Here is a 121,896-nt window from a genome sequence, read left to right as displayed (position 1 = left end):
TAGGAACACCTGTCCCTCTGTCTGTGGGTGAAGCTCTGTCCCTCAGTGCAGTGGAAAGGCTCTGGATGAGTGTAGGTGTCACTCACCTTCACACTGACCCACATATGTAGGGGTGGGGGTCCCAGAGGGCCTGTTCAGCCTATGCTGCAAGTGTCATGCTGTCCCCAGAGGTGAGCTGAACAGCAGCTGGAATGGGGTGTCACCCAGATGGAGCAGCAGGAATCAGCTGCCCTGTTGGTGGTTTGGACTTAGGCCAGCCTTTTGGAACCTTCTCTCCCTCATCCCAGACAGCTTGTGACCACCCTTGGACCTGCCTTCCAGTCTCCCCTTTCCTCCAGGTGCTGGCCTTGGCTCACTCAGTCTTGTCTGCTGCTTTGTGAGACCAGGCCAGAAGTCCCTGGGACTCAGGTGACCTTGGCTTCCCCTGGTGTCCTGGACTAGAGATTTGGGGTTCGAATTTGCTCAGCAAGAAACTGGCCAGCCCCGGCCAGACTGAAAAGTCTTGGGTTTGATTCCAGGTTAGGGCACGTGCCCAGGTTGTGGGTTGGGTCCCCAGTTGGAGCATGTGTGAGAGGCAACCCATCAATATTTTTCTCTCACATCGATGCTCTTCTCTCTCTTTCCCTCCTACCCCCTCTCTATAATAAAAAAAGAAATAAAAAGACAAAAAAGAAACTCTCCAGTTTGTTTTGCTTTTCTGAGTCCCTGCAACCAAAGGGCCAGGGCCCTCTGTGGGGGCTGGGGGTTGGGGGCAGATCCTGGGGTATGGCTACTTATGTGCATCTGTGGGGGTCTCTGGGGCTTGCAGGATGAGGTGAGGTCTCGCCAGCTTGGGTGGACAACAAGGGCAAACAGAAAGGGATCACCTTGAGGATGCCAGCCTGCCTGCTGCAGTCGTGGCAGAGACTGCCATTGTGTCCTGGCATCTGGGTTTTATCTGTGTGCCCCAGCTCCTTGTATCTCATGCCGCCGTGTGCCTGCAGTCTGGGCAGTGATGTGGATGCAGAAATGTCTCACAGCTGCTAAGAGCTGGGCTGTCTTGCTTCTCTCCTGCTTTCTGATGATGCCATCTGGAAGCCTCAGCAGCCCTTGGACTCTGAGAGGTGACCTTGAGGAGTGAGGCCTGTACCTGGATGAAGCAGGCAGAGGGGGTATGACTCCCTGAGACCTTGATGGTGACAGAGTGTCTGGACTGCCTTCTCTGAACTTTGTACTTGGCAGAGCAATAAACGCCTGTCTTTTCTAAACCAGTGCAATCTGGGGTTTTCTGATGTGCTCAGCAAACCTGCTGCAGGAGCTGTTCTTGTGGCCTGGGGGGTGGGATCCCCTTGACCTGTGACCTGCTGCCTGGCAGCCCTTCCTCACACTGAAGGCCGTGGAGAGGCTTGGTCTCAGTGCTGCCCCCAAGTGGGGTCACCCCACCCTCCCCACATGGCTGTTCTCCCTTGCTGGAGCCCTCTCTAAGTCCTGGGTGCAGTTCTCAGGCTGAAGGGCAATTCCTATGTCCACTATTTCAGTTGAGCCACACCATTGCATTGGGCAGGACTTTCTTAGGCCTTGCTCTCAGCCCTGACAAGGTGTCAGCCCCTGGGGAGCCCTTGACCAGGCCATGCAGGGCAGGGCAGGCACGCCCTTGTCTCCTGGGTCTCCTAACTGCTGCTGGGGGCAGGGCAAGAGTGGAGTCCCCATGGAGGGCTGTGCCTGTCAGATGTGACAGTTGTTTGGGACCAGCATCTCTAGGGACCACCTGGGCCTGAAGCTCTAGAGGAGAATGAGGAAGGAATGGGAGGCTGTATGACACAGGCTGACTCCTACACTGGGGAGGGGGATGGGGGTGGTCGTGGTCCACAGCTCCTTTCCACACCCCTCCACTGGGCTCGGAGTGGCCACAGCTCAAACCAGCTACGGCAGGATGTGCATGTGGTTTCTCTGCCCTACTCCTGCTCCTCTAGGACAGTCGGCTTCATGCTGGGTTTCCAGAAGCCTTGCAGATGATTTGGGGACACACTGAACCCCAACAGCAGTGCCCCCTCCTGCTGCTCCTGTGGTCCCTTCTAAATGTCCTTCCTGCAATTGCCTAAGCTCCACGCTTGAGTGCAAGCCTGGGCTCCTCTCACTGACACGGTCTTCTGGGCTCTCCTCCACTGTGCTGTGTGCCTGCCCTCCTGCTTCCCACTGCTGCAACCTCGGCTGTGCCTGTGTCATCCTCTCCACAGCGGCCCGGTCATCTTCCTGAGAAGGACCTCTGAGCACAACAGCCCCCACTTTCATCCTCCGAGCCTCCTTCATGCTAATCTTTCCACCTCACCTCCCATCCACAAGCCCACCTCTCCCTGCACTGATGCAATCTGATTTCATATGTGTACCTCACATATGCTGTTACTTCAGTCCTAAAACATGTTTCCTCACATTCTTTTTCTGTGGCAGCAAAAGAGAAAAATGACAGATTTCTAATGTGAGGGCTTAGAAATAGCTCAGGAAGCCCTGCAGTAGGGCTGTCAAGCATGGCCACGTGGCCAGGTGGTGCTGGCCTCTGCCCTCCTCCCATGACCCAATGCACCTGACACGGTGCGGCGACCAGAGCGCCTGGCAACACACCTCAGGCCCACCTCTAGGAAGGTGTTCTCTGTCGGGCAACATTTAAGACCACAACCATCCCTAAGTTTATTTTTTGTAACATGGAACTAAATGATGGTAGTTTGAAGAATTTTAAAGGCAATAAAAGAGCTACTGGCAGCTATTTGCAGTGTTTATAAACTTTGAGAAACTGACAAAAATGCAAATTTGAAACTGACCCAAGTGAATCAAAGTGATGAAAACAAGTCTTTTCTAAAACTATAAATTCTAAGGGAATGTAAAAGGCACAGAGATTCAAATCATGGAAATTTAGAAAACTAAGAAATAAATAGTACATAAATAAAAAGGGAGCTGATGCTGAAGAAGAATCTTCTGGAAAATGGCTTAAAGCCCATGAGTGGCCCTGGAGCCAGAGGCCTCCTGCCCACCCAGGTCTGCGCCCCCCTACACCAACCTTATACCTCTCTCTACTCACTGTAGACAAATATCTGTCGGCTGTTCCCATAACCTGATTTTGCACTTGCGTTTTTGGCTGATTCTTTCACCTCATGACAGTGAGTTCTGTAAGTTTACTACATACTACGAAAAGAGCTCTTGCTTTTGTTTGTCTGAAACTTGACACAGAAGCCTTGTGTTGGGGCTGAGGGGGATCACTGGGCTTGGGACCCCATCTGATGTGTGACTTACAGACCGTGGTCACGTTCCCTTCTAGCCTGTATTTTCAGGACACTGAGTCACCATGTGTTCAGTGCATCTTCCACAGATGGCTGCTCAGTCCCCAGCTGGCCTCCTGGCTGGTGGCTTGTCAGAGACCAGGGTCGGGAATGGAGGACTGCTTTGCCTCCCCACACTGGCCAACTCTGGAAGATGCTGGTGGGATGGCCCCGGGCGAAGGGTCAGCTCTGCCTGGCACAGTGTCCACACTCTGAGGAGCATGGATACTCAGGGTGCCCCTGACTATACTGGAAGCCAAGACTTCAGTGCCTAATCACAGCTGGCATTCCCTCATGGATGGCAACAGGTGACCTTTCTGTCCATTCTGGACAGCCTGGTAGGCCCTGCTGCCACATGTCCTGCCGGCTTCCCATTTCACACCCAGAGAAGCTCCATGCCATGTGTCAACATGGAGAGGTCACTGAGTACTCTCCTCATAAGCTTGTAGGGAAAGTCGCTCCTTGGGTCAGCAGTGGCTTCTTCCTGGACAGCTCTTCCCAGAGACCCTGCAGCTTGTCTGAACAAACTGCTGGACCCGCCCTTGGCCGGGATCTTGAGTTCTCGGAGTGGGGTTCGGCAACCACCTTAGACATGGATGTTCGCATGCTGATTCCTGGCGTGAAGGCACCAATACGCACAGTCCATATTGTGCCTTGAATCTCATATCCATCATAGAAAACAGTGATTAGAATTAAAGGTGCAGGATAAGATGAACTCGAAGGGAGAGGACGTCCACCTGTGCCCCCACACACCCCACCTCTGCCAGGCTCCTCATGGCCCCTCATCCTCAGCAGGTGGCTGCAGGTGGGCAAAGCTCAGGAAGACTTGCTCCAGCGAGATCTGGCTCACAGAGTAGTCGTCTACTCCATACTTCTCCTTGGCCTTCTCCAGGATACCAAAGACCTTTGGGAAGCAGACAAGCTGCTGTTAACAAGACCAGGGCCCAGCTTCTCGGCTGGCTGGGAGTCCTCTGGCCATAAGGGGTGGTATAGCCCCGATGATCCCACCCCTGCGCAGCCTAGCCTCTAGGGCACACACAGGGAGTTGGCCTTACAGGGTGAGCTGAGATCCCCGAGGGAGGAGGGGGGTTGTGCTCTGTGAGCAGGCAGGGGACTGGGGCTTCCTCCTGACTCTTAACTCAGAGTATGATCTTAGGCAAGCTGTGTTCCTTTGAGCCAGTTTCCTCTTTTGCACCAATTTTTTTCCAACTCAAATATTTCAGGTATAAAATCCCCAAACCTAGTAGATATTAGGGCAAGTGTTAGAACATAAACTACAAAGGATTCTTCCTTGGAAAGAGCCTGGAATCATCACAGAAGGAGTGATCACTGGAGGGAACTTCCTCAGCCCCAGCTGAGGCCCTATGGGGCCCGTGCTCACCTTGGCCCAACTGAGGTCATCGCCAGGCAGGTGGTAATGGACCATCCCTTGGTGCTCATCTTCCAGGATGCTGCCTGAACAAGAGAGAGACCAGGTCCTCATGAGAACTGGGTTGAATGGCAGGGGAGGGTGGCCTGGGCCCACAGAACTGCAGCCCTCTTCATAGGGGTCAGGAACGTGGGACTGGGTAGGGGCAAGGCTCAGATGCCCTCTGTGCAGTGTCACACACCTGGGAAGGTCAGGTCCACAAATGCCTTGAATTCCTGCAGTGCCTCCTGCTGCCCGTCGCTCCTGACCTTGGCCCGCAGGGAGTAGCCGCTGCCAAACTTGCTTTTGAGGTGCTGTGGGCTGCCCAGGCACTTGAACTGACCCTGCACCATGATGGCCAGCCGGGTACACAAGGCCTCGCATTCCTCCATGCTGGGGAGAGAGGGTGCAGGCCTGACACGGGGCTGGGGTATGCTGTCACTCACCTTCCATGTGCAGGCGGGAAGGTGTCTGCACCCATGTCCTGCCTGCACATGGAAGGTGTCAACACCCAGATCAGACTGTTCCTGATTCCCATGATCAGAATGCCCATGTACTACAGCCTGGGCATTCTCCTCATAGATTCTGTACCAGCTGATACCAGTTTGTCTCCACTGAGCCCCTCCCAGCCCATCCCTTCCACCGTCCCCATCCAGGCTCATCCATTGATCCACAGAGACCCCAGCTGTACCTATGGGAGGTGATGACAATGGCCTTGCCAGATTCACGTGCCCTCGCCACGGTGTCCCAGAGCAGGCGCCGGGCCACAGGGTCCATGCCAGTGGACGGCTCATCCAGGAAGATGACCGTAGGCTCTCCAAGCAGGGCGATGCCAGTGCTTAGCTTCCGCTTGTTGCCACCGCTGGGGGCAGAGGAGGGGCAGGAGGGGGAAAAGCTGATTATTAGCATTACATACCCAGGTCTCAAAAGATGACCGGGCCCAGTGACCGTAAAGCACCCTTCACCCAGGTGAAGAAGAATGAAGGAGTGTACCTGGAAACCCTCCACCTCAGAGAGCTGGGGGCCCCAGCACAAGCTGTGCCTGCGGGGTCAGTCCTTGCCCCCACATGGAGCAGTAACACCATCTGTCTGCACCTAAGGGGGGTTCCTGACATTACCCGAGGTTGGCCTCACCCCTTGGAGGTGGGCACTGACATATCAGCCCCTCTCAACTGGGAGCTCCAGCTCCCAACCTGTGTGGTTGTCCATGGTAAGGGAGACCCTGATTCCATCTTGGGAAGGCCTGTGAGATGAGTCACGGGGTGGGGGAGGGGCTGAGGCGCAGGTGCACCTGTAAGTCCTGACAAGCTTGTTGGCGTGTGGCTCCAGAAGCAGACCCCGGAGTGTGTTCTCCACACAGGCACTGATATGGCGCTCAGGGATGCCTCGAAGCCGGGCGTACATGACCAGAGTCTCCCTGCCCGTCATGTGGTCCAGCAGGGCATCAAACTGGGGGCAGTAGCCAATCCGCTGTCGCACCTGGGGTTGGAACACAACCAGGGAAGTAACAGGTAAGAGTGAGGCTCCTCTGGGTTTCTCTCAGCCGATCTGTCCAGGGTGGTCCACCAGCCAGTACACAGGCCCTGGCGCTGGCCGCAGCCAAAGCTTGCCAAGTAGCACTTCAGTGGGGGTACAAGAGGTGGGTTGGCCGGTGCAGGGAGGCTAGAAGTAGTCACACTGCCCCATAATGAGGGGTCAGAGATGGGCCAGAGCCTTGTCCACTATGGGCAGTGTGAGGGCAGGTTGGTATAAGAATGTATTGATTATACAAAGTGATCACTACATGCAAATATCTGCCGGGGTATCATCCGCTCATTCATTCATCAGACGTTTAACAAAGACCTGGCATGTGCTAGGACTTTTCTTTCGCCTCCCTTTAGTGACAGAGAGGCTTGATGGCAGCACTTTTGGGATGGGGCGTCCGCTGGTCAGGTGGCCATACCACCAGAGCCAGGGCGCCATGTGGCCACTGTCATCTCCCCCTACTTTCAGCAGCCGGCTGGGGACAGGTGAGCCTAAAAAGTCTGTGGATTCCAAAGATGGGGTTTCTTTTCTTTACCCTCCTTGGGGTTCTTAGACTTCCAGCATTTGTGTTTATTTGATCTGGGACAATTCTTAGCTACTACCTTGTCAGTGATTATCTTTCCCTCATTTCTGTCCTCTCCTCCTGCAACCCAGATTAAACATATTTAGGACTTCTCATCCTTTCCTCTGTTTTCTAAATCACAGATATAATTGTCTTTTCCCTACATATATTTCCAGTCTCATTTATTTCCGTAGACACAGTAAACACAGCTGTTTTGTAATCTGGGTCTGGCGATGGCGAACTTGAAGAGGAGGTGGGCCTTGTTTGTTTGGCTAGGCGTGCACTGTGCTCAGGGGCCTGCAACACTATTTGGGGTGTTCTTCGAGGCCTGGGACGGAGGCCTTCCCTCCAGAGAGGCTGTGTGCTGCGGTCTGGTCCCTGCTGCCAGTTCAGGAGACGAGGTCCCTCCCAGCACAGGCTCTGGTTCATTCCTTCGCCTGCTCTGCTCAGCACACAGGGAACCTTGCAGGCAGCCTCCAGGGGTATGGGAGCAGGAGGTTGGCCTGGCTCATCCTTACCCTGAGGGGCAGCCTTTGGGGTTCAGCCCCATGTGGGGAGAGTCTCCTATTATACCCCTACTATTGGGGGCCAGGGCCTTTGTTTCTGCCCTCTTCACTCAGCAAGGCCCCTAGAGCCATGCCCACGGCCTAGAACACAGTGGCCTTTTGTGTCTCTCAGGGCTCCCGGATTTCAGCCTGAGTTCCGCAACATCTATCTGCTCTTCCATGTCTTTGCCAACATGGTTTGTCATTGATGTTTTATCTGGCTTTTGGTGCTCCGTGGGGTGGCTGGTCTGCACAGCCAGGGGTTGTCATCACACATCTCTGTGCGCAGACTGGAGAGAGCCTGCTCCTCTGAGCAGGGCAGCGTGCTGTGAGCGCCATGCCGCACCAGGTCCAGGGAAATGGCTTCTCTGGGAGGGGCCCAGTCTCAGCCCTCCACCAAGGCCTGGGCCCTTCCAGCCAAGGGGGTCCTTATCCCCCGTCCTTTCTCTCCTCTCCATCACTGGCTTAGCTCTGCCCAAGGTTACTGCCTTATCCTGCTGTCTACTTCCCGAGCCAGAGATGAGCCACATCCCTGACTTCAGGGTGCCCCCTCCTATCGCCTTCCTGGCAGCACCCACCTTCCCGATGTCTGAGCTGATGCTGTAGCCCCCAACAAAGGCGTCCCCAGAAGTGATGGTCTCCTCCCCGGTCAGCATTTTGAAAGTGGTGGTTTTCCCAGCTCCATTGAAACCCAGCAGCCCGAAGCACTCCCCTTTTTGGACTGCAAGGGAGATCTTGTCCACAGCAAAGAGGGGTGCCTGCTGCTCATACACCTGTGAGGTTCCGGAGAAGAATCACAATAGGGAGTCAGGGAGCCAGCTTCTGAGCAGTCAGGTGTTGGGGGCAGACCCGGGGCCTGTGGAGTGGAACCTTACCTTACAGAGCTCCTTGATGACCAGAGGTGTGTCCAGCGGGGAGTCCAGACTGGGGGCCAGGATTCGGTTCCTCTCGTCCACCACGTCCTGGTCCTCAGGAAGTGCTGACGGCCGGGTGTACATTTCCATCTAATTGTTCCGGAGAAAGACCAAAAAGGGTGAGCGCCCGTCCAAAAGGTCCTTTGCTCTGGAAGCAGGGTCTGAGGTCTCTGAGACGGCTCACCCCGTCTAGCCCACGTGCGCAGGCTCAGGCCTTTCACAGGGAGAGCTGGGGGAGGGGGAGCCATAAGGGCTGAAATTAGCACCAAACAGACACAAATTATCTGAGGAACAAGGACAGTGCAAGGCTCATGGAGAAAATCAGAGAACTCCACTGAGGCATATGAGATTTTAATTATATTTTATTAATTGTGTTATTACAGTTGTCCCAATTTCCCCCCCTTTGCCCCCCTCCACCCAGCCCCCCTACTCCCTCAGGCAGTCCCCACACCTTTGTTCATGCCCATGGGTCCTGCACGAATGTTCTTTGGCTGCTGTATTCCCTATGCTGTACTTTACATCCCCGTGACTATTCTGTAACTACCAATCTGTACTTCTTAAGGGGATGTGAGATTTTAATATGTGGGTAGAAACTCCTGTTCTTAGAGAAGTCTTAATATTTTAGAGAAGCCAATATGCCCTGGGTTAATCTGTGCATCCAATGTGGTCTTAGTAGGTTTTTTTATTTTTAGTTTTTGAAATATTTGATTTATTTTTAGAGAGAGGGGAAGAGAGAGAGAAAGAGAGGGAGAGAAACAGCAATGTGTGGCTGCCTCTCGTGTGCCCCTTACTGGGGACCTGGCCCACAAACCAGGCATGTGCCCTCACTAAGAATCGAACTGGTGACCTTTTAGTTCCCACGCCAGCACTCAATCTACTGAGTCACAGAAGCCAGGACTGGTCTCAGGAGTTTTTGTTTGTGGAATGGGATGTACGTGACAAACGCGATGATGCCAGGCAGCACTGCCTTTGCTGAGACCAAGGACCCCAGGGCCCCAGGAGGACTATAACCTCCTCCCAGGCTGTGAGCCCTGTGCTGCACATATACTCTGGCCGTTGCTGGGTGCTAAGCCCTCCCTGTGTGCTGACCTGAGGAAGCCTGGCCTTAGTGGGAACTAAGTACAGAACTGCAGGAGTCACTCACCAGCTGCCGCCTCCTCCGGAAGGCACAGATGCAGGTCTTCAGCCTCCACAGCAGGTCTGTCTCAATGAGGAAGAGCAGGGTGAGGTAGGCAAACCCTGAGGCAGCCATGGAGGTCACGAACCTGCCGACCCCTGGTGCACTCCATGCATAGAAGTTCTCCTGGTACTGGATGTCTGTGTGGGCAAGGGAGAGGCAGCTGCACCTGTGTCCCTCATTGCCCCTCCTCGTCCAGGGAACTAGCTGGAGTCCCTCTCCTAGGCCCACTCGGCTCCTGCACCCCAGCCCTCCATGTGGGGGCTGTGAAAGTTCAGAGTTCATTCATTTTCTGAGGGCGTATCTCACGGTCGTCACTGCCACACAAGGGCCCAGACACCTCCTATGTTCTGAGGCAGTTCCACCTTGCAAGGGACGACTATGACAAGTCACCAAGTCATGCCCTCACTCACTCACACACACACTCTCTTCGTCACTTGGGGACTGCACTGGGACGCAAAGAGAGGTAAGGTGTGCCTCCCTCCCCACTAGTCAGTCCGATGAAGTAAGTGGCAGGAACAGAGCAAAGGCTGGGCCTGCCAGGGGGCTGCACAGGGCTCTGCAGACATGATGACTAGGCTGCCTGCGAAAGACGGTTCCAAGCACAGAAAGGGTGTGTGGTGGGACGAACTCCGGCTCCCAGACAGACGTCCATGTCTCAACTTCCCAAACCCGTGAATGGTCTTACTTAGAAATAGGGTTTTTGCAGGTGTAATTAGCTAAGGGTCTTAAGGTAAGATCCTGGATTTAGGGGGGCTCGAAATCCAATGACAAATGTTTTTACAAAAGGAAGGAGGGGCAGGTTTGGGATACAAAGACACATGGAGAAGACCATGTAAAGACAGAGGTGGAGACTGGAGTGATGTTGCCTCACGAACCAAGGAAGCCCCAGGAGCCAGTGAAAGCTGGAAGGGAGGTGGGGATGGGAGGAATGGGGTGAGAGCTGGCCAAGGAGGCAGGGGGCTGCCCTGCACGTCTGAGTGCTGCAGAAGCAGTGAGGAGTGCCCAGCCCAGGTGATGGCGGGGCTGGGGTGGGAGAGCCCCCTCGGGAGAGGGCACACCTAGGCTAGTCTTGCAGGGGTCAGCCAGGCAGGAAGGCAGAAGCACACATCATTCTGGGGGCGGGGTGGTGAGCACATGACTCCTGAGGACCGTTTGCACACTTATACATGGGGCATCTCAGTTCTGGGACCAGGGACCTGCCTTGACACACCACGGCCCTGAGCCTCCCCAGAGGAGCCCCTTCGCATGAACAAGGCTCCTGGGGATGGATGCCCTGGCTGGCCCTGGGGACAGAGTCAATAAAATAGGCTGCTGGCGGGAGCCTGTCACTCACTGTATTTTTTGCAGTAGTGGGCGGCCACCTCGGAGGAGGTGCAGTACCTCCTGGTCTCGTAGTTCTCATAGAAGCTGCTGACCGCCATCCCCAGGCAGTGGTTGGGCAGCACTAGAAATATGTGGTCCAAGGTTCTAGAAAGTTCTTCTAATTTTACCGCTGTGGGGAGAAGGCATAGACCAGTGAGTGCAGGAGGACACACCACACCTGCCCCCAAGGACAGATCAAATGAGGGAAAGAAGGTTCCCGATATTCCCCATGCAGTGTGTGCGGGCCAGGGTATCCAGCTGGGCGTCCTCCCCAGGTGAGGCCCAGGCCGTCCTGGGACACTACCTCCCAGGGGGTAGCCCACCAGCTCTGCTGAAAACACAAGAGGGAGGCAGTGCTAGAGCACGGTCTGGCCAGCGTCTGCACTGGTATCGCACCCCCACCCTCCCACACCTCCGCACTGGTGCAGAGAGCTCCATGGGTACCCAGGATGTGGGGAGTAGGGGGCTGTCTCCAGGCTCCCACCTGGGATGCGCATGATGGTAACCATGAGGAAGGTGGCGATGCCTGATAGGATGTTGAATATGGTGAGCCTCGTGTAGGCAGTGGCCGCCCCCGAGAAAAAGAAGGTCATCAGATACATGAGGGGTATGATGGCCCAGCCGTAGAGCATGAGCAGCAGCAGCGTGTCAGCCACGTGGCCATCTCGTGTGAAGGCATGCACATCAAAGGCTTTGAACACCACCTGCAGCAGCACGGAGTGGGGGCTTGGTGTGCAGAGCAACACAGGAGCGAGGCCCATCAGCCCCACAGGCCGGGTTGTCTCCCATGGTGGCTTTCAACCCTGGGATCTTCCCTGATGAGGTTCCCCCTTTTCCCTCTTACTAACAGAGTTGTCACCAGGGTACCTGGCTCCAGGCCCCTGGCTACTAAAGGGGGCCGGAAGCTGGGGGCATGAAGACCAATGAGGAGGGCTGCCTGGCATTCCCAACTGTCCTCCTGGAATCAGGGCTGAGCTACCAGTGGGAAAGTCAAGCTGGTTTGGGTCTGTGCAGGGGCCCCAGGACGTGCAGGGGAGGGGCCCGGCACCAGCGGCAGCCCTCACCAGCAGCAGCAGAGTGGGGATGAGAAAGGAGATGAGGTCCCACAGCAGAGCTGAGAGCCAGAAAGTGGCCACGTGGACCCCGCTCACAAACTGGACATGCTTGGCCTGGACAGCCCTCTCACTGACCGCCAGGATGGAAAATGTGCTGGCCAAGAATGCCATGGCGAAGAGCAAGTTGAGGGCGATGTCAAATCCCTTCCGGCCCCTGTGGGAGGTTGGGGGAGACAGCAAAGGTCAGGATTAGAGCACTGTGCTTCTGGGCAGTTGGGGGTTGGGTCCTTGGTCACTACCGTTCTAAGTGTGTGATGCAGTGGCCCAGCTGCTAAAGGGGGTTAAGAGAGAATGCCAGAGCTGGAGGGGAGCCTCTCAGCACCAGGAAAATCCTCTTCCCAAGAATAGCTCCTCTTCTGGATTTCCTGTCCCCAATGATGGCAGTGCCACTCTCCCAGTTGCCTTCAATCTGTCCCCTGTGCCACCCACTCCCCACAGACACTCAGGTTTCACTCTGCCTTTCCCACATCTGAGAATCCTCTGCTTGGCTCTCTCTGTTCTGCCTTCGTCAGACCCCCATCTTTGGGCACCTGTATCACTGCAGCAGCTCAGATTCCACCGCCGCCCCCACCGTCCCCACCAAGTGCATTCTACATTTGGTTGCCAGCAATACCTTCTACAAACTGGCTTTCACGGTGTCATTCTGTTGCTTAAAAATCTCCTGATCATTTCAATAAGTAATACTGGGACAGGTGGATATTAATTGACCCAAAAAGGGAGTGCAGTACTGACACCCGCTACAATGTGGATGAACCGTGAAAGTGAATGCAGCTAGTTGTGAAAGGCCACATGTTATATGACTCTGTTTGTACGAGATGTCCAGAGCAGGTGGATCCATGAGGGCAGAAAGGAGAGTAGTGGCTGCTGGGAGATGCAGGAGAGAGGGATGGAGAGTGGCTGCCGGGGATCACAGGATGTCACAGGGGTGATAAAACATTCAATAAAATTATATTGTGGTCTAACAGACACATGAAAAGATGCTCAGCATCCCTGATCATCAGGGAAATGCAAATCAAAGCCACAATGAGATATCACCTCACTCCTCTTAGAATGCCCATTATCGAAAAGACAAGAAATAACTGTTGGTGAGAACATGCATTAAAGGGGACGTTTGTGCACTGTTGATGGAAATGTAAATTGGTGCAGCCACTGTGCAAAACAGTGTGAAGTTTCATTAAAAAATTAAAAATAGAACTACCGCCCTGGCCGGGTGGCTCAGTTGGTTGGAGCACTGTCCCATACACTGAAAGGTTGCGGGTTCGGTCCCGTGTCAGGGCACATACCTAGGATGCGGGATTCGGTCCCTGGTTGGGGAGCATACAGGAGGCAACTAATTGATGTTTCTCTCTCACATCGATGCTTCTCTCTCTCTCCCTTCCTCTCTCTCTCTAAAATCAATAAAAATATCCTCAGGTGAGGATTAAAAGGAAGAAAAGAACTGCCATATCCAGCAACTCCTGAGTATTTATAGGAAGGAAACAAAAACACTAATTCAAAAAGAGACCTGCACCCCTATGTTCGCAGCGGCATTATTCACAATAGCCAAGGCATGGAGACAACTAAGTGTTGAACAGTGGGGGAATGGGCAAAGAAAATGTAATATACATATCGGAATATTATTCAGCCATAATGAAAAAAAAAATATGCCATTTGCAACAAGAATAGACCTTGAGGGATTATGCTAAGTGAAATAAGTCAGACAGAGAAAGACAAATACCTTATGATCTCACTTATATGAGGATTCTTATTTTTTTAAAAATTAGCACTGGCTGGTGTGGCTCAGCGGATTGGGCATCATCCTGCAAACCAAAAGGTCACTGGTTTGATTCCCAGTGAGGGCACATGCCTAGGTTGTGGGCCAGGTCCCTAGTTGGGGGCGTGTGAGAGCCAATCAATGTTTCTCTCCCTCTCTTTCTCCTTCCCCTTTCTCCAAAAGATTAAATAAAGTCTTTTTAAAAAATGAACAGAACTCATAGATACAAAGAACAGATTGGTGGTTGCCAGAGGTGAGGCATGGGCAAAATGGGTGAAGGGGGTCAAAAGGTACAAATTTCCAGTTATAAAATATGTAAGTTACAAAGATGTAATACACTGCATGGCGACCACAGTTTAATAATACTGTGTTATATGTATTTCCTGCTGTATATTTTTAAAAGATTTTACTTACTTATTTTTAGAGAAAGGGAGGGAGAAAGAGGGAGAGAAACACAAATGTGTGGTTGCCTCTTGCATGCCATGCACAGGGGATCTGGCCTGCAACCCAGGCATGTGTCCTGACTGGGAATTGAACCGGTAACACTTTGGTTCACAGGTGGTGCTCAATCCACTGAGCCATACCAGCCAGGGCTATTTGTTGCTATATATTTTTGAATCCTCAGCTGAGGATATGCTTTTATTGATTTTACAGAGAGAGGGAGGGAGAGGGAGAGAGAAACATCCATTAGTTGCCTTGCACACATGCCCCGACCAGAGATTGAACCTGCAACCCTTTGGTGCATGGGATGATGCTCCAAAAGATTGAGCAACCCGGCCAGGGCTCTGTTACGTGTCGTAAAGATGCTAAGAGAGTAAATATTAAAAGCTCTTATCATAATAAAAAAATTGTAACTACAAATGGTGACAGATGTTAACCAGACTTCTCGTGGAGTTCATTTCCTAATACATGTATCAAATCACAATGTTGTATACCTGAAACTAATATAATGTTATACGTCAGTTACCTTAACAATTATATTGTGATGATGGCTCCATGATTCTGTGAATATACTAACAATCATACAATTACATACTATAAACAGGGGTATTGTATGGTAGCTGAATTATACCTGCTGAACAAAAATCCCTGCTGCATGGTCCACTCTTCAACCTGCTCAGCCTGACTTCTGGGTCTCCTAGTTTGGGGCCCACCAGGAGGCAGCTGCCACCTCTCGACGTCCCCAGCACAGCCCTTGCCCGTCGCCGCTGACAAGCCTGCCCGGGTTTGGAGGCCCCTCCCATCAGCCCGTCTCTCCCCAATGTCTCAGTCAAGGGGAGGCCCCTCCCTAGCACTTTGTGTATCATTTCAAAGCCCTGCCATGTGCTCCCTTACGGGTATTTATCTTTGAGTTTGTCTGTTTCTGGTGTACCAAGGAGGGCAATGACTGCCACTGTGTCTCTTCTTTTGGAGTAGAAACGGGGTGCCGAGGGAGAAGAGATAGTCAAGTCCAGGGCACAGTCTAGAATGGGGGATGGATGGAGATGAAAGCCCCTCCCCCATTAATCAGTTGCCCAGCATGGAGCAACTAATGATGGAGAGAGAAAATGGAGTGACTGCTCTGAAATTAACTGATTTTCTTCGCTTCCTCTGGATGGTCCCGGAGTTCTGGGGGCTCTGTGGCAGGGATGAGGGAGGGTCCTGAACACACAACGGCATGACAAGTCCTAGGGAGAGACCTGCTGGTCGCCCTGACGCAAGGCTGTCAAGGGGCTAGAACCCTTGATCTTGCTGCGTTCCACCGTCCTCACTCGCACACACAGCCGAGCACGGCCCTGAGAATGAGCGTATGCTGGGATTCCCTGGGGACTGCGGCTGGCCAGAGCTGGGTGCAGATTTGGGAAGAGGGCATAGCCACCCTCTAAATCTTCAGGAGCTCCCCACAGGGACCTCAGTGTATGTGGGATGGAGTCTCACCAGCTTACCTGCTACCTAAGAGAGGGGTGAGTGTGAAGGCTGAGAAAGGTATGGGGTGAGGATTCCTCAGGCAAGAACTAAAGCTTCCTGAGGGCAGAAATTATGCTTTATCTGCCTTCATGGCTCCGGGTGGCTCCCAGCAGTGCTGAGGTGGTCAGTTCTGATGAATGGCCCTGACAGGAGAGGGCGGGGCCTGCCTGACTGGGCAAGGACGGGGTCCTCAGGGGACCGGGATGGCAAAGCAGTGCACATACTCGTTGAACTGGTCCTTGGCAGCCTGCAGCGCGCTCCGGGGCTGGGGGTAGTTGGAGACTGTGATGGAGGCCCTCGGGCCGCACAGTAGCTTGAATAGGAGGTTGTCCACAATGGCCAGCGCCGTGGCCGGGGAGTGGTATGCCTGGTTGTTGAACAAGGCGGTGACGACTGTCTGCTCGCTGACATGTCTGAAGGACGCTGCCACCAGGCACCTCTCGTTGAAGCCTCCCCCCTCCACTGAGGCCCTGAAAATCAGGAACTCCTCCAGGTCACCTGGGGAGCAATGGCAGAGTCAGCAGTGCGGATGACTGACCCCCATGGCCCATGCTCTGGGGAGCTCTGAAGGCCCGGGGGAGCCACGGGAGGACACGGCACACGTACAGACGCTGTCCCCGGGCCACTCCACCCTGTGCTCAGGCTCGCTGCTCTGGCCTTGCCTCTCACTCAGCTGTAAAATGGGTACAGTGATGACACCTACATTGCAGGACCCAAGGGTCAGTGAGGGGACAGGGACACATTGCTGACTCTTGGTACTGATATTTACAATGGCATGCATTAAGGCCTTTTGTCATCACCTAAAGAAAGAGGTCAGGCGTCTTTAAGTACAATGTCATAAAACCATGTAGTGAGGTGGGTAGAAACGACAGGTCCCACACTCAATGAGGAGCAGGAATTGAACCTTTCAGACTGACTCAGCCCAGGGCGTCAGAGCAGCGTCCTGAATCTCCCAGACCCACCTTGAGCCACAAAAGCCTCACAATCCTTGGGACCAGGCTGGGGGCCACTTGGGTGGACAAAGAGGGGCACTCACCAGTGTTTCATAGGGCTAGTGAGGGTCACAGTCACTGGCAGAGCTGAGCAGGGACCCTTGGGCTGCAGGAGCTCCAGGCCAGCGCAGTGCCCAGCACCGTGCCAGGCCATTCTAGGCTGTCTACACATTCAGCTAAAGAGGAACCTGATTCCTGCCAAGATTTTGCGACCATTCAGTATGCTGAACCTTAGAGTAGCTGCCCAGGCAGCGAAGTATGGGGGGAGCAGTGAAAGGAGAAAACCCTCGAGCACAGTCCACGCAAGCAGAGCGATGCCAGCTCTGAACTCAGGGCGGTGTCCGACTGCCACCACGGGGGACTCGAGATGGTTTTGGTTCTAGGGTGATGGAGGGAAACACGGTGTCACGTTAATACCTACTGTGACCAGCCTATTAAACAAAGAAAAGGCAACATAAAGATCACAGAAGTTTCACATTTTGTTTGGTTCTAAATACACAACTTCAGGAAACGAGCACTTGGTCAAAGTTTAGCCCTAGGGACGCTTTTCTGTGTCTTCTTCTGACTCAGTGCTATCATTTCCTCCCCCAGGGAAGGCCTGGCAATGCCTGGAGGCATTTTCAGGTATCATGACGGGGTGGGGGTGGGAGGGCAGGGGTCCTATAGTGCACAGGGCAGTGAAGAACTGACCACCCCAAAAGTCTGCAGTGCCCCGGTTGAAAAGCTGGGCTCAGACCGCACAGCTTGGGTTCTGAGACCCAGGCATGCCCCTTACCCAACACTTCACGGGGCTCCTGGCCCTCCACCTGCAGCATGTCCTTCAAATGCTCAGACAACTGCTGATCCAGACGAGAGGTCCCGGGAACTGAGAAAGGCACAACGGTTCTGCCATACTCGCCCAAGGTCAGCTTGAGGATGGGGTCGTCAAAGATCTCGGAGGAGTAGTTGATGGACAGGAGGGCCAGGGTGATGCACATCACAGGGACCAGGACCTGGGCTGCCAGCATCTTCCACTCCCGCCAGCTGTATGAGGCCTTCTTCAGGAACATGGCCAGGAACTGCTGGCAGTGGAGGGTGAGCTGCAGCAGAGGGGACAAGGTGACACGGCTGCCACTCAGGAGCCAGCATCCGCCCAGCAGCAGGCATGGTTCCCATGTGGGCCTGGGGCCTCCAGCTGACATTTGTGCCCTGGACCCTAGGCTTCTCCCAGGGCTCAGTCAGTGACATGCAGGACACATGTGTGCATGTCCCTGCAGGTCCTGACGTGGGCCTCAGGGGGTCTCCCAGCAGCCATGGAGGCAGGGCAGGCACTGTTTGCTGGTCACAGGACATTAGCGGACTGGCCGTGATCCCACAGGTCCCCTGCCGAGGCTGCTGACTACTGCCGGTACGAGGACCCCAGCTGTGCTTGCAGACAGACAAACACCCCTCGGCTGCCCATATTCCCCAACCTCAGCCCCTCACTGTCTTGTTAAGTGTAGGGAGTGTCACAGGGACCAACCCCGAGGTCTGCCACATGCTGGCCATGCGACCAACCTTGGCCCAGGCTCTGTTTTCTGTCTGTAAAATAGGACCAGTGCTGCCTCTACCTCATCAAATGCCAGCATACACTAAGATCTTGGTGAAGGGAGCACTGTTAACATCATAAGCAAAGATTTGCTCTTATTCCTGAGTGGCCAAGGTAGAACATTAAGAAATTACAATGCTCAGTAAAAATGCTCTGCATTCTCCCTGCCAGCCCATGGAAGTGTGAGCTGTAATCTGCCCACTTCCCGGCACACTGATCCTCCTGAAGTCCACATCTGGCCTCACGGACCCCACTCCAGCCCCAGTGCTCACCCCGGTGTTGAGCTTGATGGCCGTGCATTCCTCCTCGATCAGGGCACCGATGCCGTCGGTTGGGTCCATCGTTCCACACAGGTTACTGTCTACTGCCCAGTCACTTGCCCGCCTCTCGTGCTGGTACTGCAGGGCAGGCAGCTGGATGGCCTGGATGTCCATGCTGGTGTCTACCAGCTTACCGACCCTGCACCAAAACACACAAGGCCTGGTCATAACTAGGCTCCCCAGGGAGGGGGAAGCTATTGTTCCCCAGAGAAAGGAAGCAGAGGGAGAAGGAGGGCGACTGTCAGAGGCACTCAAGTGGAATGCCTCAGCTTCATTGGCTGGTTTGTTTCTTTGCTCATTCATCAATAAATATCTCCAGAACACAAGCTATTACAGCCAAGGAAAGCCCAAGAGAGAGACAAGCAGACAGGAACCCTGTCCATGGGGGTCCTAGTCTCATGGGAGACTGACCGAGGTCAGTGTTCACAGCAAGGGCTTTCCAGAGGGCCTGGCGGGGGCTTGGGGCATGATAGCTACACTGTTTACGTTCACTTATTCTGTTGCCTGCTCCAGGCCATGGGTCCTCAAGGAAGAACAGCTAACTCACATTCTATTTTTCCATTTCTAGTTCTTAGCACTATGTCTGCCAAATAAGCATTCAACAAATGTCTAATACAAGTTTCATTGCATTGAGCTCACCTGGCAGTTCTGAAGGTCTGAATGCTAAATTTCACGTCTTCATTATGGACGAAGGCAAGCTCTGGACCACTACCTAAACCTGGGAGGAACCTGTTGCTTGCCGTGAGGGACCCCGAGGGGAAGCACGCACACTCCCAACACGATCAGAGCACAGCTATGGCCGCTTTCTAAACTGTTGTGCATATCAGAAGCCTCCGTGGCTTCGAGTAGGCTTTAGTAAGAGTGAGGACTCGCACCTGGGCCCACCACACTGCTTCTTCCCCAGGCACACGTCCACTGGCAGAGGCATGTCAGAGATGACAATTGAGGGGGCTGCTTTATCGTCACACTTTTAAGAAACCACCCACATGGCCGAGTCCTGGACTAAAGGAAGCATGTTCACTGACCGTAAGAAGACTTCCTCCATGGTGGTGACAGAGGCCCCGAAGCTGGCGATGCCCAGCTCCTTCTGCTTCTTCTCCAGTTTAGCAAAAAGAGTTTCAAACCTGAGAAAAGGCCCCAAGTGATGAGTCCCTCCTCAGTGACTTCCCAGATAATTCATTCCTAAATAATCACTTCTGTGCAGTATGGGGGAGGGGCAAAGGAAGTGAGCTCCTTGAAACACCATTTCAAAAAAAAAAGTCACGTTTTGTTCCCTGCCTTTCTTTTCCCCATGTAACATCTTGCGAGCACAAAGGCGTTCTTTGATAGGATACCCCTACATGAGATCACAAAACCAGCCACAAGCAACTGGTGAATATTCATTTCATTTCCGGGCAGGAAAAAATTTCTAAAAAGAAGTCATAAGGAAAAAAATAAGACCCATTCAGTGTAAAGTAACTGCATGGAGAAAAGAAATCCCAGAAAATTGGGCAACAACAAACTGTAAAAAGTTGCAACATACAGTACTATAAACGTATTTTGTCTACCTTATGATTGTGTTAACATTTTCTTTTCTCTAGCTTATTTTATTGTATAAATACAGTATATGTGTATAATACATATAACACAAAATACGAGTTAATTGTCTATGTTATTAGTAAGGATTCTGGTAAACAGTAGGCTATTAGTTAAGTTTTTGGGGAGTTGAAATTTATACATGGATTTTTGACCTTGTTGGCGAGGGGGCAGAGGAGGTCAGTGCCCTTAACCCCCGCATTGTTCAAGGGTCAACTATGTATAATGTACTCTGACTAATAAATGAGGAAGAGATATGAACATACAACATCCAGAAGAAGCAAGGCTTAGAGACCAGTAAGAGCGAGTGTGTTCAGCCTGCTGCTAGCAGGAATGGGAGAAATACAAAATGCCAAATAAGTTAGTATGTGCTATTTTTTACCCATCAAATACACAAATATTAAAAAAAAACTTACTCAGACCTGGCAACTATGGAGTAAAATGGATACTCTCTTATCCCGCTGCTGAGGAAGCCAAACACACCGCCTTTCTAGAAGGTAACTTGGTCCTATTTACCCCATTTTTGGGAATCTGTCCTAAGGGGTCACTGGAAATCTGGACAAAGGGTTTTCTAGAAGAATGTTCTTTAGCATAGATTTTTTAAAAACCATGAGCATGTGATAATAGAGTAGATTTTATGTATAAACTATGATATGTTTGTGTCAGGGAGTACTATACAGTTATTAAAACCAAATGACTGTATTTTGCTGTGTGTAATGCACACCCATGGTTTTTGCCCAAACTTTCAGGGAAAAAATCTTTTGTTTTAATTTCTTAATTCAATTATTTATTTATTTATTTATTTATATGTAGTTACTTTTTTTGTATTATGAAGAAATTTTAGCATTTATTTTTTAATGTATTATGGTATAAGAAATGTTATATAACAAATAATTACAAAACACAAGAACAGATACAAGGTAATTCAGGTACTACCCACATATAATGTGCATCCTTATTTTTCCCTCAAAAATTTGGGCAAAAATGTGCGCATTATACACAGCAAAACACGTACTCAACTGGGCTGGTAGGAAGATTAAATGTACTTTTAAGATTTATGTCCCGAAGTTACAGAATGTGAATCAGGTTTGCTTTTTTGCCTCCCCATACTGGCAGTCCACTGTGTTTATGAGGCGTGTGTCCATGGCCCAATTCTAAGACCAAGAAGACGTGCAAATTCACAGTTCCACAGAGAACTCTGGGTGGGTCGCTGTGCATGCTTCACTCCGAGTGACCAATGCACTGAGCTCCCCTTTGATGAGTCAGACACTTTCTGTTTCTCAGGTGCAAGCGATATCTCTCCCGGCTCCATTGCACAGGGAGGCCTGGCATCCCAGACATAGCAAGCAGATTCACCACACACTGGCCGTCACCGGCCCAGGTCCTGAGAGATGCCCACTGGCCGGGCTTCACAGGTACAGGGTGGGTGGCTCTAAGCAAGGAGTCCTTAAGGCCCACTGGGCCCCATTCTCGGGTCCGTAGCTGTGTTTTCTCTCTGGGACACATACCTGTGTGTGCTCTCCTTGGGAAGAATGAAGGACAGCTCTGCTCCGGCGCTGCTCTCCAGGGAGGCGTTGGGGATGTGGTGGCGCACCAGCCGGGAGATGCCCTCAGGGTTGCAGTGAGCCTCCTTTACCAGCGTCATGTGGTAGCCTGCACCTGGAACACAGCGGAGCCCCACATGAGGCTGTCTCCCCTGTCTCCTGGCCTACCCAGGGCCTCGGGCTCATGCCCATGGCAGACTCATGGAAAGGGGCTGGAGAGCAGGGGGCAGCTGAACCAGAATGAATGCATCTTGGAACTCCTCAGAGCTATCCTGAGGGTCTTCCCTCCTGCTCCCTAACTGGGAAGAGATGCTGGGAAACTTGGGTGCTGAGCATAATATGGAGGTAAAAGCCAAGCCACTTCGGACTTCAAGGCTCACAGGCTGTGTGTGGTAGGTACTGTCCCAATGCCTGTTCTCCTTGCTTCCTCAGTAATGGAACCCGTGATGAAGGCTGCCCTGTCTCGCCCTCACCAGCCTGATGGTGACTACATTGGGTCACCATCTACCTGACAGGGCTGTGTGCTGGCCAGGGGAAGCCATAGAAGGCAGGTATGCAACTTCCATGGTATCTTGTCCTTCCCACTGACAGAACGTGGAAGGGACCTGGCATACTGGACCATGAGCTGCCCTTGAGAAGGGAAGCCATGCCCGCGTAGCAAAGAGGTCCTGATTCCACATGTGACCCATCAGCCCTAGGCCTTGTTACAGGCCACTTGCTGGTCTGAGAGCTGTAACACTGGCAACCGTGCCTGGCCTCTCCAACGGCACTGATGCTCTTGGCAGCCCTGGTTCTCAACTGCTCTTCCATTGGCCGTGACTGATTGTCATTCTAATCAAATCAAGACTATGTACTCCTCTTCCCTCCCTCTTCATTCTTCCAATCTCCTCTGCTTGGGGCCTCGGGTCTCCATCCAGAGGTAGCAGGCAGGAAGTCTAGGGAAGGCCTCTTCCTGCCTGATCTCAGGGCCCTTTATGAAATTGAATAGTGGGCACTTTCTTCAGCACCCTGCATAGTGATGCTGGCCCCTTAGGGAATGGAGGTCGGGCTGCTCACCCCACTTCCTGCCCTGGGCCACTCACCATATTTCTGTTTGAGGAACAGTGAAGACCCGCAGCACTGCAGCTCCCCCTTGGCCATGATGGCGATGCGGTCCCCAAGCAGGTCAGCCTCATCCATGAAGTGGGTGGTCAGCAGTATGGTACGATCACTTTTTTGCTGCTGAAGAAGGTCCCAGATGGCCCTCCTGGAGATGGCGTCCATGCCCGAAGTAGGCTCATCCAGCATCAGCACCTGCAGGGCAGAGGAACGGCCTTGTGAAAATGGCAGAGTTGCATTCCGGGCCCAGGCTGGCTGTACCACTGGCCCTGTGTAGCTCGAGTTCCACAAAGATGCAGCAGTACTGTCCTCACCAGACGGCCTGTCCAGGGTGCCCAGGGCCAAATTCCATGGCTGCAGAGTCAGCAGCCATCCCAGGCCAAGTGGGAGTTAGAGGGCAACACCTCTGGACCCTGCTGCCCTATACCTTGGAGCCCGCTATGAGGGCGATGCCGATGGACAGCTTGCGCTTCATGCCCCCGCTCAGGAACCTGCACCGGGAGTCCCGCTTGTCCTCCAGATTGAGGATGTGTAGCATCTGTTTGATTTCTTCAGGACACTTCTGGTGGGACAGGCCTTTCAGCTGAAACGGCAGGGGGCACAGAGGTCTGGTGGGGGGCTCCCAGTGGGGCCATCCAGTGAGCCACTTAGTCTTGGCGTTGTCTTATCCTTTCGTGCGCTGGCCTCCAAGTCCTGACTTCCCTCCCACTTTCCCCACTCCAGGTATATGGGAGGGGTCCTAGGAGCAAGTTTTGGTTTGCTGGGAGGCTAGGGCTCAGCTGGCTGCCTCAGGAACCCAAGCACTCTAAGAAGCAAGCATGACAAAGAAGCTCTGAATCCCACCCCCTGCCAGCTCACCTGAGCATAGAAATACAGGTGCTCTGTAACTGTCAGGTTGTCAAACAGGACGTCGTGCTGTGGGCACAGGCCCAGGCTCCTACGGATCTGAACCATATCTTGTGAAATTTCGTACCCATTGATATATGCCCGCCCACTGGTCGGGGGAAAAAGACCTACGGCCAAGGAGAAGACCAAAGGCTTAGGTTCAGTTGAACATCCTGCCAGTCAGCACGAGGTGTGATGGCCTTGCCACATCCATGCAGTTTTGCTTCAATTTCCCCGAGGACCCGCCTGTGAGTGGGTTTGCCGCTCACCCTGCTCCTGCCATGGTGGCCACGTGGCCCCTCACCTGTGAGCATGGAGAGGGTGGTGGTCTTTCCCGCACCATTGTGGCCGAGTAGGACAGTAATCTGCCCCTCATACAGGTTCAGGTTCAGGTCTCTGACGGCTGCCCTGTCCTTGTTCCCCACTCTGAACACCTGTAGGAAAGGCAGAGGCCACCCTGGACTTCAGGCCTTCAGGAATTTGCTCTGCAGGCCCCTCCCACTCTCTTCTGGGATAACCACTGAGGGTTGCAGAGGGGCCCACGCCCAGCACCACCAGTCAGCAGGTAGAGAGGTGGGAAGTTTCAGACCGAGTGCTGACTGGAGGCCACACAGCCTTCTGTTGTTCTCTGCCCCCTCCAGCCCCAGCAGGTCCCCGACATCCCTGGTCCTGGCATCACAGGCCTGTGAGGCTGAGGCATCACTGTGCTGCCAGCATGGCAAGTGTTCACGGCAAAGCTGCTGAGAGGTTAAGTCTGGGCAGCGGCACATGTCACTGACTCAACCCTGAGTCTCTACACTGGGCCCTGGGAGCAGAGTCTGACTGGTGACCGGGGCCTGGGAGAGCTGGTCAGGGAACAGTCACCAGCTTGGAGAGAGCCATGGCAAGGCAGCAGGTCTTACCACCTGTATTCCGAAGTCCCCCTTCCCTGCCTGTCCCCACATAGTGTGACACCTTGGATATGTGCTTGATCTTGATCCCAGCCACCAGGTCCTCCGGCTCAGCTTCGAAGTACTCTGTTCTGAGGGCTTTCTCAGGATCATCATCTTCTTCTTTCCCTAAAACTCTCCTTGGGCGTACGCACCAGTAAGAGGGCTGGGATGGAAATCGCATAGGTCTCAGATGGCTCATTCGTGTCAGGTTATCGTGTTTGTGACAAGTGGAGCAACAACTAACCAACATGCTAAACATACACAGCTCCCAGCCCTCGGCCCACCCTCGCACACGACTGCTGTAGAGGAGACACAGCTTAGAGCTCCCGCGCCTCACCCTCTGCTCCTAGGAAGCACTCAGTCTCTGCTTCCTGATCTGACACACAGCCTGACAGCAGCTCATAGGCTTATTGTCGTATCATATTGACTCAGATGCGACCCAAAGGAAAAGCAAACACTGACATCGAATACAGACAGGTTATCGAATGTTCCAGTCCGGAGTGATATCAGGGTAGAAAATGAAGGAGGCAGTGTCTCCACACCCCAGCTGCACCCTTATTCACATACACGGAGCTTGTGAGCTCTCCGAGCAGGAGGAGCCGAAGGACCAGGCCTCCCTCTGCTGTGAGGGAGCCTCGCCCCACCCTGTCTAGAGGATGACTGTCCAATCCCCTGTGATGGCCCTCCACCCTCTGTCTGGCCATCACAGGGACAGGCTGTGTCAGGGGAAAGACTATAAACACAAACCGTACACACTTGCCACCCTGAGGAGTGGCCCATAGGCACAGGTAACAGAGGGTGTGGGCAGGGCCACAGGAGAGGTGAGAGCAGGGCCCTGGGAGAATTCCTGCAGAGGTAAGCCATGGAGGGGAGAATTTGTTTAACCCATAACTATGCTCCCGGTGCATTTCCAGTGTCTGGAATAGTTCTGGCACACCATGAAAGGTATGGTTTTGAGCCACACATTTTGCACATTTTGAGCGATTATGAAATCAGACTGTGCCTTAGGAGTCATGGAATGCTACAGCTTAACCGTGTTTTTCTTTCTTAGTGATAAAGTAATGGTGCCTTGAAGAATCAGTGGCATTTTAGATTTGATCAATATGTACTGGACACTTGATACATTCTTGCTCAATCAAATAAGGAATGTTGAAGTGGCAACCTAACTAACCACCAATAGGGAATGAGTTAAATACTCATTCATGGTGGGACATTCATGAAATGCTAGGCAGTCATTAAAAAATGAAATTGATTCACAAATATGCATATATTTCAATATAGGTATATTTAGCCCTGGCTGGGTAGCTCAGTTGGTTAGAGTGTCATCCCTATACACCAAGGTTGCAGGTTTGATCCCCAGTCAGGGCACATACAAGAATCAACTAATGAATGCATAAATCAGTGGAAAAACAAACTGATGTTTTTTCGCTCTCTTTCTCTTATATCAGTCATAAAAATTAAAAATAGATACATTTAAAATAAGTTTATAAATATGCATAGATAAAAATCTAAAAGTATTTTTACAATACGATCCTCTTTTTCTAAAACCAAATGTGTATATGTTACATCCACATCCACATATGCGAGAAGATAGTCTATGTGTAGAAAAAATCAAAAGAACTACATGTCAAAATGTCAGCAGTGTTCATCTCTGGGGAGTGGGACTGCACTGTATATTCCAGCAATGCAATTATTTTTACAAGAAACCATATTACTTTGTATGCAGAAAACCCAACAAATGACAAGGAAGAGAGGTGGAGGTGAGGGGGTGCTGGTACAGTGGATGGTGGGCCAGTGCGAGCTCCTTCTCTCCCACCCTGGAGAGCAGGGACCATCTCGGGTCAGGTTGGGGGATGGTCTCAGGGCCCTTAAGGACCTACTGCTCGCCAGTTGAGCACAGGGTAAAGTCCTGTATCCTGGCCTGACTAGGCATTGAGTGTTAGGAACTACAGAAGGCCCAGAGTGAGTGCTGGGGAAACCTGCACCTGTCCCACCCAGGATGGCACCGCCCCGCCCCGCCCCGCCGCCAGGCACAGGGGCATCCGGACTCACCATGATGAAGAAGTACCAGGGCTGTGGCACACCGAACTGCCCTGGGAAGATGGCCTCCACATACCAGGTCACCAGGCCATATAAGACCGAGTCAAACAGCAGCATGCCCAGCACTTGCCCAAAGGAGAAGTCATCATCCACGTTCACGGGACTCAGGAGATCTTGCCATTGGACACCTGTGCCTGGAGGACACACCAGGAAATGGGCCCGAAATGGACCAGCAGCGCCCCCACCCGCCCGCTGCCACAACAGCACATGTGCTGCATCACTGCGAAGTCAGCGTGACCTCACCCTTCCGGCTTCTACAGAGACTCCGATGCCTCTCTCCAGGTCTCGAGCATAAGACTAGGTTACAAAATCGATGTTATAGAACCAGCAAAACTCATTAACGGGCTAGATGGACTCACGCTTGATTTGTGACACATATATGTGTAAACACATATCCACATACACAACACACATACACATACATGCATGTGCATGCACACACATGTGATTTGGGGTCAGCCCAACAATGGGAGAGTGTGTATTCCATGTAAATCTTTTTAAGAGTGGAAAAAATACTTTGACACATAGAAAGATCTATTAAGTAGTGCTCATAGTGTTTTGTCTTCTCTTTGTTTTGCAAAAGCACAGTCCAAATGATGCTCAGGGATTCTGTGTGGCCAGGTGACCTTCTGTTGGCTTGAGATCCCTGATGAAAATGGCTGCTCTCTGGCCTTGATCAATGTTCACTTTGAAATAACCAAAATTTTGTCGGTTTTAAGAAAATTCAGTATAGAATTTTGATAAATAAGAGGTATTATATAGTTAGATTCTTTTTTTGTAACTGGCTTTTTAAAAAGCATTTGAACCCTGGAAGTAACTCTGCATTAAACAATCCACATTGTGCCACACACTACTAAACATGGAAACACATATGTTTAAAATTAAAGTGTTAGGCCCTAGCTGGTGTGGCTCAGTGGACTGAGCACTGGCCTATGAACCAAAGGGTCACTGGTCTAATTCCCAGTGTAGGGTACATGTCTGGGTTGCAGGCCAGGTCCCCAGTAGGGGTCACAGGAGAGGCAACCACACATTGATGGTTCTCTCTCTCTCTCTTTCTCCTTCCCTTCCCCTCTCTCTAAAAAGAAATACATAAAATCTAAAAATAAGTAAATAAAGATGGGTTCTTAAAAACAACAACAACTAGAGACTTCCGGCCAAAATGAAGGCATAGGTAGATACACTGTGCATCCTCCCACAACCAAAATAAGGTCAGCAACAATTTAGAAACAAGATAACAACCATATTGACAGAAAATTGAACTGTATGGAAGTCAAACAACCAAGGAGTTAAAATAGACACATTCATCCAGACCAGTAGGAGGGGTGGAGTCGGGCAGCCAGACGGAAAGGAGTCGTGGCACAAAAATCGGTGGCACCAAATACATAACGCATCCTGGGCACGTAAGGCATCCAGAGCGTAAGAGTACAGGCGGCTGGCAGACCCAGCGAGGTGGCAACTGTGAAGCAAGGCACTACATGCAAGGTGCCCGGCTGTCTGGGCCACATTCACACGCAGATAGACAGGCAAAATTAGGCAGTGAGACAGACCGAGCAATCCAGGATCCCAGCGCTGGGAAATAGAACCTCAGGACACTAATTGAAAACACTTGTGGGGGTTGAGGCACAGGGAGAGACTCCCAGCATCACAGGAGAGTGCATTGGAGAGACCCACGGGGTCCTATAACATACACAAGCCCACCCACATGGGAATTAGCAGCAGATAGGCCCAGTTAGCTTGGAGGAGGCGGCAGAAGGGACTGAGGACTGAAATCCAATAGAGAGAGGAACAAGCGCCATTATTTCCTCTCGGACCCCGCCCCCACATACAACGTCACAATCCAGCAATGGGTTGCCCCACCCTGGAGAACACCTAAGGCTCCGCCTCTCATGTGTAACAGGTGCGACCAGATTAAAAAAAATGGCTCAAATGGAAGTACAAATCAAAGCTCCAGAGCCAACACTTTTAAGCGACCAAGAGACAGCCAACTTATCAGATGCACAGTTCAAAGCACTGGTGATCAGGATGCTCATAGAATTGGTTGAATTCGGTTGCAAATTAGATGAAAAAATGAAGGCTACGATAAGAGAAATGAAGGAAAATGCACAGGGAACCAATGGTGATAGGAAGGAAACTAGGACTCAAATCAATAGTGTGGACCAGAAGGAAGAAAGAAACAACCAAACAGAAAAGAATGATGAAATAAGAATTCAAAAAAATGAGGAGAGGCTTAGGAACCTCCAGGACATCTTTAAATGTTCCAATATCCAAATCATAGGGGTACCAGAAGGGGAAGAAGAAGAGCAACAAGTGGAAAACTTATTTGAACAAATAATAAAGGAGAACTTCCCCAATCTGGCAAAGGAAATAGACTTCCAGGAAGTCCAGGAAGCTCAGAGAGTCCCAAAGAAGTTGGACCCAAGGAGGAACACACCAAGGCACATCATAATTACATTACTCAAGATTAAAATGAAGGAGAGAATCCTAGAAGCAGCAAGAGATAAAGGGACAGTAACCTACAAAGGAGCTCCCATCAGACTGTCAGCTGATTTCTCAAAAGAGACCTTACAGGCAAGAAGGGGCTGGAAAGAAGTATTCCAAGTCATGAAAGGCAAGGACCTACATCCAAGATTGCTCTACCCAGCAAAGCTTTCAATTAGAATGGAAGGGCAGATAAAGTGCTTCCCAGATAAGGTCAAGTTAAAGGAGTTCATCATCACTAAACCCTTATTTTATGAAACGTTAAAGGGACTTATCTAAGAAAAAGAAGATAAAAAACAAGTATAGTAAAATGACAGCAAACTCACTATTATTAACAACCACAGCTAAAACAAAAACAAACTAAGCAATCAACTAGAACAGGAATAGAATCACACAAATGGAGATCACATGGAGGGTTAGCAACAGGGGAGTGGGAGGAGGAGAGCGGGGAAAAGGTACAAAGAATAAGGAGCATAGATGGTAGGTAGAAAATAGACAGGGGAGGGTAAGAATAGTAAGAATATGGGAAATGTAGAAGCTGAAGAACTTATGGCACATGGACATGAACTAAAGGGGGAGAATGTGGGTGGGAGAGGGTGTGCAGGGTGGAGGGGAGTGAAGGCGGGGAAATGGGACAACTGTAGTAGCATAATCAATAAAATATATTAAAAACAAAAACTAAAGTGCTAGAAGACACTGCCACCTGAAGAAAAAAGTTCTGAGTAAAGCTAAAGTCACACTGAAAAAAAATAAGATAAAGCTACACTGGCCCTGGCAGGGCGGCTCAGTTGGTTGGAGCATTGTCCCATACACCAGAAAGGGTGCGAGTTCGATTCGTGGTCAGGGCACGTACCTAGGTTGTGTGTTCAATCCTCAGTTGGTGAGCATGTGGGAGGCAACTGATCAATGTTTCTCTCTCACATTGATGTTTCTCTCTCTCCCTTTCTCTCTCTCTAAAATCAATAAGCATCCTTGGGTGAGGACTTTTTTTTTAAAGCTACACTGTAGGTTCCTGAGACTACCCACCTGTCTCTTTACATAGACCTGCCCCCGACCCAAAATGGAAGCTAAAACAACTAGTGATTGCATGGTTGCAAGAAAAAAGAGCACTCAGCCTGAGAGAGAAAATATCTGGGCAGGGCAGGGCCCAGCTGGTCTTAAAATGCACACAGGTCAGTTGTGTGGAAGGGAGATTGCATTTCACCTCCTGCTAGTGGAGCCAGAACAGCAGGGATACGATACTAGCACAGCACCAGCCTTGCAGCAACTCACGGGGATCCTCCTCTTGGGACCAGAGCAAGCAAGAGAGGTGGGCCAGTCTGAGCCCATCCACCTTTCCCAGGCCCTTCTGGGCAAGGGGTTTGAGTGACCCAGAAATGAACGGGCCTTCTCCTAAGAGGCGAGCTCTTCATCTCTGGAGACTGCCCAGCATGGGAGGGGTTAGGGGTTGCACTAGGTGCTCTCTTATCGCTTTAGAGGAGCAGGCCTGAGTCCATCAGTTGAAATCCGAGTGGCTACTGCAGGTTTGCAAAGTGGGAGCCCACATGGCCAAAGTTAGCAAAAAAAAAAAAGTGTTTTATTTGATCCCTGTGATATTTAAAAAATCGGGACATTTCACAAAAATCAAGAAAACAATGTTCTGATCTGTCTTTTGTTTTTTTCTTGGGTCTCCTCATCCTCATTGTCAATTGTCAATCATTGTAGGTTTCAGGGGACCAGGGAGGGAGGAGATGATAATCATAATACTTTACAGAGGGCTAAGGGTAGATCAGAACCCATGGGCTTTGACGGAGAGAGAAAGACAAATGCCCGTATGATTTCACTTAAGTGTGGAATCTAAAACACAAGATAAAGGAGCAAGCAGAACAGAAACAGGCTCATAGACACAGAGACCTTTTTGACGGTTGCCAGATGGGAGCGGGGCTTGGGTGAAAAAGGTGAAGCAATTAAGAAGCACACATTGGTAGATTCACAACAGTCACAGGGATATAAAATACATATAAAATACAGCATAGGCAATAATACTGTAATAACTATGGATGGTGTCAGATGGGTACTAGATTTATCCTGGTGATTACTTCATAAGTTACATAAATGTCTAATCACCGGGTTGTACACCTGAAACTAATAATATTGTACATCAACTGATATTAAAAATAAAAAATTATTTTAAAAATAATGGGCCATGAGACCTTGGGTGTAATTGTTCTGAAAGCCTCCTGAGGCAGGAAGAGACTCAGAGAGTGCAATCCCATGCTGGCGGGTGCAGGGGCTCACAGCCAGGGTTTTCCTGCAGTAGCAGCTGGTTGCAGGCAGGGTCTCGAGGGAACTCAAAGCCAGCATGATGCCAGCCAGTGGTGGGTACTGACGACCTGTCTTCCAAATGCATCACTCACCCAGATGTCCTGATGCGTCTCTTACTGGAGCTGCAGGTGCCTCTGCTTAGACTCTCTCTGGGTGAAACTGAATCAGCAAGGGCAGTTTGTGAAAATGAAAATACTCACCTTTTGCTTCAAATTTTCCGATGAGCTGGGCTCCCATTGCCATGGCGACGTTGGACAGGATACAGGAGAACAGCTTCTGGCTAAGCGTCATCCAGTTGTATCGAGGAGCCACAAAGAAGTAGGGGATGTATGTAAAGAAGTACAGGCAGCCCCCGACGGCTGCTGCCATGTTGGCTACAGATGGAGAGAGGAAGGTAAATGTGACAAAATCACGCAAGAGAATTTGCACGAATGTGTCAGAAGGAAGCCTGTGAGCTGCCAGACCCCCTCCCTGAGACAGAGGCCCTGGTGCTGGGGAACTCCAGGCTTGGTTGCAGCCTTTTCTCCTGGCAGGGTGCCTGTGCCCAGGGAATGAGACCCCGCCCAAGGCGGGGACCACACATTGGTTTTTCCAGCCCTCTCCTGTCCTAGGACCTCACTTCCAGTTGCCTTGACATTGCTCACCTGACATGACTAATATTGAACCCCCCACCCCAGCCTTGCTTCTTGCATGGACTTCCCTTTCTTCTTTTTTAAAAATGTATTGATTTTAGAGGAGCAGGGGTGGGGATGGGAGAGAGAGAGAGAGAGAGAAAGAGAAAGAGAGAGATTGATTTGTTGTTCTACTTATTTATACATTTCATTGGTTGATTCTTGTATGTGCCCTGACTGGGGATCAAACCCATAACCTCAAGATATCAGGATGATGCTCTAACCAACTTAGCCACCCAGCCAGGGCCTGATCTTCCCCTTCTTGTTCACTCATTCACCCCACAGGTATTCGTGGAGTGCCTACTCTGTGCCAGGCCTGTTGCAGACAAAGCCCCACCCCGCCCAAGTTTATAATCCTGTGGGGACGCAGAGAGTCAACGAATAAGCAACAAGGCAAAGAATGGGGACAAGATATTCTTCCGACCAGGGGCTCTGACTGACCAGGGGGCCAAGGAAAGCTTTGATGAGAAGGTGACACATGGGAAAGGCCTGAGAGGTGTCAGGACTGGGTTGTGGCAGTGTGGGGAAAACAGTGTGGCTTTGGTCCCTGCTGGCAGCTCTCAAACTCTTTGACCTTGACACTCTTTTACTCCCTTAGAAATTACTAAGGTTGTCAAAGAGCTTTTCTTTACGTGGGTTACATGTGTATATAACAATGTCGACTGTATTGGAAATTAGCACTAAGAAAATGTAAAGATATTTAAGAATAAATATAATAAACCCATTATAAATGAACATAAATGTTTTTATGAAAAACAACTTTTTCCCATAATTTCGTGAGACAAACATTGTGCTACATTTTTGCATGCCTCTGCATGTCCGACTCAGGCTACAGCTGGGTTGTCACATCTGCTTCTGCATGCAGTCTGCTGTGTTACGTTGCTTTGGGTGAAGTGAGTAAAGAAATCAGCCTCACACAGGCAAGTAGCTGGAAAAGGGAGGGGTGTTTAGCCGCTTTTCAGATATTTGTGGACACTCCTTTTCGACACTACACCAGTCCACGAGCGGTAGTTTCTTAAAGGTTAGGCGCCACGTGGAATGAAACTAACCAATGCACTTTTCATACTGTTACACTAAATCCATTGGCCTAACTTGTACTTTGAATAGATTAACCTCCTTGCATGATTTATAACACGATGCACTGGTCATTTGGAAAATATTGCTTGCTGAGTTATGCAGACCTAAATGTTCACACATCTTATTATACAACAGAGGACCTCATTAGACATTTCTTCAAAAACGACATAGACATGGCCAACAGGCATGAGAAAAGATGCTCAACCTCACTGATCATTGGGGAAATGCAAATCAAAACCACAGTGAGGTACCACCTCGAGCCTGTCAGAACGGGTATCAACAAAGACAACAAAAATGCATTGGCAGAATGTGTAGAAAAGGGAACCCTGTGCACTGCTGGTGAGAGTGTAAATGTACAGCCACCATGGAAAACAGTATGGAGAATCCTCAAAAAGTTAAAAATAAAACTACCATATGACCCAGCAATTCCACTCCTAGGTATATATCTGAAGAAAACAAAAACAATTATTTGAAAAGTTATATGTTCACTGCAGCATTATTTATAACAGCAAAGATATGGAAGCACCCTAAGTGTCCATCAATAGACAAATGGATAAAGATGTGGTATATAAGCCCTAGCTGGTGTGGCTCAGTAGATTGAGTACTGGCCTACAAACTGAAAAGTCACTGGTTCTATTTCCAGTCAGGGCACATGCCTGGGTTGTGGGCCAGGTCCCCAGTCAGGGGTGTGTGAGAGGCAACCACACATTGATGCTTCTTTCCCTCCGTTTCTTCCTCCCTTCCCTTCTTTCTAAAAATAAAGAAATAAAATCTTCTAAAAGAAAAAAGTGGTACATATACACAATAGAATATTACTCAGCCACAAAAAGGAATAAAATCTTGCCATTTGTGACAACATGGATGGGCCTAGAGAGTATTTATTGTGTTATGTGAAACAAGTTGGACAGAAAGACAAATACCATATAATCTCATTTATATGTGAAATCTAAAAAACGAAATAAAACAAACAAACAAAATAAGACAGAAACAAACTCAGAGATACAGAGAACAAACTAACGGTTGCCCCTGGGGGAGGGGTGTGGGGGGAGGTAGCAAAGGGAAGGGATAAGAAGCACACACTTCCCATTATAAAGTCAGTCATGAGGCTGTGATGTAGACGTGGAAACAGAGCCAATGACATCATCATAACTATGTACGGTGGCAGGTCATTGCTAGACTTGTGGTGGTGATCACTCTGTAAGGTACATAAGTGTTGAATCTTTATGTTGTACACCTGAAACTAATATACTTACTGTATGCCAATTATGATTAAAAATAAATTAAAAAAATAATTATTCAGGGATGTATTTCAACAACCAAAAAACTGAATCCAAAGGAAGGAGCAGAATACAAAAAAATCCTTCAGTCTTGGGTTATTTCCATTCATCCCAAATGAAACTGCCCATTTTCCGAGGTTTCATCACCCCTCAGTCCTGTTCCCAGGGGGCAGGAAGACTCACCTTTGCTGAAGAAGGTGCTGACCATGAAGCTGAAGGAGATGGAGGAGACAGCGAAGCAGATGAGGAAGACCAGCACCAGGGAGGGGTCGCTGTGCGTGAGGACTGCCACGTCCTTCTTCACCTGCATGTGTGCCGCCCCAGGTGTCAGCACACACAGGCACGGCAGGGAAGGTGGAGACAGTAAATGTCCCGGCCATAAATGAAACAGGAGGGGCTTGGCAAAGGGCTACGCTGAGTGCATGACAGAGAAAGCACTACTCCTCTCTGTTGAGCTGGGCGGACTCCCGTGAAATCTGCAAGCGTGGAACCTCAGGGCTCTGTCGTGGTACTACGGCTACCTCTGGCTCTCCTGTCAACTTGGATGCCATGCTCAGGACATGGGACCCCCCCCCCCGCCCCCGCCCCGCCGAAGACACATTTACCTTGACACAGAAGAGCAGAGTCATGAAGGAGACAGTGACGAGGAGGAAGAGGAAGAAGAGCAGGAACCATGCGGTCCAGTGCAGCCAGCTGCTGAGTCCCATCATGCGCATGTACTCCTGGGGGAAGAGCGGCAAGCACTCCCACATACCCTGATGCACCTTCCGCTGACACCCCTGTTCCCGCTGCCTGCCACACCAGGCCCTGGTGCCTTCCTCACACTGGCTTTCCCTAGAGCCTCTGTGTGTGTGAGTGTGAGGCAGAGATGCAGGGTCATACGTGAGCCAAAAGAGGATGTGGGACACCTGGGCCAGAGGCCAGGGACAGAAAGAGTGACACACACTGGTCATAGGCAGAAGACATGGGTTCCATGGTCATGTCAGCCTGTGACCTTGGGGCATGAGGAATTTTGCCTTCTGAAGTGGTACCCACCTGGGACACCCTTTTTGCTTCCCAGCCAGGCCTGGACATCTTCTCCCTCACCCAGCTGAGCTCCCTTGCTCTCTACTCAGCCATTACACACCTCACCACCCTCCACACTGCCTCAGGACCCCATGCCTCAGTTAGGGCCTGAGGTGGGCATGCACTGTGCTGACTAAGCTAATGAACTGCCTTGGCAGCCCTTCATTCCTTGCAGCAACCCCAAACTCCCGGCCTGTCCTTTCCAGTCTTCTCTGGGCGCCCCTGGATGCCCCTCCAAGAAGCTGTGTGGTGGGGCAGCTGGTGCTGGGGTGCTGAGTCAGAAGAGCAGAGCCTGGCCCCTCCACTGTCTAGTACCAACCACACTAACATCCTTGCTGCAAAGTGTGGCCCTGGGGCTGTTCTGGGATCAACAGTGGCTGAGGGAACACTTCAGAAGCAAGAGGCACAGCCTCCCATCCTGTTATTCTGAAATGAGGGTTCCAGACTACTGAATGTGGGGTAGAGGCCCCTATAGGAAGGACAGAAGCACACTGATGCTGGGAATAGGCCTTTCTCAAGGATCCTAGGCAGGCTTTAGGAGGTGTGGTGAGGAAATCCTGCTATTCAGCTCATCAAACGGACCAGGACACATGAGGCTGTGCTGCTCAATACAGTGGCCAGTGGCCACGTGAGGCTATTTCAATTGAAATTAATAAAGCTAAAAATTCAGCCCCTTAGCTGTGCTAGGCACAAGGGCCCAGTGGTGACAACAGTGGACAACAGACACAGAACATGTCCATCTATCATCGTAGAATGTTCCACTGGATGGTGCTGGTCTGGAGGAAGGGGCCAGCACTGACTGTCTCCTTTAAGCCAGGCACCGTGCCAGGCTGATCTCCCAGATTCTTTTTGAGCACAATTTCATGCCTTCAGAAAAATGGGAAGATTAGTACAACGGTCACTCACGTACCCACCAGTTAGATTCAATAATCACTTAACATTCTGCTGCACTGGTTTTATCTACGTATCTGTAGGTATGCACAGGTATGAACATTATTTTCTGAACCATTTCACACTATTTAAACTACACATTGCACCATTTTATCAAGGCTATTTCAGGTGCCCAAGCGGACAGCACCCACCTCATCGGTTCTCTCTGCCCCAACAATCACGGATCTGGTGCCTCTGAGAACACTCTAAATGTCAGCTCACTGGCACTACAGATATAGCCTGCAAAGGAACTTTAAATCAATTCTGGATAATTCTAGCAGTGTCATTGGTATGGATTTACAGGTGACACACTATTCCTTCAGATACACTCAATTACGTCCATAATACACTTCACACACTTCTGGACTGCCCATCACACTGTGCCGACCGTCCAGACTGCAGGCATCCTTGATTAGATGTAGAATGAATGAGCCTTCTGCTCAGCCACGTATGTAAACATTTTGGCTCACTGTTAATCACTAGAGTAGTTCTGTCCAGCAGAAACTGCAAGCCACAGGTATAATTTAGAATTTTATAGTGGCCACAAGGAAAAAGTGAAAAGAAAAAAGTAAAATTAAGTTCAACCATGTATTTTTGACTTAAGCCAATGTGTCCAAAATATTGTCTTTTCAACATATAATCAATATAGAAAGTGCTAATGAGATAGTTTACATTCTTCATACTGAGGCTTAAAAAAATCCGGTGTGTGTTTTACACTCTCAGCATGACTTAGTTCAGACCAGACACACTGCAAATGTCGGAAACCTGAGGGTCTGTGGGTCCCATGTTGGACGAGGCATCTCCAGAGCTACGTTCAGTTCTTGGTATACTGCATACAAAACATGGTACTTTCTTATGGTTTTAAAAATTTGGATATACCAGGCCTGGTTTCAAAGAAACCCTAAAGTAGGCTAGAGCCACCATGGGCCGCTGCCTCAATCCAAACTGCTCTGTGGCTCCAGCACCCAGGAGCTGCCCCTGCCTGACAACAGGGCCCGAGACTCAACCGCCCTGAAGGGGGGAGCACTGCCTCGAATCAACTTGCGAAATGTTTTAAAGCCAAATGCAAATAGGGCTACCTTCAGTTTCTTTTCCTTTTCCTGCACGACAGCCCTGATGATTGTGAGTGAGGTGTAAGTGAAACTCAGCATGAGCAGCAGAGGGAGCTGGTACTGAATGGCGACCAGAAAAGGGTCCGAAATGAAGGGCGGGTACGGGAACCTCTTCGCGATCACGGTGAGCTTCTCGAACAGCTGGTGTGTGGAGGCGTTGCTGTGGTACTGCATGATGGCTCTGTCCACGGCGTGCTGCACAGCCAGGAAGCCTTCTCGGATGTAGCCTGAGTGTAAAAGCACAGGATATTCTAGCATATGAGGTCAATGTGTGTTGGAAAAGCTGCAGCACGGGGTGCTCCTGTCTCAGAGAGCCATGTGCCCTGAGCTATACTAGGGTCTCCCTGATGAAGGGAGTGATATCACCTAATGCCCTAAGGTCTCCTTCACTCTTCTAGTTTGTAGGGACCTCCAGAGTTCCCTGGCTCATGACCCCTACCTCCTACTTCCTAGCCAGCTGGGCAGCATCTCTTTGACCTTGCTGCTACCATCATACCTTTCTCTGACCCTCTCTTTTGCCTTCCGTGCCATTTCTAAGGACCTAGTAATTACAATGCCTAGTGGGTCCACTGGCATGATTGACAATAGTCTGGCTGTCTTAAGGCTGGCTGATTAGCAACTTTAATTCCATCAGCCACCCTAATTCCGCTTTGCCATGTGTCTTGACATAGTCACAGGTCTGGGGACTCGGATGTGGACATCGTTGGAGGGCTGTAACTCCGCCAACCAGAGAGCTCTGCCATTGAGTTACCATCTCAAAGGGAGGCAGACACCACGGCTGTAAGAGCTTTTCATGCCTTGTGGTTTCTCCGTGTTGGCCCTTTTTGACTCCCCAGAGTGGTTTGTACTAAATTTTTGAAAATGAGAAGGGCCTGGGAGGAGTGATAAACTGGGGATACGGTGTTCCAGTCCAGAGCTAGACTGGGGAGGGACTGAACCCGAGGAAGGAGTCAGTGTGGCTTCAGGGGAGAACAAGGTAGCCTGATCTCCTGAGGCCTGAGCCCAGGAAACAGAGGGGGCACGGGTGCAGGTCTGGGCGGTGTGGGCACCCTCACTTATGAAACACTGACATAGAGAACGTCCGATGCTCTCTAACACGGACCTGCCTCTAGACAGGAAGCCTCTAGAGAAGAAGCAGTATGCCAACCGTACCCCTACATGGGGTTATCACACCTGTGTGTTTCCACTTTCTCCCTTAGGTTTCTAAGTCTTTTTATGGTTGTGATAATTGTAGGTGCTCAATTAAGGCCACCCATTGTTGTGCTGGGTGGGGGTTTGGTTCTCATCTTTACAACACACCTGCAGAGGAGCTAACAGTATCCCCACTGAACAGATGGAACCGCTGAGGCCCAGGCAGCTGAGCCACACAACAGGGGGTGGGGCAAAGCTGAGGTGTGACCCTGGCCTCTTTGGCTTCAAAGCCAGTATCTTTTTTTTAAAGATTTTATTTATTTATTTTTAGAGAGGGAAGGGAGGGAGAAAGAGAGAGAGAGAGAGAGAAACATCAATGTGAGGTTGCTGGGGCTAAGGCCTGCAACCCAGGCATGTACCCTGAATGGGAATCGAACCTGCGACACTTTGGTTCACAGCCCGCACTCAATCCACTGAGCTACGCCAGCCAGGCAAAGCCAGTATCTTTTCACAACATCACCCCACAAAACATGTGCCTGCCTGCTCACACACCATGCTCTCTCAAGGCCTCGCGTGTTCCCGTGACAATGTCTTCATCATCATGACCTGTGTGGATGCTCAAAAACACTCTGCGGAATGAAGCCATCACCCTGTAATCAGTCCTTTCCCGTTGCTGAAACTTTCGTGATTGTAAGTAAAGCCACATGCACATTTGTGCACGTGGATTTTCTCCTTCCTTTACTATTCCAGGGTTAAATTCTTATCAGGGAATCAGTGGCTCTAAGACCTGTGGGGCTGGGTGGGGGGAGAACACTGGACTAAGGTTACCCAGGGCCGGCTGTGCCGGGTTCCCATCCTTTCCACACTGCTTGGGGCCTTCATGTTTTTCTAACTGCGTTCTGAGTCCTTTCTATAACAAAAGATATTCACCCATTGTCATTTGCTGAAAATGTTTTCTCCAGCCTTCTATTTGCTTTTAATATCCATATTATGTCCTTGAAATCTGTCAGTGTCAGTCCTTTTATCTAGGACTTTTTGTTGTTGGTTTCCAAGCTTGAGGAAACCGTCCACACAAGTAGGGGCTCTAGCCCAGGCCCTGGGTCTCAACAACCATTTTCTCCTGCTGTTGATGTGTTTCTCCTTGTCTCCAAGGTTGGCAACCTGTCCAGAATCTCACTCTGGGGCCTCGTGCACCTCACCTACCTTGCTCATCTTAGCCCCTTTTTTGGATTTGAAATCTTGCCCTGGAACATTAGCCTGGGGACAGGCCCTGACACTAGCTGGCCCATAAACACTGGCTGCACACACGCTGCCTTCTTCCGCCCTCCTGCCTGCCTGGTTCTCCATTTAAGGACATTCCTGGGTCTTTCCATCAAAACCTCTAACAAGCTTTGCCTCCTACACACCTGTGGAATCCTGTGTTCTCTCCAACACTCTGGATGTTATGGAACCTGCACTTGGGTCTCAGCCTGAAGGTGATGTCTAGTCCTGTGACTTCTTGGCTATCTAGCTTGTTTCAAGCTGTGACCATGTTTCAGAGGCGACAAACATGCCGAATGCCTGCTAAAGTCACACAGAACAGACAAACACACGCACTGACAGGATACAGCTACCCAAGATCCAACTTCTACCACCGTCCCACCAATTCAGTTAAAGCACAGATCAATTACACAACCACAGAGTTTTAAAAGCATATAAAACTGCATAGAGAGGCAGCAAGGAAGAGAAGAAAAATGTAAATTCAAGCCCAAAATATTCAATGAAAACTGAAGCTCTCTAAAAACTGAAATATGTGTTTCATTCAAAAGTATGACCCTGGCTGGTGTGGTGCAGTGGACTGAGTGCCAGCCTGAGAATGAAAGGGTCACTGGTTCGATTCCCAGTCACAGCACATGCCTGGGTAGCAGGCCAGATACCCAGGAGGGGGTGCATGATAGGCAACCTCATGGTGATGTTTCTCTCCCTCTCTTTCTCCTTCTCTAAAAATAAATAAATAATATATTTAAAAAAAAGAGTATGTGTCCTCTGAGAAATAGGAAGAGAGCCTTTGCCATTTGCAAAGATTATTTTAGCCTTACAGAAGACAGTTTAACTGGATGTTTTCTTTCTCCTACAAAGAAGATCAAATATTATTAAAAAGTATTTCTGCAGAGAAATGCAAAGTGGCTTTCCTCAGGTGGTTATCACTAGTCAGCACCTTGGGTGGGTGACACAACCTGAAAGGTGCTTCTCACCAGGTTCTCCGCCATCAGGGGATGTGGGTTCCCTCGGTCCTGGGTTTGGGAACAGTGGAAAAAGGGAGCTGGTGTGCCATCCCTCTGTCTCTTTCAAGAAAATGGAGCCTGTCTGGGTCCACATGTAATTTCTTCGTGTGTAACTGAACCGTAAGTGGTATTTCACCTGTGGAAACAAAGAGAAAACCAGTTGCTTTGAGGGATCCAGACAGAGGAGCAAACAGCTGGACCAAATGAGAGAAGTAAGGGAACTCTGTTATCCTGTGAACCCACCACCCTCCCAGCCCACTCCCGCCCGCCAGCGTCCACGTGGTCTCTGAATGTCAGAGCCAGCGGCCCTGCCCCGGGAGCCCCACAGGAGCACGTTGGGTGTTCTTTGCCACTCCTCTCTTGCCGTCTACCCACATAAACTCCACACGAGTGGAGGGCTCTCAAAATAATGCTAGAGAGATATTTGATGGCTTCCCAGTCTTAATGCCATTGGGCAAGCAAAAATAATTTTTTTTGGTTTGTTTAAAATATATAACTGAAATGCTAATGCCACATCATATTTCAGTCTCAAGTATCTGCTGCTTTCTGGTCTATCCTATTTGACTCTACCCAAAGCGGCCTGGAGACCAGTAACACCTTTTATGAAATGAGAGGACATAAAGAGGCCTACAGTGATGGCTTATAGGCTGCTTCCTTCAAGCAGGCAAGGTTTCTAAATTGCTCTGGCCTGATGGGCTAAAACGTCCCCAGGACTCCGTCAGTGGGGACCGAGATGGCAATACTGGACCCCAAGGGAAAGTCAGATGTTTACTCCCAGGCGGGCAGAGTGCTCTTGTGGGCTGAATTAGCTGGGAGGTGGGAAAGTGGGGAAGGACCTGGCTTTGTGGGGCTGAGTCCTCACCGCCAGGGGCAGCGGGTCCTTGCTGTGGTTGAAGGAGTGCTCGAACACCACGGCAGCCAGCACGTTGGAGGAGCGGTTGTCGTACCTGATGTAGTCCTCAAAGTCCTCCTCCGAGGGGAAGCCACGGACTGTGAGAAGCAATGCAGTTGAGTTGCCCGGTGGCCTGCCCACTTGAAAAATCTGGACAGTTCGTTTATTTGCAGATAAAAGGCTTAAAACTTACAGGTTTCTCTAGGGCTGTGTAAACCTTTCCTAAGACTCGAAGAGGTTTTTATTTTTGGTGGAGAGGCAGGCTGCTGTGAAGACAAGCAGAACCTCGCAATCACAGCCGGCCCTGGTTTTCTGGTGAGACTGGAGGAAGGGCCGGCAGCAACGCCAGGTCCATAACCTGCTCCATGTGGCGGCCACCCTGCGCTGGGTTCCACTGCCAGGGTTAGCGTCTCTCCTAGCCATAGCGGTGTGCTTAAAAATTTTAGTAGACACTAACATATAGCCTATTAAATGTTTCTCTGTCATCCAGACCCCATTTCAAACAAAGGGCTTCAGTGTGATCACTCAGTGAGGGACCCAGGATCTTCCCATAAGTGTCTGCTACACTAAATCAGATGAGCCACAGGAGGTCTATGCCAAAATCTAGAGGAGAAAAAAAGGAGTAATACTTTTTATCCTGAAAGCAGAGAGCTAGGAGGGCGACCAGAACGTGTTTATCAGGAGTGTCCCTCAGCAGGCTTTCTAATGGCTCATTTTCAGAGCTGTCCTCCCAAACCACACCCTGGAAAGGTTCTTGGCACCGCGCTCTCACACCGCATCTTACCCTTGTATGTGATTAAAGAGCTTTCTCTGAGTATGAGCCGCTCAAGCTGTCACATGTCACTTCATTTGGCCCTCACAACTCTCATCCCCATTTTATAATAAGACATGACAGAGTTGGGGCATTCACGCTGGTGACACAGCCAACGAGACGAGATGCTAGGTCTGGAGAATGGCCTTGAGCCCCCCAGGGAGAAGGATCTCACGGGACGCCTCACCTCTTATGTTGATCATCAGTGCCCTCTTGGCCGTCTCTGTGATGGTCTTCACAGCGTCGCTCTGGGATGGGATGTAGGCGAGCTCCCAGGTGTCTCCTGGAGGAGGGAAGCTGAAGAACAGGGGCAGCTCCTGGATTGATTGGCTGGGGTATATGGTGGCCTTGGGCACGTTCTCCGACTGGATCTTCAAGCGAAGCCAAATCAGGATCCCAGAAAACAGCAAGGGCAGAAGGAGTTCCAAGACCGTCACCAGGACCTTCCGCTTCTGCAAGAGGAATGAAATCATGTGCTGACGGATCGAGAGGCACCGGAGTGGGCTTGTAGAGCCCTGTCCCCTGGAGACACCCTCTCCTTCAAGCTTCACTCACGCCCTGAGCCCCCGCCTCCCAAGGCGCCCACACAGTGGGTACACGCTTCTTCCTGCCGTGCCCCCAGGAGTGGGACATACCTGCAAAGTGTAGTTCTTCCAGAGCAGGAGTGCCAGCTGCCTGAGCACTGCCATCTTTTCACTGGGAGGGGCCCTCAACGCTAGTTACAGACGGAAAACAAGAAGTTAGGGTGTGTTGTGAAAACATGATTTGTGTTTAAGACAGCACAGGGGCAGGGGTGAAGATTGAGTCTTAGGATACTCCCCTCCCCTCCATGTTTCTCTTGGCCTTCTTTTGTACTACCTTAACTCAAACTAGCACACACAAGAGAGAGATAACAGTTCAACTCCTTATGTTTAAAAAAAAATGCACTCTTTTAGGAAACTGACCTTATTTCTTCCTGAAACTTAAGATCAACAATAGGCTTTTATACGCAACTTGACTGCTAGAGTGCTATTTATCGTTTGATAAACACTATTCACATGTTCCTTCAGTTCATTTGAATGTCCTGTTTCTTAGCCAAATATTCAGGTTGACGGAATTCCTCTCCCCGACTGGCTCTACTCTCGACCAACATGGAACCAGTAAAAGGAAACTCAACTTATCCTGGCTTTGGGGGTGGGGGTTGATTTCTAAGCTTTGAGAGGGCTATGGGGGAAGGGGGAGCTTCTGGGATGGGGGCCCTTGCTGGCCTTGCTGACCCAGGAGCAGGACGCAGGTAGGCACACACACGGGTGGGATGGTGGAGCATGCTTTCCTGCCGTGAACCCTGAGGAGCACTTTTTTCTGCTTTAACTCTGAGCATTGGTATTGAGCCTCCCCATGAGTGGTCATTTTCCTCCAAAGAAAATCTACCCTGTGTTTCTATGAATGTCGTATTTAAATCTGGCACATACACTGGGGAAGTCTGCTGAGAGATTATTACATGCAAGAGGCAGCAGAAACCAGAGTGGAGGTTTAGAAAGGCCTCTCACAATTTAGGGAAACCCATTTCCCTAGATTTCAGGTGTGAGAAGAAGAGACAGCTTGGAGTTCATTAGATGCTTACCTGCTAGAGAAGGAGGTGGTCTGAATTAGCTCAGGAAGACCCCAAAATGCCCAGAACATGGAGGCACCACGTTCCAGAAGCTGCAGGCATGGAGGCTGAAGCAAGGACCAGGCTGCTCAGATGTAAGGTGGGCAGCAAGGGTGGCAGAGGAGGGGAGGCCCCAGAGAGGTCCTAGTCTCTGTCCGAGCACCAAGAATGCAGGTGGAGCAAAAGGGACCCTTCACAGCTTGCAGTCCTTTAAGTGAGGAGAAACCTCCGTGACTCACAGGGGCAGGGTTCTGAGTTCAATGCATTGGCTCCATGTTCAGGCTGATACTAACCTAATGCCATCTATTAAGTGGGTAAAGATCACCCAGAAGACTCAGACAAACAGCTAGTCAGTCACCCATCAGTGAACGCAAGCTGACACTGCTGCCCAAACGACCTGCCTTGACACCCAGTGCATGCACAGTGAGAGCTTATTTCTTTTTTAAAATGGCTAGTTTCACTTGGCTTCAGTCAGTTGAAAATAATTTCCATTAAAGCCTCGTTCTAAAACTAAGCTCTTGCATTTTTATTTTTTTATTTTTAATTTTTTTTTGAAAAGTTGTGTGCAGCCCTGGCTGGTGTGGCTCAATGGATTAAGTGCCAGCCTGTGACCTGAAAGGTCACTGGTTCAATTCCCAGTCAGGGCACATGCTGGGTTGCAGGCCAGGTCCCAGTTGGGGGCATGTGAAAGGCACCCAAGCGATGTTTCTCTTGCACGTAGATGTTTCTCTCTCTCTCTTTCTCCCTCCCGTTCCCTCCCAAAAATAAATAAAAACTTTTAAAAAGTCTTTTTAAAAAGTTGTGTTTCATATCAGTATAATAATAGTTACTCAAAATTTATGCTATAAAAAGTAGTCAATAAATATTTGTAGACAACACAATTGCAAAATGTTATTAGTTAATTTAAAATATGGCTTTCAGTTAATGACATGAAGAAATTAAAGCTAAAATATAGTATAAAGTGCTATTAAGTGGCAACATAATAAATTATCCCAATTCTTTTAAAATTAGCAAGGTGGAAAACTGTCTTAAAAATCAGCTGTAGACAGGTAACAAGAGAGCAGTGACTTAAATGATACCCATGGAGGTCTGTGGTTTCTGGAAGGTTGCTGTGAGTGAGTTAGGCTAAGAGGGGAAGACGGGGCCTCCAGTAGGAGCCAGCTGTTTCCTGGTCATCCGGCCTGGCCAAGATGAACTTTGTTCCTCTATCTCAAGAGAGGAATGTAAAAAAGATCACAGTTCTCAGAAGTCTTCTGCTCAGAGAAGTTTACGACTTCCTTTTACAGAAAAATCTGTCCAAGGAAGGAGTATCACCATGCTTAATCCTCTCTCTAGGCCTGGGGGGCGGGAGAGTGGTGGTGGAGCAGAAAGACAGACCCTCCACCTTCCGAGGAGGCTGCACAGCAGTGTCTGGGAACTGACCTGAGTCCTGGGAGAGGCTCCTGGCTGCAGTCTCCCTCCGGTGCTACTGGAGGACTGGCCGAAAGGAGGCAGCCCTGCGCGGAGGGCGCTGGGGTGGGGCTGGCAGGGTGACCTTGGAGATCAGGAGCACCGCCGCCTCTTGGGACATCAGGAGGGGCTCACTGCTCGCTGGCATGACTCTTTGGCACCTTGAGGCAAATGGAGTGTGCTAAGGCATAATTTGCAAAGTAATCATGAAGCACCCCTCACCAAGTCAGAAAACCAAAGAGCAAAATAGATTGCAAGTATGTTACTTAGAACAAAACAGACCCTATAACAAAGAAATATGGATTTAGGAAAACGGGGACCAGACTGCCAGGGTGGCTGTTTGTTCTCTCCTGCTGCATTAAAAGAAGCTTTTATATTATATATACTTTTATACTTGCACAGCCTCCTAATCGAGCTCTGGCTTCTGATATCAACACCCTTTTATAGACAAAGAAACCAAGAGGAAAAGTCTGGCGCAAGAACACAAAGCAAGAAAGCCAAAGAGCCGGGATCTAAACCCCTCAGGCTGTGTTTTTAACCACTGCATTGCTACATCCTTCTGTATCCTAAAAGCAGTAAACATCTTTATAAAATTTGTATATGTTGCTCCCAGAACCTAACATTAGAAATCAAAAGAAAATATGTCCCTTGATCCTACCACTTTAGTAAGTATTTTATTTATTTTTGTCTTCCAGTAACACCCAGTTTGTTGCTTTGTACATGGGGGACATTATCCAAAGTCTCGCCGAACACTATACTTGCGTCTGTTCTTTTTGAGTAGCAAAGAATTTAAAGGAGATTCCTGGAATTACAAAATCGGGAAGGCTTTCTGGTTACAAAAGCAATGTACACGAGAAAAGGAAGCTCGAGTTCCTTAAAACACTTAACTCTGGTGGCACCAAGAGTCCCCAGAAGTGGATATGACCTTGATCCAGAACTAGCCCAGGCAGGTTCTACTCTAAGGCAAACACTTGGCCACTTGCAAAGCTGCCACCTCCGTCCCAGAAGAGCAAGTGTGAGGACTTTCCCCTGCAGAGGCTCACTTCACTTTTCTAGGGACAGAGGAGCCAGGAAGGGCAGGGAAGGCTTCTCCCCGCCCCCACCCCCGTCCCTGCTAAAAGGCTTGTTTGCTTACTGTTAAAATATTAAACATTACACAAATTGTTGAGTATTTCACTATTTGCTTTTTAGGTGAGTAACTGAATTGGTCCAGAGTGAGTGCATACTGTGGGCTGCTAATTTCTGAGAAGTCTCTTGATGGCACATAGAATTCCTCTGAAAATGTTTTTTTCCCAGAGACAGACTCATAGATGGAGGACAGATGACAGTTAGCTGGGGCGGGGGTGGGGGGCGGTAAGGAGGTTAGCAGGTAGACGGATTGAGCAAAAAGGAAAATGACTCATGGACATGGACAACAGTGAGGGGACTGCTGAGGGGAGGAGGGTTGTAAGGGGACTAAATGGTAATGGAAAAAATATATAATAAAGATAAAATTTTGCCCTGGCTGGTGTGGTTCAGTGGATTGAGCAGCAGCCTGTGGACTGAAAGGTCACAGGTTCGATCCCCAGTCAGGGCACATGCCTGGGTTTCAGGCTGGGTCCCCGGTTGGGGGTGCGCAAGTGGCAACTGATCCATGCATCTCTCACACATTGATGTTTCCCTCCATCTCTTTCTCCTTCCCTTCCTCTCTCTCTAAAAGTCAATAAATAAAATCTTTTTTTAAAAAGATAAAGTTAAAAAAAATAAGCATGGTCTTTCCAGCAGCTTTCATCAGTTTAAGAGCTAGGGGCCATGCCAGTTTGCAGGCGCCCAGGTGTTCAGGGCCCCCTGCTCAGCAGCACTCTTTAGTGTATGCTGAGCAGTCCAGACTCGCCCACTTTTAAATTTGTGGGTTCTTTAAATTGCGGGCTTAAATATGTCCTCTGATTTTTATATGCCTGTGCCAAAAAAAAAGTTTTATTTCTGCATATACAGAACGGAATGGTGTTAATTCTTCTAGAGAGGTCACTGTTGAGCGGGCCTCAAGACCAGTGAGCAGAAGTGGTCAAGGCACACACCCTGTTATGTCCTGTGTTCCTGTCGTGTCCCAGGCTCAGTACATCTCCTTCCATGAGAGCCTTGGTCTGCACAGGCATGCGGGGAGGCAGGGGGAGAAGGAAGGGGTCTCAATAAGGCCACATTCGTACTTCCCAATATCAGGCAGAGAACAGACAACCATGGTGGTTGTCCATGGTCCTGGCCAGGACTCAGCACCTTTCCTGAGGACCGAGGTGGGTGAGGACCTATCTCAGCTAGGAAAGCACTTCCTTTTCAATATAGGGAGTTGACAACAGTCAGCAGTATTAAGGGTCTACACGTGTACACTCTGAAGAAGGCATGACCAATACTTAATTTTTGCTGGTAGAATCTGTGGCTTTTCAGGACAAAAGAGCATTTATTTATCCAAAAAACATTTGGTAAGTGCTCACTGTGTAATGGGCAAATGTACCAGGTACTAAGGATTTGGAAATAAAAATCCCGGTGTTCTTAATCCAAGGAGTTCACAGTCTGTGAATGCTGCATGTACTGTAATTGCTAAAACTGAAGCCAAATAAAAGCATCATGAGATTCTGGAGAAGACCACATTTGGGGTGTGTGTACTTATAAGAGAACTCTAGGAAGGCTCCCAGGAGGAGGTTACATGATGGACTGGTCTCAAGTTTCTTGTTAGTTGGGGTGGAAGGGCATTACAAGATTGTAGAGAAGTGAGAGGGTGCGTGGGGAACAGCAAGTAGTTTGGAGTAGTGGGGAAGGAGCAGCAGGGAATGAACGAGAAAGGGAAGCCAGCAAGGGCTTGGATGCTGTGCCAAGAAGGGAGCTGGGCTGGGGCGTGGAGGTAGAGGGTGTCCGAATGTGCAGCAATGCTGCTTGAGGGTGTTTTGTTTCGCTTAATCTTTTACCCAGTACATGATCCTTTTCTGGGGGTGGAGTGCACAGTAAATATGTGAAAATATCTAATTCAATGGATTCTGTAGATGAAATGTCCAAATACCAATAAACACTGTAAGTACAGACTGAAACTAGCAGGCACATTTATAGAGTATGGTCCCTGCCAGGGAACCCCACTACTGGACTCCAAGTGGGGTGAGCAACATGATCTGCTGGAGTAATGGAATGGTGAGAAACTTTACTATAAATATTTTTCTTTAAAAATGAGGAAAAATTGACTTTACTAATATTTAATACATGGGGAGACCCAGGCACCCTTGTTGGCCTGTGTGGCAGCAGCCACGGCATCCTGATGGAGGAGGACAAGTTCCGTGACATGGGGCACCAGTTTACTTTAAGTCTCTCAGACATGTTGGGAATTACATGTTTTAAGATCTTATGGTTGTAGTCAAAAACAAAACAAAATCAAGAAATGCAAATAGCCAAAGTAATACAATATTTTGTAGTGACTCAGGAATAATTGTGAAGATCTTTTGTGACACAGAGGTTCATTGGTTATCTTGTGATTAAGAACTCAAAGAGGACTTCTGGTCAAGATGGCGGCATAGGCAGACATGGCTCACCTCTTCTCACAACCACATTAAAATTACAACTAAAATATAGAACAACCATCACTTAGAACCATCAGAAATTGAGTTGAATAGAAGTCTGAAAACTATGAAACTAAAGAAAACAGATTCATCAAGCTGGTAGGAGGGGTGCAAATGCTGAACAGGCTGGTTCCACACCCACTTGCGGTGGATAAAAATTTGGGAGGGATATCTCAGGAGTGAGGTATCCCAGACCCACCCCAGGCCCTCCAGCCCGGGGTTCCTGTGTCAGGAAGTTAAGTCACCACAACTTCTGGCTGCAAAACCAACAGGGATTGAGTCAGTGGAAGAAATTTCTGGAGACCCAAGCAGTTTCTCTTAAAGAACCCACACACAGACTCACCTGCTAAGACTCACTCCCTCTGAGCTCCAGCACCAGGGTAGCAGCTTGAAAGGCACCAGAGGCATATGGGGAGGACCAGAAGTGTTTGGCATCAGGGTGAGCAAAGGCCATTGTCTCTTTGCTAAACCTTCTCCCCACAGAGCTGGTAGGCTGGTGCCATATCTGAGACTCCATCAAACTGGCCAACACTGTTTGACCCACCTTGGAGATCCCCAGAGACTCTGCCCCACCCAACTTACAGGCCCACACAAGCTGCTTTTTCGTATGAATGGTTGGTCTTGGATCATGCTTCATAACTTCCTAAATCCTATCAAACAAGGAACACCTGGCTTCAGTGAGCTCCAGGCCCCACACTGCAGCAGCCAGATTAGAATCATAGCTTGGCTTCGCCTGGGAATCTCCAAACCCAGCACAAGTAGCAGCCATCTCACATTGCTTTGTAACTCAGGCAGGGTGCCCCCAGGTAAAACACAGGTAGGAGCTGATGTTGGCCTGTACCACCTGGGAAACCCCAGAGCCAGCACACTCAATGGACAGCTACAGACCACGTTGGAGCACCTCCACCCTGCCCCTGCACAGCTCATCCTCCACAGAAGGTGGAAGTTGGTGGTCAGTGGTCACAGCCAGTCGTTGCAACTGACTAGCCTGGTAAATCCCTCCCATTGATCTGCCAACAGCTACCAAGGATCAACTACAAGAGGAAGGTGTACTCAGCCCATGCAAAGGGTACACCTCAAGTACCCACCTTGGGTGATTGGGGAGGCTGTGCCACTCGACCCCACAGGACACCCACTACATTAGGCCACACTACCAAGACTTGGAGTCACAGCAGCTCTACCTAATACATAGAAACAAACACAGGGAGGCTGCCAAAATGAGGAGACAAAAGAACATGGCCCAAATGAAAGAACAGATCAAAACTCCAGAAAAAGCTAAACAAAATGGGGATAAGCAATCTATCAGATGCAGTTTAGAACACTGGTTATGAGGATGCTCAAGAAACTTAGTGAGGACCTCAGCAGCATAAAAAAGATACAGTCAGAAACAAAGGATACACTAATTAAGATAAAGAACACAATCTCACTCGATCACGTGGCTTTGTTTTAAAGACAACTTATGTTGGTATGATAAATTTTGTACCATTAGTACATTGACAAAATTTAATCATGTTCACTTTTCCTCTCATCCCTTTTAAAGCTCTCTATTTGTGTAGACAGGATGGGGCAAAAGTGGGTTTATAAGTGTGTATGCGAAACACAGAGTTTATTCTTGTATTATTATTATTCATTAATTGTTGTATTATTTTCCATATGAACAACCATAAACTTTTTTTTTGTCCCATCCTGTATTTCTATGTCCCTAACATTCAGGACAGTAGTATATGTCTATAATTTATAAACAAATATAATATATGGGGCCTCCCTCAAATTCTTTTATGTAAGAAGGTACAAGAACAAAGTTTTTAGGCAACTTATTTACACAAGTGGTCCTGGCGTGGTTGAGGTGGGAAGAAATCCACGAGGCTCAGTCATTGTCCTAGAGCACCCACTCCGGGCCGCCCAGGCTGGGTTTGAGGCTGTGGCCATTTGCACTGAGAGGCTCTGGTGGAGACCTAGTTTGCTGGTCTCACACTCAGCACCACCACCAGCTCTGTTCAGGGCCAGCAGTGTCCATCTCCTCAGGATTACATGGCTCTGACTTTACACTAAAGCTCGTGGTGGGAGTTGGTAGGGTATATTTTTGCCAAAGATGTGGCCCAAAAAAGGTGATTCAAAGAGAGTTCTATGAAATCTGTGTCTCTGCCTGCTTTTCTAAAACCTGCTGTGCCCTCGGTGCCATTCCCAGTCCTGCTAGACCATCTATCTGCCTCTCTAGGTGTAGAAAATGAGGTAATGGGGCAACTGAGAAGCTCCAGGGAGAGGTAACCATAGGTCTTCTGTAAGGAGCGAGGCAACAGACTCATTACTCAGCTGCTGCAAAGGTTCCTACCTGCCTGTTGACTCCAAATCTCTTCAAATGTGCCAATAACTCTGTATCATTCATACACTGCCCCTGAGTCCCCCAGGATGGGACTGACACACCTTATACTTTTCCATGGGTATCTGGGCCTTCTGTGGGTTTGCTGGTTTGGAATATCACCCACCATATCTGTCTTCACCTTCTGAAATCCTACACTTTCTCAGCCCAGTCCTAGCACGTCTGTGAAGCAGCCACTGATAACCCTGGTTGAGAGGTTCTTCCTCTTGACTGCACAGCAGAATCTTCTGGGGGTGCTTAGGCAGAAACTGACCTCTGAGGCCCATCTCTGGGGATTCTGGGCTCTGCTCTGGGCATGAGACTCTTTCCCAACTGAGTCTAATGTACAGCCAGAGTTGAGACCGTCTCCTGTTGAAAGTCATCCCTTCTTTACCTCTGGACACCTTCAGCAGCTTTCCTTAGTCTATGTTATGTCACAGTTACTTGTGAATAAATCACCTCTTTAACTCTACCCTAAGGTCCCCAAGAGCAGGAACCATGTCCAGTAAGTCTTTCAGTCACTCACAGAGCCTTGCCCATCATTTTCCCCAGAATTCTAGAATCTTTCCCCCTCGAGAGACTCAATAAGAGAGTCGACTGCTGTCTCAGGAAGCTGGTGTGGAGAAGCAACTGTTAACCAGGGAGTGTTACCTGGGCCTTCCCAGTTTATACTAAGTCACAACAGGTTCCTACGAGACTGCCTGCCACACGCACCATGGAGAGCTCGAATCTTTATTAAAAACAAAACAAAAACTTGAGCTACCCTCTCTTGTTCCAAACGGCTTTCTTGTCAGCATGGTGGTAGATCACCTTAGAAAGGGAACGATGCCATCTTGATGGCCAAATATATATAGTGCCTCAATTAAAAAAAGTATTTTTCAAAGAAGTTGCCTATTTTGCCTTTAAAAAAAGGCAAAAGGCAGGGAGACATTCTCAGGGCGTCCATTTTTACCTATCTTTCCTTTCTCTTACATTTCCCATGATGCAAACTTCCTAAAGGAAAACAGCCTTCATCTTTTCCAGTTTACAAAAGGCAGCATCAAAATGTACTGAATAAAATGATACAGTTGTTTCGGAGTAAAGAGCATAACTCTTTCACTTGCACCTTGCCTGGGTCTCCACTCTGTTACAGGGTCTCAGCCACTCATTTAACAACCATTTCTAAGTGCCTGTCACGGGCTGGGTACTGACTGTGTGCTGGGAGTGGAAGCCCTGCCAAGATCCAATCCGTACTTTCAGGGAGCTCACAATTCAGGAGGCAAAGGGGCAAACAAACACAAATAATCCTATAAGGCAACAGCTTTAATTAAACCAGGTCCAAGAAAGTGAAGAGAGGGCATGCATTCATGAACCAAAATGCACCAAATATACACCTGCCACCTGCCCTAAGCTCTTCTGCAGGAGACAGAACCTGCCCTCATAAAGCGTATAGTGTACTCTGTGAGAACAGATACCCGTGTAAACACAAATTCATACCAAATCCAGACTGACCATGGACACCAGAGGTTCTATATAGGGTTGTTGCAGCCCCCTCTGCCTGGACCAGGAGTTCCCTTCCTGCTATGCCCTACACAACTCCCACCCCTGGACCCCTACGGGACCCCCATTCTGGAACCGAGAGGTTAGGAGCAAGGTGGACTCCGGTGTGGGGAAGGGTTCCCACCCACACTGTGACTCTGCACCCAGAGTGAGCCAGCAGCATCCTTGGGGGCCCTGTCTTGGCTGCCCAGCCTGCCCAGCCTGCCCAGCCTGAGACGCAGAAGATGCTCTGAGTGCCTGCTGGATGAAAGCCGGCGGGTCTTATCTCGGCTCTGTATAAAGGATTGCACAGTAATTCTATCTCTGGGAAGGTTTACGTTTCTCTGAGGGCTGTGGCTTCAGCGACCTGCTTACAGGGATGGGGACACGCCCAGAAGCTGGAGCGTTGGAGAAGCCTTAGGGAGGCCCCTCCCGATGCACCTGCTGGGCCCGTGGGGATGGGCGCGGGCTAAGCAGGGACAGTGCGGGTTGGCGGGGGTCCGGGGCAGGTCAGCAGGGCTGGGGGAGGCCGGGGCAGGGAAGCGGCCCCGCAGCTGCGCGCCGGCAGGCAGTGGGTCCCGACTGCACTCACCGACCCTCGGCATCCGGGCGGGGGCGGCCAGCGCGCTGCCTTCTCGCGGGGTCCACTCCTACAGTTCCTGGATCCGCTCCCACCTTGCGGAAGCCGCCTGTGCTAACAGATACTAGGCCGCCTCCACCACGGGGAGGGGGGCGCCTGCAACCAGTGACACGCGAACACACCTGGCGGTTCAGGATCCTGCAGGGGGCGCGCAGTCGGACTCGCGCATGCGTAGTGGGCGGCCCCTGCGGGTGCCACCCATCCTCTGGCCACTCAACCCCGCTCACGCCTGCGCAGTGCGCAGCTTGGCCCCAATGCTAGGGCCAAGGCTGCAGGTGGCGCTGGATACCTGGGGCGATCCAGGGTTGGGACACATGAGAATCGTGTTTTTCATAGGTGCTGTGAAGCCACTGCCGCAGTCCTCGCCGGAACCTGGACCTTCTCAGGACTCCTTCCATTTCCTCTTCAGCACTGTCTCTTGTTGGGTGCGGTGCCTGCCCACCCCCGGATCCTCACGGAGAGGGAGCGGGCCTCACTCACCACTGGTGGGCAGCCAGTCTCTTGTGTTGACCCTGGGAGGGCGAGGAACTGTCTGAAAACAGCTGTAGGGGTGGGCAGTATGTCTGGGCATTTCAGGATGTGACCACGGTAATCAGGTGCAGTTCTGTTGAGCGGGGAAGCCAGGCGGTCCTGAGATCGGATCGAAGTCACTTCAGGCAGGAGAGTCTCAGGTTATGGTTGGGGCCACCTCGGACCGGAGGGTTCCAAGGCCAATTGGGGGCACCTTGTCCAGGAAGGTCAAGGGTCGGGTTAGACCGAAGGGTGGCGACCTCGGCTCGGTGCCCCTTGGGAATGGTAGGGTCCCGAGGCAGAGGCAGGGACCACCTATGCGGGAAGGGGTCACCGGACAGGGGCAAGGTCACCTGCGGCTGAGAGGGTTCCAAGGCCTGGTTGAGCACACCTGGGGCTGGAGGGTCTGGTGACATGGTTGGGGTCATGTAAGGGTAGCCTGGGCCAGACTGTTTGTTGAAGGCACAGGCCAACAGCCATCGCAGCCTGGCCCACTAGAGTCTCGGTCTCAAGAAACTCGAGGACACTGAGGATCCTCCAGCGCCCCAAGGCACACCCGTAGGGGGGCCACTCGGCCAGCCTCTGGCAAGAACAGCGGTTTCAGGGCCACAGCAGGTGGGCCAGCACCTGTGGTGCTGCCTGCTGACTAGACAGGCTCCCCTCCCAGTGTGCCTTCGGGATTAGCATGCAACTGATTGCATTGTAAAGTAATGACCCAAATCAGGAGGTTTATCCTCCTGCCACCGGAAGACTCCTTATTGATATTGAATATTGATTAGTGGTGGGGCTTCTCAATGTCGCACTTGATTTTCTTCATAGCATCTTTTATTATCAGAAATGGTATTCACGTATTTGTTTGCCTTTCTAAGCTCTGTCTCCCTCACCACAAGGTGGTCTTAGTAAGGAAAGGCATTTTTTCTCCCATCCAAGTACTAACCAGGCCCAACCCTGCTTAGCTTCCGAGAAGACAAGATCCGTGAGTTCAGGGTGGTATGGCTGTAGACAGGAAAGGCATTTTGTTTAGTTTATGGCTGCATCTCAGGGTGCTAAAATGCCTAGAACAGAGAATGCACTTGGTAAATATTTGTTGAATGAAAAAGTCACAAAAACCTGGTTTTAAATCTTAACCTGACCCCTTAACAAGTAGGTATATCATTTTATCTTTCTGAACCTCAATTTTCTAACTCTAAATATTAAAATAATGTAGTAATAATGCCAAACTCAAAGGTATTTTTAGGGTTAAATGAGAAAATGCATAAGTGCTATTACAATGCCTGGCACATAAATGCCAAGTAAGTGGTGGTATAATGTGAGCACAACTAGACTTACATAGCCCCATTTTTGTAATGCATATGCAGAAAAGAAAAAAAAATAGTTGAATACAATTACAGGAGGGGTAGAGAGTAGATTATTAATGTGTTGCAAACATCTTAAAAACTATTTTTCCCTATGAGTCCTCCCAGACTGCATTCCCTCCTCCCAACCAAATGGTCTAACAGAAAACTATGACCCTGGCCAACTGGTCCTTTTCTTCACTCTGCTTCTTCCTCATTCAATATTTTTTCTTTCAAGAACCAATCTTTGCCATTTCCAACTTAGATTGGTTACACGTTGCAGTTATCTTCCAGCTCTTTCCAGATCTGATCCTGGGTCTGCACACCCCAATCCAGAGCTGGCTGACTCAGCATTTCCCCTAGACGGAAGATGAGGGTTCGGGTACTGGAAGCAGAATGACCACACACATCAGGACACAGTCGCAAAGAGTAGTCACTGTAAATCTTTGTTCTTAATCATGTCAGGGTGCCTGCTATGGTAATGAATTGTTGTAATCATGATCAGGAGGGTATGAAGGTCCCTGGTAAAGGAAGATTATGTGTGAAGAGTTCAGGTTCTGGACTCCTGCTCAAAAAGAACTGCCTACACAGGACTAGACACTTCTGGTGCTCCTGAGCGATTACCGAAAAATTCATCGAATTTCTGCTCAGGGCCACGCTTGAAAAAAGAAGGCAAACCTAGCTGCTCCATCTAGTCTGTTCCCTCCACCTGGAGGCCCAGATAAGGGTCATAATTTGTTCAAAGTCACACATTAGAGCTGAGACTGGAACCCAGATGTGTAGGTTCCTGGGCTTGTTAACATTCTGGTATGGGAATTACATTCATACACTGTGAATATGTGCTGAGAGATTCCGTGGCATACTCCTTGGGGGTTACCGTGGCTAAGACGTTTCTCAAGATTGATGGCGAAAGTTAATGTGGCTGATGACACTCAAAAAATTCTTATGGCTTTACAAAAAGCAGTAAACCTAGTCATTACAATAGTGGGCTGACGTATATAGATATATCCATATCCATACCATACGCCTTTTAAAAGTGAAACCAATGTGAGCTCCTATTTCCTTTTCAGGGACACAAATTCTTTCTATCTATCTATATCTATCTATCCAAATATATATATATATATAGTTTAGCAGTATCCAAGTTGCTGGTATTCAATACAGAATTTTAGAATAGGACTTCTCTGTTTTCATAGGAACAATGTTATAATTGGGGATCAGTTCTAGACCAATGACTGTACACTAACCCCTTTATTCAGTGATTGAGAGGTATTATATTGTAGTGGTTAAAGCCCAATATTGAATCTGACCACACTGCCTCAAATTGAATCTCAAATCTTAACATTTTACTCAAGAAATGTTAAGATTTCTTAACGTTTCTGTGCCTTCGTTTCCTTGTGTAAAATGAGGATCATATAGTTCCCAGCTCAAAGGATTGTTGTGAGAGTTTGATGCATCAAAACAAATTACTCAGAAAAGTGCTTGGCACTTAGTAAGGGCCCAGTTTCCATTTTGGGGGAGATTATGAGTAAAGCCTTCTATAGCCACTTGTGCATAGGTTCTTGAGTAAAAATAAAATTTTTCCATTTGAAAATAAAAGTTTTTATTTTTCTTGGGTAAATGCTTGGGAATGGGGTTGTTGGATCATATAGAAGTGTATGTTTAGGTGTAGAAGAAACTGCCAAACTATTTCCCCAAGTGACTGTACCATTTTGCATTGTCAATGACAGTGTATAAGAATTCCACTTGCTGTGTATCTTTGTCAGTACTTAAAAAAAAATTAGCCATCCTATTAGCTATGTAGTAGTATTTGTATTGTGGTTTAAATTTGCACTTCCCTAATAATGAACAATGTTGAGCATGTTTTCATAGTGGTATTTGCCAATCATATATCCTTTTTGGTGAAGCATCTTCAGGTATCTTTTGCCATTAACAAATTGGGTTGTTTTCTTTCCTTTTAAATATTTTATTTATTTATTTTTAAAAAGAGAGGAAGAGAGGGAGAAAGAGAGATAAAGAAACTTCAGTGTGTGAGAGAAACATCACACACCCCAAATGGGGATAAGGCCCACAACTCAGGCAAGTGCCCTGACCGGGAATTGAACTGGCAATCTTTTGGTTGGCAGGCCAGCGCTCAATCCACTGAGCCACACCAGCCAGGGTTGTACTACATATTTACTAATGAAAGAAATGGAGTTCTTTTTTATGGGATAGCATACTGCTTAGCTGGGATTCACGGTGTTCCCTATCATCAAAATTGATTGTAATTGTTCAACTGTTAATGCTGATCTGTAATGAGATTTTGTGTATTTCACCATGAAGATATGCTATTGATTGAGTGCATTTATGGCTTGAAAACCATTGACAGAATTCTATTAGATTATTTTCCTGGTTTCTGCCTTTTAAACAAGTCATTACATTACAAATTAATCACATCCAATTGAAAGTTATGTGGAAGCTCCTCAATTGCACAGTTAAATGGAATTTGAAATGTGAAAATTTTCTTTGCACTTAAGTCAGGGTCTGAAAAAATGCTGCTGGAACTGTAGTTTGAGCTTGGAAGATATCTCTGCTGCAAGTTTGTGTGGGAATGGAAGTTTCATTCCTTGTTTTATCTTCTGACCTCAGGGGAAGTGCTTAAAGCAGCTTGCCATTGCCTGTGATTCAAACAACATTGGTTGTCATCAAAATGACTACATCATAGTCATTTCGCTTATCAGCACTGTAAAAGCTAACTTCAAAAGCTATTCAATATTCAGTAATAGTGGTTATGGGAAGTTCTTTCAACCATTAAGATTTGTCAGAACCATTCTTAGTTTAGAGGCTATAGAAAATTGAGTAGTGAATTTGATACATGGGCCAGCTTATCTGCCTGTGCTTCAGCAATACCATTTTGTCTTGGTTAGTGTCTTTAGTAACTCTTGAAACAAGGTAGTAGGAGTCCTCCAGTTTTGTTCCTTTTTCAAAATAATTTTGACTATTCTAGTTCCTTTGCCATTTCATATGGATTTTAGTGTCAGCTTGTTGATACTTACAAAAGATACTGCAGAGGCTGAGGGTTTAATTCCGGGTTGGGACACATACAAGAAGGCAAAAAATCTCTCTCTCTCTCTCTCTCTCTCAACAATGAAAAAAATATTCTTGGGTGAAGAAAAAAAAAGATACATACTGCAGAGCTACCAGTCAAGATGCAAAGTGGGTAAATGCTGTGGTCACCTTCTCCCATGACCACCTCAAAGTTATAACTAAATTATAGAGCAATTATCATTGAGAACCACCTGAGCAGTAGCTGAACAGAAGTGTATAACCAAGAATATAAAAAAGAAGCCATGAGAAAACTTGTAGGAGGGGCAGAGACATGGATTAGTCAGGTTCCACACACAGGTTTGGTGAATAAGAATCAGGAGGGATACCTTGGCTGCAGAGGTCCCCCCAACACCTCAAGAGTGAGGGATCCCAACTCCCCACCCAAGGGCCCTAGTGCCAGGAAGAGGAGCCTCCATAATATTTGTCTGGGAAAAGCAGCAGGAATTGCATCTGAGTGATACGGGGGCTGTTGGAGTCCCAGGCACTCCTCTTGAGGTCCACACAGGGACTCACTCACTCACAAACTTGCTCTCTCCAAGCTCCAGGGAAGGGGTAGCAGCTTGAAAATGCCAGAGATAAACAGAGAACTAAATTGATTAGCTTCAGGGCAAGGGTTGGAGGACAGGGATCAGGACAGTTCTCTCAGGTGATGGAAATCCTGGCAAGTGCCATTGTTCCTTTGTTGAGCCTGCTTCCCACTCAGCTTACAGATGCAGGCAGACATCAAATATGAGCTCTCCATTAATCTCGCTAATACTGTTTGACTCACCCTGGTGATTCTCTAAGATCATGTCCCCACCCAACTCATGCGCCTTGCCTGAGCTTCTCCCAGTGGTTTTTCCATATAAGTGGCCTGCCTCAGCTTAAGCTGCAGACCTACAGATGTGCCCAAAATCTCTCAAAGGTCCACAAACTCCAAACAAGGAGCATCTGTCTTGGTGTGCCCTCTACCTCTTTCTAAGAAGTCCCAAGCTCAGTACAAGTAGAAACTGGTCTCAACTTGCATTGTAATTTTCATCAGGTGGTCCCAAGCCTGGCATGAGCTCCAGCCAGGGTTGACTTGGCACACAGCAATAGCTAAATGACCACAAGCCTGGCACAAGTAGCATCTGGCCTCAGCTCACATCATGGTGACCACCAAAGCATTCCAAGCCAAGCACTAGGATTGGCAGCTATGCTCAGTTCACCACATAGCCTCTCCCAAGCACCTCCAAGCCCAGCACAAATGGAAACCAATCACAGATCATTTTGTAGCTCCTATCAGAGCACCCCAAGCCAGGCACAAATGGAAACTGAACTTGTCTCTACCAGAGTGCCTTCCAAGAGGCTCCAGAACCAGTGCATCTGGTGGCTGGATTCAGACCACATCAAAGCACCACCCAACCAGCTCCACAAATGACATACCTGAAGGGCAGACTTGTGTGCCACTAGAGCCCTGCTAAACTACTCCTCCTCCGTGGGGTCAGCCCTTGCTCAACAACTTGTCCACTGTAGTCATGGCCAGCCCTCATAGTCAGCCTTACAGCCAGTCCCACCAACTGATGTGCCAACAGCAATCAAGGCTCAACTACAATAGGAGAGCATACACAACTCACACAAAGGACACCCCTGGAGCACCTGGCTCAGGTGACCAGGGAGACTGCACCAATGGGCCTCTCTACTACATAAGGCAACTTTGCCAAGACTGGGAGTCATAGCAGTCCTACCTAACACACAGAAACAAACACAGGGGGTCAGATAAAATGAGACAAACAAACACGTCCCAAATGACAACAGGACAAAACTCCAGAAAATAGACTACAGAAAATGGAGACAAGCAATCTACCACATACAGAGTTCAAAATACTGGTTGTAATAATGCTCAAAGAACTTAGAAGGGAATGGACTAACTCGGTGAGAACTTTATCAAAGAGATAGATTGCATAAAATAGAAATGAAGAATATAATAACTAAAATAAAGAGTACATTAGAGGGACTCAACAGCAGACTAGATAAAGCAGAGGATTCAATCAGCAATCCGGAAGATGAGGTAGCAGAAAATACCCAGTCGGAATAGCAAAAAGAAAAAAGAATATAAAAAAAAATGAAGATAGTTTAAAAGACCTCTAGGACAACACCAAGTGGACCAACATTCACATTATAGAAGCACCAGAAAAAGAGACAGAGCAAGGGATTGAAAATATGTTTGAAGAAATCATGACTGAAAAATTCCCTAACCTGATCAAGGAAATAAACATAAAAGTTCAGGAAGCACAGACAGTCCCAAACAATTTGAACCTAAAGAGGTCCATCCCAAGACACACCATAATTAAATTACCAAAGGTTCAACACAAAGAGAGACTCTTAAAAGCAGGAAGAGAAAAGCAGTTAGTTATGTAAAAGGGGGTTCCCATAATACTATCAGCTGATTTTTTCAACAGAAACATTGCTAGCCAGGAGGTAGTGGCATGAAATATTCAGAGTGATGAAAAATAAAGACCTACAATGAAGATTACTTTATCTAGCAATACCATTAATTAGAATCAAAGGAGAGATAAAGAGTTTCCCAGACAAGAAAAAGCTGTAGTTCATCACCACTAAACCAGTATTATAAGAAATGTTAAAGGGGTTTCTTTAAGTAGAAAAGATAAAAATATGAATAAGAAGATACAGGAAGGAAAAGTTCTTACAGACAAAGACATAGTAAAAGCAGTGGATCAACCAATTATAAAAGTAGTACAAAGCTTAAAAGGCAAAAGTAGATTGATCATGTGTAGCTACAACAATAAAATAAAGGATACGCATGACACAGAAGTAGCTAAATAATGAGAAAATCATAAATGTGGAGGGATAAGTAAAAACTGTGTTAGATTGTGAATAGATTATGTTTGGACTTAAGCAACCATCAACTTAAAATAGACTGCTATAAACACAGCTTGTTATACATAACGTACATGGTAACCACAAACCAAAAATCTACCAGAGATATGCAAGAAATAAAAAGAAAAGAATTCAAACAATACTATAGAAAGTCATCAACACCCTGGCTGATGTGGCTCAGTGGATTGAGCACTGGCTTGCAAATAAATCAAAGGGTTGCTGGTTCAATTCCCAGTCAGGCACATACCTGAGTTTCAAGCCAGGTACCCAGTAGGGGCGTGTGAGAGGCAACCACACAGTGATGTTTCTCTCCCTCTCTTTTTCCCTCCCTTCCCCTCTCACTAAAAATAAATAAATAAATAAAATCATAAAAAAAGAAAGTGATCAACATTCAAGAGAGCAAGAGAATAAGAAACAGAAAAACTACAAAAACAATCAGAAACAGTGAATAAAATGGCAATAACTTCACACCTATCAATAATTATTTTAAATGTAAATGGACTAAATGCTCCAATCAAAAGACATAGGATGGCCTATTGGATCAAAAAACAAGACCTGTTCATATGCTGCTTACAAAGTGACCCACTTCAGATTGAAAGACACACACAGACTAAAAGCAAAGGTATGGAAAAAGATATTTCACCCTGGCTGGTGTGGTTCAGTGGATTGAGTGCCAGCCTGTGGACCAAAACGTTGCTGGTTCAGTTTGTGGTCAAGGCACATGCCTGGGTTGGTTGTGGGCATGTCCCCAGTAGAAGGTCTGAGAGAGACAACTGATTGATGTTTGATATTTGATGCAAATGGATATGAAAAAAAGCTGGGGTAGCAATAATTATGTCAGACAAAATAGACTTTATTTTTTAAAATGTAATCTTTATTGTATTTTTTCCATTAACATTTAGTCCCCTTATACCTCCTCCCCCCAGCAATCACCACACTGTTGTCCATGTCCATGAATCCTTCTTCCTTTTTGTTCAATCCCTTCATCCCCTTTCCTCCCCACCCAATTAGCTGTCATCCTACTCTCCATCTATAAGTCTGTCCCAATTTTCCTTGTTAGTTCAGTTTGCTCATTAGATTCTACATATGAGTGAAATCGTATGGTATTTGTCTTTCTCTGACTGGCTTTTTCACTTAGTGTAATGTTTCCAGGTCCATCTATACTGTCACAAAGGGTAAAATTTTCTTTTTATGGCCAAGTAGTATTCCATTGTGTAAATGTCCCATAGTTATTTTATCTACTCATCTATTGATGGATACTTGGGATGCTTCTATATCTTTGTAATGGTAAATAATGCTGCAATGAATGCTGCAGGGGTGTTTATGCACTTTCAAATTAGTGTTTTGGGTTCCTTCGGACATATTCCTAAAAGTGAGATTGCTGGGTCAACAGGCAATTCACTTTTAATTTTTTTGAGATATTTCCATACTGCTTTCCACACTGGCTACACCAACCTACATTCCCACCAATAGTACAAAAGAGTTCTTTCTCCACATCCTCACCAGCACTTATTGTTTGTTGATTTATTGATGACAGCCATTCTGATAGGTGTGAGATGTATCTCATTGTGGTTTTAATTTGCATTTCTCTGATGATTAGTGATGTTTAGCATCTTTCATGTATGTCTATTGGCCATACATATGTCCTCTTTGGAGAAGTGTCTATTCAGGTCCTTTGCTCATTTTTTAATTGGATTGTTATTTTGGGGTGTTGAGTTTTGTAAGTTCTTTATAAATTTTGGATACTAACCCTTTATCAGGTATCACGGCGAATATGTTCTCCCATTCTGTGTATTATCTTTTTATTTTGTTGATGATTTCCTTTGCTGTGAAAAAACTTTTAGTTTGGTACAGTCACATTTGTTTATTTTTTCTTTTGTTTCCCTTGCCTCGGGAGATATATTTGATAAAATATTGCTATGAGCAATGTCCAATATCTTGCTGCCTATGTTTTCTTCTATAATTTTTATGATTTCATGTCTAACATTTAAGTCTTTGATCCATTTTTAATTTATTCTTGTGAGTGGTGTGAGAAGGTAGTCTAGTTTCATTTTTCTGCAAGTATCTGTCCAATTTTCCCAACGCCATTTATTGAATAAACTAATCTTTAGCCCATTATATGTGCTTGCTTCCTCTGTCAAATATTAATTGACTATAAAGGTGTGGGTTTATTTCTAGGCTCTATTCTGTTCCATTGATCATTGTGCCTATTTTTATGCTGGTACCATGCTGTTTTGATTACTATGGCCTATAGTATAGTTTCATATTGGGTAGCATGATTCCTCCAACTTTGTTCTTTCTCAGGATCGATGTTGCTATGTGGGACCTTTTGTAGCTCCATATAAATTTTTGAAATATTTGTTCTACTTCTGTGAAATACATCATTGGAATCTTCATAGCAACTGCATTGAATCCATTTAGGTAGTACGGACATTTTAGGATGTTAGTTCTTCCTACGCATGAACACGGTATGTGCTTCCATTTATTTGTATTTTCTATCTCTTTCTTCAATGTCTTATAATTTCCCAAGTACTGGTCTTTTACATCCTTGGTTAGGTTTATTCCTAGGTATTTGTTTGTTTGTTTGTTTTTGTAGTAATGGTGAATGGGATGGTTTTCTTAATTTCCCTTTCTGTAAGTTTGTTATTGGCATATAAAATGCTACTGATTTCTGGATATTAATTTTGTATCCTGCTACTTTGCTGAACTCATTTATCAGTTTTAGTAGTTTCTTCATGGAATCTTTGGGGTTTTTTACAGTATCACGTCATCTGCAAATAATGACAGTTTTACTTCTTCCTTTCCAATTTGGATGCCTTTGATTTTTTTTTCCTTGTCTGCCGGCTATCTGATCTAGTCTGATGGCTAGGTCTTCCGGTACTATGTTGAATAAGAGAGGTGAAAGAGGACATCCCTGTCTTGCTCCTGATCTTAATGGGAACACTTATACTTTTTGCCCATTGAATATGATGTTGGCAATGGATTTGTCATATATGACCTTTAGTATGTTTAGGTGTGTTCCCTCTAATCCCACTTTGCTGGAAGTTTTAATCATAAATGGTTGCTAGATTTTATTATATGCTTTTTCTGAAACTATTAATATGATCATATGGATTTAATTCTTCATTTTGTTTATATGGTGAATTACATTTATTGATTTGTGAATGTTGTACTGACCTTGCATTCCTGGAATAAATCTCACTTGATCATAGCTTATGATCTTTCTGATGCATCGCTGTATTTGGTTTGCTAATATTTTGTTGAGGATTTTAACACCTACATTCATCAGGGATATTGGCCTATCATTTTCTGTCCTTGTATTGTCTTTATCTGGTTTTGGAATTGGGATGATGCTGGCCTCATAAAAGGAGTTTGGAAACCTTCCCTCCTCTTGAATTTTTTGAAAGAGTTTGAGAAGGGGTGGTGTTAGTTCTTCTCAGAGTGTTTGGTAAAATTCACCTGTGAAGCCATCCGGACCAGGGCTTTGTTTGTTGGGAGTTTTTGATCACTGCTTCAATTTCACTAGGTGTAATCTGTGTATGCAGATTCTCTGATTCTTCCTGACTTAGTTTTGGAAGGTTGTATGTTTCTAGGAATTTACTCATTACGTGCAGGTGTCTGGTTTGTTGGCATATATTTGTTCTTAATATTTTCTTACAATTCTTTGGTGTCAGTTGTTATTTCTCCTCTTTCATTTCTTTTTTTAAATTTTATAGTATTTTTATTGATTATGCTATTACAGTTTTTCCAGTTTTTCCCCTTATCCCCCCTCCGCCCTGCCCCCCAACCCTCCAGCATCCATCCCCCCACTTAGTTCATGTCCATTGGTTGTACATATAAGTTCTTTGAGTCCTCTTGTTACAGTCTACAGGGGGTTCCTCCCCACCTATCTGGGTTCATTTTGCCCACTGCCTGAGGAAAGATGTCTCTTAATACCAGAGATCAGTGAAAAGGAAAGGAATTTATTATTCATTTGAAATAACACAAACTAAAGTTCCCCACAAATGCACACAGTCCTCCCAGCACCCTCCACGTGGCAAAAGGGAGCACCTCCAAAGCCTCGTGGTCCTGACTCTCACCCAAGCCACATGGTCCCAACCAAGACACCAAAGCCGTGTGGTCCTAAACAGACGCATGGTCCCAAAAAGAGAGACACCAAATGGCTGCTGTGCCTCCATTTAAATCCCAGAGCTAATCTTCCTCTGCAGCCCCATTTCCAGCTCCTCTCACAATTGGCGCCACAGCTGCCCAAATTCTGGGCAGGTATGGCCCTGTGGTGTGGAGCCAATTATCTCTAAGCTCTTCTTGACCCTATTACAAATCCCTATTTGGGGCCTCCCCTCTTGGCTGCACCCTGTTACACTCTGTTTCCTATACCATTTTTTTGTCTCTCTCCATCTATTTTATGCCTACTAATTATGCTTCTTCTACCCTGTACCTTTTCTTCCCTATTCCTCCCTTCCCCCTCCCCACTGAAATCCCTCTGTGTGATGTCCATTTCTCTGATTCTGTTCCTGTTCTGGTTGTTTGCTTAGTTTTTGTTGTTTTTCTTTTCTTTTAGGTTCATTTGTTGATAGTTGTGAGTTTGTTGTCATTTTACTGTTCATATTTTTTGTCTTCTTTTTCTTAGATAAGTCCCTTAACATTTCATGTAATAAGGGCTTTGTGATGATGAACTCCTTAACTTGACTTATCTGGGAAACACTTTATCTGCCCTTCCATTCTAAATGAAAGCTTTGCTGGATAGAGCAATTTTGGATGCAGGTCCTTGCCTTTCATGACTTGGAATACTTCTTTCCCACCTCTTCTGGCTTGCAAGGCTTCTTTTGAGAAATCAGCTGATAGCCTTATGGGCACTCCCTTGTAGGTAACACTCTCTTTCTTCTTGCTTCTTTTAGGATTCCATCTTTATCTTTAATCTTGGGTAGTTTAATGATGATATGCCTTGGTGTGTTTCTCTTTGGGTCCAACTTCTTTGGGACTCTCTGGGCTTCCTGGACTTCCTAGAAATCTATTTCCTTCACCAGATTGGGGAAATTTTCCTTCATTATTTGTTCAAATAAGTTTTCAATTTCTTGCTGTTGTTCTTCTCCTTCTGGCACCTTTATAAGTTGGATAATGGAACGTTTCAGATCATCCCAGAGGTTTGTAAGACTCTCTTCACTTTTTTGAATCCTTGTTTCTTCATTTTGTCCCAGTTGGATGTTTATTTTTTCCTTTTGTTCCAAATCATTACTTTGAGTCCTGGTTTCCTTCCTGTCAATGTTGGTTCCCTGAATATTTTGCTTTATTTCACTTTGGGTATCCTTCATTTGTTTTTTCATTTTTCAACCAAGCTCAATCAGTTCTGTGAGCATTTTAATTACCAGGGCTTTAAATTCTCCATCAATAGGTTGACTATCTCCTCATCACTTAGTTCTCTTTCTGAAGTTTTGCTCTGTTCTCTCATTTGGGCCATATTTCTTTGTCTTGGTGCACCTGATAAGTTGTAAGGGGGTGGGGCCTTAGGTATTCACCAGGGCAGGGCAACCTTCTTTGTTGTGCTGCAGTGATGCCTGTGGGGCAAGGGCCAGAGAGCGAAAAGTGCAGCTCACCTGCTCGTCTCAAGCTCACTTTTCAACAGACTCTAGTGTGAGACTGGGAGTTTCTCCTACCATAGCAACTGCCATATTCCACAGTCAACTCTAAGTCTCAGTTTCGCTTTCAGCTGGCCCCTCCTGTGTTGTCCACTGCCTCACTGTAGTTTTTTCTCAGTCGGCCTGCATGGTCCACTGACTTACCGGTCTGGTTGTTCTGGTTGATTTTTTCTTTAATTCCTTGGTTGTTGGAGTTCCATGCAGTTTGATTTTCTGGCACTTTTGGTTGTTTATTGATTTTAGATTGGTTGTTATCCTCCTTTTGGTTGTGCGAGGAAGCAAAGGGTTTCTACCTGCACCTCCATCTTGGCCAGAACTCTTCTCTTTCATTTCTGATTTTATTTATTTGGATCCTTTCTCTTTCTTTCTTGATGAGTCTGGTTAAAAGTTTATCAATCTTACTTATCTTTTCAAAGAATCAGCTCTTGGATTCATTGTTTTTTTTATCTTTTTTTAGACTCTATTTCATTTATTTTTGCTCTGATCTTTATTATTTCCTCCCTTCTACTCCTTTGGGCTTTGTGTGTGTTGTTCTTATTCAAGTTCCTTTAAATGTAAGGTTAAATGATTTATTTGAGCTTTTTCTTGTTTTTCTGAGATAGGCCTGTAAAACTGTGAATATCCCTCTTAGGGCTGCATTCCCAGTGTCCCACAGATTTTGGATTGTTTGGTCTCATTTTCATTTGTTTCAAGCTATCTTTCGACTTCTTCTTTGATCTTGTTGTTGACCCATTCATTGTTAAATAACATGTTATTTAGTTTCTATGTTTTTGCATGTTTTTCAGTGTTTTTCTTGTGATCAATTTCTAGTTTCATAGCATTGAAGTCAGAAAAGATGTTTGATGTGATTTCATATCTTCTTAAGTTTATTGAGACTTGTTTTGTGTCCTAATACATGATCTATCCTAGAAAACATTCCATGTGCACTTGAAAAGTATGTATATCCTGCTGCTTGGGGGTGAAATACTCTGAATATATCAATTAAATTCATTTGAGCTAATGTGTCATTTAAGGCCGCTGTCTCCTTGTTGGTTTTCTGTCTGGAATATCTATCTATTGAAGTCAGTGGGATGTTAAAATCACTGACTATGACTGTATTTTTGCTGACCTCTCTCTTTATGTCCATCAAGATTTGCTTCACATATTTAGGTGCTCCTACGTTGGGTGTATCAATGTTTAGTAGGGTTATATCCTCCTGTTGGATTGTTCCCTTTATTGTTATGTAGTGTCCCTTCTTTGTCTCTTACTACATATAGCCTTTGCTTTAAAGTCTATTTTGTTGGATATAAGTACTGCTACCCCAACTGTGTTTTTCCTTTTCCATTTGCATGAAACATCTTTTTCCATCCCTTTACTTTTAGTCTGTGGGTATCTTTTGATCTGAGATATGTCTTTTGGAGGCAGTATATATACGGGTCTTGTTTTTTTTTTTTTTTTAATCCACTCAGGTACTTTATGTTTTTTGGTTGGAGCATTTAAGCTGTTTACATTTAAGGTGATTATTGATACCATTTTATTGTTAGACTGTTTTCCTCTGTTGTTGTTGTTGTTGTTGTTGTTCTTCTTCTTCTTCTTCTTCTTCTGTCTGGGAAACTCCTTATTTCTCCTTCAATTTTGTATGATAACCTTGCTGGGTAAAGTAGCCTTGGTTGTAGATCCTGGTTTTTCATCACCTTGAATATTTTATGTCACTCCCTTCTGGCCTAAAATGCTTCTATTGAGTAATCAGATGACAGTCTAATTGGCGGTCCCTTGTAGGTAACTACCTGCCTTTCTCTTGAGGTTTTTAGGATTCTCTCCTTGTCTTTAAGCCTTGTCATTTTAATTATGATGTGTCTAAGTGTAGACTTCTTTGGGTTCAACTTGTTTGGGATTCTCTGAGTTTTCTGGACTTGTGTCTGTTTCCTTTGCCAGATTAGTGAAGTTTGTGGTCATTATTTCTTCAAATCGGTTCTTGATCTTTTGCTTGCTCTCTTCTCCTTCTGGTATTCCCATCATGCAGATGTTGTTATGCTTCACGTTGTCCAAAACATTTCTTAAACTCTCCTCATTTTTTTAAAATTCTTTTTTCTTTTTGCTGCACTGCCTGGGTGTTTTTTTTCTACCTTGTCTTCCAAATCACTGATTTGATCCTCTGCTTCATCTAACCTATTGTTACTTTCAGTGTATTATTTATTTTAGATATTGCATTCTTTATTTTTGACTGGTTCTTTTTTATGGTTTCTGTGTCTTTTTTCATGTTGTTGTGTATCCTTATAATCATTACTCTAAACTCTCTACCTGATAAATTGCTTGCCTCCATTTTATCTAGTTCTTCTGGAGAATTATCTTGTTTTTTCATCTGGGGTCCATTTCTTCATCTTTTCATTTTGTCTGCTTCTTTGTATCTTCCATTTTAGCTGTTAAACTAATCAAGCTGTAATCAGCAGCCCTTGGCTTAAGCTCCACAGGATGAGGCAGAGTAATTTCTGCAGGAGGAGCTTTTGCTTCCCCTCAGGCTGATGCCACTTGGAGGGGAGTGCTTTGCAGTATGGGAAATGACTCAGCACAGGGACTAGGCAGCTGTTCCTTTACTTCTCTCCCCAGAGCCAATAAGCCTAGACATTCTCAAGCATTTCTAGTCCACTCTGTTCTCCTTCTACCAGAGCCCATTGTAGGTGACAGCAAATTAAATTTTGTACATTGGCCCTGTAAGAGGCTCTCTGTATCTCCTGCTGTCTCTTCCTGGCAGACAGAAACCCTGTTGGTTTTCACAGCTGGATGTTACCTGGGTTCCTTTCTGGTTCTGGTACTGTAGGCTGGGAAACCCAGCTTTGGGTTTAGACCCCAAACTTCAGAGGGAACCCCCTGGCCACTGATATATCCCTCCAGAACTTCAGCTGCTCCCTGTTGGAACACAGCCAGCCCTCTTGCACCTCCTTTGCACTGCACACCAGTCTTGTTGTGGTGAAGTAGTTTCTTCTGTCTTTCCTTGGTTATAAGGCTTTTTTCCAGCTAGTATAAAGCTTCTTTTCAGTTGGTTATTCAGGATAATTTCTCTACAATTTAGTTGTAATTCCAGATTGGTCCTGGGAGGTTAGTGTAGCTTCCACTTACTCCTCTGCTATCTTGGATCTTGTGGACAGCTGTTTCTGTAGCTTAATCCATGTTGGATTTCCAGTTATTTGAGCAAAAAGTCTTCCTTTATTTTATTTCTTGGCTTAAGCTGGGTTGAATTGGGTTTCTGGTACTTGTAACTGAAAGAATTCTTATCTGGTATATCCATTTAACTTCATGACTTGGACTAGGCCAGCAGCAGAGATAAGGAAAGAAGTGAAATTTGCATAACATACAATTATCCATTTTAAAGTGTATAATTTAGTGGTATTTAATATATTCAACATGCTGTTTCTTTGGTTTCTCTTTTCTTTATGAAAGATTTGGTTTTTAGAGAGAGAAGAAGGGAGGGAAAAGAGAAGGAGAGAAACATCGATTGGTTGCTTCCCACACCACCCCCCAATTGGGGACGTGGTCCACAACCCAGGCATGTGCCCTCACCAGAAATTGAACTGGTGACCTTTCAATTCATAGGCTAGTGCTTTGTTTCTACGTGCAACATCAGATATGCTTCAACCTGAGAAAAAAAAGTTTTTCTGGAAATGAAAATCTTTTTGTAGTAGTATCTAAAAATTAAAGCATGTTTTACACTTGGGAAACAAAGAGCAAAAAGAGAAGGAACTTGCTGCTATCAAAAGTATTTTTCTTTTCTCACAACTATGACTGCTCCAACCATACCCAATAAGAACTTCATACCCTCTAATTATTTTATTCATCCAAAATCTACTGAGTGACTACCATGTGCTGGCCCTGCTCTTATGTTTGGGGATTCAGTGGTGAAATAAAAATAGAACAATAACCCTTCCTTCAGGGAGCATACATTCTAGTAGGGAAATCAGATTAAATAAGATAAATAAGTGAATAAGCAGGATGTTAAATAGTTTAAAAGTGCTAAGAAGAAAAAACAAACAGGGAAGATTGATACAAATTATTTAGTATTTTTGTAATTTTATGAGTTGATTAAGACCTCATTGAAAAAGCAACTCTTAAATAAAAATCTGAAAAAGCAGGAGAGCAAGACATGTCAATTCATGAGGGAAGTGTGTGCTCAGCAGAGGAAACAGCAATTGCAAAGGTTCTGAGGCAGAAGTATATTCTGTTTGTTCTAGGTCAGCAGCTAGGTCTGTGACACAAGAGCATGGAGAAGGAGGGGAATTAAAGTAGTTGATGAAAGGAAATGAGAAAGCTAACAGGGACTTTGTTGGTCGTTGTAAGGCTTAGCTCTGGTTTGGAGTGAGATAGGAACCGTTAGAGATTTGAGCAGAGGAATGGGCATGACCTGACTTGAACAGGAACATTCTGTTGCTGCATGGAAAATGGATCACAGGTTGACAGAGGTGGACACATTGATACTACTGAAGAGGCTATTGCAGAAATACAGGCAGGAGATGAGGCTGTGTTGGGCCAAGGTGCTAAGAATAGGGATTGAATTTTGCACATATTTTTTAAGTAGAGCCAATAAGATGTAGAATATGAGAGAGAGGAGTCAAGAATAATTCTGTGTAACTCAAAGAATGGAACTGACATTAATCAAAGTGAAGAAGACTGTAGAATGATTTTTAGGAAAAAAATGAGTAGCTCAGTTTGGACATGTCAGGTGGAGTTGCCAAGCAGGCAATTGGATATTAGGGTCTTAAGTTAGAGGTAAGGTCAAGACTGGAGATGTAAATTTAGAACTCATCAGCATTGAGGTGAATTTAAACCCAAAAGTCAGAGTGGTATCACCTACAGAGTGAGTGTTACCAAAAGAGTCCACAGCTGGAGCCCTGGAACACTTTCATATTCAGTGGTTGGGGAGAGGAGGAGGAATTATCAAGGAAAAAAAAAAAGAGACTGAGAAGGAACTGCTGAAAAGGAAGGAGGAAAACTAGTCTATCACAGTTTTCTTCAAGTTCAAGAGAAGAAAACCTTTTAAGGATGAAAGAGTAACTCAACATTTTTGTATTTTGCATGTTTCCTCTATTTGTTTCCCAACTAGTGGTGACCCCTCCCCTTCGGCTAGAAAATGACAATGTTTAGGAACTTAAAACTTCTTCTCTGGAAGAATTTCATCTTAAAGGTGGATGTGGTTACCTGTAGGGAATGTGAGTCTCCTTGGGAGGAACTGAATGTTTAAGTGAAATTGATTTCTAATAATGAATTGAAGAAAAAAATTAAAACTTTGCTTGCAAAGGGGTTCTTTTATGCAAATGAACCATGCTTCGATTGTAATTCTGTTAACCCTAATTATTAAAGATGACATCATTGTTACTGATTTCTAGCTATTTGTGTTGTAGAAAAGCTAAAAAGAGATGTTTCTAGCTAATTCTTAATTTATTTTTTCTTTCCATGTGTTGTGCAGGGAGCTTGGGAGAAATGAAAGTGTTCATAACATTCGCCATGTAGCTACTTATGCTGGTGCTCTATTTTGGATTAACACATAGCTTTCATTTTTGTTTTAGAAGTGGAAGACTCTGATAACCATCTTTCAAGTCCTGACACCATCACTATTTTCTACACTTGTAATGTATTTTTGTTTTGGTCGTGTGCCAAGACACAGACCTCCTACCAACCACTGTCCCATTGATATCAGTTCACTGCCAGAATTTTTCTATAATATTCCTCTGAAAATAGATTTAAACTCATTTATATTCCCTCCAAAAGTGAAACTTTGATGGCTATCACTGAAATGGTGGAAAAAAACTTTGATGTTGAGTTTGAAGATTAGACATAAAGGTGGGGTAAGGATAGGGAGGGCACTTTATAAAATACAGTTTGAAGTTTTTTTCCTGAAAATTCTTATAGTAGTGATTCCAAATCTGGGGCCTTCAAGTTCTAGAGTTTGCAGAGGTGATTTTTGGGAGAAAGTAGTCCATAAGGTATTTTTTTATTATTTCAAACAACACACTGGAGACTTGTATATTTATTCCACAAGCTTCAAGGCTAATTCAACTATTAAGTATTAGTCTTTAACTCACTACAGTGACACTGGTTATTGCAAATTAATCAGAAGCTTCGATTCACAGTTATAACATGTTTCTGACTATTAAAAAATGAAAATGTTACAGAACAGACCCGTGGAGAGGGGGAATGATATACTACTACCGAATGGATCCCCCCATCTCCTGGGATCCCCCTGTACTAGGTTTGCCTTGCCTGCCACCAGGGAATTGTCTCTCAATGCCAGAGATTGGTGAAAAGGAAAGGAATTATTTATTCAAAAGTTATACAAACTTAAGAGTAATGACTTAATGTCTCCATTGAGATCCTAAAGTCCCTCAGAATACCCACAAACGCACACAGGCCTCCCTTTCTCCTGTGCTCAGGAAAAGAAATAGGAGTCTGTGGCTCAGGTAGCCCCTTGGTTGCCAGCAATCCACACTTGGCTGCCCGGCCTCCCTCGGTTCCCAGAACCATCAGCTGTGTCACTGCTGCAATCTCCAATTAATCCAAAACCATGTGGCACCTTCTCATGGCATACCAGCAAGAGTGCTTTCACCCCTTTTCTTCCTGGAAAGGTCTCTCCTGCTTCCTAAAGCATGTGGCAAAAGGAGCACCCCAAAGCCGCATGGTCCCAACCTAGCATGGCTGCTGCACCTGGGTTTAGATCCCAGGGCCAATCTTCTTCTGCAGCCCCATTTCTGACTCCTCCCACAATCAGCTACACCTGTCAGCATTCACATAGTTTTCCAGCTTTTCTGGTCTGCCATAGTAAGTCTGGGCAGGTGTGGCCATGTGGCATGGAGCCAATCATCTCCAAGGTCTCATATAGGCTTTGTTGTAACCAGAGGGAGTTGCCTCCCAGTTGTCATGGGTTGAAGTCACTCCCATCTCCCTGGTTCAAAGCATGGCCACAGCTATTTAACATAATCATGAAACCAGTTAAAAGTTATATATATGTTAAATGACCACGCCAGAGGTTAGCTGCAGAACTGTTGCTATGCAAAACAGCTCTCAATGGCCCTGCTCCATGTGTCTCATCCCCCAGTTCAGACTTCTGGGGGTGAGGACACCCTATATATTTTTAAAAAATATTTCCTGGACACCCTGAGATCTGGACCCCATTACAAATCTCTATTTGGGGGCCACCTGGCTGCACCCTGTATCAAATACATTCAAAAATCCTGAATTCACCTTCTAACTGGTCTCTCTACTCTCCTCTTGTCCCACTCTAATCTAGTTTCTATATGGAGCTGGAAAGATCTTTAAAAGTTTAGCAGCATCCTGGACTTCCGGCAAGATGGAGGCATAGGTGGATGCACCGTACCTCCACGCACAACCAAGATTAGAACAACAACAATTTAGAGCTAGAATAACACCCAGAACTGATAGAGAATTTATTTGAATGGAAGTCAGACAACCAAGAAGTTGAAGTAGACCCATTCATCCAGACTGGTACGAGGGGCGGAGAGGAGGAGCCGGGCAGGCATGGGTCAGCGGTGCGCGGAGGTCGGGGAGAACTTGGTGCGAACTCGGTGTGTAAGGCATCTGGGGTGCACAAGAACGAAGCGGTGGACCCTGAGTATGCAAGCAGCAGCTGGCGGACCCAGTGAGGCGGTGATTGTGGACCAGGGCAGAGCTTGCAGCCCAGGATCCCAGAGAAGGGACTGAGATCCCAGGAGAACGGAACTACCACCATTGTTCCCTCCCGCCCCTGCCCCCACATATAATGTCACAATCTAGAGACTGGGGTGCCCAGCCCTGGTGAACACCTAAGGCTCTGCCCCTCACTGTAACAAGGGCGACCAGACCAGGGGAAAAAAAAAAAAGGAAAAACAGGGAGAGACATGTCGCCAACAGAAGAACAGATCAGTCCCCCAGGACTCATCCTTTTGAGCAACCAAGAAATAGCCAATCTATCAGATGCACAGTTCAAAACACTGGTGATCAGAAAGCTCATGGAATTGGTTGATTTTGGGCACAAATTAGATGAAAAAATGCAGGTTACCATAAAAGAGATGAAGGAAGATGCACGGAGAGCCAATAGTGAAGGGAAGGAAACTGGGTCTCAAAACAATAGAGTGGACCAGAAGGAAGAAAGAATCAACCAAGCAGGAAAGCATGAAGAAATAAGAATTCAAAAAAATGAGGAGAAGCTTAGGAGCCTCCAGGACATCTTTAAATGTCCCAACATCCAAATTATAGGGGTACCAGAAGGAGAAGAGGAAAAGCAACAGGTTGAGCATGTATTTGAACAAATAATAAAGGAGAACTTCCCCATTCTGGCAAAGGAAATAGTCTTCCAAGAAATCCAGGAAGCTCAGAGAGCTCCAAAGAAGTTGGACCCAAGAAGAAACACACCAAGGCATATCATAATTACATTAGCCAGGGTAAAAATGAAGGAGAGAATCCTAGAAGCAGCAAGAGATAAGGGGACAGTAACCTACAAAGGAGTTCCCATCAGACTGTCAGCTGATTTCTCCAAAGAGACCTTACAGGCAAGAAGGGGCTGGAAAGAAATATTCCAAGTCATGAAAGACAAGGACCTACATCCCAGATTGCTCTATCCAGCAAAGCTCTCATTTAGAATGGAAGGGCAGATAAAGTGCTTCTCAGATAAGGTCAAGTTGAAGGAGTTCATCATCACCAAGCCCTTATTTTATGAAATGTTAAAGGGACTTAGCTAAGAAAAGAAGATAAAGAAAAAACATGTATAGTAAAAGGACTCAAACTCACAATTATTAACAACCACACCTAAAGCAAAACCAAAAGAAACTAAGCAAACCACTAGAACAGGAACAGAACCACAGAAATGGAGATCACATGGAGGATTAGCAACAGGGGAGTGGGAGGAGGAGAGAGGGGGAAAAGGTACAGAGAATAAGTAGCATAGAATGTAGGTTGAAAATAGATAGGGGGAGGGTAAGAATAGTATGGGAAATGTAGAAGCTAAAGAACTTATAAGTATGACACATGGACATGACTAAAGGGGGGATATGGGTGGGAGAGGGTGTGCAGGGTGGAGGGGAGTGAAGGGGGGTAATGGGACAACTGTAATAACATAATCAATAAAATATATTAAAAAAAAAGAAAAAGTTTAGCAGCATACCCTGCTTAAGCCCCTTCAGTGGCTTCCCATTGTATTGAGTCAACTAGGCCCTTCTCTAGGGTCTGGCCCTGCTTCCTCTCTTATCTTCCAGTCTTACCTACTTCCACTCTTCCTTGTGCTCCCAGACTCTGGGTGTGTTGCCACTGTTCAGTTCCTAGAATCTCTGAGTCTTTCCTTCCTTCTAACAGAAAGCTTTGCCCTAGCCCTTGCTATGGGTTGCTCCTTCTTATCCTTCAGCTTTCAGCTGAAATGGCCCATAGAAATGCAGCCAAAAAGGTCTTAGGTTTCTAACTTCTGCCTTTTTCTCTTTCATAGACCCCTGTTGGATATGTGAATAGCATTTTGATAAATGTTTAATTACATTGCCACTCACTGCTTTCTGTGCATTGTGTGCCTCTCCCTGCTAGGCTCCAGTTGCATGAGGACAGAGGGCCATGTCTGTTTTCTTCATCACTGAGCCTATTACAGTGCCTGGCACACAGTAGGAACACAATAAATATTTATTGAATGAATTAATGCAGTTAGGTAGATAAAAAATTTTAAAATGTGGAGTTCACAGAAGGTGGACTCCACATTTTTTTCAATTTTTTCAAGTTAGTATAATTGTAGTAATTTTTTCAAATTACTGTACTTGTAATAAATACCTTTGTAAAAGTATTCTAATAATACATAAGGTAGGAATTAAAAAGAGAGTCCTCCTCTCCCAGCTTTGAGTGCCACTCAATGGGGACAATCCTTTAAAGGCCCTTAGTGTTAAAATGTGTGGGAACCACCATTTTGAAAGTTGTGCTTGATCCTTGCCTAGTTATCTTAAAATACCAATCTAATTCAGCTACCTTTTATAAATAGGAGAATATAAAACTTTAAGAAAACAGAAATCTCTCTCAATGTGATAAGGTAGCTAAGACATGGTGATAAAGAACAAGGTGTGAAATGGGAGGGCGGTTGGTAGGTTTCAGGAGTCAGGGGCTATCTAGGGGTTAGGATAGCAAGTGGCCAGGCCATGAGGTGTTTAAGGATCTGAAAGTCATCAAGCAAGGCTGAAGTAAATTTGTTACAGAACAAGGTGGGCCTGGGACGATATACTATTACCGAAAGGAACCCCCAGGTCTGTTATGTCTGCCGTCTATAGGAAAGATGTCTCTCAATGCCAGAGATTCGTGGAAAGCAGAGGAAATGTTTATTTAATGCTATACAAACTTAAAGTAGTGACGTAATGTCTTCATCAAAATCCTAAAGTCCCTTAAAACACCCACAAACACACACAGTCCTTCTTTCCCCCTTTGCCCAGTCTGGGGTACCATATCTCAGGAAAGGAAATACAAGTCCTTGGCTCAGGCAGCCCCCAGATCTTCCCAGTAATTTGTGCTTGGCTGGGAGGCCTCCCTTGGTTCCCGGTACCCTCAGCTGTGTCGCCAGGGTCTCTGCTAAAGCCAAGTGGTGGTTCCCACTTCTAAAGCTGCAGGGATCCCCACTCTGGCAAAGGCACGAGGTTCTCTCTCCACTGCTCCAGCCACATGGTCCTCTCTCCCAGGGCCACGGGAGTCCCCACTCAGTCAAAACCACGTGCTTCTCCCCCCTCAATGGCTGCAGGAAGGGGGATCGCCACTCTGCCAAAGCTGAGTGGCGGTTCTCTGCTAAAGCCACATGGTGATTCTCTCTCTCAGGGCTGCATGAGTCCCCACTCTGCTCAAGACAGAGTGGTTCTCTCTCCACTGCCCCAGCCACGTGATTCTCCCACACTCAGATACACCTGCCAGTACTCTCAAAGCCTTCCAGCTTTACTGGGCTGCCATCCTGAGTCTGGGCAGGCGTGGCCCCATGTCATGGAGCCAGTCTTCTCCAAGCTCCCACACAGGCACTGTAACTTGGGGGACCTGCTCCCCAGTTACGTCTTGGGGGGAAATTACTTCCATTCCCCTGGCACAGAGCATGGCTACAGCTATTTAACATATCTATGCAACCAGTTAAAGGTTATAGATATGTTAAATGACCACACCAGAGATTAGCTTCAAAGCTGTTGCTGTGCAATACAGCTCTCAGTGGCTCTGCTCCATTTGTCCCTTCCCCTAACCCACACCTGTGGGGGTGGGGAGTGAGGACATCCTAATCTTTCCTGAACACCTTGAGTTCTGGACCCCATTCCAAATCCTTATTTAGGGTCCCCCTCTTGGCTGCACCCTGTTACAAATTGAGAGAGTGGTTTGAAATGAGGTTTAAAATGTCTGTAAGAGTCACCTAATCCAGAGCCTTGTGGGCCCTCTTCAAGTGTTTGTGTTTTCTCGTATATGCAGAAGAAGAAGAGGCAGCCACTTAGGTTTTAAGAAGAGAGGTTATATGATGTAATTTGTTTTAAAAGAGACTTCTCTGAATAGCAAGCCCCTCCCAGGGGAAAAATAATGACTCTACCCTGTACCCTGTGGAAAATGCTTGCCCCACCCTCTGGAATCCTGCTTGCCCTCCCTGTATCCTTTTATTTCTTACTTTCCCCACCCTGCATCTTAACTCTGTAACTGGAAAAGACACCGGTGTTCGGGGCTGCCTGTCACTACCAAATCCAATAAGTAATGACAGCGATTGAATCTTTTATGGGTGTTTTATTCAGATGGTTGGCGATCTGAGAAGATGGCGGGTCCATACCCTAACAAACCATCTTCCTCTTTCTTTCCTGGCCAGATCTTTTTATAAGGGGGGTGGGGAAGGACAAACCATGTGTAGTGAGGGCTTTTTTTCTTTTCAGCCGCTGCAACATTCCTGTCCTGGGCAGTTAGCTGTCTCCAAGGGGGAGGGGTAGTAGCCTGCTTCTTCCTGGTTCGGATGTCTCCAGGTGGTAATCTCTAGCCAGTGCCCCTGGAGGTTGGCTGCTTTTCCCAGGCACCAGGATGGCCCTTATCTGTAGTTTCTGAAATGAAAGCTTAACATACATATTACCTGCTAGATTTATGGCTATTTACCTAATCTAAAATTTTCCAAGACTTAAGTCCCCTATCAACTCTGCTGAGGAGACAGCAACATAGAAAGACTCAGGGGTTGTCAGAGACTGACTTTAGGGCATGGCCATTCCATACCGTCCTGGGAACCAAACTGGTGCTTCCCCCTCAGGGAAGAGCCATGGAAACACACTCCTGGTTTCTAGCAGACCCAAACTCGGCTCTTGAGGCCCCACCTGCTTTCCTACTAAGGGCTCCACTCTGTCATGTTCAGGGAAATAATCCAGGGAAGACTCAGACATGTGGGATGGGAGGAGGAAAACATATTCGCTATCTTCCCTGAAGTCTGAAGGGCACCTCCCATGGGACATCCAGGGGTCTCATCCTCCTGACTCTGCCAGAAGCCCTCTCAAAAATAGTCAGGTCAGCAGCTAGACTAAGACTGACAGCAGGCCGGCAGGCAGAGGCAGATGGAGGTGGATCCTGTGGTGATTTTGTTTGCTGACCCACCCCTGGCCCTGTGCTGAAAAAAGCCAGCCTTGCAGTACAGCGTGGCCCATCTCAGGTGCAGTCAAGCCTGGAGGAAACAGCCACAAACTGTGGATTGCTTGTAGCCTTGAACAGTGTGCCACAGGCTAGACGTGGACAACATCTAACTCCAACTTCAGACAACATCAGAGCCACAGGGAGATCCAGCAGGTAAGCACTAAACCCTGCTGGGACAAATTTCACTTCATTCTTTTTCATTATTTTTTCTTTTGCATAGCCTTCTTCTTATTTTTCCTTTTCCTTCATTTTTTCTCTATTTTTTTTCGTACTTCTTATTTTACTCTTCCTGTTTCTTACTCCATTTTTTTCTTCTAACCTTTTCTTATTTTTTTTCTTCTTTCCCTTTTTTTTGTTCTTTTTTGGGGAGGTGTGAATTCTTCCTTCCATTCCTTACTTTTATTGTTTCTCTTTCTTCCCTCTTCTCATAATCATTTTTCTTTCATTTGGTCTTCTCATATAGTTTTTTTTTCATTTACTATTCTATTTCTCTTTCCAATTTTACTATTCTTTGCTCTTTTGTCATTGATTTTGCTGTTGTTGGGATTTCTTTTCTCTTGTTTTGGTTCTGTGTGTGTGTGTGTGTGTGTGTGTGTGTGTGTGTGTGTGTTTTATTTTGTTTTGTTCTGTCAGCATACAAGATGTGGTGGGGGTTGGGTCTTGCATTCAGTCAGCCAGAGGGGATATCTCACCAATGAATGGGCCAACAATCAAAACTCATGTGCAATAGGAGAGCACACATAACCTGAACAAGGGCCATTCCTAGAGCATTCAGCTCAGGATATCAAGGAGACTGCACCATTGAGTCCCATAGGACTCTTACCACATAAGGTCACCTCATGAAGACAGGGAGTCAAAGTAGATCTATCTAATACATAGAAATAAACAAAAAGAGTCAGCTAAAATGGAGAGACAAGGAAATAATCCCCAAATGAAAGAACAGGAGGAATCCCCAGAAAAAAGCTAAATGAAATTGAAGAAAGTAATTTATCAGACATAGAGTTCAAAGTAATGATTGTAACAATGCTAAAGAAAGTTAGTGGCAACTACAAGGAACTTAATGGGAACTACATCAGCATGAAAAAGTATATAGAAAGTATGAATAAGAATCAGTTGGAAGTGAAGAATGCAATATCTGAAATAAAGAATCCACTAGAAGGAATTAAAAGGAGGCTAGATGAAGCAGAGGTTTGAATCAATGATTTGGAAGACAAGGGAAGAAAAAACACCCAATCAGAGCAACAAAAAGAAAAAAACACTTAAAAGAACAAAGATGGTTTAAGGGAACTTTGGGACAACATGAAATGTAATATCTGCATCACAGGGATACTACAAGGAGAAGAAAGTGAACAAGGGATAGAAAACCTGTTTGAAGAAATAATAGTAGAAAACTTCCTTAACTGGTGAAGGAAAAAGTCATACAAGTTCAGGAGGCATAGAAAGTCTCAATCAAGATGAACCCAAAGAGCCCTGGCTAGTGTGATTTAGTGGATTGAGGGTCTGGACTGTGAACCAATGGGTCATCAGTTCAATTTCCAGTCAGGGTGCATTCCTGCATTGTGGCCAAGTCCCCAGAGGGGGCATGAAAGAAGCAACCAAATGATGTTTCTCTTGCACATGGATGTTTCTCTCCCTCTTTCTCCCTCCCTTCTCCTCTCCCTGAAAATAGTAAAATCTTTAAAAAAAGATGAACTCAAAGAGACACACACCAAGACACATCACAAGTAAAATGGCAGAATTTAAAGATAAAGAGAGAATCTTAAAGGCAGCAAGAGAGAAACAGACAGTTACCTACAAGGGAGTTCCAATAAGACTGTCAGCTGATTTCTCAACAGAAACACTTCAGGCCAGAAGGGATCGGCATGAAGTATTCAAAGTAATGAAAAGCAAATACCTACAACAAAGACTACTCTATCCAGCAAGGCTATAATTTAAAATTGAAAGTGAAATAAAGAGCTACCAGACAATAAAAAAAAAAGGGTAAAGGAGTTAATTAACATCAAAGTAGTATTGCAAGCATTGTGTGTTAAAGGGACAGCTTTAAGAAGAAGAAATATACAGAGAGAGGAACATAGGTATAAAGGGATAAATGGCAATCAGTAAGTACTTATAAATAATAACCTTAAATGTAAGTGGATTAAATGCTCCAATCAAAAGACATAAGGTAGCTGAATGGATAAGAAAACATGACCCATATATATGCTTTGTACAAGAGGCCCACCTCAGAATATAAGTTTTACATAGGCTGAAAGTGAAGGGATGGAGAAAATATTCCATGCAAATGGAGGCAAAAAAAAAAAAAGTAATATGTTGGCAACTGCCCTGCCTGGTTTCAGAAGCTGTAATCCCTCATGGCTAAGGCTTGCGTAAAAAGACCTTGGGACCATAAGTCACTTAGGAGACCAAGCTTATCTTCTTTGTAGGGGTACCACCTCTGCCCCCTTTCACTTCACCCTGTTCGGCCCCGGGCGGATGACTGTTTAGCCAATGACGGGTAAGATTCCTCAAAGGAGAGATGGCCAAAGACAGGCATGGTCATGAATGGGCCCTCAGGGAAGGACTTGAAAGGGTATAGAAAAAGGGGGTGATGGACCCTCACCCTTCGGCTTTGACATAGCCTGAGTCCTTCTGCCAGAAGTCTCCTAATTCCGTGGCTGCCTTACTTCCCCTGCCTGATTTAAGCCTGAAACAATGCCTTCAGCCTGAAATAATGCCAGAAGTGGGTGGGCCCTATGCTGGAAATGGCAGGTTCCCTAGGGCGATCAGGCCTAAGAAAGAATGCATAAAATCCTATGAAACCTACTTTGCTAATACCCTCAATTTAAATGATAAGGGTCCAAGCATAAAGTGAGTTTGTCCCTCAAAGTTTTATGGCCCTTTAGCTATCTGAACCTGACTCAGAATAAGCCCTCAGAGTTCTTTGAATGTTATCTATTGTTTATTCTTTTCTGCCTGGCAATGATTGATGAGCTTTACATATACACCCTGTATTCCTATGCAAATTAAACCCAATAACAGCCTGTCAAGACAAGGGTTGGGGCGCTCTCCTCTTGAGAGAGTGGCCCAGGCACTCAGAGGCTTTTGCCCCCTTGAGAGAGTGGCTGTGCCATCCCTTTTCTCCACAGGACTTGGTAGTCCATGTGAATGGACTGTGAATTTGTCTCATCTCATCCATAATGCTGCAGACACTGTGGGCCTGTGTCCACATAAGTAATACTTATATCTGACAAAATAGACTTTAAGACAAAGGCCATAATGAGAGATAAAGAAGGTCACTAGGTAACGCTAAAGGGATCAATCCAACAAGAGTCTATAACCCTTGTAAACATATACAGAAAATCTTGGTGGACTTTAAGGAAGAGATCAACAGCAATACAGTCATTGTATGAGATTTTAACACCTCATTGTCACCAATGAATAGATCTTCCAGACAAAAAATAAACAAGGAAACAGAGACCTTAAACCAAATGGATTTAATTGATATTTATAGTACATTCCATTGCAAAACAACAGAATACATATTCTCCTCAAGTGCACATAGATCGGTCTCAAAAATAGACCACACAGTAAAACACAAGATAAGTCTTACCAAATTTAAGATAATTAAAATAATTTTAATTCAGATCACAATGGCATGACACAAGAAATCAACCTCAATTAAAAAAACTCAAAAATATTCAAATACATAAAGGCTAAATAGCAGGTTATTAAATAATGAATGAGTCATCGATGAGATCAAAGAAGAAATCAAAAAGTACCTGAAGACAAATGTAAATGAACACAAAACAACCCAAAACCCATGGGACACAGCAAAAGCAATCCTGAGAGAGAAGTTCATAGCATTACAGACCTACTTCAAGAAGATATAAAAACCTCTAATAAACAATCTAACCCTACATCATAAAGAACTAGAAAAACAATGACAAACAAAGCACAGAGCAAGTAGAAAGAAGGAAATAATCAAGATCAGAGTGGAAATAAATAACACAGAGAGTAAAAAAAAAAAAAAACAATGAAAAGATCAATGAATCCAGCGGCTGGTTCTTTGAAAAGATAAACAAAATTGATGAACCTATAACCAGACTCATAATAAAAAAGCAAGAGGACCCAAATAGAAATGAAAGAGAAACAACAACGGATACCACAGATATGCAAAGGATTGCAAGAAAACACTATGAACAGCTATATGCTAAGAAATGGACAACCTGGGCTAAATGGATAAATTTCTAGAAACATACAATATTCCAAAAACTGAATCAGGAAGAAGCAGAAAACATGAATAGAATGATAACAACTAACAAAATTGAAGCAGTAATAAAAAAACTCCCAGCAAACAAAAGTCCTGGAGCAGATGGCTTCACAATCGAATTTACCAATCTTTCAAAGAAGAGCTAACAACTATCCTTTTCTCAAACTGTTCCAAAATATTTAAGAAGAGGGAAGACTTCCATTATCTTTTTACAAGACCAGTACTATACTAATTCCAAAACCAGGTAAAGACACAACAAAGAAAGAAAATTATATGCCTGTATCTCTGATGAACATAGATGCTAAAATCCTCAACAAAATATTAGCAAACTGGACCCAGCAATATATTAAAAATATGATACACCATATTCAAGTGGGATTTATCCTGGATGCAAGTATGGTACAATATTTGCAAATCAATAAATGTGATAGTGATATATCACATAAACAAAACTGAAAGATAAAAATCACATGATCATATCAATAGATACAGAAAAAGCATTTGATAAAATCCATCACCCATTTATGATAAAAATACTCAGCAAAGTTGGAATAGAGGGATTTTACCTCAACATAGTAAAGGCCATATACAAAAAACCTACAGCCAACATCATACTCAATGGGCAAAAATAAAAGTGCTTCCCTTATGATCAGGAACAAGACAGGGGTGTCCACTTTCACCACTCTTATTCAACATAGTACTGGAAATCCGAGCCACAGTGATCAGACAAGAAAAAGAAACAAAAGGAATCCAAACTGGAAAGGAGGAAGTAAAACTGTCATTATTCACAGATGACATGATATTGTACATAGAAAATCCTACAGGCCACTAGACCTAATAAATGAATTTGGCAAAGTGGCAGGATAAAATCCATACTCAAAAATCAAAGGCAGTTTTATACACCAATAATGAACTATCAGAAAGAAAAACTAAGAAAACAACCCATTTACTATTGCAACAACAACAGAAAAGTAAGGTACTTAGGAATAAATTGAACCAAGGAGGTAAAAGACCTGTACTTGGAAAGCTACAAGATACTGAAGAAAGAAACTGTGGAGGATACAAATAATTGGAAGCATATACAGTGTTCATGGATTGAAAGAATTAACATCATTAAAATATCCATACTACCCAAAGCAATCTATAGATTCAATGCAATTCCTATTAAAATACCAATGGCCTCTTTTCCATGGCACCTTGGAGGTGGTTGGCTCCTTCAAGATGAAGCTGAACATCTTTTTCCTAGCCACTGGCCATCAGAAACTCATTGAAGTAGACAACAAATGCAAACTTTGTACCTTTTATGAGAAGCATATGGCCACAGAAGTTGTTGCTGACACTCTGGGTGAAGAGTGGAAGGGTTATGTTGTTCGAATCAGTGGTGGGAACAACAAACAAGGTTTCCCCATGAAGCAGGGTATCTTGACCCATGGCTGTGTTTGCCTGCTGTTGAGCAAGGGGCATTCCTGTTACAGACCAAGGAGGACTGGAGAGAAAAAGTGCAAATAAGTTTGGGGTTGCATTGTGGATGCCAATCTCAGTGTTCCCAACTTGGTCACTGTAAAAAAAAAAATGGGAGAAAGATATTCCTGGTCTCACTGATACTGTCACAGGTGGGCACAGGTAACCAGCTTCTTAGTGATTGGGGCAAAGAATTGGACGGAACACCCAGAGTTTATAGCAGAGAACATGGGAGCAGGCCAACTCCAAGCAGAGATTGACTTCATGGGCTGGAGGGACTCTATTCTTATAGGGCAGATCCTTCCTGGCTAGTTTTGGTGGGCTTTTACTGTGCATGTACAAGTAGTTGCATTACTTTATTTTTTTAATATATTTTATTGATTATGCTATTACAGTTGTCCCATTTTTCCCCTTCACTCCCCTCCCCCCTTCCCACCCCCTCCCACCCACTTTCCCCCCGTTTAGTTCATGTCCATGTGTCATAAGTCCTTTCGCTTCTACATTTCCCACACCATTCCTGCCCTTCCCCTGTCTATTTTCTACCTATTGTCTATGCTACTTATTCTGTATATCTTTTCCCCCTCTCTCCTCCTCCCACTTCCCTGTTGCTAACCCTCCATGGGATCTCCATTTCTGTGGTTCTGTTCCTGTTCTAGTTCTTTGCTTAGTTTGTTTTTGTTTTTGTTTTAGGTGTGGTTGTTACTAACTGTGAGTTTGATGTCTTTTTTTACTGTTCATATTTTGTATCTTCTTTTTCTTAGATAAGTCCCTTTAACATTTCATAAAATAAGGGCTTGGTGATGATGAACTCTTTTAACTTGGCCTTTTCTGAGAAGCACTTTATCTCCCCTTCCATTCTAAATGAAAGCTTTGCTGGATAGAGCAATCTGGGATGTAGGTCCTTGTCTTTCATGACTTGGAATACTTCTTTCCAGCCTCTTCTTGCCTGCAAGGTCTCTTTTGAGAAATCAGTTGACATTCTGATGGGAACTCCTTTGTAGGTAACTGTCCCCTTATCTCTTGCTGCTTCTAGAATTATCTCCTTCATTTTTATCTTGGGTAATGTAATTATGATGTGCCTTGGCGTATTCCTCCTTGGACCCAACCTCTTTGGGACTCTCTGAGCTTCCTGGACTTCCTGGAAGTCTATTTCCCTTGCCATATTAGGGAAGTTTTCCTTTATTATTTGTTCAAATAACTTTTCCACTTGTTGTGTTTCCTCTTCCCCTTCTGGTACCCCCATAATTTGGATGTTGGAACTTTTAAAGGTGTCCTGGAGATCCCTAAGCCTCTCCTCATTTTTTTTGAATTCTTGTTTCTTCATTCTTTTCTGTTTGGTTGTTCCTTTCCTCCTTCTGGTCCCTTCCACTGATTTGAAACCCAGTTTTCTTTCCATCACTATTGGTTCCATGTGCATTTTTCTTCATTTCACTTATTGTAGTCTGCATTTGTTCATCTAATTTATGACCAGAGTCCACCAATTCTGTGAGCATCCTGATCATCAGTGCTTTGAACTGTGCATCTGATAGGATGGCTATTTCTTGGTCGCTTAAAAAAATTGGCTCTGGGGTTTTTAACTCTGTTTGAGCCATCTTTTTTATTTTATTTTTTTCTTTGGTCTGGACTTGTCTGTTATGTATGAGGGGCAGAGCCTTAGGTGTTCACCAGGGCGGGGCACCTCAGTCGCTGGGTTGTGACATTGTATGTGGGGGCGGGGTACGAGAGGGAACAATGGCGCCCACTCCACTCTCACCAGGACTCCAGTCCCCCTTGCTGCTTCCCACAAGCAAATTGGTCCCCTCTGGTGCTGGCTCCCGGGCAGGTGGGCTTGTGCACTCTCTCGGACTCTGTGGGTTTCTCCAAGGAGCCTCCTGTGAGGCTGAGAGAATCTCCTGGCCTCAGCTTCCACAGGTGTTTTCAGTCAGTGCCTTCAGGCTTTGTTTCCTGGCGCTGGATCCCTGGGTTGCCGGTCTGTGTCGTGCTGCCCGTTCTCACTTAGTTTGTCTGCGCGCAAACATGCGGCTGCAGACAGCCAGCTGCCTTGTGCGCCTCACTGGGTCTGCTTGTTGCCTCCCAAGCCCAGGGTCTGCCACCGGTCCACCAACTGTGGTCTGTGCCCTGGGTGCGCGCGCACCTGGCAGCCACCGATTTTTCCTGCCGGTACCCCTGGACCCCTTTCTGTAGGCCTCCAATTCCACCCCTCCTTACCGGACTGGATGTATTCAGACTTACATTTGGTTCATTTCTCTCTGTTCTGGTTGTTTTTTTGTTTGTAAATTCCTGTTGTCCTTAGTTTTGGTCGCGTGAGGCGGTACAGTGCGACGACCTATGCCTCCATCTTGGATCCTCAGTTGCATTACTTTAAAGCTACTGCTCATGTGGTCTCCCATGACCCTCCCCAATTGGCCACCAGGGAAGAGGGTCCCACAATGCTACCGAATTGACCCCTGTTTCTCCTGGGGTTCCCCTGTACTAGGTTCACCTTTCCCTTCGCCAGAGAATTATAGCTCTCCGTGTTAGGGATTGGTGAAAAGGAAAGGAATTATTTATTCAAGTTATACAGACTTAAGAGTAATGACTTAATGTCTTCATCAAAATCCCCAAATTTCTTAAAACACCCACAAACACACAGTCCTTCCTTCCCCCCTTTGCCCAGTCTGGGGTACCGTATCTCAGGGAAAGAAATACAAGTCCATGGCTTAGGCAGCTCCCAGTTCTTGCCAGTAATCCCTGCTCAGCCAGTAGGCCTTCCTCGGTGGTCAGCACCACCAGCTGTGTTGCCGGGATCTCCAGCTAAAGCTGCGTGATGATTCTCTGCTAAAGCCACATGGTGATTTTTCTTATGGCTGAGGGTGGGGGGGTCCCCCTGTGCCAAAAGTGCGTGGTCCTCCTTACATGGCTACAGCCACATGCTTCTCTCCAATGGCTCCTGAGTCTGGGGTTTAAATCCCCGCACCAATTTTCCTCTGCAGCCCCATTTCTGACTCCTCCCACACTCGGCCTCACACTTGGCCTCACATGCCAGAACTTATATCCTTCCAGGTTTACTGGGCTGCCATTGTGGGTTTGGGCAGTTGAGGCCCCATGTCATGGAGCCATTTATCTCCAAGCTCCCACGCAGGCACTGTAACTCGGGGGACCTGCCCCCCAGTTATGTCTTGGGGGGAAGTTACTTCCATTACCTTGGCTCAGAGCTTGGCCACAGCTATTTAACATATTTATGTAACCAGCCAAAGGCCATAGATATGTTAAATGACCATGCCAGAGGGTAGCTGCAAGGCTGTTGCTATGGGAAACAGCTCTCAATGGCCCTGCTCCATTTGTCCCTTCCCCCAGCTCACACCTGTGGTGGAGGGTCAGGACATGGCTGAGGGGGGGGGGTCCCCCTGTGCCCCCTGGGGATCCTATGTATCTTTCTAATATTTCCTGGACACCTTGAGTTCTGAACCCCATTACAAATCCTTCTTTTGGGGACCCTCTGGCTGCACCCTCCTACAATACTACTGTGCCTTATTGCCTGGGGCCCAAAAGAGCTAGCAGAATCCACAAACTATTCATCTCTCTAAAGAAGATGGTGTCCGCCAATATGTTGTGAGAAAGCCCCTAAACAGGAGAGGTAAGAAACCTAGGACAAAAGCACCTAAGATTCAGCGTCTTGTTACTCCACGTGGCCTGTAACACAAACATTGTCATGCTGCTCTGAAGAAGCAACGTACTAAGAAAAATAAGGAAGAGGCTGCAGAGTATGCTCAAGTTTTGGCTTAGAGTATGAAGGAGGCCAAAGAAAAATGCCAAGAACAAACTACCAAGAGATGTAGGCTGTCCTCTCTGAGAGCTTCTACTTCTAAGTCTGAGTGCAGCCAAAAATGAGGTCTTCTAAGAGTAAAAAATAAATAAGGATAAATGTAAAAAAATAAAATAAAGTAAAATACCAATGGCATATTTTACAAGCCTAGAAAAATATTCCAAAAATTTATGTGGAACCAAAAAAGACCCTAAGAAGCCTCAGAATTCTTGAGAAAAAAGAACAAAGTTGGAAGGATCACAATACCTGATAACAAACTACACTATGAGGCCACCGTAATAAAAACAATCTGATACTGGCATAAGAACAGACACATAGATCAATAGAGAGCCCAGAAATCAGCCCACATCTGTATGGTCAATTAATATATGGCAAAGGAGGCAAGAGCATACAACAGAGTACAGACAGTCTTTTCAAAAATGTTTTTGGAAAAACTGGACTAGTACTTGCAAAAAAATGAAAATAGACCACTGACTTACACCGTACACCAGAATGAACTGAAAATGGATAAAAGGCTTAACTATGAGTCATGATATCATAAAAATCCTAGAGGATGCCCTGGTTGGTGTGGCTCAGTAGAGTGAGTGTTGGCCTGTGAACCAAGAGGTCTCTGTTTGATTTCCAGTCAGTGCACATGCCTGGGTTGTGGGCCATGTTCCTAGGTGTGCTATAGGCAACCAATCAATGTATCTCTTGCACATCAATGTTTCTCTCCCTCTCTTTTTCCTTCCTTTCCCCTCTCTCTAAAAATAAATAAAATCTTTTAAAAAATCCTAGAGAAAACACAGGCAGTAAAATTTTAGATATCTCATATAGCAGTATTTTTGCTGATGTATCTCTTAGAGCAAGGGAAACAAAGGAAAAAAATAAACAAATGGGACTATATCAAATTAAAAAGCTTCTGCACAGCTAAAGAAACCATCATCAAAATGAAAAGGGAACCCACTCTATGACATCCGTATTTGCTAATGATACATCTAACATGGGTTTAATATATATAAAGTATATAAAGAATTTATATCTCCAAAATATATAAAGAATTTATACAACTCAACACCGGGAAGACAAACAATCAAATTAAAAAATGGCCAAAGGACCCGAAGAGACAGTTCTCCAAGAAAGACATACAGATGCCCATAGACATGAAAAAATGCTCAACATCACTAGCCACCAGAGAGATGCAAGTTAAAACCACATTGAGATATCACCTCACAAAGGCCAAAATGGCTGTCATTAGTAGATCAACAAAGAACAAGTGCTGGTGAGGATCTGGAGAAAAGGGACCCCTAGTGATCTGTTGTGGGAATCCAGACTCGTGCAGCCACTGTGGGAAACAGTATGGAGTTTCCTCAGAAAATTAAAAATGGAACTGCTTTTTGACCCAGTGATTCCATTTCTGGGAATATATCCTAAGAATCCCAAAAATACTGATTCAAAAGAATATATGCACACCTATGTTCATAGGTGTGCATTATTTACAATAGCCAAAATTTAGAAACAGCCTTAGTGCTCATCAGTAGATGAGTGGATAAAAATGCTGTGGTGCATTTATACAATAGAATACTATGCAACAGAAAAACAACAACAACAAAGGAACTCTTACCTTTTGTGACAGCATGGATGGAGCTGGAGACTATTATGCTAAGTGAAATAACCAGTCAGAGAAAGACAAATACCATATGATCTCACTTATAAGTGGAATCTAATGAATAAAACAAACTAACAAGCAAAATATAATCAGAGGCATAGAAACCTGAAGGAGACTGACAGCTGTAAGAAGGGAGGACTGGGGGTGGGGACTGGTAAAAAAAAGTGAAGAGATTAGTCAAAAAACATATATGCATGACCCATGGACATGGACAATGGTGTGGGGATTGACTATGGGAATGGGAAGTGGGCTGGGAAGAGGGGGAAAGGTAGAAAAATTGAGACAACTGTAATAGCAAAAACAAAATATATATAAAAAAGAGAGAGTGGTTTCTCTGGCTATTTTCTGGAAGAATGATGGGAACGGTATATTTGCAGATATTCCAGAGGAAAAAGATAATGATGGCTTGAATTAGGGAGATGGGAATATGTAGATGAATTCAAGATAAATTTTGGCATGAGAAATTGTTACAGAACAGAACAAGGGGGGCCTGGGATGATATACTATTATTGAAAGAAGGCTCCAGGTCCGTTATGTCCGCCGCCCGAGGAAAGACATCTCTTAATGCCAGAGATTCGTAAAAAGGAAAGGAAATGTTTATTTAATGCTATTCAAACTTAAAGTAGTGACCTAATGTCTTTATCAAAAATCCCAAAGTCCCCTTAAAACACCCACAAACAGACACAGTCCTTCCTTCCTTCCCCCTTTGCCCAGTCCAGAGTACCGTATCTCAGGGAAGGAAAACGGAGTCCATGGCTCAGGCAGTCCTCTGGTTCTTAGTTAGTCCTCCATCTCGACTGGGAGACCTCCCTGGGTTCCCAGCACCCTCAGCTGAGTCGCCGGGATCTCTGCTAAAACCAGGTGGTGGTTCCCTTTCTAAAGCTGTGGGGGTCCCCACTCTGTCCAGGCCTCGTGGTTCTCCCTCTCAGGGCTGCGGGAAGGGGAGAGTCCCCACTCTGCCAAAGCCGCATGGTTCTCTCTCCTAAAGCAGCATGGTTATCCTCTTCAGGGCTGTGCGTGGCTCTCCTTCTCAGGGCTGCACATGGTTCTCTCCTCAATGGCCGCCAAGTCTGGGTTTTAAATCCCCGCGGCCAATCTTCCTCTGCAGCCTCATTTCCAACTCCTCCCACACTCGGCTTCACTTGCCAGAATTCATATCCTTCCAGGTTTACTGGGCTGCCATCGTGAGTCTGGGCAGGTGTGGCCCCATGTCCAGGAGCCAATCTTCTCCGAGCTCCCACACAGGCGCTGTAGCTTGGGGGGATCTGCCCCCAGCCCCGTCTTGGTGGGGAAGTTACTTCCATTCCCCTGGCTCAGAGATGGTCACAGCTATTTAACATATCTAAGCGACCAGCCAAAGGCTATAGATATGTTAAATGACCACGCCAGAGGGTAGCTGCAAGGCTGTTGCTATGCAAAACAGCTCTTAATGACCCTGCTCCATTTGTCCCTTCCCCCAACCCACACCCTGGTGGGGGGGGGGTGTTGGAGACATCTTAAAATCTCCTGGACACCTTAAGTTCTGGACCCCATTTCAAATGCCCATTTGGGGTCCCCCCTCTTGGCTGCACCCTGTAACAAAATGAGTAGTCAAAGGCCCTCCTGCCTATTTCGTTTCTTTCTCAATCAGTAGTTTCTCCCTCTCCCTAAACATTCAGTCTTTCCTACTGGGCTGAATATTTTTTCACTTTCAATCACCTCCATTTTGTTTTTTTAAATTTTTTTATTTTAATTGTTGTTCAAGTACAGTTTTCTGCCTTTTACTCCTATCCCAGCCCACCCCCCAGCCCTCCCCACCTCCCTCCTGTTTCTACCCGCCCCTCTTGTTTTTGTCCATGTGTCCTTTATTCCTGTAAACCCTTCCCCCTTTCCCCTGAAATTCCCTCCCCTCTCCCACCTGGTTGTTGTCAAACTGTTCTCTATTTCAGTGTCTGGTTATATTTTGCTTGTTTGTTTGTTTTGTCAATCACCTCCATTTTAAAAGAAAACGTTTCCTATTCTGTCTTCCCTTTAAGATTCTGCCTCAAGCAATTTAATTTTTTTCTTGATAAATGTCTTGAAAGTTTATTTCTATTATATTACTTCCTACTCATTTCTTAACTTGTTGTGATCTATGTTCTTCCTTCAGTGCTATGCTGAGACCTGCTAAGAAAATTAATGGCTTGCTAATTGCCAAATCCAATGCTTTCTTCACAGTCTTCATTCTATTTCTCCCACTGCAACAGGGGTGTTTTCATCTACTTATTTGGAAATCTCTTCTAGTTTGGATCTGTGATACTGTTACAGGGTGCAGCCAAGAGGGGGGACCCCAAATGGGCATTTGAAATGGGGTCCAGAACTTAAGGTGTCCAGGAGATTTTAAGATGTCTCCAACACCCCCCCCCCCACCAGGGTGTGGGTTGGGGGGAAGGGACAAATGGAGCAGGGTCATTAAGAGCTGTTTTTGCATAGCAACAGCCTTGCAGCTACCCTCTGGCGTGGTCATTTAACATATCTATAGCCTTTGGCTGGTCGCTTAGATATGTTAAATAGCTGTGACCATCTCTGAGCCAGGGGAATGGAAGTAACTTCCCCACCAAGACGGGGCTGGGGGCAGATCCCCCAAGCTACAGCGCCTGCGTGGGAGCTCGGAGAAGATTGGCTCCTGGACATGGGGCCACACCTGCCCAGACTCAAGATGGCAGCCCAGTAAACCTGGAAGGATATGAATTCTGGCATGTGAAGCCGAGTGTGGGAGGAGTTGGAAATGAGGCTGCAGAGGAAGATTGGCTGCGGGGATTTAAAACCCAGACTTGGCAGCCATTGAGGGGGTGAACCATGGGCAGCCCTGAGAAGGAGAGTCATGCGCATCCCAGAGAGAGAGAACCATGCGGCTTTGGCAGAGTGGGGACTCTCCCCTTCCCGCAGCCCTGAGAGGGAGAACCACGAAGCCTGGACAGAGTGGGGACCCCCACAGCTTTAGAAAGGGAACCACCACCTGGTTTTAGCAGAGATCCCGGCGACTCAGCTGAGGGTGCTGGGAACCCAGGGAGGTCTCCCAGTCGAGATGGAGGACTAACTAAGAACCAGAGGACTGTCTGAGCCATGGACTTCGTTTTCCTTCCCTGAGATACGGTACTCTGGACTGGGCAAAGGGGGAAGGAAGGAAGGACTGTGTCTGTTTGTGGGTGTTTTAAGGGGACTTTGGGATTTTTGATAAAGACATTAGGTCACTACTTTAAGTTTGAATAGCATTAAATAAACATTTCCTTTCCTTTTCACGAATCTCTGGCATTGAGAGACGTCTTTCCTTGGGCAGCAGACATGACGGACCCGGGGCCTTCTTTCAATAATAGTATATCATCCCAGGCCCCCCTTGTCTGTTCTGTAACAATACCACAATCTTTATTTCTACCTCCCTGCTGTTTCCATTGCGGTCTCTTTTCTGGCTATTCTCTGGAAGAGTGATTCCTGTCCTCAAACAGCTCCCTGTGTTCCTTTGCTCTCTCTTGACTTATTATAAAATGATACATGAAAACAGTGCCATGTTTAAGTAAAAGGTTGAAATTCCCATCCCAAATCCCACTTCCCAGAAGAATTTCTTTGTTAATGATTTGGAATGTATTTTTCTGGAATTTAAAAATTTAACAATAGACCCCTTAAAACTTACAATAAATACAAGAATTTTTTGAATTGACAATTTCCAACAATATAGAATGATAACGAATTAAAATTAAATTTGCCTCTTCATGGCATTCTTCTAAGCAAATCCTGCACCCCAGAAGTAATGACAAACAGTAATTTAACAGCCCCTTCCAAACTGTGGTAGACTCTATTTTTTTCTTCCCAGCATCTTTTCACCCTGTTGATATACGCACAACCTGGGGGCTTATTTTTCCCTGGGGTCTCGATCCCTCCCCTACTTTCAGTCCATAATGGCTCCACCCTGGGCTCAGGATTGTTGGTGTAACTTGTGAGTCTGAACTTGAGAGTCTGCTGGTTATAGTGATTTGTTTAGGGATGACACTTAACTCAGTAAGAGTCAAGGAAACACAGATTTTGCCTGGGAATTTCTGGGAAAGAGATTATTGCTGTTCAATTTCTGGTAACATGGCAGATAAGATTATTTAGACTAACCCTCTTGTTGCAAAACAAGTGTTGGATATATATTAAAAACATTTTTCTTGAAAGTATTAAATAATTAAATAGATGATAAGGATAATAGATTTAAAAATCTAGGGTAAAAATATTTTGTTGCAGCCCTGGCTGGCGTAGCTCAGTGGATTGAGCACGGGCTGGGAACCAAAGTGTCCCAGGTTCGATTCCCAGCCAGGGTACATTCCTGGGTTGCAGGCAATAACCCCCAGCCGCACATTGATGTTTCTCTCTCTCTCTCTTTCTCCCTCCCTTCCCTCCCTAAAAATAAATAAATTTAAAAAATCTTAAAAAAAATATTTTGTTGCTTGATCCAAAGGGTAATTACATAGATGTTAACTTAAAATTATTAATCTAAACATTTGTGTTTGTATACCTTTGTGTATGTATGTTATTTTCACATTTTAATAAAATGTGTGTGTGTCTGAGAGAGAGAGACAGAGAGAGGAGAAACATAAACAAGGCTAAAGAAACAAAACAACAACAACGACAAACCCGTATATAGGAAAAAAGGAAAATTCACTCATAATCTTATCACCCAGATATAAATGGTATTTAAAATCTTGGTATATTACTCCTCCTGCCTTTTTCCAACCATGCAAAAAAACAAAAATAGGAGCATCCTCTATGAACTATTTTGTAGCCTGATTTTTACTTACCATGTTGTTAATGGATTTCCATAGTTTTGGATATTTTCCTAAATGAAAAGAAATCTAGGTGAAGGAAATAATTCAAAGATGTCAGTTGAGTCTCGAAACTGCTTCTGCTGAAACACGCATCGTGTGAGGGAAAACTAAGCTATAGTTTTCATAGCCTTGTAAGGCACAGAGGGAAAAAGAAAAAGTTAAGGCTCATTTTTTCACGGTGGGACATCTCACAGGAGACTATCTCCCCTTAAAGCTGGGACCTGAATGCCTATAGGCTTAGGAAGAAAACATGCCTCACTTCCACTCCTGAGGGACTGCGGGGAAAGCAGGCACAGTGGCAAGGTCTCCCATCCCTGAGATTTGTAGCTGAAATTCTAATCACCTGGTTGTCAAAACAAAAACAAAAACAACCCTTTCAAGCTATGGAGTGAGACTTGGACTATCAGACAAAAATGTAAATCTTCTCTGGAGGAACATAACCATCATTCTGTATCTCAAAGGAAGAGCCATTGCAATTGCATCACAGCTAATGAGCACACACTAGGAAATAAGGCACAAAGGGTGATAATAAGTATTAACAATAGACAGCAGAAAACGGAACTAGAAAGATTTCAGATAATAGAATTATTAGTCTCACTTTATAAAATAACTGTTCTCTTGATTTAAAGAAACAAAAGACAGCCTGAAAGTGTTTGTAGATAGCATGTCACTATTAAAAAAACAAATAAAACTTCTAGAAATGAAAAATAAAATAATTAAAATGTAAAAACTCAGCTGAAGCTAAAACTAATGAACTGGAAAATAGACCTGAAGAAAAGTTTCAGAATGCAACATGAAAAGAGATAAAAAGACAAAATATGGAAGAGAGGTTAAGAGACATGGCCTGGCTCATCAACAAGCCTTTGAAGACTTGTTTTTAACCTTTTTTGGAAGGAAGGTGAATAACTTTTACTTTGAAGATAATTTATCCTACTACTAAGGTGTGGCTCTTCTGGGGTCTCTTCTGAATATCTCAAGTCACCAAGGACTCTCCACACAGGCTGGTAAGATATCAAATGCCTCCTGGACTCTGGGCACCATACCTTCCTGGTCACCCTAGGCAGTGGTGTGTCTTAGTATTCATTAAAGGGGTCCCCTATGCAGATTTCTACAACTATTTCTTCACATAACCCTCTCCTCTTTGGAACTCTGCCCTGCCACTTTAAACCACTTCAGACACTTTGAACTCTAATCTCTGTCTATCAACTCAGCCACAGATCTGTGTTCTGCTTGGGATTCCCCTTCCTGTTCTGTGGTCTGAAATATGCCCTCAAACAGAAAACCAGGGCAATCAGTGGTCATCTTGCTTGTTTTTCATTTCTTAAGAATCATAATGCTGGGCTACTTATTGTCCCTTACCTGAAAAACTTAAATTTTTTTTGTCCAGTTTTCTTGTTATGTATAGTAGAATGGTAAATCCAGTTTCCATTACTCCATCATGGCCATAAGCATGAATTATAGACCTTTTTTTAGACACAAGAAATTGGCTTACAGAATTATGTCATAATGAAGGAATTGGGGGCCTGTGGTAGGTAAATGACTCTTCACCATTTAACCTTTAGTATCATTAGAATTTTTTACCATATGCATGCCCTCTTTTAAAAATCTAGTTAATAAAAAATTCTCATTAGTATATTCAGAGACATCTGAGAAAATATTGCCACTCCAAAACAAAACCAAACTCCCATGGAAAGGAAGTAATGAAAAAAACAGAAAAAATACTTAGAAAGTAAAAGTGATTTTCAAAATAACTGTCATGGAAATAATAGAATGGACATGTTTGAAGTCCAATTCATGATCTAGAAGATAAAGTCAAGCAAGCCTATGAGAATGCAAAGCAAAAGGACAAAGAAATGGAAAATATGAAAGACAATGAAGGTCATATCTGGAAGTCCCACCTTCATCTACTAGGATTTCTAGAAGGAAGAATAAGAGACAACTGAGGAGAGGAAAACAAGACAATATAGAAAAGATTTCTGAAAGAAATCTATATTTTCAGATTGAACCAGATTACTAGTTCCAAGCAAGGAAATGAAAAAGGGCAAACTTGAATACATATTAATGACATTTCTTTTTTCTAAAATTGTTTTTAATTTATTGATTTTAGAGAGCCAGGAAGGAGAGAGAGAAAGTGACAGAAATATCCATTTGTTTCTCCGCCCATCTATGCACTCATTGATAGATTCTTGTCAGTGCCCTAACGCCTGATGGAATCTGCAACCTTGGTGCATCAGGACAACGCTCCAATCAACTGAGCTGTCTGGCCAGGGCTTAATGACATTTCTGAACCAGGGATCCAGGACTAGAATTCCTACAAGCTTTTAGAGAAGGAAAACTCTACCAACAAGGAATCAGACATTACACTCAACAACACTGCACATTAAATTATGTTGTAATGCCTTTGACATTCTGAGGAAGAATTATCTTCAGGAAGGATTAAATCTTCAGTCAAATATGAATGCGGTTGACTATAGAAATTATTTTTCCCATCAAATTATCTAAATTTTTTCATCATTTTATCCCCTACCTTAGGTTGCTATGATTATGAAGAGAAGGCTGAAATGGAGCAATAGCCAATTTCCTCATTAACATAGACAATTATTGTGTTCTATCTACTGTAGCCCTAAGTGTGTGACCTAGTTAAAAATGATGGGAATACAAGACCTTTCAGAACTGCAAAGAGATTTAGACCATTACCATTTACTTTATATTCCCACTGCCTAGCATAGCTCTGGGCATCTTGGATGTGCTCATATGTGTGCAGAATGAATGAGTAAATGAATGAGATCCACCACCCCTTAGCTGAGAAGCTGCAATTTTATATCACCTTAAGTAGAAAAAGTTAGTTGTACAGCATTTGCCTCCCTGCAGCCATTCACTGATTGGATTTTTCTCTCTGTTAGTTCTAGGCTATTGTTCAGTGCCTTCCTTTGAAAGTTACATAATTCAGGATCCCAAAGCTGTCTATGTATTGACGGAATTGTTTTCGATCATAGATTCAATGACAGCAAGGAACTCTTGCTACTTGAGGTGAGAACATCTTTTTCATCACAATCTGATCATCTTACCCAGCCTTGAGCATGAGTTCATTAAGGAGTCTTATTACCTGGGCTGCCCCTCTGCTTTCCTCCGTGTCAGCTTTGTCAGCTGGCTGTCATCTTATTTCTAGAAAAGGTAAGAGAGCACTCCTGATTTCACATCTTACAACCTGGACATTGAGGTCCATCCCAGTTTTCAGATTTTTTAAAAGACAAGTCTTGTGTGGAGCCAGCCTCTATCCTGAGGGTACAGGACTGCATATGTTCAATTGCTTTGTTACAGAAGCAAGCCCAGTGCCAGACTCCACAGAAATGAATCCCAGCTATGCAAATTACTAGCTGTGTAACTTCAGGATAGTAACTAATATTTTGGGGCCTCAGCTTCTTTGTCAGTGTAGTGGGGTTAATAGAAGTTCCTAACTCATAGAGCTGTTGTGGAGATTAAATGAATTTATGCCTATAAAGTGCTTAGAACAAAGCCTGGAACAGGGGTATTTTCCAGAAGGATTAGTTAGTGTTGTCATTATTACTGATCTCACAGACTTCAGATATGGTTTGTTTATTTGCTTGCTTGCTTGTCTAAGGCAAAGGCAGTGTTTTAAACATAAGATTGTTTGGTTTCTGTTTGGGGATGGGAAAACCACTAATGCAGTTTTATTTTGTTCTATACAGTCTACCTAATGATATGTTTTAGGATTTTATTTTCAATTTTTATTTTTTTAGAGAGAGGGGAAGGGAGGAAGAAAGAGAAGGAGAAAAACAGATGAGCAAGAGAAATTGATTGGTTGCCTCTCTCATGCCCCCAGCTGGGGGTCTGGCTCAAAACCCAGGCATCTGCCCTGACCAGGAATTGAACCCATGGCCTTTTGGTTTGCAGGATGACACCCACCCTACTGAGCCACGCTAGTCAGGGTCCTAATGATTTTTTTGAAGGAAGAAAGTAATATAAAATTTTGGTATGAAACAGCTGTAAGAAGAGAGGGAGGGTGCCTGTCATCATGTTTCCATCAAGGAGGCAAAACTGAGGCTCCCAGCACAAGCGGAGAGGGAGCACGAGGACTGCAGCACTTGGGCACAGAGTCTTTGGCTGCAGGAAGCACTCTGTGGTTACTCTTCAGGAATGGAGAAGGCATGGCCCAAGGAAAGCATATGTCTCAGAGTTCCACTTAGGGTCCCCCCTCCTCCAGAGGCCGGTATGGGGTGGCTTCAGACTTCTACCATACAGCAATACCACACACCACAAAACCAGATTCACCCAAGAAGAGTTTTCAGCATTGGGTAGGTTGGACTAAAACTGTGGAGCAGTTACAGGGGGTGTCCATGGAATTTTCTGAGTTTCAGAGCAGCTAATTCAGAGAGACGATGAAGTTGCAGAAAGAACTGGTGCCAAACTGAAGGACATGAGCAGGCACTAAGACCAGGGAGATGGCTATTGCACTGAGATGCCCATTGCAATGCAGACCTCTATTTGGCCTCTGTGGTAGTCCTTGATGCAGCTGCCACAAAGTAGCACAGTGAACAACAGGCCGAGGGTCAGGATAAGGCCAGAGAGGAGTGATGCGGGGCAGCCACACCAGGGGCAACTGCCACTGAAGGAGCCCTGGAAATTGTTAGAACTTGCATGGAACGTTGATAGATGGAGATAGACATGTTAATAGATATAACCAACATTTTTCTAGTGCTTACCAATGCCAGGCCCATCTCAGGGACCATTTCATTTGGTCATAGAGTGCCTGTGACATAGGTACTGTTCACATCATTTCCATTTTACTGATAAAGAAACTGAGGAAAGAAGATTAAGTGAATTGCTCAAAGTGCCATGGCTATATAGTAGGAGGTTTGGGATTTGGATCTGGATGTGTTGGCTCCAGAGCCCATGCCCCGCCTTTTCCTAGGGTGGTTGCCACAGAGTGCAGGGAACCCCACTGCAGCTGTGTTCCCCCCGGAGGGACATCTGGCGTAGACACCTTTCCTCTAGTCACAGCTGATCTTGAGCAAGCATATCTTTGCTCTGTCTCATGCGCTTTCTGAGTTTCAGGATCTCATAACTGAATTTGTTTTCTTGTTATTCTTTATAGGTTAAGTACCACTTGTGCCTCAGTTGGTTTCAGAAGCATTGTTTATTCTCTGGGCTAATATTTTGTTAAGATGACTTAGAAGGGTGGAGCATAAACCTTCTTTATCCTCCTAATCCACGCCAAGGACCCTGGGACTTTGAACATCCTGATGGGGGATACTCTGGGGAGGAAGGGTATGTGCGTTACACTGGGCACAGCCATTGTGTCCTGCTGCACATATATGTGGTGCTATTTTAGTTGTTTCTGCTGTCCAAATACTTGCTAAACTAACATTTCAAAAAGATTGTTGGAGTTATATTTGTAAATGTGGCAGAGAGTGGGGGGAGGTAGAAGTGGGTCTCGGGGGGATAAAAGGTGATGGAAGGAGACTTCACTTAGGGTGGTGACCACACAATACAGTTTACAGATGATGTATTATAGAATTCTACACCTGAAACCTATATAGTGTTAATAACCAATGTCACCCAAAAATATTCAATAAAAGGAAAAATCACAACCCAACTATTAAAAAATGTGGCATTCAGTACAATGCTTATATTCTAGAGTAAATTAAACCAGAGTTCTGTACTTTATTGTGTTGTAAGGGTATTGAATTATTTGAGGGAAGGATTCCAGTAATTTACAAGAATAAATATTGTCTCTATGTTTCTGCATACATTAACTTTTCCGTTTATAAAAGTGTACATTTGCCTTTAGCTTTTGCAGACCAGGGGAGAAGTAGTGGGGCACCAAGGAGACTGCTAATCCTTCTTTTGCAACGTGTCACAGTCCTGACTGAAGGCCCATGACAAGGACTCATGCTCTCCACTTCCTTATAGAGACTTTTTGTCTCCCTGTGAGGCATTTGTGGTGACCAGTTTCTGGAGAAGTAACAGCTTTTAGAAAATTAAGCTGACAATCTGCATTTTGTTGTGGAATGGCCACACAATTGACCAGAAGCCCTGGGCCTGCAAGCCTACCAAGGGGGAACCCCAAGTTCAAGGGTTTAGTCAGGTGATTGACTATAGTGGGAATTCTGCTATGTACAGTCAAGAATATGTAACAGTCCCCATATTATCGTCAGCAATTTGCTCCTCCCTTTTTCACCCTGACAGATCTGCAGGTCTGCCTATGTCTGGGCCACTGGAAGACCTTAGTCACCTCTACTCCAGTGCTGATGTACCCCAGCATGGCTCTGCCCATGTGGAGGGCCAGTAACCCTCACTTGGAGGTGGGGCCACTATCTCTTAGAAGACTCCAAAATCAGGGGTCTTTCTTTGCCTTTCAACCTACTTTTCTCAAAAGCTGGTCTCAGCACACCAACCACATTTGTATTGAAACATGGTGCTTATGGTGAACACTGTTTTTGAGTCATGGCAGCAAAATTCAGTGATCATGACCCTTGTACTACAGCTCTGACAATTTAGAGACAGAAGAGCAGGGGCGGGGCATGGGGTGGGGAGCTGTGTCTTCCAAGTGCTTTGAATTTAAACATCTCACATGTACATCTCACATAGACATCTCACATGTATTTGATCACTGAATGATCAAAACTACAGAACAGGCATCCTTCCCCTGAAGCCTGAGCACTCAGGGGAGGAAGGGTGCCTCACTCTGGGGACTGTTATATTGGATGTCCCTTGTTTTATCTGCCCAGGACCTCTTTACCCCATTTTCTTTTTTTCTTTTTACCCTGTTTTCTGATAAAAGATGCTATCACTAAAGTTCAGAAATTTATGGGACCTGCTAATGAAAAATAACCATCCCCTGACCGGTGTGGCTCAGCTGGCTGGGCATAGTCCCTCAAAGTGAAAGGACCCTGATTCAATTCCCAGTCAGGGCTTATGCCTGGGTTGCAGGATTGGTCCCCAGTCAGGGCAAGTATGAGAGGCAACTGATCGATATTTCTCTCCCTCTTTTTCTCCCTCCCTCCCTCTCTCTAAAAAATAAGGAAATAAACTCTTTTTTTTTTAAAAGAAAAATTACCAGAGTAGGAATGAAGCCGACAGGTAAGAGGTTGCTTGGGTATCAGAGCGACCTCCAAGATGAGTTGGAACTTGCATGTTCTTTCATCATTTTAACCTGCTTGCAGCTTAGGCAATGCCATCTCTTGTTACTACATGAGTCCTTGCTTTTAGACTGGGAATGTCCATCCATTCCCAGTGGTTCCTGAGTTATAGCCCACTGCCTCATACATGGTAGGTGCTCAGAAAATGCTTGTGGACTGACTAATCGATAACAAGAAGGGAATAATTGTCCAAAGTGAACACACTCTCATTTTGCTGAAAGGAAAGCAGTGTCTAGGAAGACTGTTCAGACAAGGATGGTCCTCCTTAGTTACTCTATTTCCTGCACTCCTTTATGTACCTATTCTCTCCTGTTACCTTTCTCCTCACATTTTACTCCTAAAAAATTCTTCTCTTCTCACTCAAATTTTCTTCTTCTTTTCCTGATTCTTATGACTATGTATTAAAATAGCCTGTCAGTAGCTCCTGGACCCATGCTTGGTCTCACTAATGATGTCTGGTTTGCCCTGTGTTCTTCAGTATTCACTTGTCAGGAGCAGTTGAACTGACCCTGCCTTGTGGGGCTGCCTGTGGGAGTACTTTCCGCTAAGAAGGCAGAAGAGCGGAGGGAACCTGTTTTTTGTTGCAATCAATGATAGTGGGACAGAGGGCTAACTCTGTACCAACTGAAAAACCCAAGGAAACTAGAATCTTCCTGTGTATTGTTGGAACCCCCTTTGAGTTCCCAGGTGTGGGAGTTTTCCCTTCCTTTGTTTCAGCAACAAATTGCTAGAGGCATCAAATGTTTCCCTTGGGTCAGTAATCAGCCGTGTGTTTCCTACTTCATACTTGAGTTCGCTCTTTAGACAAATGTAGGTTAAAGATCACTTTTGGGAAACTTAGAAATAACCACCAATAGTATTTAAAAGTAAGACATATAACTTGGAAAACACTGGAGAAAACAAAAGAAACAAAATAGTTTGTATACTGAAAAAGAGAAGACAAAGGAAATCATAAAAAATCATACAGCACAGAAGTTATAATATTAAACAAGATAACATAAGACCAAACATAGAAGTTGCAATAATAAATTGTAAATGGGATCACCTTTCTTTTTAAAAGGAAAAACCACTAGAGTAGCTCAAGAAACAAAATACATCTAAAACAAAATGACATAACATTGCTGGTTGATGTAATAGTACCTGTATATGGTACTGTTCATGTGCAAGGAATGCTCTGAAGCACTGATTCACTTCATCCTCCTAAACAGCTTGTGCTGAAATCCTGTGTTTGGCCCTCTGGGCTCACTCCTCACCATTCTTCATCTTGCTTTCTCCCCTGAAGGCTGACCTGCACCCATTCCAAAACGTGCTCCCACAACAGGCACCTGACAAAATGTCACTGTTCTCTTAAGATATCTTGATCCACAAGATTTTCCCCTTCTAGGTTCTGGTAACCTCTCTTCCTTCTTCTTATCCCTTTGGGCCCAAAGGTGGTTAAAAACTGCTGCTGTGGGAGAAACTCCCAGCCTCATAGGAGAGTTCGTTGGAGAGACCCACAGGGTCCTAGAATGTACACAAACCCATCCACATGGGGATATACACCAGAAAGGTTCAATTTGCTTGTGGATAGTAGGGGAAGTGACTGAAATCTGGCAGAGAGAGGAGCAAGTGCCATTATTCCCTCTCGGACCCCTTCTCCACACAGTGTCACAACCCAGTGACATGGGATACCCCACCTGGATGAATACCTAAGTCTCTGTCTCTCAATGTAACAGGCACATCAAGATGAAAAAATGGCCCAAACGAAAGAACAGATCAAAGATCCCCAAAAAATACAACTAGGTGATGAAGAGATAGTCAACCTATCAGATGCACAGTTCAAAACACTGGTAATCAGGATGTTCACAGAATTGGTTGAATTTGGTCACAAATTTGATGAAAAAAATGAAGCCTACACTAAGTGAAATAAAGAAAAATGTACAGGGAACCAATAGTGATGGGAAGGAAACTAGGACTCAAATCAATGGTGTGGACCAGAAGAAAAGAAGAAAGAAACATCTAATCAGAAAAGAATGAAAAAATAAGAATTTTTAAAAATGAAGAGAGGCTTAGGAACCTCCAGGGCATCTTTAAACATTCCAACATCTGAATTATAGGGGCACCAGAAGAGGAAGAGCAACAAGTACAAAACTTATTTGAACAAATAATAAAGGAGAACTTCCCCAATCTGGCAAAGGAAATAGACTTCCAGGAAGTCCAGGAAGCTCAGAGAGTCCCAAAGAAGTGGGACCCAAGGAGGAACACACCAAGGCACATCATAATTACATTACCCAAGATTAAAATGAAGGAGAGAATCCTAGAAGCAGCAAGAGATAAGGAGGCAGTTACCTACAAAGAAGTTGCCATCAGACTGTCAAGGAATGACATTTCTCTTGAATGTCTTGAATGACAATGAAGATTGTCATTGTCATCAAATCTTCATTTGATGAAGACTTCATCAAAAGATTTCTCAAAAGAGACCTTACTGGCAAGAAGAGACTGGAAAGAAGTATTCCAAGTCATGAAAGGCAAGGACCTACATCCAAGATTGCTCTATTCAGCAAAGCTTTCATTTAGAATGGAAGGGCAGATAAAATACTTCCCAGATAAGGTCAAGTTGAAGGAGTTCATCATCACCAAGCCCTTATTACATGAAATGTTAAGGGATTTATCCAAGAAAAAGAAGATAAAAAATAGGTACAGTAAAATGACAGAAAACTCACAATTATTAACTACCACATCTAAAACAAAAACAAAAACAAAAACAAACTAAGCAAAGAACCAGAACAGGAACAGAATCACAGAAATGGAGATCACATGGAGGGTTAGCAACAGGGGAGTGGGAGGGGGAGGGAGGGGGAAAAGGTGTAGGGAATAAGTAGCATAGATGGTAGGTAGAAAATAGACAGGGGGAGGGTAAGAATAGTATGGGAAATGTAGAAGACAAAGAACATATGTATGACACATGGACATGAACTAAAGGTGGGGAATGTGAGTGGGAGGGGGTGTGCAGGGTGGAGGGGAGTGAAAGAGGGAAATGGGACAACTGTAATAGCATAATCAAGAAAACATATTTTAAAAATTTAATTAAATAAATAAATATTATTTTTCAAATTAAAAAAAAACTCTGCTGCTGCAAGCCCTACTTTTCCACATTGTCCTGTAAGGGTCCCTGTCCCTGTGCAGGCATTTGTAATTAGGCCTTTTAAAAAGAAAGTTTCTTGGGAGCATTTGAGAGCTTACTTCCATCATATGTTGTCAGTTTGGCACAAATAAACTCTTATAAAAATTTTAAAAATAAAAACAAACTCTCCTCAAATCATTTTGAGTGTAGCTTGTTCCCTTTAGGGATCCTGACTGAAACACAATTTGTGAGATAACAGCTACTATTCTTATGCAGCAGAGGAGATAACCTGAGACGCTAACAGATGAGTAGTTTCAAGATAACTTTGTATAGGAGATTATGCCCCCCTTTTTACTGCAGTAAAAAGCAGTTTTCATTCTTAGGTAAGAATCCCTCTCCTTAACCAAAGTAAAACACATTTCTAGTAATTAAGCTTCAGCTCTTCCAAGTGGAATCTGAGGTGAAATTTGCTATAGCAACACACTACTTCTGCTGGGTGAATTGTCTGAAAAAGTGAAACTTACCTGGTTGCTGTGGCTCAGTGGATTGAGTGCCGCCCTGCAAACCAAAGGGTCACTGGTTTGATTTCCAGTCAGGGCACATACTTGGGTTGTGGGCCAGGTCCCCAGTACGGGGCACAGAAGAAGCAACCATACATTGATGTTTCTCTCCCTCTCTTTCTCTCTCCCTTCCACTCTAAAAAGAAAATAAGTAAAATCTTTTAAAACAGTGAAACTGGAAAAGTCAGCATTTGTGCTGCCTGTCACTACCAGAACAAATAAGTAGAGGCAAGGATTGAATCTTTATGGGTGCTTTATTCAGATGCCAGTGATCAAGAAGATGGTGGGTTATTACCCTCAAAAACCACCTTAACATCTCATCTCAAGTCAATCTTTTTATAAGGAGAAGAAAGGGTATTTAAGGGGGTTGGAAAAAAGGTTAATCAGATAAGAGTTGCAGTCCAGAGGCAATTTTCCTAGTACTTCTTTATCTGTTGATCAATACTTCTTTATCTGTGTCACTGACATCCACTCCCTGCAACACCAGGGCTCAGACACCATCTCCACTGCTTGCACACCCCCTGAGGCAAAAAGGTTGATTTGTTTGCTGTTGTCCTGAAGTCACATAGGTCCTGCATTCCAGTTCCTGGAGTAACAGCTTTCTGTGTGCATTAACTGCTTAAGCCTATCAACTATGACTGAAGCTAAAATCTTTAACTCTTGAGTTCCCCTATCATTCTGCTAGTTTATATTTATCTTATTTTAATAAGATCAGTTTAATTAAAGAAATACAAACTAAAACAACATAAAAGCACATAAGATTATTTAAAAATCATTTGGTTTGAATAAACAGTTCTTCCACATATTAAAGACCATCCTGCAGGCAATTGGATGTGTTTAAATGCATAAGATACATTAGTGGTGGTGTTGCAATTCATCTAAGACAGTTTTTAGTACAACTGACAAAAGTTTCACATTTCCCAGCTGGGGCTACATTGGTGGGGTTTAAAAAATTTTTTTTTGAAGATTTTCTTTCTTTTTAGAGAGAAGGGAGAAAGAGAGGGAGAGAAATATCGATCAGTTGCCTCTCGCACATCCTCAACAGGGACCTGGCCCAAAACCCAGGCGTGTGCCCTGACTGGGAATCAAACCAGCAACCTTTCATTTCATAAGCTAATGCTCAATCCACAGAACCACACTAGCCAGGGCTATATTAGAGTTTTTTAAAGAAAAATGTCCCTGTCCTTTAGAGTTATCATAGGTCCTCAATTATGTTTCCAGGAGAGTACAAATGCCTACAAAACATGAAATGAAAATTTGTTCAACATAGGTTCTAGTCCATTTTTCTCCTAGTGGGCTTTCTGGGGATCCTGTCTTCCATGTCCCGCATTACACCTTATTTCCGAGCTCAAAGAAATGTAGCAAACCTGTGAGGGAGCAATCTCTAACACAGCTAAATTCATTAATCACAGCTAAGGTCTGACTTAAATGTTCTACATAGTTCTTTACCTTCACTTCTTTTTTAAAAATACATTTTATTGATTACGCTATTATAGTTGTCCCATTTTTTTCTCCCCTTCATTCCCCTCTGCCCTGCATGCCCCCACCCTCAGCATTCCCCCCTGTCCACCTTTAGTTCATGTCCATGGGTCATACATACACCTTTGGCTTCTCCATCTCCTATACTATTCTTAACCTCCCCCTGTCTGTTTTGTACCTACCATTTATGCTTCTTATTCCCTGTACTTTTTCCACCCATTCTCCCTCTTCTCCCTCCCTCCTGATAACCCTTCATGTGATCTCCATTTCTGTGATTCTGTTCCTGTTCTAGTTCTTTGCTTAGTTTGTTCTTGTTTTGTTTTGTTTTGTTTAGGTTCAGTTGTTGTTGTTCTGAGTTTGTCATTTTACTATTCATAGTTTTGATCATCTTCTTTTTCTTAGATAAGTCCCTTTAACATTTCATATAATAAGGGCTTGGTGATGATGAACTCCTTTAACTTTACCTTATCTGGGAAGTATTTTATCTGCCCTTCCATTCTAAATGAAAGCTTTGCTGGATAGAGCAATCTTGGATGTAGGTCCTTGCCTTTCATGGCTTGGAATACTTCTTTCCAGCCCCTCCTTGCCTGCAAGATTTCTTTGGAGAAATCAGCTGATAGCCTTAAGGGAACTCCTTGGTAGGTAACTGTCTCCCTTTCTCTTGCTGCTTTTAAGATTCTCTCCTTATCTTTAATCTTGAGTAATGTAATGATGATCTGTCTTGGTGTGTGCTTCCTTGGTTCCCACTTCTTTGGGACTCTCAGAGCTTCCTGGACTTCCTGGAAGTCTATTTCCTTTGTCAGATTGGAGAAGTTCTCTTTCATTATTTTTTCAAAAAGAGTTTTCAATTTCTTGCTCTTCCTCTTCTCCTTCTGGCACCCCTATGATTCAGATGCTGGAATGTTTAAAGTTGTCAGAGGTTCCTAAGCCTCTTCTCATTTTCTTGAATTCTTGTTTCTCCATTCTGTTTAGGTTGAATGTTTATTTCTTCCTTCTGCTTCAAATCATTGATTTGAGTCCTGGTTTCTTTCCCATCACTATTGGTTCCCTGTATATTTTTATTTATTTCACTTTGAATAGCCTTCACTTTTTCCTTCGTTTTGTGACCCCACTCAACCATTTCTGTGAGCATCCTGATTACCAGTGTTTTGAACTCTGCATGTGATAGGTTGGCTATCTCTTCATTGTTTAGATCTGTTTTAGGAGTTTTGATCTGTTCTTTCATTTGGGCCATATTCTTTTGTCTTGACACACTTATTATGTTTTAAGGGGTGGAGCCTTAGGTATTCCCCAGAGCAGAGTAACCCATGTCACTGCGCTGTGGCTCTGTATGTGGGGGAGGGGTTAGAAAGGGAACAGTACTGCTTGATAGCCTCTCTGCCAGCTTTCAGTCACTTCCCCCGCTATCCACAAACAAATTGAACCCTTCTGGTGCTGATTCCCATGGGTGGGTTTGTGTATATTCTAGGACCTTGTGGGTCTCTCTCCAATGAACTCTCCTATGAGGCTAAGAGTTTCTCCCACTGCCATAACCCCTACAGATTTTTACAACCAGAGGTTTTGAGGTTTTATTTTCCTCCACTGGAACCCTGGGTAGCATGGCCTGTGTTGCTCTCCAGGTGATCCTCCTGGTTTATCTGCATACAAATGTGGGACCACCTGGTCCCCTCGCAGTTGCCTTACCCGCCCCCATCCATCAGCTGCTACCTTGCCGCACATCCTCTCAGCCTCGACTGCCCGTCTCGCCCTCCTCCCAGTCTGAATGAAATTTTCTCTTTAACTCCTTGGTTGTTGGACTTTGATATGGTTCAATTTTCTGGCAGTTCTGGTTATTTTTTATTTTTAAATTTGTTGTTGCCCATCTTTGGTTGTATCTACCTAGGCTGGAAGTCCTTTACCTTCACTTCTTGATATACATACCTATCCCCCACCTCAATCACAACCTGAAATGGCTGCCCATACAAAATTTTGTAAGGACTCAATTGAATCCCATTTCGAGGAGCCACCCTTATCCAGAGCAGGGCAATAAGTAAAACTTTATACCAATGGAGATAAGTTTCTTGACACGGTTTGGCTACATTTTTCTTCAAAGTGTGATTCATTTTCTCTGCCTTCCCAAGAGTCTGAGGTCTCTATGTTGGGTGGAGTCTCTACTTGATTCCTAAAAATTTGCTGATCTTCTGTGTAATTTCTAAAACAAAAGCATGTCCATTATTGCTCTGGATGCTGCTGGGTAGGCCAAAGCGAGGGATTATTTCCTTCAGTAGAGCTTTCGTTATCTCTGAGGATCTCTCAGTTCTAGTAGATAAGGCCTCCACCTATCCTGAAAAAATCAACAAAGACTAGCAAATGTATCCATCCTTGGGCCTGCAGCATCTGAGTAAAGTCTATTTGCCAGTCCTCAAATAGGTACTGCCCTTGGTATTGTTTCCCTTTGTTTTTCTGTTGAGGATCTGTCTTAGGACTGTTCTTTTGGCACATATGGCTTTAGGAATTCCAGGACCTGTGAGCCATGGTTTAATATAGATGGTCCAAAACCTCAGCTCTTAGCTTTCTCTAAGTCTGCGGCTGAATATTCAGGGTCAAATTGTGACACATCTAGAAAAGGTATTACAAACATTCCTTTAGCAGCTTCATTTGCTGCTTGATCAGCCAGATTGTTTCCTTTAGCAACTTCGCAGTCTCCTTTCTGATGCCTGGGGTACAGTGCATAACTGCCGCCTCCGAAGGTACCTGAACAGCTTCTAGTAATTTAAAATTTCTGTTGCATGCTTAATTTCATTTTGATTGGAGTTTAAGAGTTCTCTTTCCTTCCAGATACACATCCACTCTATTTTAAATCAATTCTGCTAGAATAAACTTCATCAGTTATTTCAGTACAGTCATGTATTAGCATGGCCGAGTCAGGCTCCAGAAGGGAGACAGGATTTAACTTACAGTTTTTAATTGCTTGGTACCTGCTCATTCTTCCAGCAGTGAGCCACAATTTTTTTTTTCTTAGCAGGCTCAACAGTTGGTGGGCTCAACAAATGGTAATAGGCTGTCCCAAGGAAAACTTTTCAGCTTCCTATAAAAACTCACAAGTGGCTGCCATGGCTCTCAAGCAGGCTCGACACCCCTGGACAGTGTGATTTAGTTTCTTTGAAAAGTACAAAAAGACTCCTTTTGCTAGATTCAAGCACAAACCTAAGAAATCTTACTGCTTGTTGACAAATCTGTGCCTTCCATGTGCTACTTTATAGCCACAAGATACCAGATGGATCAAGGTGACTATAGGGCAATCAATCAAGGGGACAGAAGTCTGAACCGCGCATGCTCTGTATAAGCTCCCTTTGCTGAGTCACGATCTGCTCAGTTACCTCAGGCAGCCTCCCTTCTCTGGCGGCCCCTCCTTTCCAGGGAGAGCAGGCTGCTATTAACCTTCTGTTCTGCCTTGGGGTTTTCTCTCTGCTCCCTGCCTTCTCCCAGCAATCTGGTCTGACCCTTCTGTTAATTATCACACAAACCAGAAGAAATTCACCCCAAGGGCTATTTCCTGAAACGATGGCTCCCTCCCCACCATTCTCCCAGGCAGAGCTCTAATATCACACAAGCCAAAAGGCACCTTAATTCTTTTTTTATATAAAATATTTTTTATTTAGCTTTTAAATGTATCTATAATGTTTTCCCACTTCTCACATATTGGTCATTGGCATATAAAAATGTCTTATAAGTTTTTTTGGCTTCATATCTAAAATTATAAATGAAATAAACATTAATTAAAATGAAGGCACCTTAATTCTTGATGGCCATTCTAAGTCGTAACCTGGGACTGCAATTCTATCAGAAAACACAGCAATTCAATTGAAAGTGAAGGCAATGGGGAGTGTTGAGAATTGGAGAGTCCTCAAGTGAAATCACCTGGCAGCTTCTCGGGAGTCTCCAAATCTGGCCCCCAGGACCTCCCAGTCCAGACAGCCAATGGGACTCCCGCCAAATACCCAGATTTACTGGAGAGTTTCAAAAGTATCTTACCATCATTGCCAGAATATTAAACCAGAAAAATTGGCCTTCATGCTGCCTGTCACCACCAGAACCCTTAAGTAGAGACAAGGATTGAATCTTTATGAGTGCTTTATTCAGATGCCAGTGATCTGAGAAGATGGTGGGCTATGTACCCTCAAACCTCATCTTAACATCTCATCTCAAGCCAACCTTTTTATAAGGAGAAGAAAAGGTAGGCAAGGGGTTTGGGAAAAGGTTAATCAGGTAAGAACTGCAGTCCAGAGAGATTTTCCTAGTACTTCTATCACAGGTGGGCACAGGTAACCGGGTTCTTAGTGATCGGGACAAAGAATTGAACCGAACACCCAGAGTTTATAGCAGAGAACATGGGAGCAGGCCATCGCCAAGCGGAGATTGACCTCACGGGCTGGAGGGACTCTATTCTTATAGGGCAGATCCTTCCTGGCTAGTTTTGGCAGGCTTTTACTGCGCATGTGCAAGTAGTTGTATTACTTTAAAGCTACTATGCTTGTGGTCTCCCATGATTTTCCTTGATTGGCCACCAGAGAAGGGGTCACACAATGTGACCAAATGGACCCTCCCCTTCTCCTGGGGTCCCCCTGTACTACCTTTCCCATGCCCATCAGCAGGTAATTATAGCTCTCAATGTCAGAGATTGGTTAAAAGGAAAGGAATTACTTATTCAAAAATTATACAGACTTAAGAGTAATGATGCAATGTCTTCATTAAAATCCCAAAGTCCCTTAAAACACTCACAAACACACACAGTCCTTCTCTGCTTTGCCTGGCCTGGGGTACTGTATCTCAGGAAAAGAAATAGAAGTCCATGGTTCAGGCAGCCCCCGGTTCTTCTCAGTAATCCGTGCTCAGCTGGTAGGCCTCCCTCGGTTTCCAGCACCTCCAGCTGTGTCACCGGGATCTCCAGTTCTTAATCCAAAACCACATGGCACCTTCTCATGGCCCACCAGCAAGAGTCCTTTCACCGCTTTCCTTCCTGCAGCATCTCTCCTGCATCCTTCCAAACTGCTAAGAGAGAGCTCTGCATCGCCGCTACATCTTGCTTTCTGGCTTCCTAAGCTGTGTGGCAAAGGGAACCCCAAAGCCACATGGTTCTCCCCTTACTCCAGAGCTGCATGGTCCTTCATGTCATGGCTGCTGTGCCTAGGTTTAAATTCCAGCACCAATCTTCCTCTACAGCCCCATTTCCAACTCCTCCCATAATTGGCTACACCTGCCAGCATTCCCTTCCCCACCCAGCTTCTCTGGGCTGCCATAGTAATTCCGGGTGGGTGTGGCCCCATGATGTGGAGCCAGTCATCTCCAAGTTCTTACATAGGCTCTGTTACCAGGGGGAGTTGCCTCCCAGTTACATCCTGGGTGGAAGTCACTCCCATTTCCCTGGCTCAAAGCATGGCCACAGCTATTTAACATATCCATGAAACTAGTTAAAAGTTATAAGTATGTTAAACGACTATTCTAGAGGTCATTTACAAAACTGTTGCTATGCAAAATAACTCTCGATAATCCTGCTCCATGTGTCCCATCTCCTAGTTCCAACTTGTGGGGGGTGAGGACACCCCCTATTTTTAATACTTCCTGGACACCCTGAGTTCTGAACCCCATTACAAATCCTTCTTTGGGGGGCCTCTGCCTGCACCCTCTTATATTTCTTCACCTATCGATCAATAATTCTTTATCTGTGTCACTGACATCCACTCCCTGGAACACAAGGGCTCAGACACCATCTCCATTGCTTGCAGACCCCCTGGGGCACAAAGGTTGAATTGTTTGTCAACCTTGTGAAGTTCTGTAGGTCAGCAGTCCCCAACCTTTTTGTCACCAGGGACCTGTTTCATGGAAGACAAGGGGGGAGATGCAGGTGGAGCTCAGGTGAGCCTCACTCACTTGCTGTGGACGGGGGTGAGACAGGAGGGGCAGCTTCTTTCGTGGCTGGTTTCTAACAGGCCAAGGATTGGTACCAGTCCATAGCCCAGGTGTTGGGGACCCCCGAGGTAGGTCATGCATTCCAGTTTTTAGAATAACAGCTTTCCACATGCGTTAATCACTTAAGTCACAGGTGGGAAACATAAGGCCCGGGGGCCGAATCCGGCCCTCCACCTTGTTTTATCTGGCCTGGCACCTTGTTTCTACCCAGTGGCAGCACCGAGCTCCTTGCCCATGGTTAAGGAGTGGTTACATTTATACAGTGCTAAAATTACATTCGGCCCTTTGAAGGCAACTGTGAGGCTGATGTGGCCCCTGGTGAAAATGAGTTTGACACCCCTAAGTCTATCAACTGTGACTGAAACTAAAATATTTAACTCTTGACTTCCTCTGTCAAGGATAATCCACTCAGGAGTTCTATAAAAGCCTATGGCCTTGGAAGCTGATAGTGTTGACGGGAGAGACCTGCTTCTTCTTGCTGACTCATGTAAAGAATTACAGATCAGCAAATCTATTAGTGTGTAATCAGTTTATTAGTGGCCCGTTCCCATGGAAGAGAACAGGACTGGGTAGAGTGGGGGGTGAAAGGCAAAGTTTCAGGGCAAAGCAGGACAGCAAAAGTAAGAGCAGCTGAAGACCAGGGTAGCAAGCCCCCAGGCAGCCTGAGGCCAGGTGGCCAGAGGCCCAGTGGCCCAAGAGCCAAGAGCATCAAGAGCGCCCCAAGCCCCTGACAGAGAGAGAGAGAGAGCCCTTTGTTCTGAGGAGTTATATAGTTGGTGGGGTAGGAGAAAAACAGTTACATATTAACAGGTAAATGTGGTGCCAGCTTTCCTGGGGGAATGTGACTACCCAAACTTAGGTATGTGTGTGTGGGGTCTATTAGCCCAAATCCTTATCTTGCTCCAGACCCCATTTGTTCATCTTGTGGTAAAACAAATATGTGACAGGAGGCCGTTAATTAAAATTGGGGCACTTTCTAAAGTTATTTATGGGCTCTTTCTGTAAGCATCAGGGACTCCCTCGTAAAACAGATAGTGACCAGAGGTAAACAATTAACCAAAGTTGTTTTATGGGCTCTTTCTTTGGGCACTGTGGGCCCTCTCCCACATTCAGGCCCTGGGATGAAAGCACAGTTTCGAGGCTTTCTGTCGCAGATAGTGGAAATGCTACACAGAATTTCAAGGACTTCCCTTCTTTTTTGCTAACGTAGTGTTTCTTGTGATATTGGAATGTTGTGATATTGTGATATTGACCTGGCAATGTTATCAGGCCAGGCTCAGGACTGCTGAGTGAGCATGTGAGATATGTCTCCCTCCTCCTCCCTGCCTTGGTTTACTACTTATTCTACCTAATTGGTAAAAGGGGTTTTGTGGCAACCAGGATGCTAGGCACTGGCCAGTGACAGTATTGGAGTCTCAGAGTTCTTCCTATGCTGTCTCCCGCCTCAATAGGATCGATGGGGTTGGCACCACCTTTCTATTCAGATGATAGTCTGAGGCTCAATCCAAACCTTTTTAACTCTTCCTTGGTAAAAACCCAGGAGTAGGTAAGTATATTCTAGGAAAAGTCATTAATACGGGATCTGTTCCATGAGGGCGATTGCCCTGTTGTCTCTGGGACCAAGGTGAAAGAATTGGGGGGAGAGGGGGGCAAGTAATGTCGGTTTCTTCTTTAAACACAGAACACAACCAGTGTTCTGACAGCTAGTACCTTCTTGGACTAGCTCCTGTTGATCTAGTTTTAAAATGGTCTATGTAAATGGTTTAAGGAGGATTAAAATGAATTGTCTTTCATTTAGAAGCCACGTGGCCCACCGTCCCACCTTGGCATAAGCCGTTTGTTTTAGTTGAATAGGTCCCTTTCCTTTCCTCAAATAGATGGTAGCTGTGCTGTTCCTCCCATAGGTGGTCTCTCTGTTTGGAGTGTCCTACTTCAAAATTCACACTGCAGTCCACCTCCTTTAGGAAGCCTTTCTAAATTTCATCAATCTTTCATTCCATTTTCCCAAGTTGTTTCCCTCCATTATATTATAGATGGGGCGTTCTTAACTGATATTCTAGTCTGTAAATTAGACAGACTAGTAAGTCAGGATAAGTGCACTAGGGAAACTGAGGCAGATTGTTAAATGGCCAAGCAGTTTATTGCCATCTAGTAAATCAAAAAATCTTATGTTCCTTAACCAAATGGTTTACCCTTCTCCCCAACCAAAGGGTAAATAGCTGAAATTACTCTACTCAGAGTGATGGACAGCAGAAATCCTATTAGTGCCATTTGCCAACCACACCCAAGGACAGACGAAGTTAAAGGAATAACTCTCAGTTTGTGCATCAGTATAATGCTGATGAATATTCTATTGAGATCCTCCCCTAAGACCTACCCTACACTCACAGCCTTTAAAAACCCTCCCAGCTCTTGCTCTCCCTCCTAGGAGCACACCCGCACCTTTCCCTTAGCCCTCTTCATCCTTCTCTGGCTTGAATGTCCTAAACTCTAAGGGACCCCACGGGACTTGCCATCAGGGGAACAATGGGCAGCATCAGCTTGCCCGGGCAAACCCCCAAACCTCTCTCCAAGGCCCTGTTTTCCCTGACTTCTCAGTGATCCAAAGCAGCCCCACCCTAGTCTCTCCCCTGTTGCTTCTGCTATCCTAAGTCCTTCCTTATTTTACTGTCCTCAGCTTTAATAAATATACTCTTAAAATTACCTGGACCTGTGTTGTGAAACCTTTCCCGAATGAAATCAAGAACCCACACACTACAAGCCAGCCGAGGCGGATCCACTCGGGGCCAGGTTCCTGTCCAAAATCAGTTTCCACATTAACTGACACTCCATCACCTCAGTAAAGCTTTCTGATAGAAGCCCCAGTTCCTGGCAGCTGGTATGCTTCTCCCTAGTACACATGGGCTTATGACCTCTCACCTGCTGAGTTGTATGCTTATCAAGGCTTATTCCTAAATCTCTTCCACTATGCTTGTTCTAGTAATTTGTGATTTAATAAAATATTATATAAAGGGATGGAATGGATTGAAGTTATCTTTGAAAGTTTAGTTGAGCCCTGGCCAGGTAGTTCAGTTGGTTAGAGCGTTGCCCAGATATACCAACGTTGCAGGTTCAAAGACCCATCAGGGCACATACAAGAAACAACCAAGGAATGCACAACTTAGTGGAGCAACAAATTTTTGTTTCTGTCTCTGTCTCTCTTTACTTTCCTTTCTTTCTAAAAATCAATAAAAAGCTTTTTAAAAATTTATTTGAATGGTTTGGAAATATTCCATAAGATAGCTTTCTAAAAACATATTAGTAAATTTTATGTGGGTGAAACCACTGTAAATTTGGGGGGAAAAGTATAAAAGCCTTGGCAGAGTCTGTACTAGGCTGCTTCACACCTGTATTTATGTCCTCAGTTTATTTCCCAGACTGTGATCCCGGAGTGAGCTGTATGGGGGTGCTATGTTAGCGCTCCAATGAGCAGGCCTGTGTTTCAAAAGAAGAGTTTGTGTTCTGACATTAGAATACTATGTTATATACTTATATGCTATATATTTTATATATTATATATTTATATATTTTACATTATATATTATTTATATGTATTTTATGTGCTATATATTTATTATATATTTATATGCTATAAGTGAAAATAAAATGTGAAGTCATGTGTGTATCATTTTTATGATTCTCTGCTTTAACCAACTTGTTTCTGAGTCATTGACCCCCTACTAGTTCCAATATTAAAAGATAAAAAGATTGTTCCTGTACTTAGAGTATGGAGTATACAGGGTTATTATCACAGATGTATAATTTTGACATTTTGGAAAGTAATAGTTCTTTTATATTTTTCACTTTTCCTGCATAGTACCTAGTACAGTGCTTTGCATTTATTAATTTATCAAACATTTATTAGTGACTTACATTTGCTGGACACATGCATTAGAGAAACAGATAAAAATGACAGTTCTTTCCCATAGGCAATTCATGGTGATAAAGCCAGATGTTAAAAAGAATCCCGAATGTTAAGGTAATGGAATTATAGGTGTTCTGGCTATGTGGAGTATGGGCAAGCTGACCAGTGAAAGCCTAACAAAGCAAGTAACTCTTTAACTAGGTTTTAAAAATGAAATAGGATTTTGCTAGGTAAAGAGAGGACAAGAGAAAAGTAAGTCAGAACAACATGTGTGAGAAGAAAAAAAAATTTAAAGACATAGGGGTCACAGCATGTTCAGTGAATTATAGGAAGTTTTGTGTGACCAGAGCTGTCAGATTCTGTCCTCAGGACCATAGGAGCCATTCACTTAGAGTAGGCATGTAATAAACGAGTGAACTAACACTATACTTACCATTGTAAAAGAAGAATAATTTTAATGCAAGGCCTATCTCTACCATATCTAAACCAGATAAATATTACTACTCCCTCATTTGTAGGTCTCTTTCCAACTTACTCAGTCTCCATTATCCCTACTAGCCACCTCTCCCCAGGATACACACATGACCCCTCATCCTAGTCTGCTGGAGTTTCAGTAACAGCTAAACCAGACCCGCTGGAACTGAGCATTAGCCTGTGTAATGTATGGTGCCTTTGCTTTTCCTAGGCGTATGTGTGTATGATGGGACTGTACGGCTGGCAACACCAGGTTGCTTGGTTTATTATGTTCTTCATTTCTGCCTGCATTGTGGTTTCTTTTATGACCACTCTCTTCTGCACAGAGGCGTGTCCTCCAGGATATGTTAAGCTGTGAACAGATGGAAAGAAATTTGGTGTGGCATAGGGGGTGGTGCTGAGATTCAATAGATGATGAAAATACAGTTGTTGATTAATATTTGGAAAACCTGCCCTGGCTGGCATAGCTCAGTGCATTGAGTGTGAGCTGCAAACCAAAGTATCGCGGATTCGATTCCCAGTCAGGGTATATGCCTGGGTTGCAGGCCACGGCCCCCAGCAACCACACATTGATGTTTCTCTCTCACTCTCTTTCTCTCTCCCTTCCTTCTCTAAAAATAAATAAATAAAATCTTTAAAAAAATATTTGGAAAACCTCAGGTTGATATGTGGTGGTATTTGCCAAAACTTTGGGGGATTAAGCATTTAAACTTTAGGATCCAGGAATGCTTTGCCCTCCCTTCATTTCTTTGGTCTTCAAGTACTGGACTTAGATGTAGTAAAAAGATAAGAGCATTCTCTTATGCCCGTGACATCTTGTTAATTTTTCCTTTTATTCTGTCAATGAAATTTGGTGTTCCAATTTGCTAGCTTGCATTTAATGACTAAATTATAATGCACTATGTGGACATATGAAAATTTACCTTCTAAATTACCAAACTTGGGGCACTTTGGACAAAAGAAGGCAAGCAAACCCAAACTGTATAGTAAAATATATAAAACAAAGAAAATGGTCAGAAAATATTAAAAAGAGGAGACATCATATATCAAAAGTAGAACTAGAGTTATTTTTAATAGTGATAATGATAAATGGGATAAAAATCTTCCATTAAAGCAAAAAAATTCACATGGGATCAGAAATTGAATCCCAGCATGTGCTTTTCTTTAAAAAGATACATGTACAGAGCGTAACTGGTAAATGGGAATGGAAGCTGGATCAAAGGTCTGAAATCTATATATACATTATTTAGTTTAAGGTAATTTTGTTTTGTTTTGATTCACATCTTGTTTTAAGGGTATTTTGTGCCTTCTCCATATTTTACCATGTAAAATTATGCACATCTGTGATTATTTTGTAGATAACCAATGTGGCAATGTTCATGAACAGTGACCTTAATTTGACATTTGTTTTTCTAGTGTTTTGCCATTGCCACAATTTTCTTTGCGTTCCTGATCAGAACATTTTTCTAGAAAGGAGAGTCCTGATACAATTTTCTGCCAGGGAGTGTTTTTATAACTTCTTTTTCTGGTACCATGGCTATTCCCATTACCTACAGCATTATTATTCCTCCAGAGTCAAGTCTTCACATTTATGGTCATTTTAGCAATGGAATACTTTTTCCCCCTTAAAGACTTATGAAAACATCTCCATATATGTTTTTATGCTTCATTTGGCATCTAAATATCATTTCCAAAGAATGCAAACACTAAGTCCCAATTTGGAAAGAAATGAAGGCTACAACATCCAGGGCAGATAGTTTTCCAGGTCATGATTGCAAAGTTGGGGCATAACAGTAGGGCAGTTTCTAAGATACCATAGTAAGAGAGGAATTCCTAGAAATTTGGTTCTGTCAGGAAAGGCATTAACCTCTAAAACTATTGGTAGAACTGATGAACCACAGGGGGCAAAAGAAATAGAAAGTCAGAGCGCAAAATGGAATTGTGGTTCAACCTAGAGAGGTGGAGGGAGAAACATCAATAGAGGACAGATGCAGCAGTTGGTGACAATAACAAAGAGGGTTTAAGAGAACTTGGGCAACATCAAAGTGTGATATAAATGAAGCCAGGAAGTTTATTATTTACATTTGTGAACATTTTATATGAAATAGTATGTTCTAAATAGTATGTTCTAGTATTTAATAGTATGTTCTAATAGTATGTTCTAATAGCAGGCCCTGGTCAATATTGACTCCCAAGATAGGGATGAAGTTTTTGAGAGGTTAAATGGGTCTGACTGCTATCTTCTGATTCAAACTCTAAACTTGATTTCCCATTTTCCTGTCTCTAGTTTTAGGGTGAGTGTGGCAGGAGAGATGGTCAAGTAAGAAAGTTATGACCCTGACTGGTGTGACTCAGTGGGCTGAGTGTCACCCTACAATCCAAAAGGTCACAGGTTCAATTCTTGGTCTGAGCACATGCCTGAGTTGCAGATTTGGTCCCTAGTTGGGGTGTGTGCAAGAGGCAACTGATTGATGTTTCTCTTGCACATCAATATTTCTCTCACTCTCTTTCTCCTTCCCTTCTCCTCTCTCTAAAGATAAATAAATAAAGTCTTTTAAAAAACATAAGAAAGTTATGTGGGGAACCAGGAGTATGAGTATCAAAGAATTCTGGAACCCTAAGGTTACAGGGGTGCTAAAGGTTGAAACCTAAAAAGTTTAACTTGTGGTTAAGTACAAGAAATAAGAACAGGGCTTCATTAAAGGACAAAACCAATGAGATTATAAGTACAGTAAATTAGAACCAGAGTGGGAGGCAAAAATCAGGAAAGATTGCCAAGTGAAAGCAAAAATATATCACACAAAGTTCACGATCAATTGCTTTTTGACAAAGGGGTCAAGACAATTCAACATTCAGGGAATAGCCTTTTCAACAAATAGTGCTGGAACAACTGGATATTCACATATGAAAGAATAAAGTTGGATTTCCATATCACATCATACACAAAAATTAACTCAGAGTAGTTATAAACATAAATGTAAGAGTTAAAACTATAAAACTCTTTAAAGAATATAAAGAAGTAAATTTTCATGATCTTGGGTGAGACAATGATTTCTTAGATCTGATACCAAAAGCACAAGTGATAAAAGGGAAGATTGATAAGTTGGACTCATCAATATTAAAAACTTTTGTGCTTTAAAGAATAACATCAAGAAAGTAAAAAGACAACCCACTGACTGGGAGAAAACATCTCTGATAATATATAACATAAATAAATAAAATAAACTTTACAAACCAAAAATAAAAACATGAATATTCCCAACTTATTGTATAGACCAGCATTAACTTGATGCCAAAACCAGAAAAGACATCACAATTCAACTGCAGACCAATATCCCTTATGAAATAGATGAAAAAAAAAAAACCCTTAACAAAATACTAGCAAGCCAATTCAGCAGTATATTAAAAGTGTTATATATACACTATACAAAGTGGGATTTATCCCAGGAGTGCAAG

At 45.2% G+C, this 121,896-nt stretch overlaps 1 protein-coding gene and 2 pseudogenes across 4 annotated transcripts; 1 reads left to right on the top strand and 2 right to left on the bottom strand.

Annotated features, from left to right (window-relative positions):
• Positions 1–2,639: 2,639 nt before the first annotated feature.
• On the bottom strand, positions 2,640–53,944 carry ABCA3 (ATP binding cassette subfamily A member 3). 4 transcript variants are annotated; one of them, XM_045820730.1, is made up of 33 exons: positions 53,752–53,944; positions 45,678–45,865; positions 44,229–44,463; positions 43,261–43,340; positions 42,813–43,077; positions 41,785–41,912; positions 40,893–41,058; positions 37,495–37,754; positions 35,026–35,142; positions 34,604–34,724; positions 31,596–31,769; positions 26,566–26,747; positions 24,536–24,676; positions 23,886–24,015; positions 23,555–23,709; positions 23,124–23,279; positions 22,681–22,891; positions 21,563–21,713; positions 19,505–19,603; positions 18,432–18,618; positions 17,368–17,671; positions 15,825–16,098; positions 11,850–12,054; positions 11,270–11,489; positions 10,757–10,915; positions 9,388–9,560; positions 8,205–8,333; positions 7,908–8,102; positions 5,990–6,177; positions 5,390–5,560; positions 4,901–5,091; positions 4,672–4,745; positions 2,640–4,194 (listed from the first exon to the last, which is right to left on the bottom strand). In XM_045820730.1, exons 4-33 carry the CDS (start codon positions 43,312–43,314, stop codon positions 4,063–4,065), a joined length of 5,112 nt encoding a protein of 1,703 aa, XP_045676686.1. In that variant the 5' UTR covers positions 43,315–43,340; positions 44,229–44,463; positions 45,678–45,865; positions 53,752–53,944; the 3' UTR covers positions 2,640–4,062. The 4 variants fall into 4 exon arrangements, with proteins under 4 accessions (XP_045676686.1, XP_045676687.1, XP_045676688.1 ...); XM_045820731.1 differs by lacking the exon at positions 44,229–44,463; XM_045820732.1 differs by lacking the exon at positions 45,678–45,865.
• A 31,351-nt stretch (positions 53,945–85,295) lies between these two features.
• On the top strand, positions 85,296–89,405 carry LOC123807214 (annotated as a pseudogene).
• A 10,555-nt stretch (positions 89,406–99,960) lies between these two features.
• Positions 99,961–100,547, bottom strand: LOC123807128 (annotated as a pseudogene).
• Between the last annotated feature and the right edge of the window lie 21,349 nt (positions 100,548–121,896).

Source organism: Phyllostomus hastatus, unplaced genomic scaffold (genome assembly GCF_019186645.2).
Source record: "Phyllostomus hastatus isolate PE091 unplaced genomic scaffold, TTU_PhHast_1.1 phas_scaffold_442, whole genome shotgun sequence".
In the NCBI taxonomy this organism is placed as follows: Eukaryota; Metazoa; Chordata; class Mammalia; order Chiroptera; family Phyllostomidae; genus Phyllostomus; species Phyllostomus hastatus.
Note: the sequence above shows the minus strand (reverse complement) of the source record. Positions and strands in the feature narration are given on the sequence as shown.

Coding starts and splice junctions, on each gene's coding strand:
- ABCA3 (XM_045820729.1), bottom strand. Junction 34,725..35,025: donor CTCTGCTCTTCTGTGTCAAG/GTAAATGTGTCT, acceptor GCACACATGCAG/GTGAAGAAGGACGTGGCAGT. Junction 19,604..21,562: donor CCCAAGGAGAGCACACACAG/GTATGTGTCCCA, acceptor GCCTTTTCTCAG/GTTTGAAACTCTTTTTGCTA.